Source organism: Notechis scutatus, chromosome 1 (genome assembly GCF_049901735.1).
Source record: "Notechis scutatus isolate UNSWTSFEM ecotype Mainland chromosome 1, rNotScu1.2, whole genome shotgun sequence".
Classification (NCBI taxonomy): Eukaryota; Metazoa; Chordata; class Lepidosauria; order Squamata; family Elapidae; genus Notechis; species Notechis scutatus.
The window spans coordinates 193,978,679-194,122,857 of NC_142009.1; the positions used below are offsets into that span (position 1 = coordinate 193,978,679).

Here is a 144,179-nt window from a genome sequence, read left to right on the forward strand (position 1 = left end):
TTCAACTCCCCATAATTCCTCAGTTTAAGACCTCCAAGTTTGAAAGACACTGATTTAAATTAAGACTGAAAGCTCCCTGAGATCCCCACGTTCAGCTTTCCCCTAAATTTTAGTGGCTTCTGTAGGATAATGCTAAATTCACATTTCCAAATCACAAAGCCATGTTGGTTTTTGGCTTGAATTTACTTGTGCTAATCTCAACTCATTTAATAAACTCTGCTTAAACAAATCATAGCTTAATAGGAAGTAATCATCCAGCTTCTAGCAGAGGCACGTTTTCACATACTGTTAGTACAGTATGTCATGGAAAAGGAGAGAATCAATGAGGATCGTTTAATACTACAGAACTTTAGGACAAATTGAAGGAGTTTAAAACAAGCTATAGCTAATCTCAAAAAGCTCAGTAGGACCAGACCTGACTACAATAGAAAAGAGAAATAAATCCCTAGGGCCTACAGGTTGCTATGAGATTCTTTTAAAGAAATATTTTATGAAAGTGATGCAAAACCACTTCCACACTGTCACAAGTGCAAGGTTGTGTCAAACATGATCAAAAAGAAATGTAACTTTAAACAAACAAAACCTCCTCTTTCTTTTCTTTACCAGAAAAGGTGGCCAGTTCTGTAGATTTGGCGGAAAAAAAACCCCAGGTCATTATTCAAAAGTTCCATCTATTAAAAGTAACTTTATTATGCAGTGCTGCAGCACCAGTTCCCCACCCCCCACCCCAAAAAAATCCACGCAAGTTTACATTCCGAAATACTTTTATTTATGCTAAGAGTTCAGAGGAAAACATGTAAGGGTGTCCGCCTCATTGTCTCCGCTTAGCCCACTCTGTGGAGATAAACCCGGGCTTTCCTATTCCAGGGAAAACTCCTAAATCACGATTTGGCTCTGGCACACGCGTGACTCGTTCTCCCACTTTTAAGAGCCAGCCATTCAGACAATACCGAGAAAATCGAAGTACTCTGAAGGCAAGAAGAGTGAAGAGCTGTGAGGGGAAAGCCGAGGCGGGCTTCCTCGGAATGGGTTCAGGGTCCCTCCCCTGGAAATGCGCATCCGGCGATCGGCCTCCCTGAGAAGGCCACCTCTCGCCCAGCAGCATTTGGGAAGAACATGGATGTGGAAGCCCCCTCCAAGGGAGCCGTCCCAGCCCTCTTTTACCCGCCTCCGCCGGCTCCCCGCTTCGCCACGCCCGCCCTCCGGGGGAATGCCCACCCGGAGTTACCTTGACGGCTTTCCCTTCGGCTCCTCCCCTTCTCGCTAAACGCCGCACGTGGGGCCGGGCAAGCCGGGCGAAAGGGAAGGTGTGTGCCTGCCTGCCTGGCTGGTTGGTTAGCTGGGGATCTGCGGCCCCGTGATCGCTGCTGCCCGCGGAGGGATGTGCCTTTAAGCCCTGCAACCGGCGCGGACGAGGATGGCCGCTTCTCTGCCCGGTTTGCAGAGCCAGGCGGGCGGGGTGGCAGCCGAGCGTCGAAAACTCTGCCCGGCGAGGAACGAGGGAGGGAGCAGCGTGGGAGAAATCGCCTGGGTGACTCCGCCGGCTCCGGGGATCTCGGCCCAGCTCTCCCGAGAGGACAGGTAAGCCTTTCCGTTGGGAGGAAGAGGAGGGAAAGAAGAAGGCCGGGGTCTGCCAAGCATGTCGGAGGAGAGCTGGGTAATCCAATGAATCCTCCATGTTCAGAGACAGTGTACCTCAGGACAAAATTATAGAGGGGAATGGGAAACGCTGCAGGGACCAAGCTTTTCCTCAAAGAAGATACTCTCCAGGTTGCTTTGGAGGGCTTAGTTCCAAGAGGCACTAGTTCTGGGCGAAACGTTTGGATGGGGACCACCGTTGGAAGCGATCAGAGGTGTTCGCTTTATTGCCTTTTTTTAAAGCAAGGCTGCAAAAACTATCCTAAGAGTTTTAGGATAGTTCAGGACTTTGGGTTTTGCTTGCACACTCTTGGCACTTGATATGCTGAGTGAAAGGAGAAAGAATTGCATAGCCAGGGATTGCAATGAAAAGAAAGTGGGCGGAGGCTTGAAATGAGCATTTTGTCCCCTGGGCTTGCAGAAGCTTGAAGGTTGGTGCTCCTGTTGAAGGCAGTTCTGATGAGAAGCATCTCTCTCTTTCCCTCCCTCCACACGCACACACAGAAGAAACACATACATAGCAGAGAAAACTTCACACATGCCCTGCCTGCTCCCTACCTCCTCCTCCATCCTTACAGCAAGAATCCAACTCCAAAAGGAAATCCTTCAGGTCAGTCTGTTGCAAACAATGGTTTTTCTAGGTGGCCAATTATATACCCAGGTTGTCTTCAGTATTGCCGCATTATAACCAAATCCTCCTGCCCCAACTTGGTTGTGAATGATGGAAGCTGAAATCAGATGCCAGCTAGAAAAAGCTGAAATAGATGAAGGAAATGTAATACTGTAAAAGGTTTTAGTGCTTCTGTGCAATAATCGGTAGAAGATTATACAAAAGCGAGTTTTAATTATTGGTTTTTCAAGAAAATACACACACACACCATTTACACATACAAGGTGGGATATGAACATGTTGTTGCCATGGTCTCTGGATTTAAAAAAACAAACCCTAATTTGATATAATTGAGAGTTTTGTTTGCTATAACCAAGACTTTATGAACAGGAAATAATTGGCAGAATTTGTAAATGAGAACTCTTGGAGTGAATTGAAATGGCACTATTCCATTTATAACTTTATTATGATTTATCAGAATGATGCACATAAGTACTTCATTTTTGGTCCTGCTAGTGGATTGTAAAAATGTTTTTTTTTTAAAGAATGTCTATTCGTACAAAATGTTAGGATTATTAATACCTAAATATGAAAAAATAGGTTGAATATTCCTGCTGCATTATGAAAGATCCTTTATAGGAAATTTCTTATTCAGAGCATTCAAGAAGGTTCTTTGGATAGTGCAAAATGTATGTTGTTATCCAAAAACACTGTATACATAAGTGAAGCTTCACTTATTAATTAGCTTATTAATAATCATGAAGTAGAATCAAGCCAGTATTTATAGTGCTGATAGTACCCAATGCTCATATGTATAGATACTTTCTTCACTTTTCTAAAATCTTCATTACAAAGAAATCTTGTACAATACAAGATAACTAAAAATAACTTTTGAAATACAATATAAGTTTGAATTGTGCCAACATTGTTGATCTTTCATATTAGGGTTGACTGCATTTAATATACACTCCTGTAGCTTTAAATTTAAATTTAACTGAATTTAAATGGGATTTACTCAAGTGAACCTAGACAGACTGCAGTTGAAGGCCTTATGTGAACCATGGTGTGATTCACCTCTAAGAATTTATGAGAACAAGCGGCATAGTTGTGCTCTTAATAAGTCAGTTATCTGGAAGTTAAAAAAAATGCTTTCATCCAATTTACTATAATTTTTTTAAAGAATTGTGGAATATGGCTACAAGACAAAATCAATAATTATTTCCTACATAATTAAATAACGTTACTAGAAACCATTCCAGTTCAAAATGTACTATAGCAATGGAGCAGCAGTATTGGTTTAGCTCAGGAATATTTAACTTCAAGTTTTCCTTAATAAAGTTTGTGTACCTCCACATGTTGCGGTTTTGCACGTATAATTACTACTTGTAATTTCGAACTGCATTTAGATAATTGTGTTTATATGAACAATATATGATCTCTTTTCAATATAGGACAAAAAAGACAGAGTTTAATATGCCAGAAATCCCATCCATACCAAATCCTTTTCCTGAACTTTGTGTCTCTCCGTTTACATCAGTTTTGTCAGCCAGCCTGTTGCCTAAGGCAAATCCCAGGATAAAACAGGTAAGCTTTAAAAAAAAATTCTGATAGCCAAACTATGAAGAGAAATATGTTTATTCTTTGCAGTTCCCATCAGATTCAGTGCTTATACCTCAAAATCTTTCAACAGTATTACATGCAATTAAACCTAGGATTTTGTCTTCCTGATTTCTTTTATTGTCAACTTTCAAGATAGAACCCTTTATGTTAGTGACCTATAGTTAATTCTATAACTATATTCAGACATTTTGTTTATCACAAACATGGATACCCAAACTGGAGTCCATATTGTTGCACCAAATTGTTCAAAGTAGATGCTCAAGGCCTGGGCTTTTTCACACTTAAAAATTGGAGATAAAGCTGTGCTCCATCCTGTGTTTGTCCTAACCATTATTATTGTATATGAATACAAGGTGTATTGAAATGATCCAAAATACGATTACATATGTGACAAGGGCAATTGAAATCAGATGCTACTACAACAGATCAATTTGCAGTTGGAGAAGGGTGATCGGTAAATATTCATTCTAATCCTGGATTTAATTTTTTTTCCTGAAAGAGTCTTACGAACAGTTCTCTTTTTTTCTCAATAGGTTTTTTTATTTAGTTATAAGGTATTATAAAATACAAAATACAAAAGCAAATAAAAGGGCAGTGAGGGGGAAGGGAAGGGAAAAGAAAAGTGAGGACGGATAGGGGAAGAAAAAGAAACTGACTACAGGCTCTGTCTGTTACAGTAGAATAAGGCATTAACAACAAATCACAACTTTTTGTTTTACCATAATAGTATGAACCAGTCATTTCTATAAATATCTATCAATCTGATCTGTAAAACCCAAAATCAACAGTTCTTGACTAAATGTAACAACCATGGGATAAAAGAGGAAAAAAAACCTGTAGACCAGCACAATCCCTGATATTTTCAGTTTGGGATGAAAAGACTCCTGTTGAATTGAATTGTCGAATCTTTTGAGTGTGTTGCCAGTCAGTGTTGGCAGTATGGGACCAAATGAATGAGTGGTTTAATTTGGGATAAGAAGTCCTCTAAGTTTCAGACACTCTTAAGTATTGGATACAGTTTTTAAAAATGGGAGACAAGAGTTGTCTGTCCTGCAAGGAAGGATGTATGGAATAAAATCCACCTGAATTTGGGAATTTATGTAACTTACTGCATCCGTAGCATAATCCTTTGTACGTAAGTGCTAGAGCTTAATAACTAAGACTTTGTTCACATCTTATAAAAATGCAGTGCATGGGATTCCAGTGAATGCATTGAACAGGGGAGTGTCCTATATAAACTGGCTCCCTTGGATTTGGATACAAGTTTGTGATTCTGCTTTGTACAGTCACAAAACTAAGAAAGAAATACTGTATGCAACTTTGCTTTGAGCAATGACAGTTTGGAAGCTACACTTGTCTTCTGGCACACTTAGCATCAAAACAGCCATGGGAACTGTATCGTCTTTTGCTTATTCAGTAAATACTTCCCTAACTAAACTCTGTGCATGACTCATGCAAAGGACTACAGCTTGCACATATTCTATATGTGGATGTATAGAATCTGAAATACAAACTGGAATTTTTGAATCATTGGAGATACCCTAGTAGCCTGCTTCTAAGTTTATCTCAGACTTACATGGCCTTCAGGAACCAAAGTATTAATTTAGCAGTGATTCCCATAGCTGTGTTCATTTATGAATGCTAGTTGTTTAGTTTTGTCATGGAGTATAAAAATACAAATTAGTGTTTGATGGATAATCTCATTAAAATCTTAAAGGCTTTGCGATAGAAAAACATTGTAATAAATGAAAGGATTTGTTTCTTTCCATTTGTCTGAAATGATATAGAGTTTCCTGCTTGTGCAGGGGTTGAACTAGAAGACCTCTAAAGTCCCTTCCAACTCTGTTTTATTCTGCTCTGATTATATTTGTGTTGGAGTGTCACTTATTTGGGAAACACAAGAAATTTAAATTGAATAAATGGAATGAAAATGTAGCCTGGCGTGATGAATCTTGTTTTGGTCAAAGATAAGCGAGAAACAACTTCTCTACAGAAATAGTTCAAGGCAAATCAACTGTTAGCTTCCTTGAACGTGATTGGAAGGGGCAAAATAAAACTCAAGGGTATTTAAAGCCCAGGGACATTTTATTATTTTGCTACATTTTTTCTGTATTTATCTGATTCTAGATATTCACAGTTTGTAAATAACTTGACTGCACTAGCCAAAAGAAATATGTTTCCTGTAGGAACACTGGTAATCAAACTTCAGCACTAATTTTTACTAATTGAGAATTAGAATGGAACCATATAAGAGACATATTACAGCAAATTTTATTCCAAGGCAGATTGCTTCTTTTTTAACCTTGAAATTAGTGGAAAATGACTTGCATAATATTGACAAGAAAACTATATATGCCCATGAAATGACCAGGACTCCAATTCAATTCAAAGCAGATTTTAGCTGCATGACAGTTCCTGACCAACCATGTCTGATATCTTTTAACAGCTGCTCAGGTATTCTGGGCCTTGCTTGCAATGTGAAAGAGCAATTGCTGCTCCACTGGTGGCACTTGAATGTCTCTGGAAAGCTCTGAGGAAAAATATGGGTCCTTTTTACAGTAACACTCACCAAGGTTTCTTGCCTAGTCCACTCTGATTCTCAAAGTGATGCTTCCTCAGATGCATTTGACAATTCCAATCCCACTGCAGACCTCATCCCTACAGGAGTCGGGTATAAAGGAAGTGGCATTGGAGTCCTTATGTCTATTTTTCCTCCATGATTTTTATTTGTTAAATTTGACGGGGAGGGTGGCCCTTTTATGAAGCTACTGTTTTTTTTTTAAATTACAGGACGACGAGCAAGAACTTTTTTTAATTCCTGCTGGGCAAGTGGATTTTCATGAGTTATTTCACCTTCACACCCTTTTTATTTTTACATTTGTCCTTTGTCATGGGAAAGTGACATTTAGCAGAACCTCAATTTGCTTAATTTGAATGTAGTCAATATTTAGCATTGCTACCTTGCTACCTGCAAATACAGAGAGACAGTGATGCTGCCCCATATTATGAGTAGAATGGGCATTGGTAGAAGTTACCGTGAATGGCCTTTCTATCTATGCTGCGAGAGAGCCCAGGATGGGTTGACTCCTTCCTATTACATCATTTAGCTGAGTCTGCACTAAGATATAAAAGCCAGCCCCTGGAAGAGACCCCAGCTTTGGCGAAGATACTTGACAGACTGAAAGGTGTCTCTGAAAGCACAAATGAATACAGAAATATGACTTACCCTCTCCGGACGAATCAAGGGAGGGGCTGGGCTCTCTCACAGAATAGATAGAAAGGGCGTTCAGGGTAACTTCTACCAACGCCCATTCTCCTCCATGCTGCATCGAGAGCCCAGGATGGGACATACCAAAGCTTGGATGTCCACAGGTGGGTCCTCGTCCGGCTCATCACACCGACTGTTGAACCACTCGTTGAAGCACCCGTCTGCCAAAGGCTGAAGTTGCCGAGGCAAAGGCATCTAGACGGTAGTATCTGATGAAAGGAGATGGAGATGTCCACGTGGCCATACAACAGATCTCTTCCAAGGGTGCCTGGGTCGCCCAGGCAGCCGAAGTGGCAACGTTTCTGGTAGAGTGCGCTGTCAGACCTCGAGGAACTAGAAGGGTCACAGCTTTGTAGGCCTGCTCAATGCAAGGTCTGACCCACCTGCTAATAGTAGGAGAAGGGGTCTTGTGCCCCAAGTCAGAAGAGAAAAGGAAACAAACATGGCTTCCGATTTCCTGAAGGAAGAAATGCGCTTAATGTATATTCTAAGAGCCCTTCCTACGTCTAGCGTGTGCCACTGCTGCTCTAAGTCATGGTGCGGGAGGGGGCAGAAGCCAGGCAACATAATGTCCTGGGACCTGTGGAACAGGTGTTAACCTTTGGAAGAAATGAGGGGTCCAGACTGAGGACAACCCTATCATCATGAAAGGAACAAGGTCCTGTCTGATGGAAAGAGCAGCAAGCTCGGATACCTGCCTGGCTGAAGTGATGAAAATGGGGAACACTACCTTCAGATTCAGGAAACGGAGAGACAATGTTCTAAGGGGTTAAAAAGGGGGGCTTCGTAAGGGCATTAAGGACCTCATGAAGATCCCAGGAAGGATACCTGTGAACCACCGGGAGTGCAGGTTGGAAGTCCCCTTTCAAAAAAAAACCTTCCTGACTGAAGGGTGATGGGATAAGGAAGGAAGAGAACCCCATGAAAGAACCGAGGAGAGGGCCTCAACCTGCCTGCATAAGGTGTTGGGGGCCAAACCTTTCTACAGATCATGCTGAAGGAATCTAAGAACCTCTGCCAACTGGGCTGAAGCAGGAGAGAGAGACCCTCGGGAAGGGCCTTCCGGGTGGCATCATAGATGCGCCTTGTAGAAGGTTTGCAAGATGCCAGGATAGTGATGATGACCCTTTCAGGAAGATCAGCCACCCCTAGCTGCTGCTGCTCAAGTGCCACATGGTCAGCTTGAGACACAGGGGCTCCGGGTGGAGCAGAATCCCCTGATGAAGGGAGGTTAGATGGGCTGGGATCCTCCAAGGAGAAGCCCCCGATAGGTGGACCAGGTCCGCAAACCAGGGTGTCCTTGGCCAATAGGGTGCCAGGAGGAGGAGTTCCGCTCGTTCTTCCAACATCTTCCAAATTACTGCCGGAATGATGGGAAGCGGGGGAAAGGCATAGAGGAGACTTTTGGGCCATCTCCACCGAAGAGCATTGGTCCCCTTTGCTCCCTGGCAAGGAAACCTGGTGAAGAATCTGGTGACCTGGGTGATTTGAGGAGTGGAGAAGAGATCCATCTCCAGCATTCCGAATCTGACGGAAAGGTCCCTGAATAGAGACAGAGGAATAGACCATTCTGCCTGGTCGACTAGGCTCCTGCTGAGCCAGTCGGCCTGGGAGTTGTCAATCCCAGAGATGTGGTCCGCCAAGATTGACAACAGGTGTTTCTCTGCCTATAACACCAACCGTAGCGCCTCTCCATGAGGGCTCTGGACCTCGTCCCCCCTTGCCGGTTGACATGAGCCATGGCGGCCATGTTGTCCATAAGGACTAGAACATGAGAGCCGGTCACTGAGTGCCTGAAATGCTTGAGAGCTAGAAAAATGGCTCTGAGCTTTAGCCAATTTATGGGAGGGGCCGGCTCTGACCTGGACCAAGGTCCTGAGCTATCTGGCCCTGCATATGGGAACCCCAACCCAGGAGGCTGGCATCAGTGGTTATCACTAGCCTGTCTGGGACCCTGAAAGGAGTCCCTTCCAGATTAACGGGGAACACCACCAATTGAGAGATCTCTGGATTTGTGGCGGGAGCGGGACCTTGATGGATGAGTGGCTAGTTCCTGCCCGTTGGTAGGGAAGCAGGAACCATTGGAGTGGACAGGAGTGGAAAAATCCGTGGCTCTGGAGATATGACAGGGTAATTTGCAGATCCCAACGGGCTGCATGGATGGAGGAGGACAGAATCAAAATGTTGTCCAAGTAGCATTGGATCCTCACTGGAACAGAAAGCAGAGGTGCTATAAGTGCTGCCGGAACCTTTGTGAAGACCCTTGAAGCCGATGAGAGGGCGAAGGGAAGTGCTCGATACTGGTAATGGGTATTCTGATAACAGAAACAGAGAAACTGGCGATGATGAGGCCAAATGGGGATGTGGAGGAAGTCTCCATGAGATCAATAGAAGAGAGGAGATCGCCCCCCTGAACGCTCTCTAAAATAGAGTGCAGAGTCTGCATTTTAAATTGCCAGTATTTTACAAATTGGTTGAGAAATTTTAGATCCAGGATGGTTGGCTACTCCCCCTGAGGCTTTGGGAATGATGAAAAGGCGAGAGTAAGCCCACATCCCCGTTGAGAGGGGGGAACAGGTTTGAATAGCTCGGATTTCAAGAAGTTGAATGGCCTGATTCATGAGGTCTTGCCTTGAAATGTCCCGAGAGACAGGACAGATCAAAACATTTTGGGGGGTGGCATTAGGAAGTCCAATTGTAATCCTGACCTAATAGTGCTGAGCACCCAGGCATCTGCCGTGACTCCTCCCATTTGGAGGCAAAGAAGGCTAGGTGACCTCCGATGGGTGGGGAGAATGAGGGATTACTTAGAGCGATGGAAGGAATGACCCCCACCCTCCCAAAAGGGCTGTTTACCAGTATAAGGAGCTGGGCGATAGTCGGCTCTCTTCCCAGAGGAAGAGAGAATATTATGTTTATCTCTGGTTTCGATGCGATAAGGTTCCAGAGCATCGCCAAAAAGCTTATCGCCTGCGAATGGAACTGAAGTCAGCTTCCATTTACGGTGTGACTCCGCCTGCCAATTTCTGAGCCATAACAGTCTTCTTGCTGCTACTGAAGATGCCATGGCCCTAGATGCAAATTTGGCGAAATTGAGAGTGGCATCTGCAGTGAATTTCGCCGCTGCGATAATCTTATTAAGGTCTTGGGGAGACCGAAGGTCAGATGTTGGCAATCTAATTGGGAGTTGGCGCAGCCACCGTATGGATGCCCTGGTGAAGAAGAATGCTGCTGTTGAAGCCCGAACAGCCCAAGCAGCAGCCTGGTGATTGCGCTTGAGGGTCTGTTCGGAATGTTTATCATCCAGTTTCAGGATATCTTCTGGCTCCGTGGGAGTGCCAGAAGATGAGAACAAGGCCAGAACCGGAATGTCAACAGAAGGCACTGCCAGGGCATTGTCCAGAGCTGCGCTGACATTGTAGAAACGCTTATCTAGAGAAGATGGGCGAGGACCTGCCGAAGGAGAAGCGCACTCTTCCTTGACCATGTCCAGGAACAAAATGGGAGAATGCAAAACCTCTGCATGCGCTACAGGCTTGGAGAAGAGTGAATCCCCTTGGCTAGAGGGATTTCCTTGTGGCTCGGGAGCCACTTCCTCTTGCAACAGCTTGGCAGTGACCAAGGCCTTGCTGAGTAATGGTCTGAAGAGAGTAGGTTTGAAGACCAATGCAGAGGATGTCTGCTCTGGGCAAGAATCCTCTTCCTCTGAAAGATTTTGGTCAAAAATCTCACCCTCTTCACACTCTGAATGAGAAGAGTAACTGTGTTCAGATGGTGAAGGCCTTCCTTCCTCATCAACCTCCTCCCATTCTGGTAGAGAAGAATGGACCCTGAGGTCCTGGGGCCTGTGTAAATCAGGATGATGAGGCAAGGAACTTATAGATTGAGACGGGAGAAGGGCCTGAGTCCTTTCCAGAGGTTGAAGAATTTGCTTGAAGCCTTCAGCCAATCCCTGCCTAATGGCTGATGAGACTACATCTTGGATATCCCTTGGTCTATGCTCAAAGGTAGAGGCAGAAGGCCGAAGGCCCGCTGCTGTGGGAGTGAAGGTGGCTTCAGGCCTAGATTGAGGAGAGGTTCGAGGCCTGGAGGGAGGGGGAGGAGCATAGGGCACAGAAGCCTGTTGGAAATAAGGCCCAGATCTGCTTAAATCCTGAGGATCTGACTGTACAGCAAGAGCCTCAGGAGACCAGGAGGGAGGGTGGAAAGGCTCATAGATAACTTCTCCTCCCTGGGAGGGCTTGGTTGGGGCCCACGAGTATCACCTGAAACCTGCTGTAATTGCACTCCCTTCTGTTGAATAGTTCTGTTGAACTGCCTCTCTAGAGCTGCATGTCTGCACTTCTCTGCCCTCAATTCAGCCTGAGTTGCCTTCTTAGGGGCTAGAGCCTTCGCTTTGATTTTAGCAGCCACCTCCCTCTGGACTGATTGGGTGCGTTGCCTACGTCTTTTTCTCCTATTGGGCTTAAGAGACTGTTCCACTGGGGGAGAAAGCTCTGCCTGAGCCATATCTTGCTCCATTTGTAAAATAAAGGCTCTTGTGTTGGAAAGAAGCTGTTTAGAAATTTTTCTATTAAGCCCCTTAGGGTATAAATGGCCCCCGGGCTTACAAAATGGCCGCTCACCTCGTGGTGGAAGGCTTGAATCCAAGATGGCCACTGACTACAGGAAAACAGGCTCCAAGATTGAAGAATCGCTCCTTAGGCTATACAGAGCCCCGAGCGAAGTCAGCAAGGGAAAAACACAGCAACCAGCTACACGATCAGCTGGCTTGAGCTCTTATCAGTTTGCCAATCGTGTTTACGATTGCTCCAAAGTGCAGGCGTGGGGGAGGTCTGCAGACGCTGCCCAGCTTGCCTGCACAGAGCTCTGTAACGCTGCTCCCAACATTGCAGGAGAGAGAGCCCTGCTCTCCTGGAAGAGCAGCTGCCCAGATCCTGGGAGCTGCTGAAGCGAGGAAAAAAGGTACTGAAGATCGCTGGTGAGTGCTATCTGCAGAACCTCAGCTGGCTGAAGCTGTTATCGCTTTCCCGATCGCTTTTTACGACCGCTCAAACCGCAGGCGTGTGGGAGGTCTACAGATGCTGCCCAACTTGCCTGAACAGCGCTCTGGCAACGCTGCTCCCAACCTTGCAGGAGAGAGAGAGAGAGCCCTGCTCTCCTGGAAGAGCAGCTGCCCAGATCCTGGGAGCTGCTTGAAACGAGGAAAAATGGCACTGAAGATCACTGGTGAGTATTATCTAACAGAAGCTTTCAGAGACACATCTACTGACTGAAAGGAGCTGAGTCAAAAGCTGGGGTCTCTTCCGGGGGCTGGCTTTTATATCTTAGTGCAGACTCGGCTAAATGACGTCATAGGAAGGAGTCAACCCATCCTGGGCTCTTGATGCAGCATGGAGGAGAATTTAGTTGTATGTGGACACCCCAAACCAGTAGTCTAATCTCTGTATCATACATAAGCTGTGTAAAGCTAATTATTAAGTGTTACTTTATATCCACATATTTTAAAATAATACAGTTATAACAGAGTAACTTGACAATTATTCATGTTAAGAGGTAAGTTAATGTATCCTTGGTTGTTGTTTTTTTGAGTTGTCTTAGAGCTGCAGTAAGAGATTTGCTAGCTAGCATTGAATATGTGCAGAGTGAAGGAAAGAAAATGTTGGATTTAAGCAATATTTTGAAAACTACAACTTATTTTTTTCCTGTGCTGTAGTAAGCATACAAAACACAAATTCATGCATCCTATGTTGAAGAAGTAGGAGATACTTCTGAAGTTGGGAATAAGTAACTCAAAAAACCATAAAAAAATCATATTAAATTTTGGAAAGTTTGTTTAGGGCAAGAGTTTCCAATAACATCCTGGCGATTCATTTGCTTGCAGAAAATTGTAGTTTTCAGGTTATGGTGATATCATACACAACTAGTATAGATGTGAAACCTTTACCTTATTAAACCTTTTCCCCCTTGGTTTTATAATCATTGTAATGTGGAAGAGAACAAACTTGTAGATTAGTGTATTATATTAACCTCACAATCTGGGTGAGAAACCATGGTTTGTATTGTAAACATATCACATGAATCCAGTCAGTTGCAGTTTATATCATAAGCCAAAGTTTAGCAAATCATGGCTTTATTGTAGGGCCCTGGTAGTTGTGTTTTGACTGTACCGTTAGGTGGTGGTGTTGAAGAAAGAGAATGCATATTGTGCATTTTGTGCTGTGTAGGCACTATACAATTGTGGAATTCACAGTGATTTAATATCATGCGTTTGTATTTTAGGATTCTATATGATACCTGTGCATGTCAGTCAGCTTTTTTCATATATTCCTCCAAAAATGTGTGAGGCATATTCCTGCTTCTATATTTGTGATGGTTCAGTATATATAGTCATTCTTTACATATTTATGTGTTATCTTTTTAATAGAAAGATTCTACCAAGCCACCTTGTCAGTAGCTGTTTTTTCTTTTAGATTATCATGAATATACCATTCCAGAGCTTCCAGAATTAAAATATTTATTTCATTTATTGCCATTTATTTCAAGAAAGAAGGGAATGCTGGTGGGATCACCCCAGTAGTGAGGTCACTACAGTTGACTCCCAAATCAGTAAGCCTGCCAAACTAATCTGTCTAGAATAGGCAAGTCATGCTACAAAGACAACTCCGGTGCATATAATATACTCTGGATTGAATCGATTCAGTTTAGGGCATGTCTGTTCCACTTTGAGTAGGTGAAATGCAATCCCAATAACAACTGATGAATGAAGCAAAAATAATAACCAGGACAAGTTGCATCCTGCAATCTCAGAAAAAAGCTACTCTTTATGGCTCATCAATCAGTTGTGCGTTTTTTACAGCATATTCCATTTTGTTCTCTTTCTGAGAGATTGTCTTTTATTCTCAAATCTGCCAATTTATGACCCAGGTTTGAAAAAGAACCTTGCCATTCATATGTACTACAGAGAAAAATATATTTTTTTCATTTTAAAAATTATTTTTATGCATAGTCTGATAATATTATGGGCTGGAGGACTGAATAAAGCAGCAATCCTTTTACTTATTACTTTTCTTCTTATTACATTGCTTAAATTTGAGAATGAGCATTATACTAGAGCAGTGTTTCTTAAAAGTGTGGTCCTGAGATCCCAGGGGGATCTCCCCAAACCTTCTCAAGAGTCTGAAATCAAAATTATTTGCCAGCCTATGTTGAGAAATAATGCAATATTAAGATTCCATCAAACAATTGTGAGAAGTGCTAGTAACTGCAAATGCGCCAGCTTTAATTTTTAATATGGCAAAATCAAGAAATATAACCCATAAAAGCAAAAACACTTTAGGGGCCGTTCATAATTCTCTTTCCATCAGTAATCAATGTAATTCTTTATGAGGTTGCAAGTCCATTGAGGATAATAGGCTGTGGTTTTTTTTTTGCTGCAAATACTTTAAATTGTTATTTATTTATTTAACAATTTTCTATACAGTCCATTCACCTAAGTGACATTTTCTTTTTATAGAAAGTAAGAACTTGAGGAGATTTCCTTTAAGGAAGTGAAGAGAGGATTATTTGAGGAAATATTGGGTAAAGGAGTACGGAGATGCCTGGAAGAAGGAATGCAGTTGCTGTTATGTAAAGATCACTTCAGCTCGGACAGACAAGAAGAGCTGGGGCGAGTGAGGGGGATCAAAAATTGCCTCAGGACAGAGAAAATCTCTGTTGGACTTTCAAGATTCTGTAATTATGCCTACAGCAATGAAGGAGAGTTCTAGCACTTCATGAAATGCTTGTTTCCTGATCTGGTCTACTCTGGAGGGCTGACACACACCACACTTGAAGACATCCACAACAACCTCTTTACTTCCATCCCCCTACACATTGTAGTTGTGGGGAATGGGAGTATTCCTGGCAGTGATGGAGCCTGTTAGCAGGAAGTTGGCCTAGTGTGATGAACATTAATAAGTTAGTTTGCCATTGTGCCCTCGGTGCAGCACTGCCCTGTAGCATTAGGAGATGTGAAAATGCTACCTCTGCAGTGAGTCCTAGTGCAGGGCTACCTCAAGGACATAACAGAAAATTAAAAACAGGGCTCCTACATACAGCCCCAAAGTTTACATTGTCTGATTACTTGATTTCTATCAGACTCTACAGGACCCTGTGCCTGCTGAAAAGGGGCATCCTGACTGGAACCTTTTTAGTTTTTTTCTCTCTTTTTAACAGCACACCTGATATGGAGTGTAAGAAAAAGGCTTGCTTGAGCCTCCTGGAAAACGTAGGGTGTCCTCAGTAAATATGATTGGAAACACAGATAAGACTGAATTCTTATTGTAGGAGAAGAGCTTAGCAACTGTTTGAAGTTATGAAGTTATGATAGACCCCTGAAAAGCTACTTACGATCTGTTTCAAAAATGATGGTTTTGAAGTTACAGTTGCTGCAGGGCCCCCCGTGATTATGTGAACAAAATTTGGACACTTTACAATCCAACTGCTCTTGCGACTGACCAGCTAACTTCCCCGCGCCCCCATCTCACCCCACGGGGTCCCCACAGGCTACATTATGCCCAGGCTCCATTACAGTCATAATTTGAGGATTACATGTACATGCTGAAGAAAAGAGATGGTATTGCGTAGTGCTTGTAGATATCTAAAGGTAATGAAGAAATGGGTATGTATTTAATGCTGAGGGGATTGCATTACTATGGATTTTGTGAGAGTAGGAATAAAAGCTGAGGTTAGAAAATTTGGCAGCAGATATGGTTGGTTGGTATCCGATTCTAGGTTTTATAGCTTACTGAGAAGTCTCCAATTTAAAAGTAACTAGGCAAGGAGAAAGGGTTTGACCTTGGTGAGATCTTGTAACTGCTTCTATTCAGCTTGTTGGAAATTTCACATTTTTTGTGATTGAAAGAGATAGAGATTGAAAGAATATGAAAAAAAAAACCTTAAAGAAATAATTGCACCATAATAACCATGATCAATAGCATTGCAGATGCTCTGTCACATATCCAGAATTGTGGCATGTGGTTTGTTTGTTTAGTGAAGGGAGCAAATTTGTTTTAAGAAATACAGATCTTTTAGTTCAAAGTGAAAGGAACAGTGAAGCCTATGAGAGAGGAAGTTATAATTACATCGGGTTGCCTTCCTTTATGTATTTTATCACAAATTACGTTTACTTTTTATATGCAGGCTGCGATTAGATAGATAGATAGATAGATAGATAGATAGATAGATAGATAGATAGATAGAATCACACCAGATCGCCTTCCTTTATGTATTTTTATCAACAAATTACTTTTACTTTTTTATACGCAGGCTGCATACGATAGATAGATAACACCTACATAATGAACCATGAAGTAAAAATATTGCATGCTAGCTGATTGGCTGAGCTGCTGTGATGTCACTGAATCAAAAGGTCAAGGTTGTCAAAGCTCTGGTTTCAGTATAGAGATTACGGAACATTAATAAACTAATGTCCAAGGGCTTCATTAAAGATAAAGCAATTAGCTAGACCAGAAATGCCCAACTAAAATTCCAGGACCACTAGTGCTCCTCCCTCCAGCTTCCGAAAGTTATTACCATATTTTCCGGACAATAGAGCGCATCGGAATATAAGCCGCACCCACTAAATTTTAAAAGAAAAAATATTTTTACATATATTAGCTGCACCAGACTATAAGCCGCAGATATATACGTTGTGAAATGAGATATTTACACAGAAAGAGAAGAATGCACGTCTCCAACATCTCACCATTGACTAATTAATGCCAAGCTTACATGCAGCAGCTCTATTTCCTTCCTGGATAGACAGATCGATTGCTTTCAACTTAAAAGCTGCATCATATGCTTTTCTTCTTTAAACAATGATGAGGGTGTGAAAAATATTTTGCGTTTGTGCGTGTCGTGCTGGCTTGCGTCGAGTGCGCCAAAAACTACCGGTAGCATCTTCTTCTTTGCATTGACCTCTTGCGTCTGTCATGTTTTTGCGCCCCCTGATGGCAGTTAGCGAAGAAAAATCTATAGATAAGCCGCATCGTTGTACAAGCCGCAGGGTTCAAAGCGTGGGAAAAAAGTAGCGGTTTGTAGTCCGGAAAATATGGTACTGTATAGCAATGTGTAATGTGATAGAAAGGAACAATTATTAAATACCTTATGAGATTATATTAACTGTATTAATTAAATGGAAATAAAATGAAAGGAATTTTTGTCCTGGTTTCTGAGCTATAAAATACCAGAGGCTATCTGCAAATATTGGGCAAGAGTGCAAAAGGTTGAGGAAAAGTTGAAATTTCCTCTCTTTGGAAGCATTTGTGTAGCCTTTTGTTTGCTGAGTTTGTTAAAGTGTCATATGGGAAATCATCTCTTCTTGGATAAGTCTTTGCTGCATGAAAATTGTATGACTGTGCTTTAGTGCTTTTGTCTGGTCCTCTTGAAAATCTGAGGACCTTGATCTCCTGAAAGTTTGCCACACAAAGAAAGCATAAGCTGCAACAGCAATCACCAGACATGCTCTGGCATGTTAAGGCTCCTCTATTAAGAAGTAAGCTATTAGACCAGTTGCCATTTTTCCCCATAACCGATTAGGATTTAATTCTTTCATTTTGCTAACTAAAGTAACTCAGATGCTCATTGTTCTCCTTTGCCTATCATTCGTGGTCATTGAACTGCATTCCACTGGCTGCCTACCCAGCTATTTGAAGAAAATAAGATAGTTTTGGCATGAATTACTGGGGTCTACATGCTGAAGGAATGTTAAGAAATGAAGGGAAGAGATATGGGAGTAAATATATATAAGTGTGTGTGTGCCTGTGTATGGGTATCCACATGCTTCATGCTTATATATTTACACGAACTGTGCAGTGGCTGTTAAACAAGAAAATAAAAGCAGTCCTGGATTTTTGCTGATGCAGCTGGTTCAGTTTAGCCTTCTGCTATTTCACATGGCAAGAAGTTCTCCTCAGTTGACCTTAACTCAGAACAAGGCGGGAGTCTACTTGCAGCTACTTCTTGTATCCTAGTCAAAAAGTAAAGTGGCATTTGATTTGAAGGTAGCATTAGCTTCCCTGGACCAATCCAGCATCCATTTTTGCCGTGTGTAAAGCAGTCTTGATTTTGAATATTTCCTGACTCGACTAAACAGCAAGGTTGGGTTTTACATCTTGTTCGAAAGTTACTGCTTGCAATAACGTAAGATTTAAGATGCCCGTCTTTCCTTTCAAATAAGGGAAAGGGATCTATCTTTGGGAGAGAGGAGGAAAAGGGAAATTGTATGCAATTTCTTGCTCGGTAGATTGAAGGCATAGCTGAGAGAAATGGGCTTTGACTGAATTATCTCCCTGAGTTAAATGTTGTTTCTTTAACTACAATAAACCAAAGAGTCATAATGTGTTTTCAAGGGCAGGGATGGAGCCTTCCCTTGTCTGCTCTGCGCCTTCTGATTAGCTTGTCATTGGTCAGTTCTATCTGAATAGTCCTTGATTGGCTTTCCGAAGGAGTATATTCAAATAAACAGCGTGCCTTTGATTGTCCTCCAAGTTATCTCTTTCCAATGACCTTTTGTGAGGTGTGGCTGCCTTGAGAGGGATTCTTCGGGCATTCATTTTTCTTTTGCCAGTAATTTGGACAAAGGACTTTAGTTTAGCTGTCAACAACCGAGATGAACTTATATGGAATAAGAGCGACCTTGCCCGTGATTTCGCCAACAGTTTTGCCAAGAAGGGTAGGTAACTTTGTGTAGTATGGAGTGGGGAAGGGGAATGTATCTGTCATGAAAACACAGGCGGTTACGAAATTAGGTGTAACATACAATATATGGAGCTATATGGAAGAGTTGAAGTGGCAGGTAGGAAGGAAAGTTCAGTGGCACAGACTTGGGAGGAGCTATCTCCTCCAGGAAGTGGCTGAACTGTGGGATATAGAGCGTGGAGGTGGAGTGTCCTAATATTAATGGAGGACGTGATTTTTTAAAAAATCTTCTTTAAATTTACTTTTATGCTTGTATCGTACATCTTTTATAAGATGGCCTTTGACACTGAAACTATTTACAAGTCTCAGTATAACATTGCTTTTTTTTTTAATGCTACATTTGCTCTACAGCTCAGCTTAAGATTGCAGCTGATCTTTATGTTTGAAATGGCAGAATATTCAGGTAGGTTCTATGTGAAGTTGAAAAAGCTGCATCTGATACTGTCCAAGGATATTAGGAGTTGGATTAATTTCTTTGTTTCTGTTTACTTATTTTCATTCGGGGGTGATAGTTGGAAGGCAACTTTGTAATTGGGTAAATAAGAGTTGAGTTCCCTTTTGCCTGTACATTTGCTAGATTGATTGGATATTGCTCAACACATCAATCATAGTGCAGCTAACGATTTGTAACACAACTATAATTTACATACAAGCCTGGCAATTACAATCAGAAGTCATGACCGTCATAAAGTAGGTCACATGTCCTGAAGCGGTTGTTAAGTAACTGCTGCGGTTGTAAGTGGCTGCTGTGGTCAATAAGTGAATGCCGTGGTCATTATTATTATTATTATTTTGCAGGAAACCAGTTAACGCTAGTTTCTGGCTAACCATTGCAAAACTCTGATTGCATGGCTCTGCAAATGGCCAAAAATGCAGGCCAGTTACCAAGTGCCCAAAATGCGGTCATGTGACGGGGGGGGACAATGCCAGAACTTTGAATCTGGTCATAAGACTTTTTTCATGGGTCTGTTGTAACTATCGTACTAACAATCTGTAAGGCATACATACATTTACATACATACTAATTTGAGCAGGAAAAAATAAATAACTTACATTTTTGGAGAAGTATTTTGTATACACAATGCCTTCAGGCTTAACACTAAAAATGGGTTCATTTTGTCTTCCGTTCATCTAAAATAGGTTGCACTACAGTGCCCATATTCCCAGCCAGTATGGGGTTAATCCAAAACTTTCATAGAGCACCAACATGGGGAAACTTGAGTCTGATGTAAGTTTTGTATTCTTAGTCCTCCCAACATAATTTTTGGGCCTTGAAAACTTTTATATAGTCTTTTAAACGCAAGGCTTCTATTTTAGCTCCTACGAGAGAAACATATTAATCTAACTGAGTTTGTGTCTATAATTAAATTGAGGGGGACAGTAGGAACATGGTTAAAGGCTTCCTTCACTTTTACAGCCATTAAAAGAACAATGTTGAATCAGCCCAGAAGCCTACTTGTGAACAATCAGGTTTATTTAGGAAGATTATATGGAACATGAGGGCATGTTCCTGTGGGAAGACATATCCATCTGGTTCAGTTCCAAACTGGGAGAAAGACACTGGAAACATGGTGGCTGATTGGAAAGATGGTTTATTGATGAAGCAGAACCACCAAGGACATGGTTCTCTGGTGCAGCTGACCACATGGAGTTGAGAGTGGGGTTTTTTTTACACCTTCTTTGGGCTGTGCACTTGAACTTCCTGACCCTGTGCATGTATTCTATGTATTCTATTGGCTGTTGTCAGATTCCTATGGGGTCATGTAGGGTTATGTAAGGGTCATAGCTGGCTCTATAGGCAACAGAAGAAATGTGAATCCTAGGTGCTTGTCTGAGCTAAGTTTGGTTGAAGCTTCAACTGCTCTGAGGGTGGTGCAATGTCTGAAATACCCTTAGGAAATTGTGCAATGTAGTGAGCTCTGTGTCTTCTGCTAAATGGTTGTGGGTTAATCCTATTATGTCCTGAAGGGTCACATCCTGTTCTTAATTCCGTCATCCTGAAGCTTTTGTTTTGGAGATAGGCTGGCCTATTTCTTAATGGGCACAAAATATCTGCCGGGGGGTGGTTATTAAGAAAGAATGAGTCTGCTTCCTGCCTCTAAAAAAACATGTTTTTTCATCTGGGGAAATATAATATTCTGCCTTTTTTAATATTCCTCAAAATATTCCGTTCTTTTAGGAGGACGGTTGGCAGGGGTGGGATGCTACCGGTTCTGCCCGGCTCTATAGAACCGTTAGCTCTGAAGAGCATCAGACACCAAACCGGTTCTGTGTTTGCTGCTGTTTGGCCCACCTGCCTACCTGGGCTCTTACCTGTCCTTTCTTTCCTGCTTTTTCAACCTCAGCTGCTTTGCGTGGCACAGCTGATACTGAAAAAGCAGGAAAAAAAGAGGCTTTCCAAACGCTGCAGCTGTGCTTTTCAGCTGTCCGGGCAGCACAGCTAAAGGTTTTTTTACACGCACGCACAGTGCATGTAAAACAAACATAGTCACCAAACCGGTAGTAACACCGGTTGAATCCCACCACTAGTAGTAGGTGCTAACTTTCTACATTCCCTAGGATCTAATATTTGGATACCATATTTACTGTCTGATTCTGAGGTCATGTCTATCCATTGTAAGTTGTTAATAGTTTTATTCTACTTTATAAAGAAGATATTTACAATCTGTTTGACAGCAGATATAAATACATGTATTTACATGTATTCTCCGTGTACGGTTATATCAGTTTTTTCTTCTGTAAGCTGCCTTTTCTAATCATCAAAAAAAATAAAATAAGGGGTTTCCACTCACTAATAAGTGTATTATCTTCCTTTAAGGAAACAAGTTAATTTTGCCATCTCTGCTTGGTTCCATCTTCTTCACCAAACATGCTTCCATTGTATGCTTATCAAAGTTTTTCCATTTTTGTGTATATAATTTATGTAGTCCTCTACTATAATTGAGCCCAAAATTTCTGTTGAGAGATTTGTAAAGTGAGTTTTGCTCCATTTTACAACCTTTGTTGCCTCAGTTGTTAAGTGAATCTGGCTTCCCCATTGACTCTGCTTGTGAGAAGGTTGCAAAAAGTGATCACATGACCTTGGAACATAGCAACTGTCATAAATATGAACCAGCTTCTAAGCATCTAAATTTTGATCACGTGATCATGGGGATGCTGGAAAGGTTGTAACTATGAAAAATGGTCATAAGACACTTTTTCAGTGCTGTTATCTTTTTTTTCAGTCACTAAATGAATTGTTGTATGTCAAGGAGTGTTGTATGCAGTGATCATACATAAATATAGATTCTTTCCTAGTTGTCTGCCCATTAATCACAAGAAAAGTTCTGGTTTCTGTTGAATCTTAACTTTCAAATTCCTTGTATCAGTGTATAGAATTGAACCCAAAATTTCCTGCCTTTTTACATGTCCATCAGGCATGATAAAATGACACTTTGTGTTGTCTATGTTTCCAACATAAATTTGAAAGTATCCTTATATATTCAGACTATCAAACTCAATTCATGACTGTTCAGAAAAGCTGAAATATGAAATAAATGTTATTTCTAGAGTGGCAGTGAGTTTTCAATATATAATGAGATTTGCTCTGTAAAGTCATATAAAATAAATATTTTAACCTGTCTGACTTGCTGAAAGCAATTCAAGTTCTTGTAAAAGGATATAAGATTGTGTCCTACTGCTTAATTCCAAGTTCAAAACTGCTTCTGGATCATTAGTATTAGGGCTGGTTTATAAGGGTGACAAGATTAGACATTTGCCTAAGTCTCCAAAGAAGATTCTACTACTCTAAGACCACTACTGTTTGCATTTTGCATAGAAAATACCATGTACTGCCGTGTACTACCTAAAAGCATATTCTGTTGATATGGCCAATGTTTTTCACTTTGGACGGCTCGCAGAGATTGTTATCCCCCAAAGCTTCAAAATAATGGGGCCAATACATTAGTAAAATATTATTGAGATAAACAAATGTTAAAGGTTGCAACATAATCCAGTTTGTGCGTGCTTTAGTTTTTAATAAGATGAATCTAGTCCACTTATTGGAATTTGTAAGATTTTGTAACTTTCAATATAGGGATTATTCTTTTCACCATGTGACATGTTGAATAGCTAAATAGTATTTAGTAAAATTCATCAACATATAAATTGACTAACCAAATAAATAAATGCAACATCTTTTTTATTTTGCTGCATGCTAATTCTACCAATTTAAGTTAAAAGAATCAAGTGATAGATTAATGTAAAATTTCTATTAAGTCAAATGTGGAGTTTCGGAGCTATTTTTCCAATACTATTTGGCTTATGAAAATATGGTCATATGGTTCTGGAGAATAGTTAGAATGCTTCATAGATTGGTCTATTACATGTCTATTCAAAAGTAAGTGTCATGCCCCTGTCGGAATCTGATTCTGAGGGGGAGGCTGAGCAGCTGACAAGGAAGTAGGTGTGTGGCTCCGGTGGCTGTGAAAGAAACTGGGGAAGGGCAAAGTCCGGCTGGGCTGAGCAGGGGAGAGGTAGAGAAAGGGAGAGGGAATTCGGAGGAAGATCCAGGCCCACCCCCTCTTCATCCTAAGGCACACAGGAGGAACGGAGAAGGGAGCAATGTGAGTTGTGTGACTTACAGGGGAAGAAAGAGCCCTGATTCCCTTCATTAGCTGCAGCTGGGAACACAGTGTTTAAAAAGGGAGATTGCGCACAGCAACTTGTTGGAAGCAAATCATGAGTTATCTTTTATTGTCGAGGCTTATCTGGGTTCCTGGCGTCTTCCCAACTGTGTGTGTTTTGTTGGCCTTTGAAGTCTGCAATTCCTTATCCTGCCCTGTCCAGTTAATTGCTGCAGGGTGGTTTGTGTGCATTTTTATTTACAGTTTATATGTACTTCATTTTCGGATTGACTGTTAAAGACTGTTTTTGGGAGAGTTTTTTCTCCAGCCGAAGGTAGCTGGACATTGGTGGCAAAACTGGAGGTATTAAAGGGACTTTCCTTACTTATGTGATTGTGTTCCCTTTGTGCCATGCCCCAGGTTATCACAGTAAGTATCATTTATCACCTGGGTCATGTGTAAGAATAAATCATAATGTAATTTATACTTTGGCTTGGTGAACCCACCCATTATGACTTAATGTTGTATACAAGCCAAAATACCATTATTTATTAAGGAAAAAAAGATTATTCCTAAACTAGCTCGATACCCGTGCTTCGCTACAAAACTATGTGGTTGGGCTTAGTTTTTGGGGAGGAAAATAAGGGGGGGGGATTCTGCCTCTGCCTACCAGCATCCATCGGTATTCATCTGACTTAGCGTCCTGTCAGTGTGTGAGAGAGGGCTGTTTGGAAATTGAAACAGTATTTGCTGTGTGAGCAAGAAGGAGACAGCAAGGAGCTTGGGCATGGCTTAGCTCAACTGTTCTGTAGTAAAGCTGCTTGGTGCTGTGAAACTAAAACTAAAACTGAAACTCCTCTCCTCTGTTTGTGCTTTGCATTTGGAACAGATTTTTTTTTCAGGTGGGGATGGAGAGTAGAATTCCTTAGCATCAGAGCATGTTAATAATAATATACGAAATACTAATGCTATGATAGTCATTTTGAAAAATCCTTTCTTAGTGAGCACTTAGACGCCAAGAGGAACATATGTGCCAGATTTCAAGTTTGTAGGCTTTATGGTTCTGAAGATTTTGTGATGATGTGTGAGTGGTATTTCACTTTTATATATATAGAAGAAGATAAGAGGACAACAGTTGTTATCTCAAATTCCTTGAAAGGTAGATTTGGAAACAGTATATGCAAATATCTGTGGCTTACTTAAGCCAATGTAATTGAACTGATAGGCAATGAGAAATACATTGTCCTGATCAAGCACCCTAATCTCAGGAACTGGTTTAAGGATGGATATGTCAGACAATAGAGGGAAGAAATTTCACGAAATGATTCGTCAAAGTGCCTCTTTATGAATACCACACCTATTACATGAATGGAATAGAATTTGTCCCTTAGCAAATTTATGGAGGCATTTTTCAAATGCTTCTCCAAATACTTTCATACACATCAGAAACCTGTCAAATATCATTTCAAAACAGTGGAGCTTAAAATTCAAGTTTTCCAGCTTCAAGTTTACAAAGAGAAATTGGACTACTAAGTCAGTCTTTTTCAAGCTGGCACTTCTCGGTTTGTGGTCTTTAACTCTCAGAATTTTCCAGCTACCGTGGCCTTTGCTGAGAATTCTGGGAGAGGAAGTTCACATATCTGGAGAATACTCAGGTTGGGAAAAAGATGAGTTAGGATATCACAATAAGTGAGAAGCGAGTGGAATAAAATTAGATAGAAAGTCCATTCAAAGGGAAAGGCAGCAAAAGACTTCAATAGGAGAAGACAGGTTAAGTTTTTTTTTTTTTTAACAAAAAAAACAAGAATAAGACAAATAACTGTTCTGCCTTTGAAGATAATGTCTGTATTTGTATGTAGATGGATAATAGTTCCATATATCTATTATAGATCAGCTTTCAAAGTCAAGTATAGGCGGGAGGAACTTGCAAATACATCTAAAAGGCATATTTGAATAACAATAATCTGTCCATATATTGCATTACAGTTATGAAGAGGTGTGCAGATTTAACCTAAATAACTACTGGGCAGATATACGTAAAAATAATTCTGCACAAAGCAAAATGCTTTTAAGGTTTAAATAAAATTCAGATCCCTTTACTAACCTCAGATTACCTCATGATATATTTATGTACTTTTTTTTTTATTTGCATGGCTGATCTCTATTTTGTAATCTTTTCTGTCGCATCTCTGCCGAATTAGGTGCCTTCTTCAAAAGCAAAGACACCACAATGTGTAGTTATTTTAATACTTTTGTTTTCTATTGTTAAGGCAACGCTTTTGATGACCTTCCCACATTTCACGATACAGTTGTCTATCGGATATATATCGGAGTATCTGATTGCCCAGTTGCATGAATGCCAACAGTGAAAATATTTATACAACTTCGTGGCTTGATGATTCTCAGTAGAACTTGCAGGCTTGATTTCTCTTTCCATTTCCATATCCATTTCTTTGAAATATATTTGTTATAGGGACCAAGGACTTGTTGCTTCATTTTTCAACATTTCAGGGTTAAGAAAAACATTTTCTTCATGAAGTATGCCCTTGGGATCCAGGGGGAAAAAAAATCAGTGTGACTGAGAAAATTGCTATACCATTTCTTCAGCTGACTCCTCTTTCAAATAAATGAAGCCTCCAGAAAATCAGAATCTGATTTTGGATTGTCAGATCTTGGGTAGCCTACTGAACTGTTACTTTAGCAAGCAGTAAGTCTTTCCTCTGTGGATATTTGGATTCTTAGGAGAGGCAGTGTGGTACAGCATTGAAATTACACGCGTGAAATGGGTCTCACATTTGATAGTGACTTGATTCTCACCTTCCTTGAGACGGTGCTCTGCAGATGCTACTAAAATGACTTCATAAATTGTGCATACCTGTGAATTCTATGGGCTTTCTCCCTGTGAAATACCATAAACTTAAATTTCATATTTTATCCTTTTTAAAAAAAAACTTAAACAGCACTTACAAGTGTTTTAACCCAGGGGTCTCCAACGTTGGCAACTTAAAGACTTGTGGACTTCAACTCCCAGAGTTCCTCAGCCAGCATGCCTGTTCTAGCCAATTCATTTGTGATATTTCCACCCCGTTTTTAAATCTTCTATTAAATCATATCCAGATCATATCATATATCATTTTAAAATCACATCTAAATAGAAGATCAGTTGTCAGTTAAAATATTCCATATTTTACATACAGTATTTCAACATGACTTGGCTTACTGCACATAATGCTGTTCCAGTACACCCAGTATGGGCTAGGTCATACATGGTGCTAAATCATGTAATTGTTGAATTTTGACTTAACAAGTTACATGAATTTAACTATTGTAGTTTATATACCCTAGTTTGGCTTTAAATGTATGAGGCAATCATAATTTATGATTAAATAATGACTTCACAGAATGTGAGTTTCATTGATAATTCATTGCTGGTTCACAAACCTAAATATAAACAGGGACATTCATGATAGGGTGGAACTATCTAACATGGGTTGCAACAGTATAAACAACCTTTAGATGGCAGCAAGGAGATATAGGGAAACCCTTCGTTGCCATCTAGTGGGCAACTGATGTTTGGACCACAGCCATGGTAATGTTCGCCAAAAATATTTATATAACTGTTTGCAATTCTTAAGCTTCATATATGCAAGTTGAATTGGGGTGAAATGTGTGAGGAGAGGCAGTACCTTCTGCATTTACTAAACAATGTTTTTTTATCCTGATAGGGCCAATGCACTTCTTTTTTTGAATTAATTAAAACAAAACAAAAAGAATAATAAGCAATTAACATTGCTTAATGTGAACCCAAATACTGGACTATAGTGTGTCATAGGTTCCTCAGCACCATGTAATGAGAAGAATAGATGAGTATGGATATGACATCCTCATGCTGTACTTGTGATAAATGAAATGGAGGGGAGGGTGAGGAAGGGGAGGAGAAGTTAGTTCTACAAAGCTTCCACTTCTCCTAAAATTCTGAATCCTTGTGGTGAAATTATACGGAACTATTATATCCTTAATCAGACCATTGAAATCCTAACCCTGTCTACTGTAGGATTTCAATAGCATTTAGTCTGATGAAAAACATCCCTTTATAGCACAATCTACCCAGAGCCTTTTTATGTGCAGCTACCAAGGGTTGAATCTTGGATCCTTTGCATAAAAAGCAAGTGTTCTGCCAATGAGCTATGGCTTTAAGCATTTATTAGATATATGGTAATGATATTGAAGATCACATACAGCACAATTCTTATTGTGGATGGTTTCTTCCTATGGCCTGACACTGTCACCTACTAATGAAACTAATATTTTAATTGTGGGTATGAACACACACACACACACACACACACACAATACTAGTCATGTGACTGTAATAAAAGGAAATACAAAACTCCATATAATCAAAAGAGTGCAGCCTCCCCAGCAGCTGCTAATTTGGGGGAAATTAAATTACAATTCATTTTAATTAGATTTAAATTAAGCCTGATAGCTTTAAGCATGGATAAAGCAGAAGTGAGAAGATGATAAAATCAGATAGAAAGACGGATGGATGGATAAATAGATAAAAAGCTAGGCTATAAGAAATAAATGTTTCTTAATTGTGTGTGTGTGTTTTTTTTTTTTTTTACAATGACCATTTTTCTCTTGGCTCACTTATATATGTTCTCGCAGCACCTCCAGCAAAATCCATATCCTCAGTCCAACAAAGATTGCACATCAGAATTGCTCCAGAATAACACCGGGCCAGTTGCTTTCTGTTAACCTGGCTTGCCATACAGGGATGTTATTGTGAAGGAAAAAGGGAGCCTTGTGTTGGCTGTCTTGAGCTTCTAAAGGAATGTGGGAATATAACATTAATAAATAAAGGTAGTTCTCGACTTACAACAGTTCATTTAGTGATCATTCGAAGTTACAATGGCACTGAAAAAAAGTGACTTATGACCCTTTTTTTATACTTGCGGACATTGCAGCATTCCCACAGTCACGTGATCAAAATTCAGACGCTTGGCAACTGACTCATATTCATGACAGTTCCACTGTCAGAGGCTCATGTGATCTCACCTTTTGTGACTTTCTGACAAGCGACATCAATGGGGAAACCAGATTCACTTAACAAACATGTTACTAACTTAACAACTGCAGTGATTCTCTTAACACCTGCAGCAAGAAAAGTCGTAAAATGGGGCAAAACTCATTTAGCAACAGAAATTTTGGGCTCAGTTGTGGTCATAAGTCAAGGACTACTTGTATTATTAGAATAGAATAGAGCTGGAAGGGACCTTGGAGGTCTTCTAGTCAACCCCCTTCACAAGCAGGAGATCTTATGCCATTCCAGACAAAGAGCTGTCCAGTCTCTTTTTAAAAACCTCCAGTAATGGAGCACCCATAATTTCTGGAGGCCAGCTGTTCCACTGGTTAATTGTCCTCACTGTTAGGAAGTTTCTCCTTAATTCCAGATTGCATCTTCCTTTGATTAGTTTCCAACCATTGTTTCTTGTGGTTTGGAGAACAATTTGCCCTCCTCAAATATTACTTTGCTTGTTTTTTTCTTTTCTTTTGGTAGTAGATCAGCATAAACCAAGTAACATAATAATGGTTATGTTGGTAACAAATAGTATTACATATTAATTCTATGTTTCATGTCTTTTTTTCTTTTTAATAGGTAATTAAAGTATATAGTGAGGATGAAACCAGCCGAGCTTTTGAAATACCAAGTGATATAACAGCGCGAGATTTGTGCCAGCTGCTAATATTAAAGAATCATTACGTTGATGATCATAGCTGGACCCTCTTTGAACGGCTCACTTATTTAGGTCTTGGTAAGTATTACTTGCTTTTAAAGGCAGCAATGTTTGTTGAGTATTGCTGATGGAGTGGAAAATTGAGGAGTCAGAAAATAAGTCTACAGTGTTAGAGGCATTTATATCGGTTAGAAACAATGCGGTCGGATTTACTTGCAAATACATATGCTCACACCAAGGACCTTAATCCTCAGATGCCCAGATTGTAGAAAAATGAGCTAAATCCTCTCTTGACAGCAAATCCATAGCAAATCAGGACAAGTTACAATAAGTCCCATCCTGTCATAATAACACTGCACAACCCCCTCCTTTTACACGCCTATATCATGATGCCACTGCAGGACAGAGCTTCCATAGTGATATCACTGCACATGCTCAGATGCTGCATATCTTGTTTCTTGCCTGCTAGCCCCCTCCCAAATAACAACAACCCAACAACCCAGGCCTTTTCACATAGCTGGTTTTGTTTTCTGCTAGTAATTGGTATCAGTTGCTAGAAAAGACTTAGCTGCAGTCTTTTGATGCTTGTTTTCCCTAGCAAGGAATACTCAAAGCACCATATATTTATGTATACATTTAGTCTCTTGCTGGATTTTTTGGAAAAAAAAATTACGGGAATCAAGTTTTGTCAGTTGACTTCATTAGTTTATATTGTAGTGTGAACATCCACCCCAAAAACCAAATATTTTTCCATATTACAGAGGCTATCCGAATTCAGCTCCTCTTTAAACCTTGTCCTTCTGCTTAAGAACACCTTGCTATTTCTCTTTACTTATTTATTTACTAAATTTATATGCTGCCCATCTCATTAGTGAGTGATTCAGGGCAGTTTATAAGATAGGGCTGTCAACTTGCGGCCCACAGGCCAGATACGTCACGTACTGGCCACTCCCACCCCGGTTTAGTGAAGGGGGGGGGAAGTTGTGATATATCATGTGATGACAACGTGATGCTGCGAGTTTGTCACCCCTGTTATAAGAGAATAAAAGCAAGACTATAGAGATATTAAAACATTAAAAACATTGTGTGGAATCAAAAGTACATTCATATTTTCTTCAGAGACTGATTAGATGAATGAAGCTTCTGCTGCGTAAAAATCTAATTGGAGAGCATGATTGATGACTCTTGGCTATGGACGTGTTTCGTTGGATGATCCACCCAGAGGGGTGGTAGGAAAAGCAGGATCAAGGGTGACAGTGAATTTACATATCTCAGAGTCGATTACACCCAGGCTAATGCCGACATGTTAACTTCTAATAAATCCTTTCAAGTTTTGGGAGTGTGGCTCAAGGCTCATGATTTAATTGGAGTAACTGCCAGAATCCTGACAACATGTTTATTTCTCCTCCTTACTGCATTGGATGGCTGCTATCCAAGGGCCCTATATGGTATTGGATTCCCATCTTGCAGTTGTTATGACCAGTTTGTAAAGCATTTTACTGATAGTCACTCAGATTCACAGTAGCCTTGACTCCATGTGGACAGACTCTTTGGTGGTGACTGAGGCATTACCCTGTTATTTGAGACTCCTTCGGTCTTTGATTTCCAAAGAATTGGATAAGATGCCACCTCAGTTGCCCTGTGCCATGGATCTCCCAGCTTGTAGAGGGAGGGGAATGGTTACTGCTTGGGCCCTGGGAATTACCAATTCTGCCTTCTGAAGAAGCCATCACTAGACCTAGTGGTGTTAGACAACTATATTTTGGGAAAAGGTTGTTGAGGAAGTAGATTATCTGGAGTCTTTTCAGTCAGGATTCAGGCCCAGTTTTGGTATCCTTTTGGACTGCCTGCAGGGGTTGGGGGCCAGAGACTTCTTCCAGTAGTTTCACTCCTGCCTTGTTGGGTATGCCTCTGCCTTTCCCAGGGTTTGGATGGGAGAAAACAGATTGAAGTTGAACCCTAGCAAGTTGGAGTTGTTGTTGATACATCAAAAACCCCTGTTACTACCAGTTACTCCTTCTTGGGCAAGTTGCTACCTATTGGCCAACAGGTTCATGACTTACAGTACTGCTGGACTCACAGCTTCTTCTGCATCAACTTCAGTTGGTGTATCATTGAAGCCTTACTTAGGGCGGGAGGACTCGGCAGCAGCATTTATGCTCTTATTTCCCCTGCCTAAACTACGATAATGTACTTTATTTGGGGTTTCCCTTAAAGAAAATTTGGAAACTACCATTGGTTCAAAATGTAAGAGCTTCCCTACTTTCAAATTCCAGATATTGGGAACACAGCACCAGTTTTACGAACACTGCATTGGTTGCCAATTAATTTTGGGTTCAATTTAAGGTACGGGTTTCAGCCTATAAATGCCTTTATAGCTTGGCATCCAGATACCTTCAGGACTGCCTTCTCCCGCCAACTTTAGCTTGACCACTTTGATCTAGAAGGCAGAAATCACCATAAGCTGCCCACTCTCATAACATTTGGAGCCTAGAGGTCCCATTTTTTCCAACAGTGTTGAAGAACCTCCTTGCAGAGATCAGGCTGGCATCCTCTGGATTGGCTTTTCTCAAGCTTCTAAAGACCCTTTCCCTTGATCTGAGTTTTTGTTGCCCTTTGTTAGGGATATACACCCTAGCAGAATCCGCACGGCAGGCAGGCAGGCAGGCAAATATATGAGATATTCTTTTTCTAGTCTAGTGTTGTTGCAGTTTTGTTTTTATATGAAGTTTGTTTTATATTGTATGTTTCTCTATAAGCCACAAAGAGCTGGTACAGGTAGTCCTTGACTTACAACAGTTTGTTTAGTTACAACAGCACTGAAAAAAAAAGTGACTTGTGACCATTTTTCATACTTCTGACCATTGCAACATCTCCATGGTCACATGATTTACATTTGGATGCTTGGCAACTGGTTCATATTTATGACTCTTGCTGGGTCCCATGGTCATGTGATTTCCCCCTTTGAGACCTTTTGACAAATAAATTCAATGTGGAAGCCAGATTCACTTAACAACCGTGTTACTAGCTTAATAACTGCAGTGGTTCACTGAACTGTGGCAAGAAAAATTGTAAATGGGGAAAAACTCACTTAGCAACAGCAATTTTGGGTTCAATTGTGGTGGTAAATTAAGGATTACCTGTGTTGGCATACAAAATATGTTTAATAAATAAATGCCAGCCTGATTCAGAGAGGGTTTGCTTGTCCTGATAATGCAGTATGATCACAATTGGTTCTACCTTCTGCTGCCCTATATTTCCTTCTTGCTGCGCTCAGACCTTGCAAGATGCATTTTTTTCATCCTCCTCACTTGTTGCACATATTGTTGCACCTATGGCAAGATGGCTTGTGATCTATCTTTGCCTTTCACAGTAGACTATTAAGATATGGCTGTACAACTCATTCAAAGTTTCCATTTTTTTAAAAAAAAAGTCTATATACTGGGGAGGGGGAGAATAATTCCATAATTTATGTTTACTTTCACATACCTTGACCTTAGGGTCAACCCAACAGAGCCAGTCAAAATATTGTTGCAAGGGCACTATTGACTGTCCTGGGTTTACAGAAGTGTTATCCTACTGCATATTTCTGTGGGGACAGTAGATGCTGCCTTCTAAATTACATTTTCTTCTACTGAAAGAGACCTGTCAGCATCCTCTTACAGGGTCATAAATTATCTCAGTGCAATTTGATTTAAAGTGCGCTAACACAATAGAGGAATTCAGAACTACAGCTGTCGAACTTCTGAAAGCCTAGATCAAACAATACCCTTTTGGCAGCATTTTTAACCATAGTCCAGAAGCTGATGTTTAAAACAGAATCATGGAAGTTGTGTGTGTGAGAGAGAGACTTTTAAAGCTGGGCTTATATTAGTAATGTTTGCTTAGGCTTATGAGAGCAAGTGCTTTAGGGGAATATAATAGTTTTTGCCTAATGTGCAGTTGTGAAATATGCCCCTAATGTGGAATTCATTTTAGTGGTGTTTTTTTTTTTTTTTTACAAATGATTTCAATACTTTCCGTGACCAGCGTTCAATAAGACAAGCAATTTAAAATAAATGAGGGAGAATAGCAGTTACTGAAAGCGACATAAAGTAGCTCTTTGCAATCCGATGCAATCCTTCATATACTACAATTCCCATCGTGTCTGGGAATGCTTTCTTTGCGCAAAGACATCTTTCTCTGGATCCCTTTTCAGCCATGAAGTTTGAGAGCCTCTCTTTCCCTTGTATCAATATTAATTACAATTATTTTACAGCTTCTGTTCCTCCTCTCTTCTTGGCAGTACTGAATTATCTTCAGTCATTGGCATTCACAAATACAGTCAGTTAAAATACTCTGAGGCAGTGAAAAGAGAAAAACTCTGGAAACCTATGAGACTGTAACCGGAGTTTATGATTAAATACTATCTTTAATATGTTACAGTAGTGTAACAGCAGAATTTCCTCAATCCATGCCTTTATACCAAATGAATCTTCTTTTCTTCCTTAAAGACATTTAGACTTTTCTGAGTTGGTTTCTGTTATAGAGATGCCACTCCTGTTTGGATGGGTCAGTGATCCCATCATTCTTTTCCCAAGAGTCGGGATCCGCATTGGCGATGCTTGGCGATGATTTCCATTGGAATGCAATGCCACACAGAAAGGGTTGTAAGAAAATTCTTTGTGTTTATATCACCAAAAGACCTCTTCTCTTGGGAACTTAGATCCGCAGAAAATCAAGAGTTGTTGGACAGAACAGAACCTTCCCCGACAGCGGTTTTAAACCCACCCCCATCTGATCCTTTCCAAAGTATTGGGACCCTGCTGATCTAGGTTAGGGTTCAAAGCTTGAGTTGTTGGGAGTCAGGCAGCATATAAATTTAATGAGGAGGTAAATAAATAAATTCATGGGAATCTCAGATCTGAAATGTGCAGAGAGCACCAAGCTAGAGAAAACTGTCTGCCTTCACAGAAGAAGTAACTAAAAGTTCTGGGCATCTGTATAAAGCAGTGGTTAAAGACACCTGCTATTGTTTGACTAGAAACCCAGAAAAGTACAGCTGTCTTTGTCACAATTCAAATCCCTACCACCGTGATGGTGAACCTATGGCACGCATGCCACAGGTGGCACGCAGAGCCATTTGTACGGGCACACGAGCCCCAGTGAAGCTTACCTGCACTGTGCATGCGTGTGCCTCCCAGCTGATTTTCGGCCTGTTTGAGGCCTTTTATGGCCTCCTAGAGACTCTGAGGGAAGCCTCTGCAGCCTCGGGGAGGCCGGAAAACGGACCTTCCGGAAATACCGGAAGTGACGAAACTGGAAGTGATGAAACAGATCCTGTTTTTCGGCCTTCAAAGGCTGTAGAAGCTTCCCTCAAGCCTCTGGGAGGCCGAAAAAGGCCTAACAGGCCGAAAATCAGCGGGGAGGCATGCGCATGCGGTAGTGCAGGTAAAGGGGCCGAGGCGGGGTGTTGCATGTGCAGGGGGGGGGGCAGGGCGCATTGCATTGTGGGTGCTGGCACACACATGCGTGCTTTCGGCACACCCTAACAAAAAGGTTCGCCATCACTTCCCCACCACAAAGGCTGGAACAGTGCTTTTCATTCTATTAATGGTCTTAAATTTTGACTTTTCTCCCTCCCCATTAATTCCATCCCAAAAAATATTCTGCCCTATTTGGAAAGTTCTGGGGAAAAGGAAGTGAAGTGAAGTAAATACAGTGCTGTTTTGGAAGTAAACCATAGAGAAGGAAAATGCGGTTTTGATCAAAGAATTCAGTGCATTTACCAAAGTAATATACCAAAGATATTGCAGAAGCGTGCATGCGCGCACACATGAACAAAAAGATTAAACACAGGAAAAGAACTCACAGCTGGGGTTTAGCACAACAAGCCCATGATGCATAACACATCTTGAGCTCTGCTAAGTAGTCACCTTGACAGGTAGAGAAGCATGCTTGATATATTTGCCTCTAATTTTCTCAGTTGCTATCACAACTGCGAAAATAATACGTTAATAATAATACTGTCACATTCCTTCACAGTTCCATGTGAAACCTCTCTTGATGACCCCTGTACAATGGAGCGAGGCAGGAGATGATTCAAAAGGACTGATCTCTGTTTTTGTCATTGTGTGAATCTGATGAAATGTATCAGGTTGCTTCCCAGCAGAAAAGGGTGAAAAATTTTGCTTTGGTTTTTCTAGTTTGAGAATAAACAATTCATGATAAGATAGCAGTTTCAGATTCTTTTACACTAACACTTGGCAGCTGCTCCAGGGCTTGGAGGTCTAAAGTGGTAAATTATAGTAAATTGAAAATGGGATTTGTATTTGCAACAGTAATGTCAGATTTCATAATAAATGTGTGTGTTAAATGTTTACACACCATGTTAATTATTAGAAAATCACTCTCTTCTCTCTGCTATGTACTGCCAGCTGCTTTTAACCTCGATTTGTGCAGCTATAATATGCCCAGCATCAGTCTTTCAACATTTTTTCTGCTTGATTATATTTATTTTCAAACAGTTTGGGCAAAAAAAGCTGTTTTCTTCTTGAGAGCACTGATCTGAATCTGTATCTCAGGAGGAGCTTGGTGGATTGGAAGCCCCTCTCCATTAGCATATAGGAAATCCATTACCAGCTCTAGCCTGCTGGTAAGGGTTAAAATTGCTTAGAAGTGACTTTAGAAGGTGTATGGGTAATCCTCAACCTACAAGCATTTAATCAATCATCAATTTGGAATTGGTGACCTCAGAAAGGGTGCTTTATGTAAAGCACTTCTGGCCATCGTAAAACGTTGCACCCTCCCCAGTCACAGTCATATTTTGGGCACTTGGCAACTGGCTCACATTTACAACTGGTTGCCACGTCTCACAGTCATACAATCGTGATTTGTGATGTTTTTTTTATCAGTTTTCTGCAAAAAAAAAAAAAAAGCCCATTTGAAAGAATGGATTCAAAACCTTGTGAATCACTTCACAATCTTCACCAAAACATCATAAATTGGAGCCGGGCATGTGGATACCTCAACTTACGACCATCACAACTTTACAATCGAAATTCTGGTCATAAGTTGAGGACTACTTGTACAGTAAGGTTTATGGATTCCCTGAAGTGGCTGCATGGTCTGATCAATTGTCTGCTTCCATCTCTACCAACTTAGAACTGCGCTACATTTTCTGCAGCATTTAGCTTGTTTGTGGGTGGATCTGAACTCTTAAAAGCAAAATATAGAATGGGAATCTAAAATGTAAACTGGATTCTGAGTGAATTTCCAGTGGCCACTTTCAGTATTTCCTTCCTTCCTTCCTTCCTTCCTTCCTTCCTTCCTTCCTTCCTTCCTTCCTTCCTTCCTTCCTTCCTTCCTTCCTTCCTTCCTTCTTTCCTTCCTCCCTCCCTCCCTCCGCATGTTCATAATCTGACATTTCAAGCATTCAGACTTTGCTGAACTTACTTTACATCATTCTTTTCTTCCATAAGATTAATGTAAATTCAATTTAAAAAGTGCTGAACAAGATGAACTCTGATGCCGCTTTGTCAGACACATTTACCCCTACCTATTTGACTTGATTAATCTGTGCAGTGGTATCTGATCAGGATCATATCCTCTGACACATCTGGGAATATTAAAACCATCTGGGGCATTACATTGATGCCAACGGAAATATTTTTGCTGTCCCACTAGAACACGGGGTTTAAAAGCGCTGCCTAATAGTAAATCACTCTGCTCTAGCGGAATACAGTTTTGTTCATGACTCTAATCCAATCTACTAAATGGAATTAATAGGCAGGATTTAGCAGGCTTTATTTCTTCAGGGTCAGATTCAAGGGTAATGCAAAAGAAATGGTGGTAGCTACTGGTAACTGTTCAATAAGCTACGCGGAAAGTCAAGACATAAGACAGGCTTTTATTATCTAGATGGAATCTTTTCCAGTAATAGGAATACAAGTAGCTTCTGAATTTTGAATTTAGCGAGAGAGAGGAGTGAATAGAGATACATCTCTGATCTATTCTTCAAATCTTAAAAGAGGTTAAACTTGCTTTAATTTAGGAAATGCTGAACGCATTTTATAAAGAAAGAATGATAATTGTTCTCATAATGGCAGGTAGAAGTGTATAGTTTTGAAATGTCCACTGGGTGTCACTGTTGTTTCTTGCTTTCAAAGTCATATATTTTTTATCTTTAGCAAAACTCAAGGCAGAATTTCAGTCATTCATTTTTCTTAACCTCCAGTAAAAAAAATCTCCTTTGAACTGAGCTTACCTCCCAGCAACTTCATGGGACAGTAGTAGGTGACAGAAGAGCCCTTGCAACCTTATAAAGTGGGACAGGTTCTGATGTCCCCCTCTGTTGTATTTATTTCAGACGTAGATGCACTTTTATCATTAATGTAAAAAAGAGGCTATTTGTAACTCAGGATTCAACTGTGGAATTCTTGGTGCTCTCTGAGCTTGGTTGTTTTCTTGAAAACATTTCATTATACAGTGTGGTCAGAGGTGGTATTCAGCAGGTTCTGACCAGTTCTGGAGAACCGGTAGCAGAAATTTTGAGTAGTTCAGAGAACCGGCAAATACCACCTCTGACTGGAGATTTTACAGCATCCTTCCCTTGCCACGCCCACCAAGCCACGCCTGCAGAACCAGTAGTAAAAAAAATGAAATCCCATCGCTGAATGAGGTAACATCACTGCTGAGCAGAAAGAACTTCATACTACAGGTAATCCTCAACTTATGACCCTTCAGTTCGCAAACACTTGAAGTTATAAAGGGGTGGGGGAAAAGTGACTTATGATTGATCCTTGCAGTCCATTGCAGCATCCCTATGTGGTCAGATCAGGGGTGGGTTTCTACTGGTTCTGTCCACCTCTGTAGAACGGGTAGCTCTGAAGAGCAGCAGACATAGAACCGGTTCTATGTCTGCTGATGTTTTTTGCCCACCTGGGCTCTTACCTGATCTTTATTTCCTGATTTTTCAACTTCAGCTGCCGAACGAGGCACAGCTGCAGTTAAAAAAACAAGAAAAGAGGGCTGTTTCAAAGGCTGCTTCTTGGCAGGCAGCATGCTAATGACATGCTAATGATGATTTATGATGATTTACAGGTGAGCGGCTCACAGCGGGCAGGGAAGCTCATAAATCCAGAACCGGTAGTTAATCCTTTTGTATCCCACCCCTGGGTCAGATGACCACAATTTGGGTGCTTGGTAACTGGTCACCATTTGCAACCTTCCCAGCTGGCTTCCGGCAAGCAAAATTAATGGGAAAAGCTAGAATCACTTAACCAGTTTAGTAACTGTGGAATATTAAATTTCAGTTGGAAAATGCCAGTTAGAGTTCTAAATGTTTTTAATGTTGGTTAGATTCTAGTCCCGCCTTAGATGTGAAAAATGGGCAGGGTGACTTTGAGCCAGTTACTCCCTCTCAACCTGACCCACCAAAAATGGGCTGGTACGTGTAAAATAGGAGGAGGAAGGAATATTTGATAGGTTCTCCTCCTTGAGTTATTTATAAACAATAATAAAGGTGAGATTAAAAAAAAACAAAAAAAATGAAAGAAACATGGAGAAAAGGTGATGCTGTTGGTGGGGAGACAGAAGGTGTATTTGAGCCTCTACAAGCATATACTATCCTAAAAAGAACCTTGTCAGCATTCCAAGTAATGCATCTGCCAAAAGCAGAACTCTGAGGAAGGTAGATTCCTCAAAGTTAACATGTATATTGGATACATCATATCGGCACAGCCAGTGAAAACCAACTCTAAAAGTTCCCATGGTTTTAGCCTAATTAAAAGAGCAAATGTTTCCCTCCCCAGATATCACTGGTCACATTGTCCAATGAAAGCAGCTGGCAGGCTGCTTCGTCACCCCTCTTTTCCTTCAACTGCCACCTGTTGGGATGACCTTGGTTCCCACAAGAAAACTTTTTGTTTTGGCTGTTAGCCAGTCTATCTACTTCCCCCCCTCCCTTCTCCCTTTCAGAGTTTATGGCAATTATGAGGCAGCAGAAGATGGCTTCAGCCAGGTTCACATCAGAGTTGGCAGTCCTGATGTAGCTGACTGGAACCCTAAGTAGATGAATTATTGTTGCAAAGTAGAGACATTCCAGCTTTCCAAACTTTGGTGCACCTATATTTGGGTGAACTTCAACTCCTAAAATTCCAGCAATAGCTATGTTACCTGGTGAAGATGGCTAGTCAAAATTCACATATATCCGTGTGTGTGTGTGTGTGCTGGGCTCTGTGATTGCCCAAGACAAAAATACAGTGTTCCTTGTTCATCTAATAACACAATTGGCTAGCTAGGGGTTTGGAAGAAAATGACAGGATAATAGTTTATGCACACTTAAGGAACATTCTGGGAATCTAGCAGTGTGTTAATTTACAAACGCTAAAGTGAATACATAAATATAAATCCAGTTCATTTAAATTCTGCACTTCAGAAGAATTTTAGAAACGTCTGTTGGCTGGAGAAAGAAAGAAACAGAGTAGAGAAAAATTGGATTGCACGAGTGTCTGAAAACTTCTAAGTGTATTAGAAGACAAAGATGTCTATAAACAACATTTGGAAAAATGATGGTTATTTAAGTAATAATGGCCAGTGGTGCAATTGATAAAAGTGTTAATATATTCTATTGGAGATGGTTACAGTTTTTTTTTTAAAAAAAATACCTTTCCTCTCCTATACAAGGTGGCATTTTCATAAATGCCACAGTGACATCTGTGTAGCTCCAGTTAAATGTCAGACCAGTTTTGAAAGCTTCCTTCACAGTTAGCAAAGGAAGCACATTTTGAGGCAGCTCAGTTTTCAGTGGAGTCTTTCAGTTCCTTTGCTGGCATGGAAATGAAAGGAAACTTTTGAAGAAAAAGTTGCCATCTTTTGTCCAGGTCAGACTTTATGAATTTAGTTAGTTTGAAGGACAAGCTATATATATATTATATTTCCTGAACACTCGTCTTATTCCAAGATCTGGAATATGTTATTTTTAGAACTTAAGGGAGGTTGGCTTCATTGACCAGTGAAAAGAGTATAGTGGTAGATGAATATTATTACAGAGGGCTGGCTTGAGGATTTTTTTTTCCCTTGGGAGGGGGGGGGGAGTCTGGAAAATGATTTTCTTGGCAAAAGCCCCTCTTGTTTTAGAACAGCTTTGACTCACCAAATAAGGATGGGCTTTTCCCTCTTGTCTATTTGGGAAGTAAAGAAAGACCATGCCCTTTTCAACAGCCTTTTGAGCTGGAGAGCAACTTATTTGGAAGTAGCCAGCCAGCCCCAGGAATGAAACCATTTCTAGTTTTGGGACCACATGTTGTGTTTTATTTGTGATTTTTAATTGGCATGTTTTCTGTTTATTTATGATGATTGTGACTCGATCAGAATCATTGAAGGGGTCAGCAAATTAATAATTTTAATAAATCCACAAAGCAATTGAGAACTTTGAGTGGGCTGGAAACAATTTTTGGCTCAGCTGATACAACCATAGGGCAGGATTGGATAGCCCACTGTCCTGAGCCAGCATCTTTTATTGACGCTCTGGAGTTTGCAATGATCATGACCTTCTCTTAGTTGCAGGATAACTGAAGACCAACAGCATGATCTTCTAACTGTTGGGTGTGGGAAAATAAGGATACAGTATTTTCCTCTAAAATACTGTTGCTATTAGTATTAATTCTCTCTAAAAGAATGTCACCCATAAAAAATAGTAATAATAGATCAGGCAGTTGAAGGTGAAAAAAGGGCATTGAAAGAATATCCGAAGGACAGTGAAGAAGATGCACTGAAGCCGGTATACCAAGAAGGCTTTACTGGATGCTGGGGAGACCAAATTGGTCTACTCAACAGACCAAATGAAAAACAGGGAAAAAAAAGACATGGGAAGACAAAGTATTACATGGCCAGTAAATTAAAAAAAACAAAAATAGCAGGCAAAGCAGATTATAACAAGACCTGGCAATGGCTAAGAGCAGGAAAATTGAAGAAAGAGACCAAGGGTCTAATTCTGGCTGCAGAAGATCAAGCTTTAATGGAAAAAAATGCATACAAAGTCAGAATTCAGAAGACAACAACAGATGGCAAGTGCTGCCTCTGCAAAGAAGCTGAGGAAACATTGGATCACCTGATTAGCTGCTGAAAGAAGATCACGGAGACCAACTACAAACTGCGGCAAGACAAAGTAGCAACAACGGTGCATTGGAAGATCTGCAAGAAATACCATTGGGACCATAAAATAAAGAAAATACTAGAAAATAAAGAAACTAATATGCTCTGGGACTTTATAATTCAAACTGACAAGCACCTGCTTCGTAACACCCCAGATTTAATAATTATTAACAAGAAAGTCAAACAAGTTTGGGTAGTGGACATAGCAGTACCTGGACACAGCAGAATAAAACAGAAAGAACTGGAGAAAACAACAAATACAAATACCTGCAAATAAAAATGGAACAACTGTGGCAAAAGAATGTAAAGATAGTAGCAACAGTAACAGGAATCTTGGGTGCGATCCCAAAACAATGAAGCACCTCTTGAACACCTTTGACATTGATAAATTCACCATCAATTGCAAAAGGCAGCTTGATTGGGAACAGTTTACATCCTGCAACAATACCTCAATTACATCATTAAACATCAAACATCTGCCTATCTCATATCCTTAGGAATCCCTCCCAAATAAGTGTAAACTACAATTCCTAGCCATATACTCTAATCTATGGATTATGTCAAACCAATACAAAGCCAATGTTTGATCTCTTAGTAGCACCACTGAAGCACCAGTGAAGAAATAGAATGGAGCACATGCTTTCTGCATAGTTTATAGTATTTAAAGGCTCTCCTCATATGAGCATCTATGTTTTGTCCAACAGCGACCAGAAGCCACTTTGTATGAAAGCCAATCTCCATATACTTCTGAGTATTATATGCAGAGGTGGTATTCAGCAGGTTTTGACCAGTTCTGGAGAACTGGTAGCTGAAATTTTGAGTGGTTCGGAGAACCGGTAGTGGATATTTTGAGTAGTTCGGAATACCACCTCTGACTGGCCCCACCCCCATCTATTCTCTGCCTCCCGAGACACAGCTGATTGGCTGGGTCTTCTTTTGTTGCCCCGCACAGGAAAATGGAGCTGAAAAGCAGGTTAGTAGGATGGGGAGAGAATGGGGATTTTACAGTATCCTTCCCCTGGAGTGGGGTGGAAATTGAGATTTTGCAGTATCCTTCCCTGCCATTCCCACAAGCCACGCCCACCTAGCCGTGCCATGCCCACAGAACCGGTAGTAAAAAAATTTGAATCCCACCACTGATTACAAGCCAAGTCTCTTATGACAGGGTGTGACAGTGTTGACTAAGTTTATTTATGAACATTCCTTTTCTTCCATGGAATTTGAGGGCTTCCAAGGGAGTTTTCCCTCAAGTCAGTTTTGGCTAGAAGCAGAATGGCTGATATCCAATATGGTTACATATCCTAAACTACAAATGATGGTGATTTGTCTGTCTTCCCTAAGCTATGCAGCTTTCAAAATTGTTCCTTCTCCTGAGCAGACCAGTTTAATGGTCTTAAGTTTTTAAAATGTTTACAATAGTAGCAGTATTATTTTGAGGGGCCTGGGCAAATTGTAGCTATTTATTTACAGTGTTTGTAAATTGCCTCAATCAGACTTCTGACAGTTTTTCTCAATTACAGAAATGGAAATGTATTCATTTAAAATATTTTTATAGCTGCCCACATTTTATAAAATAATGCCGGCCAGCTATCCATCAGGGCAAGGATAGATACATTCTTAAAGCATTCACAAGCTCAGGCAATGCTGTCTCAGTAGCTCAACTTGGCTTGAACTCCACCTGAAAAGATTCAGGTAAGCCACTTTCTCCCAGCTCCTTTGGAGAAAGAACTACAATTTGCATTTCTCTTTTGCTTCACAGAAAGAATAGTGGAAGACCACGAAATGATTGTTGAAGTCCATTCAAAGTGGGGAATTGAAGAAGGCAATAAATTTTATTTCCGGAAAAATTACGCCAAATATGAGTTCTTTAAAAACCCTGAGGTAAGTTCTTATTACATACGTAAATACCTCAGATTTAATATTCAGCATAAATGTTCATAGTTACAGGAACTCAACAGCTATACGAAATCTAGTGACAAAAATCTTTGGAGCATATACCATTCTCCCTTTGATTCAAAGGACTAACAATTCAGCCCCATGTCCCCCCCCCCCCACCTTTTTTTTTTAAACTAGAGTCCAGCAAGGTAAAATTGTAGAGCGGAGTGAGGAATCATTCAGCACTAGCCAGACTACCTAAAGCAAAGGCAGGGAATGATAGCCCCTTTTTATGACTTGCAGACTTCAACTCCCAGAATTCCTGGCTGGCTCAGGAATTCTAGGTGTTGAAGTCCACAAGCCATAAAAGGGCCATCTTTCCCCACCCCACCCTGACATAGCGACATAGGTTCCTCATGCCCCCGCCCAGTGGGAGGACTGGCATTGTAAGAGGAGGTCATTTTCTTTGTTCTTGTTGCCCATGTTCTGGGGGGAAAAATAGGCTTGCAAAAACCTTGCTCCAATTTCCTCAGCTACTTCCTTATGTATGAAGAGAGCTTGAAGGTTATGGTGGCAGTCAAAAAATCTCTTGGCTGAGAGGCAATTGACTGCCCATTGTTTGATATACAGACAAAAGTGACAAATGGTTTTCTTCCTGGGCTCCTTTCAATTATTACAAGCTGTGAGCTGTGTACCTTGTAAGAGTCTTCCACAACGTGGTACTTTCCAATTGTGCTGGAACACATCTGGAGAAGACTCGGAAGTACTACCGGTATCAAGTAGTCCTCACTTAATAACTGCCCTGCTTAGTACCCACTTGAAGTTACGACGGTCTTGTAAAAGTAACTTTGTGATAAGTCCTTGCATTAATGATCGTCACAGTGTCATGTGGTCATTCAATTGCCATTTGCGCACCTTCATAGTTGACTTCTGACAAGCAGAGCCAGTGGAGAAGTCAACAGTAAAATTGCATGTTGCAGTCACATGATGTCTCATTTAATGACCATGAGTGATTCCCTTAACAACTACAGAAGAAAATCCCATTGCAGTCACATGTCTTGCTTAATGGCCACTTTTTTTAGTGACAGATTGCTGGTTTCAGTTGTGGTTTGTAACACTAGGACTACCTGTACTTAAGTCCATAGAAAATTTCCTTGGCCATGGAATCCTGACAGTCAGCAGAAAGGTCTTCCCCCTATCTACTCCCGTGTTATTTCTTTTAGAAAGTAACATCGACATGGACCTTCCGCTCACCAAGGAAGTGCTCTTCTGCTGAACATTGATTTCAGACACAATGGCTGCTGAAGTATTTCTTGTAAGGAAAGCCACTTCCTTCCCCCCCTCCCCCCAAGCTAGTTCTCATTGTTTGATTTTATTATCCTGGCTTATTATAATATCAAATACACCGATTTACTGGGAGTCAGGCATTCTTTCAATTCACATTCACAAATAAATAATTCGGGTGCAAAAGTTGCTAAATTCCAATTGATCACTAGAGTAGTCAGAATTGTTAAAAGAGTTTTCTGTATGTCTATGGAGATTCTCAGTCATCCAGGTCATGGTTGTCCCAAAGGTGCTTTTTCAAGAGGCAACTGGACTTTCTGGTTTTCTGTATGGCTTTCTTGCCATCTACCTAGTGTTGCCTGGATTGTTGCAGTCTAGATTATGATAATCATGACGAAGCCCACAATGTAGCCTGTGTCCAGTTCAAGCATAGGAAACATTTAGTGCCTTCTGTTAACTTTTTATTTTGCAGGTTTTTTTCCCAGATCATTTGGTATCCCTTTCAAATGAGAGTAATGGCACAATGAACCACGCACAGATACTGCAGGTAAGGTACTGAAATGAAACCATTTACCTGGATCAAACTACAAATTCCATTAAACACTGTTAAGGACATTCTCACTTCTGTGTAAAGTAGTAAGAATTGGGGATCCGATTTTTAATTTTCCCTCTGAAGCATCCTTAGTTGAGATTGCATCCGTTGTGGCTAAGTTTTATGGTGCTGTAATCCACATTTCTCATTAAAACAGTGGGGGGAGGGTTGAGGATCATCATCAGACACTTTGTTGGTCCTTCATTCCAGATGATTTTTAAACAGACTAAAAATACAGATTCTACCAGCACTTCCTGATGATTCAGTTCGGACTATTGAACTGAATATTGAATATCACTCGAGTCCAACAGTGATTTGTGCATTTCTGTTTTCTAGCCAATCGTTTCTTCTTAAGATCACCCCGCTTCTCTCTGCTGCTGAAACTGCTCAGGAGCCTTTGGCAAAAGTTAATTGGGTATTCCAGATCTTCAGGACTTGTCCAGTCATCTCTGTTTACGTGCTTTTTGATACCATAAGACCAGGGGTCCCCAAACTTGGCAACTTTAAGACTTGTGAACTTCAACCCCCAGAATTCTCCAGCCCTAAGTCTTAAAGTTGCCAAGTTTGGAGACCTCTAAGACAGTTTAGAGATTTAACTTAAACCTATCCATGATGAAGCCATGTTGGTTCTCATTTTTTTATGTTTGATTTATCGATCTGAGACAAATTAATTGTCAGCTACTGTAATTATCCTATAATTGCCAGTATCCCCCCCCCCCATAGATTTTCTTTTAGAAATTAGGAGTCTCATTGATAATTTTCCAGTCCTTGGGAATAGATGGCGATGTTATACAGATTGTGTATTTTTATCAGCAGGTCAACAATTTCATGTAGTTCTTGGAATCCCTCAGGTGGATACCATCTGGCTTAAGATTTATTTATTCTTAAGGTGTCAGTTAGGTTTATAAGCATCTCTTCCTTTTAATGAAGTCACTGTGTGTATTGTGTGTGTGTGTGTATGCATGTGTGCGTGTGTATCCATACATTTGTGTAGCAAAGAAAAAGTGAGCCTGGAGGAAAAAGTATGGCCTTCTCACCTAACTGTGCTATCAGATTATGTTATATGTGATAATAGCCTGCCATCTGCAAAAAAGTATTGAAGAAATTATAGCTGGTTGGTTGAATTGTGAATAATATTGGATGAGACAACTGAGCAGAATTCCAGTCCCAGCTGTGAAAAATCTTGTGCTAATTTTAAGCACTTTCATGAAGATAGGGGACTTTCTCCTGCAACAGGAAAAGTTGGCAGACCTGGGTCTTAGTAATCGCTCTTCTAAAAAATGCAAATAACAACCCAGAGGAGTAATGGTTGTAGAATAAAGTGAACTTACTATGGAATTATCTTGAGCACACTTAGCATTACAGCACTTAGCATTTTTAAAAAGTTGTAGATCTTTCAACAATATGTATAATATGCAGAAGCATATACAATACAATATACAATGTCCTGAGCAAATGCCAAAGCAATGCTAGAATTTGTCTACAAAGAACTGCAAGATAAGATGATATTTCAATGGAATTTAAAGAATGGGGTTTCACTCTTTCTCTTGCTATTCCCTCTCTCCCTCCCTCCCCCCCTCTTTTTCAGATGTTTTTAAGTTCCACCGCATATCCTGAAATTCATGGTTATTTGCATTTTAAAGAGCAAGGGAAGAAAACCTGGAAAAAAATGTACTTTTTGTTGCGAAGATCTGGTCTGTATTTTTCCACTAAGGGAACGTCAAAGGTAAGTTTGGCAAAAGGAAAGGAAGAAGTGTTAGAAATTGGTATAGATTTTATTTTTATGTAGTAGAGGGTGGATTTTTTTGTTGTTGTCATTTTAAATCTAGAGATTTAGAAAAATTTCCTCTCAGTTTTATTCTTGTTGAGCAGTGTGTCAGCATTCTGAGCAACGCACCCATTGAAAGCAGAACTCCGAAGCAGGTAGATTTCTCAAAGAACATATTTATATCATATCAGCACAGCCGGTGAAAACCAACTCTAACAGTTCCTGTGGTTTTCACCTAATTAAAAGAGTTAAAAATCCCTCCTCCCAGGTGACACCGGTCACGATCTCCAATGAAGATGGATGGCAGGCTCCTCTCTTCCTTCAATAGCCACCTGTTACAATTACCTTGGTTCCCACAGGAAAAAAAATTGTTTTGACTGTAGCCGGGCTATCTCCTTCCCCGCTCCCTTCCCCCTCTCAGGCTTCATGGCAACTATGAGGCAGCACAAGATGGCTTCAGCCAGGTTTGCTTCAAAGTTGACACAGTGGTTCCCAACATTTTCTATGCATCACACCCAGAGGTGGTATTCAGCAGGTTCTGACCAGTTCTGGAGAACCGGTAGTGGAAATTTTTAGTAGTTTGGAGAACCAGCAAATACCACCTCTGACTGGCCCCGCCCCCATCTATTCTCTGCCTCCCGAGTCCCAGCTGATCGGCTGGGTCTTCTTTTGTTGCCTTACACAGGAGAACGGAGCTGGAAAGTAGGTTAGTGGGGTAGGGAGGGAATGGGGATTTTGCAGTAACCTTCCCCCAGGAGTGGGGAGGGAATGGAGATTTTACAGTATCCTCCTGCCACGCCCACAGAACCAGTAGTAAAAATTTTTGAATCCCACCATTGATCACTCCCCTAGGATTTTTTTGATTAATAGTCACACTCTCTATAAAAGTAATTGTGACTTGTGACTCATGCCAAAGTGACACGAGCCACTCTTTGTGGCACCTTCTGAAATTTCATCTTGTATCCCATGAAGGCGTGGGCACCCCAGATCGGCAATCTCTGCTGTGGAGAAAGAGAGGTGAAAAAGTGGATAATCCAATCCTTAGGATATAGACTTGTAATGAATTATGATTTGAAAAAAATATAGTTAACTTTCCACTTTAAAGGATTAATGATGTTGCTCTTAAAACATAAAATTCTTTTTTTAAAAAAAAGTTGCATTATGATTAATTTTACAGTTCTATAATCTCTGGGAGGGTATCACAAGAGCGACAATATTATGCTGATGGTCTCTGCCTATGGAAGAAGTGGTGATGTCCTGTACATTTTTAATGTATTTATTTATTTTCATCCCACTTTTATTATTTTGCTGAATGACTCAAAGCAGCGAACATATCTCATATTCTTTCCTCCTCCTCTTTTCTCCACAGCAACAAACTGGTGAAATTGGTCTGTTCTCAGAAATCTTTTTACTGGAGGACTAAAATATTGTCACTTTAGTTCTTCCAGTCACACTCTGGAAGAGGACTGAGGGTTCTTCTTCCCGTAATTGTCTTGCAAGTGGTTGGGAATTCTCTAGTTCAGGAGCTTTGTAGCAGTTAGTTTTCCTTCTCTTGGGATTGAAGCCAAGGGAAGATATCATGATCTGGGGGAAAATATCCATGGAGCTATCCTGAAGATCTGGGCCAAAAAATTGCAATGGCAGGCATGACTGTATGATAAAAGCTCTACCCTTTTGTACAGAAAACAACATTTCTGCATCTACAAAGGAACCTGGCTTCCCTTACTTGGGCTGATCTGTCATCTGGATTTTTTGACCCTCCCTGAGGACTGGATGCCCCTGCAGTTGGTGCACATTTATCAAGGCCCTTGCCTTTGGTAAAACTTGCTGTGCCTGTGCATTACAATAAACCATGGCATCTAGTTCCCGCTGTATTTCTGGCAGTGATGGTTTTGTTGGTTGTTTCCAACAGTTTTGTCCAATCTACATTTTGATTCGTTCTCGAATTTGAGATCCGCAATTACTTCTGAGGGAAACTAATAGTGGAAAGTCACATGAGGGTTGCGCTTCATATTGGGCCATAGTTTGCTTTTGGTGTAATCTGTTGAATAAACTACAGTGGCTGGGTTTATATTTCATCCTGTGCAACAAATAAGAAACAGCAAAACCAAATAAGCCACATTTTAGTTTTAGCAGTCTCTTAAACACAGCTATCGTGTTCAGTACTTCCAGTTCCTTTCCTTTAAAAATGTTGACTTTTCCTCTTCAGTGTATATGGCTGTTTTAGTAGTGTTGATGAAGGTTTCCCTAATCTAAAAGATCTTGAGTGGACATAAGATGCTGTATGCAACTTGGAAAAACTTTCCATAATGCTTCGAAAATTCACTACATTCTGCTGCAAGCTTTTTCTCTCCCTCTCCTTCTCTCAACCACACGCCCACACCTGAGAGCAATAATTTGAAAGTGGTTATAATATTTTTTATGTTTTTCATTTTAGGAACCACGACACCTGCAGCTTTTCAGTGAATTCAGCAGTAGCGACATATATGTGTCTTTGAGAGGCAAAAAGATATCTGGAGTGCCAGCCACTTTTGGGTTCTGCTTCAAGGTAAGGATTTAGTATTTTAATAAGAGCTAAACATCTTTCAGCGAATTAGTGGGGAGTTTTTTTCTCCCCCCACATGCTAAGCCACTCTTTTGATGCAGGGATAAAGAAAACTAAGAAAAGAAGAGATTCTGTTTGTGAAATAGGAGAATTAGTGGCTTTTATTTCAACAGGTATAGTCTTCAAGATATGCATTAATGCTAAACAATATGCTGTGGCCTTCTAGCCTTATAAAGCAGGAGGAACCAAAGACCTGAAATACCTTTATGCAGACAGTGAGCAAAGTAGGACCTGTTGGATGACAGCAATTCGGTTGCTGAAGGTAAATATCTTCTCTTCTTCTGTGTATTGTATTCACCAATTGTTTCTATAGTTACCATACACAATACATTTCATTCTTCTCTTTAGCCTCTGGGTAAAACTGGTATTTTTAGCCTTTGGAAACTCAGTGTTGTGTGTGTATATTTCTCATCTGTACAATTATTTCAGTAAATAATGTTTGCTTAAAACATAAAAACCAATTAGAATTAGAATGTAGCACCATAAGGATGGAAGACAAAAGTATACAAGCTTCTTATAGAAATATGAAGTCAAAGCTCAGTAAAAGTGATGGGGAAAAAAAGAGAAAGCCCTTGGCTTAGAGTAGTGACTAAAATGGATGCCAGGCGTGCTTCCCAGGAAAGGCATCCTATGAGGGAGAACCACAAATGAAAAAGCACTGCATATAGCGCAACCCACTCCATCTTAGAAGGATGACCAGGCTGCCTGGAGAATGCAGCAATGTTTGGAAGAGACATTCTTTTGGAAGAAATGGAAGGAAGCTGTGGGAGAAGTGAGTCACTTAAAATATGCCTTGCAATGGTCAAAGAATAGGCTGAAAATGAAAAAGCCACCAGAGGATGCAGAAGTGATTTGTGCTCAAAAGCACTGTCACCAGTTTCAGATTATGCTTGTTACTGTTATTCCAAAGAATTAGTTCAAGAGTATTTATTCCTTAAGGATGATGTTCCATTTATAGCAATCCCCTATTTTACCAACATTTTTTCCATCCCTTTTGCTTTGTTCTGTCACAGTTGGTGTTCTAAGGATCGGAAGGCAGCAGAGCTGCCTTACATCTTTTAACTGGTAGTGATAGGAAACTTTCCATCTGGGACCATTCCACTCCAATAAAAGTGAACTTTTAAAATTCAATTAAGAGGACTACAGTTAAAATTCAATTAAGAGGACTACATTGCTTCAGGCAGTTTAGATGGATTTTTTTTTTAAAAAAAATCTAAAATATGTAGCATAGATTAGAAAATAATAGAAATTTTAGCAGATGCCAGTGAAGTTAAATAGTCTATAAAACAGATATTTTCATTGGAATGAGATAAGGTTCATTGCTTACAATTGAACTAACTCAAAAATCTTACCACAAAATCATCACTCATCTGGTAGTTATATCAATGTTGATTCACACAATACACTAAACCATATTGTGGTTTCTTTTGGTACTTGAAATATTGTCTGAAGACAATCAGTTATGGCCTAATGACTTAACTTGAATAAGCCATGGTTTAAGGCAATATGTTAATCCAAACTACATATTTCTGCTTTAGACTACTGTGATTTCTTTGTTAATATATGTCTATTTGCTCTTTATTCATTCATTTTTAAAACATTGATAAACTATTACAATTTCTGTTAGGGTAAGGAAAACATTTCCTTTAGAAAAAGTATTTTTCCATTTAGAAAAAGTAAAATTGGACACATAATTTGGCCCATTATATAGTTACAATAATATTTCAAGGGAAAAGTCAGATTCAGTTTGTTGGGCTGAATGATTTGTGGAAAAAATTATAGTGATTGGGTTGCCATAAAGGATTGGTATGTACATCATATTAGGCCATTAACTTGGATCATATACTGTTCTTCAATTTATAGAAGAATGTAAGCGTGATTGCAAAACCCATTTCTAGTCATATTATGCATAATTTGAAGGATTCTCCTAGAACAACATTTCAGGAGTTGTAGATAACTTCAGAAAATAAAGTTAGAGAGGAAAAGTTTATCCTGTGAATAATGTGTTTACTGATCATTCTTGTAGCTGGTGTACTGGCCTAGATAAAAATCTTTTTATACATTATAGTAATTCATGATTTGCTCAACTAGAACTTGTTGAAAAATTCAGTTGTTTGGGCTCACTCATCACACTAAGCCATAAAAACCACTGTAAATGGGATGTAGTAGTTTAATTGGGATACAATAACTTAATGCAGTCAAAGAGTTTGATGTGATTTGGCATATCTCACAGAATAATATTGTAGAAAGATTCAGTTTCGTTTAAAAAAGAAGTGGTTCTAAAAGCTATCTTCCTCCAAGTAGCACATAGTTTTCCTAATCAAAAATAATTATTTCTGTAATTGTTATTCTGTCCTGAGCAGAATGATCTGATCACATTTCCTAAGATCTTAGCAAATACATCTTCAGTTAGCTTCCCTAGAGCTCCTTGTACAAAATAAGATTGGTTGTTTTCAAAATGCCTTTGTTAATACATTTTGCAAACCAATCATTTAATAGCACAAAACTATATTGTGCATAAAAAGTGTTTAAATAATTGCTTTTGTTAGGTTGCTATTTAATCACCACTTTAGCATTTATCCAAATCCAATTCAGGATATAAGAGATGTTTAAAACTGCAAATAGATTTTTCTAGTTTTTTTTTGGATGGGATCTAGAAACAAAAAGGGAACCTAATTCCATCTTGCTACTACCTTATAAACACAAACGCTTGTTGCCCTTTTGTTGTTAGTGTTGGAATCAATTAAAAGCTGTTCCAGTGTATTACAGGATTTTTGTATTACTATTATTGGCAAGCTGTAGGTTTCCTTAGGGATGTTCTTTCAGGTACACTGAAGTTTTCTGGGTCACCAGGTGGCCCTGTCTCTTTGCCTATAATCTACTTGTCAAGGGATAAGAACAAATTTAGGCAGACATTCTCCTTTTCCTCCTCCTGCTCATCATAGTTTTTGAGATCTGTTCAGTTATTTTTAAAAAACATGGAAACTTATTATTTTATCATTTTGAGAACACCTGAAAAAAATCTATAACACAGGCATTCATATTGTTTTTAGTATGTAGCAGAACATCACTCAGCCCATGTTTAAAAGAGATGGAATAATAATTTGGCGTATCATATTAAGTGATAGGATTAATTTTCTAAGTCAACATTGCCCAACTCTGGCTGGTCTATAACTTCAGTCATACAGCCTAGTGGTAGAATTCACTTGTGTCTATCTGCTCTGTCTATCTCAATTTATATAGCAGCCCATCTCAAATTCTTGCCTCTGGGCAACTTGTAACAATTAAATACAGCATGAAATACTATATATAACATTTAAAAATACATGCATAATCAGCAACATTTTTTTTTAAAGAACAACCAACACAATCAATATAACCATTGCACAAGCCTTCAAACTCAATGATGCAACCTTGTGTTGAAGCCCTTACAAAAAGCCAGCAAGGTTGGGTCCAATCTAATCTCTGGGATGGATGATGTTCCAAAGGGTGGGTTTCATGACAGAAAAGAATCTTTATCTGGGCTCCAGATGGCAGTCTCTAATAGATAGGACCCAGAGCATGCCTCTCTTTTTGGGCCTAGTGGGATGGGTAGACCCAATCAGGGAGACATGGTCCCTCAAATAACCTGGCTGCAGAAGCTGTGGTAGTGCAGTGGTTAGAATGCAGTATTGCAGGCTGACTCTGCTCACTGCCAGGAGTTCAATCCTGACCGATTCAAAGTTGACTCAGCCTTCCATCCTTCCAAAGTTGGTAAAATGAGAACCCAGATTGTTGGAGGGCAACATGCTGACCGTGTAAACCACTTAGAGAGTGCTGTAAAGCACCATGAAGCAGTATATAAGTCCCAAGTGCTATTGCTATTGCATGCTATGCCTGTGTTTCTATTTTAATGGTAGAATGTTCTCAGATGGTTGAATTATTGTACATAAAATTGTAATAGTTCTTATTCCTTGTTTATAGTATGGAATGCAGTTGTACCAGAATTACACACAGCCCTATCAAGGTAGAAGTGGGGGCAGTTTTCTTAGTACACCCATGGTAGGTATATTTAATAACAATTACTTAAACTGAAATATAAATACAACCTCCTGATTGTTGCATTATGTGGCCTCCTTGGGCAACTTTTTGGAGATAATGTAAGAGAAGGAAATAGTTTAGCTTGTTTATTATTATGGGATTTTCTGCTTTGGTTGTCAAAACAATATGATTTCCCCACATATTGTCTGTATGCTTTTATTGATTTAGTTATATACAAATAGAACGAATAAACAAAGGAATGAATGAATTTATAAATTATAAAAACTATTCTTAGAGCAAATATCCCTCCAGTTACTAGTTTGGTACTCTTTATATAATTCCTGCAGTTGTTTCTTGTTTCCTCCCCTCCGTTTTTCTTTTCAATTGATGGTATTTGGGTTGTTTTTATGTTAAAGCAGGATATCTCCCTAAAGGTAATTGGAGCTACAGCTCCCCATCAACCCAGACCATTGGCTGGGACTTGTGGGAGTCAAAGACTGTTCAATCCAATAGAGAGAAAGATATCTACCTCAATTGTAAATGGTATATTTAAAAGGTGGAATATAAATCTAAGAAAAAGCAACTCAACTTAAATAACTAATTTAATCTACTTTTAACTACCTTAATAGAGAATTGTCATGAGTGCAGATTGTAATTCTTAAAAATGAAATACCATTTCCTGCTCTTGATAATGCCATATCTTTCAAGCATAATCTCACAAAGAAATTGTGGTATTGGATATAAACCACCTTCTCCAGAAACATGCCTTTATTTTTACTTTTCTGCTGGCTAATCAATAGATTCCATGTTGATTTTTGTCTGAGAATAATCAAGGGTATACTGTAAAATATTTTTGGTAAATGCATTTAACACATTTTTTTATCCTGTAGAGAAGTGTTTCAGAGAATTCTCTTGTGGCTATGGACTTCACAGGGAATAAATCCAGAATTATTGAAAACCCCACAGAAGCCTTATCGGTTGCTGTCGAAGAAGGTTTAGCATGGCGGGTATGAAAACTTCTTTTATAGCCATTCTAAATGTTACGGTTTCTTGTTTAAAAATTTAGTACTTTTCCTTTCTTTTTTTGTAGAAAAAAGGGAGCTTACGTCTTGGTATACATAGCAGCCCCAGCACTTTGCAAAATGTCCCTTCCACTACAGGTATGCACCACTGACAGATCTTGTAGAATGTCATGTGATGTCATGAATTCATTCATTGCACACATGCACATATATTCACAAAATGGCATCATAAAACCAGTTTATCTCGACTTTATTGTTTAAAAAAGTGATGGAGATTGCTTTGGGCCTATCAAGGGGCAACCCAAAAGTTTGCCTCTTTTGTTTATGTGTCATGATGTGGAACTTATATAGGGCAATGTTGCTTTTGCCATTTTGACAAAAAGATTCTGCAGAAATTTTTGTTTCTGGGCAAGCAAAAAGAATTCTTGGGAGGACCACAGAAGTAAGGCAAAGAGAGAAGGTTATATATCTTCATAAAATACATGTTTAGGGCATGAGTCCCCAAACTTTTCAGCTCATTGACCCTTTCATAAAGTTTCACATTATTGATTGACACACTCCCCCCCCCAAACATCTATTATATGAAAATAATTTAATAAATACTACTTTAACAAATATCACTAGAAATAATAATAGTGACAATGATAATAGTGGATTGTCCTATCAACCAGTGGGCATCAATACTGACCACTTTGAGGAATCCTGGCTTAGCGGGATATATTCTTTTGATTCAAGCTATTTAGACCATATGGAATATCCTGTATTTCCTAAATAAAACCACCAAGGATGACAACATGAATATTCTTTTTTAAAGGGAACTGATACATGAAATAAATTATCAGCTGGCTTCAAAGAACAATTAAACTTGTTCAAGTAATAGTAACTTGGAATCATTGGCTTTCCATCCCGCTCTAATCTAGAGAAAACTATATGATGGGAACCATGCTTCCAGAAGGCAATTCCAAGATGATAAGAGTCTGTCTACCAGTATAAAGAGTCTAGTATAAAAGGAGCCAAACAAAAAGGAATCGATTTGAAATTTGGCCAATAGGTGGTGATTTGATCTTCAACTGTGTTTCAAAAATCCAGCCTCAGGTCACAAAATAAAATTGGGAATACAATTAGTAACTTAAGAGATAGCCTTTCAGAATTTTGAATGGATTAATTCAAATGGAGGGTGTGACCCAAGTTAAATTCATATAATATACTGTATATTCTCGGGCTTTTAAATCAAAAAGCTTTTAGACTACTGGAATAAAATGGACACCTCTGGCATGAAAAAAAAAAAAAAGCCAAGAAATACTACCATACTATGATGGGCACTTTGGACTAGAAATTTAGCATACTCTTTGCAGGAGCCACTTTGTGGAAAATAATCCCCAGATATTTGGAGCAGAGTATAAAGATATATACGCTGTTTCAAATAGAGTATAAAGACCTTACCTAGAATTGTATGTTTTTAGCTATACATAGTTCGCAGCTGTGGTTTCATCATAAGATTTCTAGAGAAGAGGCACACCAACTGATTCTGAGGCAAGGACTGGTGGATGGGTAAGTTTTCCCCCTTGATATTTATATTTTATGACTGACTGTTTATGTTGCCCCACCTACTCTATGGAATTGTATCTCCCCCAAGATCTACATGACCCTGACCTGCTAGTCTTTGGGCAAGAACTTAAGTCCTGACTCTTCCAGCAGATTCTGAGTTTTATGTGCGTTCCCACTAAGCACCAGCAGCAATCTCATATAAGCTGATTTATTCCTCCCAGCATCCTTGACTTTTTTAATGGTTGCTGTTGTTTTAACCCTCTGTAAGATGCCAAAGTCACCAGTGAGTAGGCAGCCTTAAAATCGGTTAATCAATCAAACAAGCATGAAGTAATGCTACTTCAGTAAGGGTATCTACCTATATCTGAGGTACCTCTTAGCTTATTTTCAGCAGTTTTCCTAACTTCAGAAGCCTTCTACATAATTCAAACCCCTTGACACGGCTATGGAGATTCTCAGTCATCCAGGTCATGGTTGTCCTAAAGATGCTTTTTCAAAAGGCAGCTGGACTTTCTTTGTTTTACCTAAAGACATTTTGCTTCTCGTCCAGGAAGCTTTCTTCAGTTCTTCACTTCAAAACTGAAGAAGCTTCCTGGATGTGTGTGGCAAAAAGTCTTCAAGCAGAGGTTGCCTTTTCAAAAGGCATTTTTGGGAAGCCCCTTGACAGTAGACCAGCAAGAAGAGAGCAAGAAGAAGGCAAAAGAGAGAATGGGGATGACCATCTTTTCCAATCATGCAGCCTTCAGTGGATTGTCCCTGTTTGAATGTGGGCCTCAACTGCAAGTTTCAAATCTGCTTTAAATTGTTACTTAATCTGCTTGAAGTCCACCATACTGTATCAGAATAGAGCTAAACTCACATTCCCACCCTTTTATGTCATGATGCACAGAGTGTTTTTCTTCAAAGAGGCTCCCTTCCTCTTCTCCAGCATCTGCTTCTGGAAATGGACACTTCGTTCTGCCTTTATTAAAAAATGGTCAGAAATGATTTAACATTGTTGAGATTGGAGGACCCACCCACACAAACCTACACACACAAGATATTTGACAGTGAAACTAATGATGAAATTGCCAGACCTATTTTTGTTTTTAGAAGATTCTCTATTGTTCTCATACTTTGTTTATATGTCCTTTCAAATTATTTTCTTTTGTTTTCTTATACTATAAGCATCTACAAAGTCCATTGGCTAAGTCAGTTTCCCCTATAATTGATATTCTATTCTTTGGGGATTTTATCTGGTATGTTATGCAACTATATTGCCAACTGGTATGATAATATAATTTAAAGTTAGGAAATGCAAGGCCACATCTTTATTTGAATCTTGCAGAATTTTAAATCCTATTCTTATTTGGTTTTTTCCCTACACTGAATAAATCTCTTTATTCTTCTTTGACAATCCTGCAAGACTTTGATTGAGATTGAAATTGGAGTCATTTAATACACACAGATCATCTTGGGTAGTATGTTTATTTTTATTGTCAGTATAAGATCTAGCCAAGAAAGTTTTACGTTTATCTACCATTCAATATATTCTTCCCATAATTGGTTGTAATTGTTTTATAATATGTCTTCGCATCCTGTCAAATGTAAATGTTTATGTAATATACCCCCAAGAATTTCATTGCATTTATTTATTTGGTTATCTCACAACCAGACTACTTTTTAAACAAAGGTCTTCTTCATCTGCGGTTAAGTATCTTGTCATTATTTTGTTTTTTTTTTGATTGACTCAGTCTCTAGAGGATTCACCAAAGTCTTTGATTGTTTTCATCAGCTATGTTATAAACCTGGGTGTTTACATAATGCTTAGTACTAAATCATCAGCATAACTTTTCAATTCTTATTTCTGTCCTTGAATTTTAATCTCCAGTATATTAATCTTATCCATAAAGATTTCTAATGCAAATACAAACAATAAGAGAAAGTTTCATCATTTATTAGAAAATGTATAGAGACGTTTTTGCTGTTTGCTGTAGATAAAATTGCTAGTTTTTAAAGATGTCAATTATTTCATTTGGGGACTTTTTATGTCATGTGGGTACAATAGCATACAGGTGAAACTCGAAAAATTAGAATATCGTGCAAAAGTTCATTTATTTTAGTAATGCAACTTAAAAGGTGAAACTAATATATGAGATAGACTGATTACATGCAAAGCAAGATAGTTCAAGCCGTGATTTGTCATAATTGTGATGATTATGGCTTACAGCTCATGAAAACTCCAAATCCACAATCTCAGAAAATTAGAATATTACATGCAATCAATAAAACATGAATTGTACATAGAACAGTATCAGACCTCTGAAAAGTATAAGCATGCAGATGTACTCAGTACTTGGTTTGGGCCCCTTTTGCAGCAATTACTGCCTCAGTGCGGCATGGCATGGAAGCTATCAGCCTGTGGCACTGCTGAGGTGTTATGGAAGACCAGGATGCTTCAATAGCGGCCTTCAGCTCTTCTGCATTGTTCAATCTCATGTCTCTCATCTTTCTCTTGGCAATGCCCCATAGATTCTCTATGGGGTTCAGGTCAGGAGAGTTTGCTGGCCAATCAAGCACAGTAATCCCACGGTCATTGAACCAGGTTTTGGTGCTTTTGGCAGTGTGGGCAGGTGCCAAGTCCTGCTGGAAAATGAAGTCAGCATCCCCATAAAGCTCGTCTGCAGAAGGAAGCATGAAGTGCTCAAAAATCTCCTGGTAGATGGCTGTGTTGACCTTGGACTTAATGAAGCACAATGGACCAACACCAGCACATGACATGGCTCCCCAAATCAACACAGACTGTGGAAACTTCACACTGGGCTTCAAGCATCTTGCAGTGTGTGCCTCTCCATTCTTCCTCCAGACTCTGGGTCCTTGGTTTCCAAATGAGATGCAAAAGTTGCTCTCATCAGAAAAGAGGACTTTGGACCACTGAGCAACAGACCAGTTCTGTTTTTCTTTAGCCCAGGTAAGACGCTTCTGACATTGTTTGTTGTTCAGGAGCGGCTTGACAAGAGGAATACGACATTTGAAGCCCATGTCCAGGATCCGTCTGTGTGTGGTGGCTCTTGATCCACTGACTCCAGCCTCAGTCCACTCCTTGAGAAAGTCCCCAACACTTTTGAATGGCCTTTTCCTGACAAGCCTATCCAGGCTGCGGTCATCCCTGCTGTTTGTGCACCTTTTTCTTCCACGTTTTTCCTTTCCACATAACTTTCTATTAATGTGCTTTGATTCAGCACTTTGGGAACATCCAATTTCTTTTACAATTACCTTTTGAGGCTTTCCCTCCTTATGGAGGGTGTCAGTGATGGTTTTGTGCACAACTGTCAGGTCAGCAGTCTTTCCCATGATTGTGATTCCTACTGAACCAGACTGAGAGACCATTTAAAGGCTCAGGAACCCTTTTCAGGTGTTATGGCTTCATTAGCTGATTACCGTGTTTCTCCAACAATACAGCCTCCACCAATAGGAAAGCCCAGCATGTTTTATCGGCATAAAATCAAATTAAGCCCCTCCCCCCAAATTAAGGCCTATATTAAACATGCGAAATGGGGGGGAATGGTGGGGGGCTTGCCGTTAGGAAGTAGTTTTGTTGCATACCCGGATATGGTGCTGCCTGCGTTGACTTTGGCGTTGGTGGGGCACTTCGTATCAGGAGACCTTCCTCCACCGTTGCTTTCCTTCTCCCTTGCTGCCGCGGCGTTTAGAGCAACGCCGCGGCATTTGGCGCAGCCATGCACAGCCAGCCAGGGCTCCTCCCTGCAACCGGAGCTTGGCGGAGACACTCGGCTTCAGGCGCTCCTGTCGCCGCCTTCTCTTTGCCTTCAAAGGCAAAGCCAATTCTTTTAAAAATGACACCCTACTACCGGTACGACAAAGCCTCCCCTGCCCGAGAGGGCAGCCCAACCCCATGTGGGGAGGCGAATCTCCAGGGGCCGCAGCGCAGGATCGGCCCACCCCGGGAGAAGCACCCAGCCACCATCCCTGCCTGGCACCAGGCAGAGCATGAAGAGCTTCTCCTGCGGCGCCCAGCGCAGCTGACAGGCAGGCCCTCCTGCCCTGTGGTGGAGCTCTCGCCAAGGCAGTGGGCACCTCCCCGCTGGAGCCTCCGCTCATCCCACTAGGGCTGCACCAGAGCCGTGCGGGCTGGGCAGAGCCAGGAAAGCAAGCCGCGGGTGCGCGCCTGCCTGCCAAGCAAAAGAGCCGGGCCAACCTGAGCTTGGCTTCCTTCCCAAGTCCCTCCAGCGCAAACCCGAAGGGGCCACCAGGAGAGGCCGCCCGAGGCAGTGATAGTGCCCACCCATCCATGGACAGGGAGACAAGGCAATGGCCTGCGCCGCGTCCGAGCTGAGCCCTGCTGAGTCAGCGCCTCTGCCTGATGCCTGTTCCGCTGCAGCGTTTGGAGCTGCCAGCCCATTTAGAGATGCATGGGGACGGGCTGGGCAAGGGGTGGAAAGGACGGGCGGCTTCGGGCTCTCTCCGCCGGCCAGGGAAGCAGCGCTGCCATGGATGGGTGGGCGCTATCACTGCCTCGGGCAGCCTCTCCCGGTGGCCCCTTCAGGTTCGCACTGGAGGGACTTGGGAAGGAAGCCAAGCTCAGGTCGGCCCGGCTCTTTTGCTTGGCAGGCGGGCGCGCACCCGCGGCTCGCTTTCCTGGTGCTGCCCAGCCCGTACGGCTCTGGCGCGGCCCTGGCGGGATGAGCAGAGGGTCTGGAAGGGAGGTGCTTGCGGCCTTGGTGAGAGCTCTGCTGCTGGGAAGGAGGGCCCGCCTGTCAGCTGCACTGGGCGCCTCGGGCGAAGCTCTTCGCGCTCTGCCTGGCACCAGGCAGGGATGGTGGCTGGGCGCTTCTCCCAAGGTGGGCCGATCCTGCGCTGGGGCCCCGGGAGATTCACCTCCCCATGTGGGGTTGGGCTGCCCTCTCGGCCAGGGGAGGCTTTGTTGTAGTAGGGTGTCGTTTTTAAAATAATTGGCTTTACCTTCGAAGGCAAAGGGAAGGCGGTGACAGGAGTGCCTGAAGCCGAGTGTCTCCGCCGGGCTCCAGTTGCAGGAAGGAGCCCTGGCTGGCCGCACATGGCTGCGCCAAACACTGCGGCGTTGCTCTAAACGCTGCGGCAGCAAGGGAGAAGGGAAAGCAATGGTGGCGGAAGGTCTCCTGATACGAAGTGCCCCACCAACGCCGAGGTCAACATCCAAGCTGTCGTTGCCCACCCACTAGAGGTTACAAGGGGGGAGAATTAAGTCACCCCCAAAAAGAGCCTAGCCGTTTTTTCGGGGGTCAAAAAAAAATAAGGCCCGGCCTTATTTTGTGAGAAACACGGTAGAATGGGACACTTTGAGCCTAGAATATTGAAACTTTTCACAATATTCTAATTTTCTGAGATTGTGGATTTGGGGTTTTCATGAGCTGTAAGCCATAATCATCTCAATTATGACAAATCACGGCTTGAACTATCTTGCTTTGCATGCAATGAGTCTATCTCATATATTAGTTTCACCTTTTAAGTTGCATTACTGAAATAAATGGACTTTTGCATGATATTCTAATTTTTTGAGTTTCACCTATATAAGATGTACAATATTTATCACATTTTTATTCCCTCTTTGTCCATAGTATAATGTAAAGCTCCATACCTTAAACTCATTTGGCATTTCTTTTTCCCTGATATGGACCTGCTTAACTTCATAATGGATACTACGACACATGGAATATAGCAATTAATGTTAATTATGTTCACTTTTAAAAAATAAAGAGGTAAAATAAAATGTAATAAGAAACATAAGGAAAATATGAAGAGGAATGAATATAAGGAATATTCACCTCCTTGAGTTATTTATAAGAATAATAAAGGTAGGATAAAGAAAAATCTAAAATTTCTTTGCTAGTACCACAATGTCATTATTTGTGGACATAATTTCATATTTTGCTACCATAGATTAATATACGACCATATTTTCCTTTTTTCCACAGAGTTTTTTTGGTACGAGATAGTCAAAGCAATCCCAAAACTTTTGTGTTGTCATTAAGCCATGGATTAAAAATAAAGCACTTCCAAATTGTTCCGGTAAGTATAACTGTGAAGGTGCTGAATCACATTTTTTGATGTTCTGTTTACAAGAACCAAATCCTATGGTTTTGCACTTTTCTATGAAAGAGAAGTTTCCAAACCAAAAATTATGTTCCCCATAAAAATTACTTTCTTATTTGGAATATTAACTTCTCTTTGTGACTTCAGGGTCAGTTTTGACACATATCCGAATAAGCCTATATATGGTACCATGTTTCTCCAACAATACGCCCCACCCAATAGGAAGACCCAGCATGTTTTCCAGGCATAAAATGAAATTAAGCCCCCCCCCAAATTTAGGCCTAGTTTAAAACATGCAAAATTGGGGGGGGGGAGGCGGGGGGAACTTGCCATTAGGAGTGCCCCATGGGCAGCTACGCCTCACCATCAGTCGCTCCTAACACCATGGTGGAGCACGGAGGGCTCCCTTACCCCTCCCTTACCCGGCTCAGCAGGCGGGCAGCGTCGGCGTGGATGTCCGGCAGTGTTTCAGCCGCTTCTCAGGCCTCTGTAGCTTCCACGGTTCCCACCGGTGCTGGCGCCTCTTTTACCAGCGCCGTCTCCAACAACAGCATCTGAGTCGCTTCTGCTTTTCCCCCGTTCCTGTAACAACAAGGGAAAAAAAAAAGATTTTGAGGTACCTGGGAGCGCCGCGCGCTGCGTTTTGGTTTAATCCCGAGTGGCTGGGTGGGCGTGAGAAGAGCCGAGCGAGCGTCTCTGCTGCTGCTACCTTTGGTGCTCCACCCTCGGGCTCTGCAAGTTTGCAAAAGTCCCAGTGCGCAGCCCGTTCCTGCATTCCAAGTGCCCAGGCCGAGCTGCAGCTGTCCCTCTCTCACCAGCGCCATCTCCAATAACAGCGGCAGCAGCGGCGGGAACCGTGGAAGTGTTTTAGCCGCTTCTCGGGTGGGGGAGCCACCTCCGTAACTTCCACAGTTCCCGCTGCTGCTGCCGTTGTTATTGGAGATGGCGCTGGCGAGAGAGAGAGACAACTGCAGCTCAGCCTGGGAGCTTGGAATGCAAGAACGGGCTGTCACCGGGACTTTTGCAAACTTGCAGAGCCCAAGGCTGGAGTACCAAGGGTAGCAGCAGCAGAGACGCCGCTGGCTCTTCTCACGCCCACCCAGCCGCTCGGATTAAACCAAACACAGCACACGACGCTCCCAGGTACCTCAAAATCTTTTTTTTCCTGTTGTTACAGGGACGGGGGAAAAGCGGAAGCGACTCAGATGCTGTTGTTGGAGACGGCGCTGGTGCGTGGGGGGGGGGGGGGGAGAAATTAATTCACCCCCCAAAAGACGTCTTAGCCGTTTTTTCGGGGCTCAAAAAAAAAATAAGGCCCAGCCTTATTTTGCGAGAAACATGGTACTATCATTCTAACTTTTTCTTCCTACGTGCTCTGTATCTTACAAGATATAGCTCATATTTCACAGAACTTGTTTCTTGAGAGACGATGGATGAATAAAATTCATGCAGGAAAGAGAAATGTTGTTATTCAATAAAACCCAAGATGCTGCTGCCATATGTATTCATAATAGTATTCTGTTAATTGCCTATTGACTGTACATGATAGATTATGAATTTTCTCTCTCCCCCTTTGCAGTTAGAAGAGGAAGGCAAACTCTTTTATACACTGGATGATGGTCACACTAGATTCTCTGATCTTATTCAACTCGTGGAGTTCTACCAACTCAATAAAGGCATCCTTCCTTGCAAGTTAAAACATTACTGTTCCCGAATTGCACTTTAGCTAAAATATCAACATCCCACCCCAGCTCACTAGAATAACAAATCAAGACAGAACATTACTTTTGAAAAAGCACTTTGTTATGAGAATGAAGTTTAAAAAGAAGTAATTGAATGTAAATTTCAGCTTACAAAGAAGAGCTTCTATTTCTATGGAAAAAACAAAAGGCAGTATTTCTGCATTAGAGTTGATTAATCAATGGTTAATCTTCCAAATATGAACTTCAGACTGAAATGGTGTAACTGTGCAGTGCTGGAATCCTAGGGAGTATTTTTCAAAATATCAATAAATGTCTTTTTCACTATTTTTTTTCTCCAAATGTCTTCTTTATTTTCTCCTTACAATTATTAAATGGCAAAAAAATACCGTGCCAACATGACTGTTAGCCTCCTAGGACTGCTTCTGAGTACAGTGTAGAAATAAAACAACCGTTTGTATCTTTGCGTGCTATACCTTTCATTGATTTCTGCATATGATGAGATCATATGAACATAACCCATTTAAGCCTTTTCTTCTTTCTCTTTACATCAGCCAAGATACAGAAAGATGACCCAGACATAGTTTGATGCATTGTGTTCCAGATCATGGTTTCAGAATTTACTTTCAGAGTGAAAAATGTTATTTGTATGCAAAGTAAACATTAAAATCTTAGATAACATAAATACTGGGAAAACGCAATAGCTATAGCTAGCCTACATTTTGGTAATAATATACATTTACAGTAAAGTAAAAGTCTTTGCTTATTCATTAAATCTATAGAGAGTAAGAAGGCGGCCTGCAACCTTTCAGCTATCATAAACTACAATTTATCTCATTATTCCATTTAACAACTCACTGTATAGATCGAATGTGGCTCAAAATAGCTAAAGGACATTTGACATCTCCCCTGCATAAAGATATTAATATGCTACCTTCCATTCAGTACTTTTAATTGTCAAAACAACATTTATTTACAGGTAATTCTCAACTTACAACAGTTCACTTAGTGAGCATTCGAAGTTACAACAGCACTGGAAAAAAAAGTGACCATTATGGCCATTTCTCACACTTACGACCATTGCAATATCCCCATGGTCACATGATCAAAATTCAGACACTTGGCAATTGACTCATACTTATGACAGTTGCAGTATCCCCGGGTCATGGGATCCCCTTTTGCGAACGTCTGACAAGGAAAGTCACGGGGAAGCTAGATTCCCTTAACAATTGTGTTAAGAAAACAACAACTGCAGTGATTCACTTAATAACTGTGGCAAGAAATGTTGTAAAATGGGGCAAAACTCACTTAACAAATGTCTCATTTAGCAACAGAAATTTTGGGCTCAATTGTTGTAAGTTGAGGACTACCTATATTAAATGTATAGATTCTGAGTGGCTTATAAAACCCGGCACACAACACAGTCAAAACCATAAAACGAGTTTACTTTATTGATTAGCCCTTGGGTCACATCAAAGTGAGTCTCCATCATTTCTCCATCCGGGTGGAAAGTGTTTGGTTGCCTATGGGGTGCTTGGGAATGGAGCAAATATATTTGGAAAGTTAAGTTAAATGGGTCCTAGAAAATGTTGCTAACGACAAAATAATGCAGTTCTTTGTATGCCTTGTGTAGTTGTAAGGTGGTATGGAAAACACAAGGACCAGTGTACATTCCTGGGTCAAAAATGGGCAGTGTTGAAGATTATATAAGAATAAGAAACTACTACCGAATAACAAAGTTGTATATTGTATCCTTATTTGTCTTATATCCAGAATAAATCACAGGAATTGCTCAATTAGAAGAAATAGAAATCAGAATTAAAGACACCGGGGGAAATATCAGTAACATCGGAATTATTATTTTTTTAAAAAAATAATTTTATTTGCCACCCATTTTGCAGTTTGAGGCAATTCTGAGCAGCTACGCTGGTGATACCATTTGAATGGCTGGATGGGAGGAAAATTCAAGGAATTTCTTGTTGAAGGTGAAAGAAGAGAGTACAATATAACCAGCCTTCCGCTCAATATTAAAAAACAAATACTAAGTGTCAATGGGCAATGCCAGTTCAATACAAAGAAGAAGAAAGAAGCCGTAGAAACAAACTATCATCTTAGGCTCAACAATTCACATGTAGTCATCAAATAGCTGCCTGTTATTCAGGAGAAAAACTAATAGTAATGTGCACAGATCGTGCTGACAAGAAAGGTATATATTGTCAAGGCTGTGTTTTTTAAAAGTTGTAAAATATGGCTATGAAAGCCAGACCATCAGAAAGGTTGAATGAATACCTGTGAATTCTGGTGCTGAGGAAGACTGTTGAGAATACTTTGGATCATAAGAATAAAAAATTCATTATTTGATGAAGGAAAAGCAAACTGTTCACTGGAAGAACGAATATGAAACAAAAAGGTTAGAAAGGTTTTGGACACTGTTATTCAATTTTAGGAGTCTTTCTGAGTGTTCTTGCCTTCTATACCATGGTTTGATTTGATGCTACCCAACATCACTTTGTGCAGCTCCTTGTACAACAGTGGATATGAGACCAGAAATTTAAAAACAGAAATTTAAGCAATTCTGCAATCAATTATCTTTTCCCTCCCATCATGTACACAAACTTACATACATCCTAGGCTGGCAGGCTCTGATCTGGGAAATTGGAGAAGAGGATATGCAGTGGGTAGACAACCCAAGTCAGAAGTCTTCAGTGAGCTGCTTCATTTCATCTTTGTTTTATATCATTATTACTATTTCTTCCAGCATGACTTGCACTATTCATGGATATTGCTTCTGGGTACATATTTCCTCTCTTAACTGAACTCTGCCATTAAAATATGATCAGAATCTGCCGTTGTGCATTTCCTGATTCCTGCTCATTCAGACCACTTCCTACTCTTGTCATCTAAGATATAATTGGGTCTCTATTGCTGTTATTTTTTTACTCCTCTTGGTCATTCAGAGTTCATCATAGATTTACTTTGGTTTTTTTCTTGGTTAGTTTCTATTATCTCTAATGCTGAGGCAAGGGTCCCTGAACGAAACCTTGACGAAAGATTGAAGGTAGTTGAGGCTGACAGAAAACAAGGTATCTAGGTACTATCATTGATGACACAAGCATGAACTTAACAGAAACTCAAGGAGGCATGCAAGCAATCCTGGCCAAAAGAGGTTCATTGGGTCACAAAAAGTCAGAATTGAAAAACAAAGAAAGCTTCCAAACTTTAGGCAGCAGGAAGTAGGAAGCATCTTTGGAAGAAGGTATTCTTATTTTACTTGAAGTCTTTTATATTTCAAAACCATTGAAGAGGGGATTTTCTGATTTAAAACTATATTTTGTAACCAGTTGTTTGGTCTAGAAGAAAGAGTAGAGGGTGCTGAGAAATTAAATAATTTTAGAATTAAAAGGGCACAATCTGAGGTTTGGATGGCATGGTTTTCTGTGGTACTATAAAGTTAAAGTTAATGCTGATTTTTAAAATCACTATATCAAAAGTACCATATTGAGCATATGGAATAGATATAAACCCAGACTGTACCTGAAAATGCTTTCATAGATCTCATTTTATAGGAAAAAAACAGCAGGCAAAGAGAAATGGTTAACCTATTGAGAACTGTTAGAACAAGTAAATTGAGAATATAAGATGAAATCAAGAGAACAATTGGCTGCTGAGGGATTTAGTTTCTTATGGTTTGTATGTACAGCTAAGGGAAAGATTCAAGGTAGATTATAACATTTAGAATTGAGGAACAAAAGACAGAATTTGAAGTTGTATTATGTACAAATCATGAACGTGTAATTTGTCAAAATATATAAAGGCTAGCTGAAATTTGAAATGGAGGACGAACAAGTGAAAGAGTATAGGATAAAATGGGCTAAGAACATTGAATATAATGTATTTGGTACAATATGTGGTTAAAAAATTGAATTAACATTATGTTAAAACAGATTTTTTTTAAAAATGACTCCAGAAAATTATCTAGAATTATAAAGTACCTCAAATTTATGTTGGAAATGAGGACCACATGAAGGGTCATTTTGTTCATGTTTAGTGGACTTGTAAAACAGCCAGAAAATTTTGTGTTTACATACATATATTTAAAGTATTTTAAAGACTAAGATTCAACTGAAACCAGAACTTTTCTTGTTGGAATTAATAGACAGATAACTAGAAAAAAAATCCCTGGAAAATTACTTTTACATACATACATACATATACATATACATATACATATACATATACATATACATATACATATACATATACATATACATATACATATATATATATATATATATATATATATATATATATATATATATATATATATATATATATATATATATATTTGTCAATTGCTTACAAGATAATAGTAAAAACATAGTTATGAATACATGGATACATATAAGAAAAATTAAAAAATATATAAAAGAAACAACAGGACAAAGATGGTAGGCACATTGGTGTGCTTATGCACGCCCCCTACAGAACTATTAGGAAAGGGGTGAGGTCAATAGTAGACAGTTTAAGGTTAAAGTTTTTGGGGTTTGGGGGAAAAAACCACAGAGTCAGGTAGAGTATTCCAGACATTGACCACTCTGTTGCTAAAGTTGTATTACCTGCAATCAAGTTTGGTGCGATTAACCTTGAGTTTGTATCTATTGTTTGCTCTTGTGTTGTTATGGTTGAAGCTGAAGTATTGATTGACTGGTAGGACATTGCAATGTATGATTTTATATACTATACTTAGATCGGACCGAAGGTGGTGTAGTTCTAGGTTTTCTAGGCCTAGAATTTTGAGTCTGGTGGCATAAGGTATTCTGCAACGAGTAGAGGAGTGGAGAACTCTTCTTGTGTAATATTTCTTGACTTTCTCAACTGTGTTAATATCAGATATGTAATGTGGGTTCCAGATTGATGAGCTGTATTCGAGTATTGGTCTAGCAAATGTTTTGTATGGTCTAGTTATTAGTGTAATATTACCAGAGAAAAAGTTACGTAAGATTAGGTTAACAACTCTTAACGCCTTTTTGGCTATGTAGTTATAGTGGGGTCTAGCACTTAGGTCATTTGAGATGAGTACTCCAAGATCCTTGACAGAGTTTGGATCATCAACAAGGTCTTGACTATTCAGCCTGTATTTTATTTTCTGATTTTTTTTGCCAATATGTAGGACAGAGCATTTATTTGTTGAGATTTGAAGTTGCCATTTGTTTGACCATTCTGATACATAGTCAAGGTCTTTTTGAAGGGTAGCAGTATTGTCTGTGGTGTTGAATAGCTTTACATCATCAGCGAAGAGAACGCAGTTGCTCTTGATATGATCACAGAGGTCATTTATGTAGAGTATGAAAAGAGTTGGTCCTAGAACACTACCTTGGGGGACACCATTGTTGACAGGTACAGCATTTGATAGGACGCTCCCAATTTTGACCATTTGTTGTCTGTTTGACAGGAATGCTTCTATCCAGTTATGCAGGTGTCCAGAGATACCATAAGATTTTAGTTTTAGGAGTAGTTTGTTGTGTACCACTGAATCAAAGGCTTTACAGAAGTCTATGTAGATTGCGTCTATTGCTTTGCCCTGATCGAGTTGTGTAGTCCATATGTTTTTGCAGTGTAAGAGTTGCAGATTACATGATAGTTTTTTCCTAAAACCAAATTGTTTATTAGAGAGTAGGTTGTTTGTTTCGAAATGGAGGATGATGGATTGGTTAATAATTGATTCCATGACTTTACAGGTGATGCAGCATAAGAGATTGGTCTGTAATTCTGTAAATTACAGAATTCTGTATCTGTAAATTGAATTCAAACTATTGCAGAAGATGAGATCGAGGCAGTTGTTAAGCCTAGTATTGTTGGTTACTAGTTGTTCCAGTTCCAGATTTGTTACAGCATTGTAGAAGGTTGCATGTATGGGTTCAGTTTTACATTCATTTAGGGTCCAGTTAATATGAGGTAGATTGAAGTCACCAAGAAAGATAAAACCGTGTGGGCAGGATGCTGCCCATGTTAGTAGTGAATTTAACTTGTTTACATGTTCGATGTCATAATCAGGGGCTCTGTAACATAGTAAGAATCGAAATGTGATATTTAAGGACAGTTCACAGTCTCAGGAAGAGCAAGCTCCTGGGTAACTTGGATGTTTTTTAGATGTAGGGACTTTTTATAGAAAATAGCAACACCACCTCCTCTACGGATTTCACGATCTGATCGGTAAACATGATACTCACTTACTGTGGTAATGGAATTAGGGAGAGATGCGATGAGCCATGTTTCACTGACAAATATGATGTCAAATTTAGTAGTATTTAGTAAGAGGAGAAATTCAGGTATTTTATTTACAAGGCTTCTTGCATTGAGTAGCTTGCATTTAAGGCCAGTTGTGATTGGAATAGAGGTAGTTAGGGGCGTGCGTGCTTAGATTCGAGTGATGTTGGATTGGATAGGGTAGGGTTGGATGCGGAGTTGCTGGTTGTGTGACTTTCTTTTGATGCAATCAGCACGGTAGTCAATGTACAGATCTTTTTCTCCATTGTCTAGACGTTTTTTAAGTTCTGTTCACGGGAGTGGATTCTTTGCAGTATGGATAAGTCTGGTCTTGAGTGAAGTTTTTTATGGGTAGGATTGGATTTTGCAATGACGTTTATTGTATGAATGAATATATGTTTGTTGGACTCATTTTTGCAAACAACTCTACAAAATCTTGCGGCCATAGAGCCGTCATTGTATTTGTACCCAAGGCCACCTCTGATTATTTCAATGATATCTTCAGGAGAGATGTTTGTTACATTTGATTTGCTTATGATATCGCGAAGTTTGCTGATGTCGTCTGATTCATTGGTGTCTTCAAGACCAAATAAGATAGCATTTGGACGTTTCTGTTCACATTCCATGGTGTCTCTGATGAGTAAGGAGATATTATTTGTGGAATTATTTGAAGGGATAGTAATTGTGGGCTGTGGTTTGGTGGTTATTTTTGGTTGTAGTTGTGATTGTAGTTGAGGTAGTGGTTGTGGTTGTTGTGTTGTTGTGTATATGAAAACTGCTATGAGATAATTGTAAGTATAAAAATGAAGAGATTCTGAAATATCTGAAAGAAATAAATGATTGGCGAAGATGATGGAACTAACAAGAGATGGCAAAATTAACTTGTTTACTTAGAGAAAGATCAATTACTACATTTATTAGTGATTGGAAACTCCTTATGGACTTTTTGTGGAAAAAAGAAAAAAAATGAACGTGTGGATTTGATTATTATAAATAATAGATTAGGGAACAAAGGAAACTTTGATGTAACATTACAGAGGGTGAAATATATAACTTGTTGAGATTAGAAACCACTTTTTAAATTATTCTCTTTTTTTCTTTTCTCTTCTTTCCCATCTCTTTGTTTACTTCTTTTTCACTTTATTATTTCTTTTTTCTATTTCTTTAAGATTTGTATTGTTTTTACTCTGTGGAAGAACTTCTTTAAAGAAACATAAAGAAGCTCTTTGAGACAATGCCCTGCCTTTTCAAGCGCTGGAATTAATCATAAGACCATAAGCCTATATTAGTAACAAGTGTTTTACAAAATAATCACATGATACAGAGCAACATGAACAATGCTTCCATCAAATGCCAGGTACCTTATTGTAATAAATAAGAATGGCTGATTGTTCTATTAATATCACTCCCTTCCATACAAATATTCCCCCTCCATCAAAATAGAAACACAGACATGAAATGGGACCAGGTTATCTGAGGGAGCAGCTCTCCCCAGTTGTTCTCTCATCCCATTAAGTTCAGTAGAAAAGGCATGCTCCAGGTTCCATCTGTTAAGGAGGTGCCATCTGGAAGAGCCCAAGAAGAAAGCCTCTTCTGTTGTGGCATTCAGAAGGTCTTTTCCCCAGAGATTAGACTGGCCCCGTCTCTCCCAGCCTTTCCTAAGGCCTTAAAGACATAGTTTGGTCACCAGGCCTGGAGATCAAGAGGTACTGCTGAGTTCATACATTGGTCATGCTTCATTTGCAACGGATGAGTTTGGTTTTATCTTGGTTGCTGGTTTAAAAAAAAAACATTTTGTCTTTCTATTTTTTATATTTTTGTGCTGGTGTTTTAATCTTAGCTGCCCAGAGTCAAAATTTGAGACAGACAATCTTATAAATTGAAAAGATAGATAGGAAAGTAGGTAGGTAAGTAGATGATAGACAGGTAGGCAGGCAGTTTTCCAGAAAATGCAAAGATCTTCAGTTAGTAAACAAAGGAAATTAAGGAAAAAATGAGTATTTCTGAGAAGAGTATTTCTCAAGCATAGCATCTATCTAAGAAGAAATTCCCATCTTGCATTTATCTTACACTTTCAAAGGGCCTGCAGCATAGAAATTTTTCCTTGAGACGCCTATGTTGTAAGTGAAGTAGGCTGTAAAATCAATCTTTAGTTTTAATTGCAATGCTTCTATGTCCCTAATGTGTAAAGAAACTATCATAATACATCTCAAAGCAATTGAGAGTGATACTTAGCTTTGAAACGGGAGAAATCCAGCGATGGGAATCTATTTTTAAAAAATTATTACTTGATTTATATCCTGCCTACCCAGTTGCCTGTTCCAAAGAATACTCAGGGCAGCGAACAGAATTAAAATTAATTTCTGAGAATTGAAGTCCTAACACCACTACAAACATGGGATTGGGATGGATTGCTCTAATTGATAGCGACGTGGTTGATATACTTCTATTTATTTACATTGACCTATAACATTCGCCTGTCAATATTCTGTGCAAATCGAATCGAAAGTGGTGAGCAACAAACAAAGAGCAAAGAAGCAGGCAAGCCCCAGCAACAACAAAGTGTAAAGCGGACACCAGGTAGCAGCTAAGCTACTTTCACTAAAATCAGTGGGGAAAAAATCCTTCATTGTAGCTAACTTATGTCAGGGGTCCAAGCCATTGTCATAACTCCTTCCTTTAAAGCAGCAGTGAGGATAGCATAGAATGGTTTGAAAACTCTCTGTGCTTCCATTTTTCAAGCTTTCTTTTTAAAAGATTGTTTCTACTAGCTTTGTTGGTAGGGCGAAAAGAATGGCTGGGAAGAAGGAGGCAGCTTGGATCAGAGCAAATGAATGAGTCCCCTAAGAGCTTCCATGTCTGAAAATGGATTTGCATCTGCTTCCCCCACCCTCAACCTACCCCCTGGTCCTTTGTTAACATGACATGGCTTCATTTAGAAGAAGGCATTTCCTGAAATCTCAGGTCTCCTTTTCTTTTCAAAACCTCCACTTGAATTAAGCCTTGAAACATAATGGGACAGTGTAAGCTTTGTACAGTTTGTTTTGTTATCTCTGTTAAGCAGACGGAACTGTTGCTTGTGGGTTCAATAAATCACAAAGTTTGTTCTAAGGCAACTCAAAGGAGAGTGGAAGCATTGTCACCCAAAGTGGGCCATGGTGCTTGAAAGGCCTCTACCAGAGGTGGTATTCAGCAGGTTCTGACCAGTTCTGGAGAACCAGTAGCAGAAATTTTGAGTAGTTCAGAGACCCCCCTCTGACTGGCCCCGCCCCCATCTATTCTCTGCCTCCTGAGTCCCAGCTGATCGGCTGAGTCTTCTTTTGTTGCCCTGCACAGGAGAACGGAGCTGGAAAGCAGGTTAGTGGGATGGGGAAAGAATGTGGATTTTGCAGTATCCTTCCCCCAAGAGCGGGAAGGGAATGGGGATTTTACAATATCCTTCCCCTGCCACGCCCACCAAGCCACGCCCACAGAACCAGTAGTAAAAAAAAAATGAATCTCACCACTGGCCTCTACGGACATTTCTAGAAAGGTAACCCCAATTCCCAGGTACCAGATAGGATCCAGGCTTTATGCAAATGAAATTGTAATCACTGTTTTCTCTGAAGAAAGGCCTATCAAATGCAATAGGATTTACTCCCAAGACATCTAAGAATGCATCTAAGATTGTAGCACACATTTAACATGAGTTCTCCAGTTAAATTGAAGCACTTTGTCTTAGTATGTACTTTACAACATTTCCCCCTTTATTTTGGAGAAATGACTACATCATTTATTTACTTATTTATTTACCTTGAAAATGGTCATCCACTCACTCTCAGTGACTCTGGGCAAAAAAAATAAAAGGCCTGTTGGCAAAAACCAAATCTTAAGGACCTTGCAAAAGAGTGTCAGGAACCAGTCTAATCTCTGTGGGGGTGATATTCCAAAGGGTGGGAGTACAGGTAGTATTCAGCAGGTTCTGACCAGTTCTGGAGAACCAGTAGTGGAAATTTTGAGTAGTTCAGAGAACCAGCAAATGCCACCTCTGACTGGAGATTTTACAGTATCCTTCCCCAGCCACGCCCACAGAACCAGTAGTAAAACAATTGGAGAAGGCCTTCTGGGTCTTGCCAGATGTGCACCCTTAGGAGAGGGAACCCACAACATTCCCTGCCTCCCTGCTTTGGTGGATTGGGTGAATGTCATGGCGGAGAGACATTATCCTTCAGATAACCTGGATTGTGGCTCAGATCCATATGGAAGTGATAGGAAAGTCATTAAGTATATCCATCTTCCTGTTAGCAGTTTCATTTTCTTAAACATACCTGGACTTTCACTTTTTGAATTTGTTGTTTTACTTTGTTTTTTATACTTAAAAGTTGACCAGTGGTTGAATGCTGATTTATTTCAACCCCTTCCCTCTTCTATTTAGAATCTTTAATCCCCTCTAAAATCATAAAGCCACTTATCTTTATTATGAACTAAGATAGCCAAAATAACTCTGGTTCCTATAAAAAGCTGTTTATTTTTTATAGTCGGTTCCAAAATCTTATAGTAAAAGCCAGTACCCCCAATTTAACTGCACCTTTAATCTGTTTATAACTTTTTTTAGATCAAAATCTTATTTAGCTTTTGATTGTTCATTTTAAATCCTTTACTTTCTTAAACTTGTAAGTAATTTGTATTTTGTTTAGAGGCATAGTTAAACTTACCCAGTGATTTTTCTGAAGATGTCTAATGGCTTTTAAGATGGTTAATAGGCAATTTCTGAAAGTGATTAGAAAATGAGGTTTGTAAACTTACTGTCCTCTCTAAAGCTCTACTGTTGTTGCAAGCAGGATGGCTGGTCCCATTGTCTCCTGGCACTCTAAGCAGCAGAAAACTACTATTCTGTGATCTCCTTGTGAGGAGCAGCCACCTGGAGCACATGTGGGCAATCGTCTATTCTCACCTTATCCAAAGAGGTTCCAAGGAACTGGTTTACTCACCGATTCTTTGTTCTTTGCCACAGTCATTGGCTAAACTATCATGGAGACATCGTCAGTTTGCTATGCCTATCCCAGAAATCTAAATTAAGTGGGCTTCTAAAATAAGTGGGATTTGATTAGGCAGAATATGATTGAAATATATTTGATTGTCATGAAAGAAATAGTCCTTTTGGGGCATCACTTGACATACGGTTTTGGTCAGATTGTCTGCTATAAAGCACAGACTATAAACACTGCATATAAAAAGGTTTCGATACAACAGATTCTAATGTTATAGGTTCCTTGACTATTTAACTGTAGCATCTGATGAGATGTTGTCAGTGGTGTGATTCAAACGTTTTTACTACCGATTCTGTGGGCGTGGCTTCATGGGTGTGGCAGGGGAAGGATACTGTTAAATCTCCAGTCAGAGGGGGTATTTGCTGGTTCTCCAAACTACTCAAAATTTTTCCTACTGGTTCTCCAGAACTGGTCAGAACCTGCTGAATACCACCTCTGGATATTGGATATTTTCTTTTTTAGTTAATCTGACCATAATTTTGCAGTGCATCTAAAACAGACGCTTCCATTCTGTTTTCCAGATCTGCTCTGCAAATTAAATGTGTGTGGGAAATAGTCGTAAAGAAATAGCTTGCCATTAAAGACTGTCAAACAATTTTCATGCTTTGAGGGGGAGGTTGCCCCCTCAAATGTTTCAAAACCATACAATTTGATCATGCTGAAGAAACAAATAACAACATCACTGTTACCATGCTTTGTTTCTTTGGCCTCTGTTTCCTTTGATTCTTGTTTTTTCTAATCCAGCTCCATGTGGTTTAAGATTTCTCTGAAGCCACCAAGACAGGACCTAACAGATATATTTAAATACGCATGCAAGCTTTCAGAGGTTAAACACTTGATGGTCTATGCATAAGCAATGTGTATGGTAGACCAATTATGATAGCTTTAATGAAATGCATGAATATTTAAAACTTAATGGATCTGACTTTGTAGTCAGCCTTATAGTTCTCTTCTCAAAGAGAGATGCCAGTGATCAGTGTGGGCCTCCAGAGGGCAGCGGTGCGCTTGCAAACGCTTGAAGGAACCATTGTTTCCTGTTAGCTCCTTAAACAGCGGTGAGTTCCTGGTTTCTGCACACCTTCCAAAAACCCGGCGCTTTTCATTCTGATAAATTATTCACTTCTTCTGTACCAATTAGTTCTACCAGTTGCAAGGTTTGTTATCAAGTTAAGCTTCAAGACAGAACCTGAATTCAATGAATGATTAAATATTTATTAACTTAGATGATTAAATATGCAGATACTCTCTGAAGCTTGTTCTTGGAACCATTATATTACCTTTTTAATACTAATGATTTCTATAATTAATTTTTTAGGGGAGGGGGAAGCTGAAATCCTTCATAAAAGCATTGGGGGGAGGGGAGAAAGGAGCAATGCACAGGATGCTAAAAAAAAAAATGAAGGAAGGAAATAAGAATTGACGGAGAAGGCAGCGATTGAAAGCATCAAAACAGCTCTCGTGCACCCAAAAGCCCCAAAGTTAGGGAAATGTACACATATCTGGAGGGAAAGATATCTTATTCAGCACAGTCCTTCTGGAAAATTAAAGCTTTCACTATAGAGAACCATTGTTCCAATATAGTTAGCTGTTTTGAAGCGAGCCTAATTTCACCCAAATACATAAAGAGTATTTTATGGGCTGGGAGAGGAGAGTCAATCTATGGTACTTACATTGTCACAGTTTTATAGCCTGCTGAAAAAAAGGCATCATTTCAGTTATTACTGGTTTTCTCCAATAGAATAATATGAGGGAGAGATAGCAATGTTAAAAAAAATGTTTATAAAATGAAAATATTTTAACAAGCGAAGATTTATCTGATACAGTGGATAGATAGATAGATGGCAGATGATAGATAGATAGATAGATAGATGATAGATAGATGATAGATGAAAGAAAGAAAGAAAGAAAGAAAGAAAGAAAGAAAGAAAGAAAGAAAGAAAGAAAGAAAGAAAGAAAGAAAGAAAGAAAGAAAGAAAGAAAGAAAGAAAATCTGTCACAGATATAACAAGTTTCAAGCATTTGCCCTCTTGTCAGCAGTGGCTTATAGCCTCCGAATGAGTTAGAGAATGTATCTTGAAATCCAGTCATGAGGAAATGGGATATTTCTATTAGCTCTTGGTGAGAAAGCCACTTGGTATGCTCAAAACAGTGTCTGTACCAAATTTTATAGCTTTTGTCCTGTCAGTCATATCTTTCTGAAAGTCTGGCTCATTTCTGTCATAATTCCCCCTTTAAGAAGGCGGAAAAATCCACTCACTGGAGAAATAGAGAAGGAAAAGTAATGCCTGTTCTCATATGCTAAAAGTTCGTATTCTGTGTCAAGCTTTGCTTTGTATTCCCCATCAACTTTTCAAGAAGATGATGTACTAAAGAGCTGGTAGCTGGCAACATCACTCCCCTGTTTTCATGGGTCAGTCTCTGTTCTGAAGTCTATGCGATGGGTCCCTTCACCAAGAAGCTGTTGATGGCCAACTCGGGCTTTCTTCCACGCTGCTCCTGTTTTTTCTCAATTTGCTGTAAAGCTGTGCATACCGATACTGGCGCATTCATGTACGTGTAAAGCAACTAAAGCCAAAGGATTCTAATCTAATTACTGAAGTTTAATTCTACTTGTGAAAAATTAAAATTACATGTTTCATTGGTAAAGTTTAACTCCCAATCTTACTAAAACAAAGATAATATTGTTCCTCTTCTGTATGATTCACCCAAAATAGACCTGAGATTAGAGATAAATTCCCAGAATTGTAGATTCAGCCACTGTTTCTTTGAGGTACAATGCTAAGTGTAATCTGATACTTGCAATTATTAGCAATTTATTTGCAACTATCCGTGCTTTATTTTCTAGACTTAAGCCCCAGCCTTTAATCTGAACTGCAGACTCTCTAGGTACATTATTCTGACCTAATTGTGGAACACTTATTATTTCTTCTCCTGTTCTTGGATTTTGGTATCACAGCCTGATAAAGACTTCTGGAGATCTAAAAGCTTCTTGCTTCCTAATAAAGATGTTTGCCTAGTAATGATTTCTTTCCTAATGTTATGCCAAAATCTGTCATCTATCCATTTTTAAAAAGCTCAATAAAAGAGCTTTTATTGAGCTTTTGAGAGGGTTTTTCTATGAAATTTAAACAGAAAATGGGAGAAGCCAAAGAAAATTGGGCTGCTGAAAAACTTCTTGTACAGGTAGTCCTTGATTTACAACCACAGTTGAGCCCCAAATGGCTGTTGATAACCAAGACTGTTGTTAAGTGAATTATGCCCTATGTTACGAGCTTTCTGGCCACAGTTCTTAAGTGATTCATTGCAGTTGTTAGGTTAGCAACACAGTTGTTAAGTTAATTTGACTTTCTCATTAACTTTGCTTATTAGAGAGTCAGATTACATGACCCAGGAAACTGCAACTGTCATAAAAAAAAAAAACCAGGTGCCAAGGGTTCAAATTCTGATCACATGACCACAAGATTGCTGTAATAGTCATAAGTGTGAGAAACGGTCATAAGTAACTTTTTTCAGTGCTGTTGTGACTGACATTAAACAAATGGTTGTAAATCAAGGACTACCTGTCCCTTAGATTGAAAGGCCATTCACCTGTATTTTGCACACTTTTAAAATACACGAACTCTGCATCTTGTCCATGAAAATTTTGTCAGTATTTTTCCCTTTTGGAAAATAATTCAAAAGCAAATTGTTTCTCCTCTAGGATTGTATGTTTAATCAACTACAAAATAATTTTTCAAACTTTGTTTTTTTTTTTAAACAACTATCCACTACACTTTGCATTTTGTGTCCCTGGGGATACCTCAATACTATCTTTTATTTGGAATTAAATAGGAAAATGTAAAATGAAGATTCTGTGAAGGTTCTGCAACCAAAGGTGCTATCTTGACATCCCTGATGGGGACCAGTGTGCCAGGCAACATTCCCTTGGCATTCACTGGATTCTCTGCTTCACATTATTTTTTAAAATTAATTTTAAAAACATTAAAAGGGAAGCAATAACCTCCGATTCCCCCCCCCCCCAATAATACCTCAGGGTACCACATGGATTAAAGAAGCATTCCTTGAGAATAAAAATAAGTCAGAACTGCTTCTCAAATGTTGCTTGCAAGTGGCATCAATCTGTCCAGAAAAAGAAGATGGGTGGAAAAAGTATTGGGTGTGAGGCATGGGGAGGGCACGCCATTAATTTGGCATTAATACAGCAGCCATTTTGTAAGATTGCCCATGTAGTGTTTTGAGCATCCCCAAGAACCAAATGGTCTACTGCATGGGTGTCAAACTCGTGGTGTCACATTGCCATCATGTGACCTATCACAATATTTTTTTTCCCTTTGTGGAGCTGGGGTGGGCATGGCCTGCGCATGACGCATCCGTCCCACGGGCCACCAGTTTGACGCCAGTTTGACAGTTTGGTCTAGTGCTTAAGGCAAGCTAGTTTCAGGCATGAAGCCAAGTGACTTTGGGCCAGTCACTCTCTCTCAGTCCTAGGAAGCATGCAATGGCAAACTTCTTCCAAAATCTCTCCAAGAAAGCTGCAGGAAATTATCCAAACAGTTGCCAGGGCAGAACACTGTCTTGAAGGCAACCTCCCCCCGCCCCCCCTACCCCCCCAAAAAAGGAGGGGGGAAAGGACATTTAGACAGGGGTCAATTTCTATGCCTTAATCTGGCTCAGATTAATTTTGGTTTAGAATAAACTAAAGTTCATGATTTTGCATTGTACATGAAACTACCAATTTGAGTTTTGGTCAGTAAAGTAGCCTGTGGCTTAGAACACCATGTGAGCCCAGTGGATGGCTCCAGATCCTGACTTGGAAGATTTGAAAAATTCCACGAAAGCAAAATGCAACCAGAAAAAAGAAATCCTTTTTCATTGAGTAATAATATGGATTATTTACTACCTGTTCTTTAGAATGAGAAAAAGAACAATGAATTCATTCATGATAAATAAATTGAGAGTATCTTATCTCCCACATTCCAGCAATCTCATTTATTACTAAAAAACCTTTGGTGTTAGCTGCCAATTGTATTACCAAGTAAATGCTTCTTAATTATAAATTTTAACCCACAAACATCAGTTTTAGGTCTGTTGTTTATTTTTCACCTAAACTGAGGCCAACAATTCATTTCCACATGATGATGATCTTGATTTTTTATTTTATAATAATGAAAAAATGAAGTCTGTTTCCATTTTTTTGAGCCTGTTATTTATTGATTGCTGGCAAGTTTCTGTGTGTCATGATTCTTTCTGTCTTTATTATTTGGTTTAATTTCTCTACATGGCTTATGTGCACAATATTTTTAGAGTCTGATTCTTAGCCTTGCCAGGACGGACAAACCAAAGGCATCTTCAAAGCACTAGTACAAAAATATGATTTGTTTTTGCTATTGATGCAACTGAGTGTTTGGAAACTGGAACTGAATAGGCATCCAGCCATAGCTTTTTACAAATAGCATGATGAAATGACTGAGTTATGTGCCCTGGATAACTTCTCTTAAGTTCTTCAGAAAAATTTGGCTATTTATTAGAGACGTCAATCAGTTGGCTAACTTTCTTATGCTTTGACCAGTAAGAGTAGTGCAGAAGTCTCTATTTTTACTAGACAAGTATAAATACTATTAAGCAAGCCACATTCCTATGGGGATGATTTTCTTTTCATAATTTCATTTTTTATTTAAGCTATTTTGCCCCAATTTTTCTACCAAGATGTCCTCAAAATAGCTAACTAAAAGAATTAATGCCAATTAATAATGGAATGTCTGCTATCTGTACATACATTCTCAGCTACGCCTTGTTCTTTTGGAGAACAATTTACAGGAAATACTTATGCAATTCTTATCCCATGAGATCTGAAATCTTTAAGAACAGAACATGTTATCCTCCAGCTTCAAATTTTCATGTCTTAGCAATCCTAGCCATCATTGGCTAATGGCAAAGGTTTCTGGAAGCTGTAATTCCAAGTTTCTGGATGATACTTGTTATCTATCTTGGCCACAACTAATTAATATTTACAAGGACTGCTTCCATGCAGTTCTCTTGGCAACATTACAGAAATTTCCTCCCTCCATAATGCTATCAATTTCTCTAATATTTTCAATTTTCAAGTCCAACCAACAGGCCTGGATTTCCCAAGAAGTCCCAAGTACTAACCAAGGCCAAGGAAAGCTAAGGATTGACAGCTGCTGAAGCCAAAAAATAAATACATAATTGAATACCTAGGACATCATGTGTAATTTATAATATACACCTGTACCTTTACACTAATCTAACATATCTACTATCTGTTATAAAAGAGGGGTGGATGACTCCCCATGTGGGAGACCAAGGTTTCAAAATTAACCCCCCTCTACAACTTCCATAAGTGTTTCTCCTTGCTTCTGTAATTGGTCCTATGATTTTTTTCAAACCGAAGGGAAATATCATTGTGTCATGATTCTTCCATCAGATATTCTTTTCCTTTTGTAACACGGTTGTAGAATTGTGTGAAAGGAAGGTAAATGGATTCTATTTCTGAATCCAGTACTTTAACTGGCAATGGTTATGATGTTGTCCTAAGGCATTTCAATTTTCTCATGCATTACAATATGATCTCAGTTTCTTTTACATCTCTCAACTTGCATAGCTCCACAGTAAAAAAAAAAAAAAAAAAGGGGGGGGAAACCTACCACAGAAGAACAGATTTTTTTTATGGCTGTGTAATATGCCTTTTAGCTGCTCTTCAATTCTTAAGCAATATGCAAGCAATCCAGGTCAAAGCAACTGGTAGTCTCTTTTATCTGTGCACAGATGAACAAACCAAGAAACATGAATGATGCTTGTTTGGAGACAGTCAGTGAACTTAGATTGGAAAATGGATATTCTAAGAAGCAGCTGAGAAATATATACTATTCTGAGGGAGGGAAGGAAGGAAGGAAGGAAGGTTGGTTTTATTATTATAAGAGACAGACATTACACCATGGGTGCACTCAACCTGCTGTACAAAATTTGAGTGCTGCCCAAATTAATCCAAAAGGTGAATTTCTTTAACAGAAATGATTGATAAAAGTTTCCATCTGCATGAGAAAGCAATCAAATACAAGAGGAGAGATAATCATATTAGCAGTGTTTTGAATAAAATGAAATCAAACTGCTTTTTTGACTTAAGAGTGTAATCCCCTGGCACATCAATTAAAGGCCTTATGTGGCACCTGGCCTAAAGATATTACACACCCACTACTTCGTCTTAATCTCTAAATGATTTAATAAAGCTGGGGTAGGTTTATCAAGAACTATCTAAAAACACATTGGGTTCAATGAGAAACCTCATAATTTGCTATTTTGGGGAAATAAGCTGGTGTGTTATTTTTTCCAGTAAGACTCTTGTTTATACTATAGTAACATTTGCCTTAATTATGGTCTTTTTCTCCCTGGTTTTCTGTCGTTGAACTATAATCCAGTGACATCCATCTACCACTCTCTGCTGTCAAAAATTATATGCCTCTCTCAGCCTTCTGACCATGTAACTTTATTTCTTAAACTTCTCTGCTGACTTCCTTACGTTGCCTGCACAAACTGGTTTCTCCTTGCTTTCAAAGGCTTTTATGGTTTTGTATTTTTAATCTCTGTGCATGCATACCTTGATATGGCCCTTCCCTCACCCATTCAGCTATGTCACACAAAATCTCCATTCTGTATAATGATTCCCTGTGTAGCTTTTTTTAAAAAAATTTCCTAACTTCTCCATAAAATACTTTTGTGATCACTCCCTTACTGCTTTAGGCCTAATCCTCTTGTCATAAAGAATTAATTCCAATGGGAAGGCGAGGCTTGAAAGGGGCATCCCTAGGGAGTAAGTATGAAGTCAAGATAGTGGACATGACCACACAATTGGAGTCCCACTACTTTTTGTGTACATTTTTTTTCATTCCTCTGATGATACCTTTGACAGTGTCAACTAGCCAACCAATAATGCTGAAGGTGAATAGAACCCAGATTTCTATGCCTTACATTCAACAGCAAGGATCCCAGAAACGAGACATTCCCATATCTTCCCCCTCCTGTCAAATATAAAATACAGGGATCATTTTATATAAATAAAAGCTCTTCTAGCCATCCAGCTTTAATCAATTCCAGATATAGCTAGCAACTGGAGACTGCACAGGCTATTAACTATGCAACTGGAAATAAACGCTTCTGAGATTTGAAAAATTAATAAAACAAAATTCAGTGCATGCATTTCCATTATCTTGTTGCACAATTAAGTCTTTAAAAATAATGAACATTTTATGCATTTTTTCACATTGATTTTGTCTATTGTGTTTAAGACAAATCGTGCTGCACATAAGGAAGTTCAAAACTTGAATAAAACCACTGAAGATATAAACAGGAGAAGACTGACTAGGTCCTCTTTAGAAGGCAGCCTTTTTAATTACTGCTAAAATAGAAAATCTTTGTCTAATCTGCATGACATTAAGTGGTTATAATGGCCTGAAGGTGCGATGCAATGTCTGAAAATGTGTGCCATTTAATTGGAAATATCAAAGTAATAAGCAAGAGAAACCAGGGTAGATTTCTCATAACAATCGTTTGGAAAATGGAAACAAAATTAAAGAGAAATAAAACAAATGTTACTGTTGGAGTAGATGCGTTTTTCTCCTTTGAACACACCTAACTGTGAATAATGAGCCAATGAAAAGCTCTTCAGTTGTTATCTGAACATATCCTGGGATCAGTGGTGGGATTCAAATTTTTTTACTACTGGTTCTGTGGGCGTGGCTTGGTGGGCGTGGCAGGGGAAGGATATTGTAAAATCTCCAGTCAGAGGTGGTATTTGCCGGTTCTCCGAACTACTCAAAATTTCCGCTACTGGTTCTCCAGAACTGGTCAGAACCTGCTGAATACCACCTCTGCCTGGGATGCTTTTCTATATGCAAAAGTTTGGGGATCGGTGTCTCTGTAACAGGAACTCTATAAAAAAAAAAAAGGATCAATGAAGGAATGGGAAAAAACGTTGGTTGATCATAATAGCTCCTTGGGGTGATAGTCTGACCCATTAGATCTATGTTTCTCAACTTTGGTAAATTTTTAAGATGTATGAACTTAAACTCCCAGAATTCCCGAACCAGTATGCTGGCTGGGAAACTCTGGGAATTAAAATCCACATATCTTAAAGTTGACAAGTGCAGTAGATCTTTATAAGTTGTATCCAATCACCCATCAAATAGGTATTGAAAGCAGGCAATTCCTCTTCCTGCATGATACCTTGATTCCCCCAAATTATATTAATATAGAATGCATGGTGCACAAGGAGGAAGAGAAGAAAGGCATCTTAAAGAGTAAAAGGTTCATTGACATAACAATACATTTCTCTCTAAATCTTAACTGGGATCATTTGCAAAACCAGTTGATGCTGTGAACTCCCTGCCTTCTACAGTTTTCAGAATTTTAGCATTTCACTTTAGCTCAGGGAAGCATAGTTCTGGTTTTTTAAAAGAAGCAAGAGTCAAAGAGGGCAAGGCTAGGACCAGCTTTAATCTTACGAAATTAAATTACTAAATATTACATGAACAATTTAAAGTGTGTGTAGCTGGTGTTGCATTATTCCCAGGTAAATTATTATAATTGTAGCAAGGCAATAAAAGTAGAAAACGAGACAGGTGAGAAAAAGGATCGACAAGAATGAAATAACTGCAAAATGTGGGGAGCAGAAAAAAAGCAGATACGGCAAGAGAACAGAACACATTCGGTTAAAAGACTTAAAATGTTGAACAGAGCTCCATTTTAATTTCGTTGAGTTCAGTCATTCATTCAATCTTCATTCTTTCCCTCATTCTTTCTTGATTGCTGCACTCAAAAGATACTGTCCATATACTCTGGAAATGGAATTATCAAAGTTTTAAATTTAAGTGCCCAAATTACCACCTTGAATGGTATGAGAAAAATAATGTCCCATTCACTTCATTTTCTTCTGTCAGATTAATTTCAGATTAGATCCTGAAGGATGGGATTATTGCGTCATGTTTGAAGACTTTATATATAATGAAACATGATGAGATAGAGATGTATTTTCCATTTCAGATTTAATAGCCACAAAAAGATTTAAAAAGAGAACACACTCCTTCATTGCTTATGATTTTTTAGTGTTCTGCATATTTTTATTGCTAGTTCTTGATTATTCTGGCACACAGAAACATATAGATCAGAGGTGGTATTCAGCAGGTTCTGACCAGTTCTGGAGAACTGGTAGTGGAAATTTATATATATATATATTGTTTTCTAAGTTTTGGTAGTTCTGTTGTGCTTTAGAAGACTCATCTGCCATCATCAGGCTTCACCTCTGACTGATGATGGCAGATGATTCTACTATATCCTTGATGGGAAATACCTGAACAAAGCTGAATACCATATAGATAGATAGATAGATAGATAGATAGATAATAGATAGAGATAGAGATAGAGATAGATACACACACACACACACACACACCACACACACACACACACACACACAAATATATATATATATATATATATATATATATATATATATATATATATATATATATATATATATATATATATATATATATATATATATATATATATATATATATATATATACTATATACATACATATATATATATATATATATATATATATATATATATATATATATATATATATATATATATATATATATATATATGTATTCAGCTTTGTTCGGGTATTTTCCCACGTCATTATAGTTGTGCTTTTAAAGTTGTAGCGAATACCATAAAAGCTGAATACCATACATATAAATACCCACATATTTTCCCATGTCATTATAGTTGTGCTTTTAAAGTTGTAGCGACGTCTCGGCAGAATCTCATCTGCCATCATCAGGCTTCTGTATTGTATTCGTCTGTGAATCAGGCTTTCATAGCCATTTCTGTTTTAAATTTGGTGCTAGCCTGTGTTAGAATGGTTTTTTCTTCATCCTGATTGGTTGGGAGTCTTGGTCTGTGTTTATTGGTCTTGGAGTTTGCTGTGTTCTGCTTGATTGGTGTTTCTAATATCTTCTGTCTGTTTTGTAGAGTTTTTTTGTCTTGATTGACTGGCAACATTGTGTTTCCTGTATTGGAGGCTTTTAGTGCGGCTTGGCTCTGAGTAAATGGACAGCTATCATTTATTAGGAAGCTAGGTTTCATCTGGGTGCCTGGTTGGGGTGTGTTTGAGCTGGAGGTATCGGGTGGGTCTGTTTGTGCCCAAGTGTTTGCTTGGCTTGTGGTGTGGAGATTTTTTTGTTTGAGAGTTCTGGCTTCCAGATAATTGACAGTCTGGTGGAGTCATCTCTTCTATTCATGCTTTCAGGTCTTTTTTCAATCTCTATGGCTTCTCTGATAATTCTGTAGCTGGGGTTTTCTATAGTGGGTAGGGTTTTGGTGCCATTGAAGTCGATGCTATGTCCTGTGGCTTTCATGTGTTGGACTAGTGAGGAAGTGTGTTCCAGCATTTTTACTGCATTTATGTGTTCATCCAGGCGGGTACTTATTCTTCTATTGGTCTGTCCGATGTATGTGGCAGGGCATGATGCGCAGGGGACTTCATATGTTCCATTGGTTTGTTCATCTTCTGGGTCTCTATTGTGTTTCACTGTGTTTTTGTGGATCAGGTCCGTGATTTTGTTTCTGTGGAAGCCGTTAGCTATCAGTAGTCACCCCGACCAAAATACTGATAGCTAATGGCTTCCACAAAAACAAAATCATATATATATATCACACTATATAGATAGATAGATAGATAGATAGATAGATGATAGATAGATAGATAGATGAGAGATAAATATTAAATAGCAGCAATCCTAAACCTAGCTACTGTTTTTAAAGCTCTTTTTTCTTCCCTTTTTCTTTTTCTGGGGATGATCTGTACCATGAAATAAGGTTCACATTACAAATTTGGTGAAACAGAGAACATCCACCATGTATGTCGAAATAGGAAAACTACAGGTTTAATTGGATTATTATGTACTTCAGGGCCTCTCATAGATTAGATTAGATTAGATTTTTAAAAAATCCCACCTTTATTATTTGTATTAGTAACTGCAAGTGACAAATAGCTTATATTTTTTTCTCTACTATTTTCCCTTACAGCAACAACGCTGTGAGATGAGTTGGACTGAGAGAGAGAAACTAACCCAAAGTTACCCAGCAGTTTTCATGTCTAAAGTGGGATTAGAATCCAGAGCCCCCTGGTTTCTAGCCTGCTGCCTTAACTACTAGACCAAACTGGCTCTATGTCCCAATAAGTGATAACGACTGAATAAGAAATTTGGCCTTAGCAAAGCTACTTAATACATTAGAGGGCCCCTTGGCGGGGGGGGGGGGCGGGGGGGGGGGGGGGGGGGGGGGGGGGAAAAAGGCTTGCCGGGGGCTGGTATAGAATGAGGGGGGTATGTGATAGTTGGGGGCCTGGACCCGAGTCATCGGAGCGTGGGCTTTGAACATCGGGGGGGTGTGGGTGGTGGGGGGCTTTCTCATAAGGGGGGGGGGGGGGGGGGGGGGGGGGGGGAGAGTGTTCCAATTGAAATACTAGAAATGTGAATAAACTAAACTTCTAAAGCTGAATGGATGGTAACAGTTGGAGAAATCTTGGAGATCAGTTCAATTGCCTGCCCAGTGCAAGAATCCACCATATAGCAGAGTCCTGTTAAGTTTATTGAAGCTAGTAAAAATACATGGAGCAACAGAATACACAGAACAGGATACTCAGAACTCCAGAAAGAATGGATTCGTGGACTTGGTGCAGAGTTAGTATTGCAGGTTAAGTCACTGTTCACTGCTAGGAGTTCGATTCTGAGCAGGTCAAGGTTGACTCAGCCTTCCATCCTTCCGAGGTTGGTAAAATAAAGTCAATCAGCAGATTGTTGGTGGCAATATGCTGACTCTGTAAACCACTTAGAGAGGGCTGCAAAGCACTGTGAAGCAGTATATAAGTCTAAATGCTATTGCTATTGCTTTCGTGACAACTTTTTGTTGCTCTTACAGGTCTTAGGGTTATTACCAAGGCGATAATTAGATAAAAGGAGCCTGAGTCCAGGGCAAGGTAGTAATGTGAGTAAATATTCAGGTAACCTTCTCTCTCATTCACAGGAAAATAAAGTTGATGGGAGTGGGGAGCACATTCAGACTTGCAAGATTTTGTTACTATGGTTACAATAAAAATACTCCTGACTTATTTGTCATTGATTTCTTAGTTTGATTTACCTTGTTGGCAATGGTTTATTTCCTGGAAGAATCTTGCTCAGCCTAGAAAGGAAGTCAGAAGTTACATTAACCTAGATTTAATAAAGCCCAATTGTTGTGTTCAGATGATATGCTCTGCCCACATAAAGTCAACTTACGGTGTAACAGGATGGCCAACTGCAAGCAAAGTGCTAAGACTTTATATCATGTACCATAAATTACTCAGACTGAATTGGTGTGAATTCAGCCAGAAAGCCTGTTCGAAAGAGAATTGGAAAAGGAAATATTCTTAGATTGTCTGTTTAATCGTCTAGCATTTTTGCTTTTCTATAATTGAACTTCCTGCCTACACATTTAACTTTCGGTGTAGCAATTATATAACGATGGTTCGATTTAGTCTGCTCCTAAAAAGCCATCCATTGGAACCGTCACCTTCTGTGATCCTCTGCTGATCTCCCTGACAAAAATGGTGGAATTTAGCCACTCTTTGGGGAAGTCTGCAGTATGAAACGAAGGCAGCAATGTTGATCAACCTGCCTCTTCCATGGTGCTTCTCCTGACGATGTAAGTATGAGTGGCAGAGTCTGTGGTGAATGTAACTCCTGGTGTTATTTTTCAGACTCCTGACATCCATCATGGCTTCAAGTCATCTCCGGGTTTTAGAGAGTGCTTTTGGCAAACAGACCTTCCCCAAAGAGAGAGAAGGCGATATTGACCTTAAGACGCTAAAAGCAACTTCTGGAATTTTTTCTTATTTGATGTAAATATCTTGAGAGACATTCCTATCCAATTCAAGAAACAGAATTCTGAAAGGCCACTTGATTTCCAGGAGATCCCATAGAGCACAGGTGTCAAATTTACGGTGTCATGTTTAGAGGTGGTATTCAGCAGATTCTGACCAGTTCTGGAGAACCGGTAGCGGACATCTTGAGTAGTTCGTAGAACCAGCAAATACCACCTCTGACAGGCCCCGCCCCCATCTATTCTCTGCCTCCTGAGACACAGCTGATCGTCTGGGTCTTCTTTTGTTGCCCTGCACAGGAGAACGGAGCTGGAAAGCAGATTAGTGGGGTGGGGTGGGGAGGGAATGGGATTTTGCAGTAACCTTCCCCTGCCACGCCCACCAAGCCACACCCACCAAGCCAAGCCATGCCCATCAAGTCACACTCACAGAACCGGTAGTAAAAAAAAAAATTGAATCCCACCACTGGTCATGTTGTCATGTGACGTATCACAATGTTTTTCCCCTTCACAGAACTGGGGTGGGCGTGGCCTGTGTGTGACGTATCTGGCCCATGGGCCGCCAGTTTTACACCCCTGCTGTAGAGTAACCATGGTCCTGTCCAGGAATCTAAAATGTGGGCATTTGCTTGATCCTGCTCCCTTGGAAGCTATTGATGGTGCCAATGCTGACTTCCCTGGGAGCTGGAGTAAACCTTATAATATCCTGCTTCCCGCTCAGTGGTGGGATTCAATTTTTTTTTTTTTACTACCGGTTCTGTGGGTGTGGCTTGGTGGGAGTGGCAGGGGAAGGATACTGTAAAATCTCCAGTCAGAAGTGGTATTTTCCGGTTCTCCGAACTACTCAAAATTTCTGCTACCAGTTCTCCAGAACTGGTCAGAACCTGCTGAATACCACTTCTATTCCCGGCCTGCTCTTTTTCTTTAAGTGAAAAGGAAAACTTTGGTGAACTTTGCTGTCTGTCTGAAACTAATTGCTGCTACTCTTCCAAGCTGGGTTTTGACTTTCTCCTTTTCACAAATGAGCTGTTTAAAAACAAAACAAAACACTACGTGGTGGAGAGGACTAAGTTAAACCTATTAGAAAATTACGGTATTTCACCCAGAACTGAGATGCTGATCCCAGTGTGCAGATTTTTCCCCTCTTTAACACTTTATTATGGATATTTAGAAGCATTTAAATCCTTCATGTTATGAGGGAATTCTGGGCTTCTTTTTCAAACAGTCACATTTAAAAATGATTGGGATGGGGCTTATTCTGAGTGTGAATTAATTCTGTGAGAGCAGAATTTCACCTATTCTGGTGTTCCTCACCACATAAAGCAATGCATCCGTTGAGCAAAGTATGGCTTACATCTGAGTAAATATGCATCGGGTTTCACTTAGAAAAATCCTCCATAGTCTAATGATTGGAGCTCAGGGAATACCCTTGACATTTTAAAAAACATGTCATAAAATGAGACATTTCACATTAAATAAATCAACATGTCATAATAAATTAAAGATGGTATCTTCTTCTTTTAATGTTTTTTATTTGCTTGTTACTTACTTCTGGAACTCACATAATTAAGATGATCTGGGAAAGCTTCCTTAAAACAATCTTAAACCTTTCTCCTACCCCCCTACCTCCACTTTGGTTACCTTTTAATAATGACACTTTCTTTTAAAATCCATTTTCTCTGAATTACTGCACTGTAATTAATTCAGGGCTGCAAAAATCTAAAAGATCATTAGATGGTAGTAAAGAGAATTGCTGCTAATCCCTCCTCATCTTGTCTATTCTCTTCTCGTCTTCCTCCTGGACGTGGTAGCCCTATTGCCAACTTTCCCCAAATCTAGCTTTTTAAAAATAGCTTTTAAAAGATATAATAGCCCAAGGTTTGCGGTCCTTTATATTTATCATTCCATTAACAATGGCAAGGTGGCCTATCAATATTGCATGTAAGTAGACAAAACTTTCAGGTAGCTTAAGCAAAGACAGGTAGAGTGAGAGTGAGAAGGAAAGGGAAAGGCAAAAAGAAAGAGAAAAGAAAGGATTATGTTGCCATTATCTAATAAACAGTATATTCCAAAGGCTAAAGCTTATTTTAAAACCTACGTCTGTGTGTGTCTGTGTATGTTTTTAACCTTAGAAAATAAAATAAAATAAAATAAAAATGTCTGTTGCTTGGAGCCAGTCTTTGAAAGTTAATGCAGTTACCTTCCTTCCACTTGGCACAGTTTCTGCAGGGGGAGGTAGATGCTTCCTTATACATTATGTATCAAGGCGTCCTCCGTTAAGGATCTCGGAATTCCCTCTATGGCATATTTAGAAAGCATTATTGGCATTCCATCCCATGGTGTTATCAGTGAGTGACATGTCAATGCCTTGATGCCTGATGTTAATTATTCACAATCTGCCATTTCCATTGTACTGAGATAGCTTCTATCCGTGCTGACACAGAAAAGATTTAGCAAATAACATTATCAGACTCTAGAGAGAACGGTGAAAAGATCCAACTTTGTTTTGTGTGAGTGTGTGTGTGTGTGTGTGTGTGCTAAAGTTGAACGAGAAAAAAAAAGAGAGAGACGGGGTAGAGTCTTGCAAAGGAAATGAAACTCTTCCAAGTTGGCTCGTTCTTCAGGCAGACAAAGTCTCAACGTCATTGCCCAGCAATGGCTGTTGGTTTTGACACCTTGCCATTTACTAACAGATGTGGTGCACACAGTCCCATTAATTAGGCAGTAAATTATGACATTTGGGGCCAGGCTAGAAGAGCTTCCGAATGCAATGGGGAAACCGCTTGAAATTTGGTTTTCCCGTGAAATGATCAAAAGCTGGAAGACAAGTGAAATGCAGAGGCTGCAACATTGGGAAGCTGCAGTCACAGTCATGATGGTTTCGTCTTCATCATATTTTTTTAATTTTACTATAACAGTAGGAAAGGGGTTTAGACATTAGGATCTGCAGAACAGAACAGATCCATTAGGCAAGTAACATTTGCAAGTGCATGTGTAAAGTTTGAATTCGTAGAAAATGTGTCGTCCCCCCCCCCGAAGATGTCCATTGTAAATAACTTTACCATCTAAGTACGGTCAGTCTTGGAGCCCTAAGTTTCTGTTGAGTTGAAATAGCATATCTTCAATCTATATATATAAAAGTGAAATACCACTCACGCATCATCACAAAAGCTCCAGAACTGTAAAGCCTATAAACTTGAAATTTGGCAAGTTATATTCCTCTTGGCTTCTAGGTGCTCACTAAGAAAGGATTTTTCGAAATGACCATCAGAGCATTAGTATTTCGTATATTATTATTAACACGCTCCGATGCTAAGGAGTTCTACTCTCCCTCCCCACCTGAAAAGAAATCTGTTCCAAATACAAAACACAAGCAGAGGAGAGGAGTTTTCTGTTTCAATTTTAGTTTCACCAAGCAGCTTTAGTACAGAACAGTTGAGCTAAGCCACCCCCAGGCTCCTTGCTGTCTCCCTGCTCACACAGCAAATACTACTTTCCAAACAGCCCTCAACTGTCTCACACACTGACAGGATGCTAGCCAGATTAATACCAATGGATGCTGGTAGGCAGAGGCAGAATTCCCCCCGCCCCTTATTTTTCTCCCCAAAAACTAAGCCTGATCACATAGTTTTGTAGCGAAGCACAGGTATCGAGCTAGTTCTTACATGATTTCAAACATGAAATAAAATTGAATAAGCTTAGGATACAATCCATCTGTGGACAGGGAGAAACATTAAGGCAAACTGATTATTTCCTGATTTACCTGTATATTTATTTTACAGGGCTTACACGCCAGTAAAGTCACAACTGACTCTGAGACGCCTAATTTTTTCCCCTCGATAACTTGGATTAAAAGAAAGCAAACACAATCAACTGATGAAAAGCATCGATCACCATTCAAGGCCCTGAGGTCCACTCTGCCCATTTAAAACTATTTCCATTAGGACAGGGACAAACATCTTCAAGAACTTGCCTGAGTAGTCAAGTCTTCATAGAGTTTCTAAACGCCAATAGGAAAGGAGTCGTTTGGTGTGTGTGTGTGTGTGTGTGTGCCCGTGTGTGCGTGTGTGCATGCACACACATGCACATATGCACTTTGCCAAAGGAATTGATAGCGATAGAGAGGAATGCTTCCACAGCCCCTGTTTGAGGACTCTCCTTGAGTGAAGGGATATCATCCGCTTTGACCTTATCAGTCAAGTAGATATTACTGATGTGTTAGACACATTTGATTTCCCAAGAATAGGGTGGAGACTCATCTCAATAATGTGGGGGGATCAGTGAAATCTAATGACATTCATTCCATCTGATTGAAGATCAGCAACCAACCAAGATTCCACCCCACCCACCCAAATGACCTCCAACCTGAGGAGGCGCTTACAAGGGGAGATGGCTCAGAGGATATATATATATATATACAGTCCTTGGTGGCTCCTTCTGTGGCTTGTGGGGCATGGACAACAGCACTTAGACTTATATATCGCTTCACAATGCTTTACAGCCCTCTCTAAGCGGTTTACAGAGTCAGCATGTTGCCTGGGTCCTCATTTTGCCTACCTTGGAAGGCCGGAAGGTTGAGGCAACTTTGAGCCGGTTAGGATCGAACTGCTGGCAGTTGGCAGAATTAGCCTGCAATACTGCATTCTAACCACTGTGCCACCGTGGCTCAATCCTACTCCCTCCTTCCGATTGCTCAACAGGTGTAATGGCAGTAGAGAAACAGGTGGGGATGAGGGATCCCACGGGGCTCAGAATCCATGCTTCTTCACCATGAACCAAATGAAAGGAACAAGGCTTCCTGCTACTGGCCTACCCTGTTTAAGATTTGGCACAGTAACAGGTGTGCGATGGGGGTGCAAGGACGGCACTTCTCTTTTTGCCCCAACAACCCTGCCATAAAAGCATGTGTGGAGTGTGTGTTATGTGTGTGTATGTGTAGCACCTTGCAATCCGAAGCTGCAAAGGTTGTCCTTCGGGACCAATTTCACCCATAGGTGTATTGTTGCCTTTGTATGATGGGTTTTTTTTGCCCAGACCTCTGTCTTCCTCATAAAATCAAAGTATGGATTTAAGACAAGGAAGCAGTGTGCAGAATGAGAGTGGGCAATACTAGCCCCCCCTCCCCAAATACTTTAATTAGCTTCCAAGTCTTTGTTACTTCTCTTATAATTTTATCTTTGTTCATTATTCCCTGCTCAGCCTCTGTGGAGGCTCTACAATTTTTATCGTAAAATAATATGCTGCTTATTTTTCTTTCTTTCTTTCTTTTTTTTCTTCTTCTCCCGGTCAAACAAGAGACCAGCCTGAAACCATCATGCTGGAGAGCGCTGAGCCTGTCTGCCCAGTCTGTCAACAGGATGAAAGCCAATCTCCAGTTTTTTTTTTTTTTTAATTACAAGGATAACATGCTCACTCGTCTAATAATGAAGATGGTTAGCAATTTTAAATTTTAATAATCAATTACTGAAACTAATTCTCCATTAAACCACAAGAGAGCCATTAAATCTCAAAAGATGGAACATGCTGTATGTAGCAGTAGCAATTTTTTTCTATTTTTAAATATCATTAGGGAATATCTGATTGTTTCATTTCTGTGAATTTCTTTTACCTCTTTTCTCATGCAGACCCTCGTTTTTTAAGCACGGGAGTGTCACGTGATCTTATAAATAATAAAAAGAACCCCTTGCAAGGCTCCATCCAGTGTGTGAATTATGTGCTGAGAATATAATTTTTTTTTTCAACCTAGCATATTTTGACTGAATAATCAGCCAAGTAAGTGACTAATTAATATTAAAATATGATCAATGCTATGAGGCATGGGGTGAAGAGACCTCTCGGTCTCTTTTTCACTTTAGAAGCCCTGGGTTCAAATCCTATGGCTAACATAATCGGTGAGTTAAATTTGGTCATTTTGGTATCTCTCCAAAGGCTTTTGGTCCAGATAATACTGACTCCGTGTCTACATATGTGCAGGAGTGGGAAATTGGGGTTTATAAAGAGAATCGGGGACACTGTTTTTCAAGGAATTGGTATATTATTGTTTTATCCTTTAATGCCAGAAACAACTACCCCAAAGTGCATAAACCCATAAGCAGTTTCACAACCCTAGCCAAAGCAGATAAATGATGCAAGACACAGTTCTACTATGGGAAAGAAAAGAAACTGCAGAAATGCTTATTATACCAGAAGGCTGGTAAGAAGACCGATAAGTAATTAAATAATAAATGTTAATTATGACAACCCGATAGTTAAATATTTGATAAGATTTTACCCAACAAACGGAGTTAAATATCTACAATTAATTGCATACGAAGCTATGGATGATTATAACTAATGAATTTTAGAAATTATACTCTTTTCCGTAATCTTAATAAATGTTGCTGTTTCTAGGAATAATATCTAAAGTACATTAATTTTTAGGTTGCAAATTAAAGTTTTAATATTGTATATATTGCATTTTCCAAGATATGTATGATGTGCCTACGCTCATTCAGTTTGTACATTGCTCCCTTAATTGGTGAAAAATATAAATGAGTTAAACTTACTTAAACATATATATTGGAAGCCAGTATAGAGAGGGGTTTGTTATTATATTATTACTATTATTAGCTTATTCCTAATTTTGTGTATTAAATGTTATTACAAAATAACGTTATTTTGCCACAATCACAGAAATTATTTCTTTAGTAAATACAAAATATAATTTGCGCGATGAACAAAAGGCTTCCCTTTGCCATATCCTGCAAGGGAAGTAGCACTTTTATAGGGAAAGTGAATCAGACTTGGGGGGAAAAATTTAGTTAGGCTACAACAGACATACTCAGCATAGTTCACTCTTCAGTTATTCTAGCCAAGCCTTATAATCAAATCACGCCTATTAATGACCCAGGAAAACCTCCAGTTTAATGCTGTTGAAGTGAAAAGAGACAATTTAGCTCTGGCATTAAGCATTCTGCCTCCGTTAAAGACATGTCACAACATCCAACTTTCACAGGGCCAGATGACTGTACCAAAAGAGACAACTAGGAAGAAGAGGTGGGTTTTCACTGCAGTAATAAACAACGGAGCATTTGATGATGCCTTAAGCAGAAGGCTGTTCTCACATATTGACTGGGTTCCTACATGGCATTAAGAAAAGATCTATGGAGATTCTCAGTCATCCAGGTCATGGTTGTCCCAAAAGAGTGCTTTTTTCAAAAGGCAACTGGATTTTTCTTTGTTTTTCTTTGAAGATGTTTCGCTTCTCATCCAAGAAGCTTCTTCAGTTCTGAACTAAAGAAGCTTCTTGGATGAGAAGCGAAACATCTTCAAGGAAAAGTTCAAGTCCAGTTGCTTTTGAAAAAAGCACCTTGGGGACATTAAGAAAGAGGTTCTCATGTTGGGGCTGTGATCCCTAGTGGGCCCATAAGCCATTCAGAAGGTATGGTGGGTCCAGGAGTGAATTTGGAGCTAACCATCTGTCAAAACTATCCAGTGGTCACACAGTTCCTGCCTATGCTGCTGGTTGTTTTTTTTTTTTTGAATGGCAATTAGTAGCATGGCCATAGTTTATGGAGGGTCTGCAGAAGTGATAGTGAAGTTCGGTATTTTTAACCAATATTTTAAATCCCTATCCTTTCATAAGTTTTTGTTCTGTTCTGTTCTGTTATCCTGAGAAAAGTTTCTGCTTTGGGTGGTCAGAGAAAAGCTAAAGAGGACTGATGGTCTGATAGTGTTAATGAAACTAAAAGTATGTCAAGGGTGGGTTTGCTTTGCTTGTGAGCATATGGTGTGTGTTAGCATGTGTGTTAGAAAGAGGCTCAGGATAACTCCACCTTAATTATGCTAAGTATAAGTTGGGCTGGAGAATTGCTTTGATGGACCTTCAAGATTCTGTTAAGTGACACCCTCCCTCCCTCCATCTCACCTGAGAAAAAGGGACATCCTTGGCAGATGTACTTTTCTGTCTTGCTCAGTATCTTTGAAACCAAAGTTACATGTGGGGTTGCAGTAGGTACTCCCTACCTAGCAAAAGGCGGTGGTCAGCAAATCCTGAGTGGGGCAGAGTAGAAATTCAGCCCTTCTGCACCAACCCAGTCTCTTCCTTGAGGGTTTCAAGGATCTTCTCCAGCTTTCATGTTTGCAGCTCTCCAATGAAACTCTGGCCTGGATTTAGGGCAGCAAAACATTCCCCTCCCCTATCAGGCACGTCCTGTGATTTATAAGAGGGAGGAATGAGGGGAGGTAGACTTTTCCATTTCTACCAGCAGTCTAAGTGCTCTGCAAATGGGGAACAGCCTTCTCACATACCCTCTCCATCGGTCCACATAGCCACAACCATGGCCACAACCAACCAGATCCTCTACAGTTTCAGGTTCATGGCAACTGAACTGGAAATAAGTGGGTTCTGCTGTGAAAAGAAATTATTTTAGGATTATCACAGGGACAGAAAGCTAATTTTGGAGCAGTACAGAATCCTGTCACGTACAGCTGAAGATTCAGAAGAACTTCCTTTAAACTTCACCTTAGATACAAGGCACCACTACTGAAATCTACCTGTTGCATAATATTCATGCCCTGCGTACAGCCGCATTACCATATAAATAATGGAGTGTGCTTACGGTCCTCTCATAGAGGCAGCCGCCCAGCGTTGTAGCCCTGCGGTCATCTTTCTGTGAGGTAAAATCCGTGGCTTTGTGTTCTATGCTGACCTTTGTTAGCCAGGCAAATCTCTTTATTGCTGATAGATAGGCTGACTAGTCATTGTGATGATGAGTCATGCTCAGTTAAACACCCCTGGTGGCTGTTGAAGAAGAAAGCAGTTGGCAATCGCTTTGTTTCCCTCTTGGCTTTCCTGCTGTGAATGGATCTGGGTGTAAAAAAAAAAGAAAAAGAAATTAATTATCGCGTGCCTGATCGTCCATCTTTCTCCTCTTTTTTTTTTTATCAGCTCATGTGCTGCTGACATCGTTGGGGCCCATTCCCTCATGCCATGTAGGCCTGCCCTCTACATCGAGGGGATGAAGAATTATTTTAAGTTCCCGGAATTGGCTTATCTTAATTTCAGAGAAGCAAGCGATCTTGGGTGAATGGGCATCAAAAGCTATTGTCTGCCCATTTATTTTAATTAGGTTTACCAATTTTTCAGGAATGCTCCAGAAGTAGAATGGCCTGTGCTTCAGTTGTCTGACCTCATTTGCTGGACTCCTTGTAGGCCTTTTCTGGCGGGCTCATAGATCATCTTCTGCTGGCTCTTAAATAATTTTTGACCCTAAGTTTAACTAGAAGAATTTCCCCGTTAGAGGGTTTGAACCCCTCCCTCTGATCAGGCCAAATCCCATGTTTTCAAAATTATCTTCTGCTGTCTGACGTTCTGCTACAGCAGCTAGATATTCTTTATTTCCTATCCTCAAATATTGTACTGGCGTTCCTTCTTTTTTTTATTAAGCCCCATTGAAATCAACAGGTCCCAAGGTTGCCACAGTTTTTCCCATCTTCTCTGATTAGATTCCCTGCATAATTCTGTATAAAGAAAGAAAAACAATACGATGACCAGCAGTGTCCCTTTTATATTATGTATTATACATAACTTTCAGGGTGACATCGATGTCTAAATTAAATGATTGTACTTTTTAAACATAGTATTTTTCTTAGGCAGCACCTCAAGATACTAGATCCCTTTCTTGATAAAGCAATTTTGCAAGAGAAAAATGTCAGTTCCTAACTAGCAATAGCACTTAAACTTATATACCACTGCATGCCCTCTCTAAGTGGTTTACAGAGTCAGTATATTGCCCCCAACAATCTGGGTCTTCATTTTACCAACCTCAGAAGGATGGAAGGCTGAGCTTGGTGAGAATCCAACTGTTGGCAGTAGGCAGAATTAGCCTGCAATACTGCATTCTAACCACTGCGCCACCACAGGTCTTAACTATCTGCAAATAAACTTCTGTGAAAGGTTAGATTATTTTAAACTGCCATTTTTTTCTCCTCCTAGTTTGAAATGTTCTTAATCAACCTGTTGTGTTAAAGAGGTCCACTGAGGACAACTGGTTTACATAATTGGGCTCCTAGATCAAGTCAGCTTTGAGAATTTTCTTTTGCATTAGAACCACCCCTCCTGGCAAGATTGAAAGAGGGAGGCAGTTGGAAAACATGGTGTATTTTCAGGGATGTGCACAGGATGGGTGCCTATGTGTGTTTGTGTGCCCATGTGCTTCATAAAAGTCAAGATGCAACCCTGCAATTAAACCCACAATCTTGAGTTTTTAACACCCCTCTGGCCTTCCTGATTTCGGACACCTCCTACCAATAAATCAGCTTGGATTTCAAAAGTATTTGCTTGCCCTTACACCAGGGGTCCCCAACCACCGGGCCGCGGACTGGTACCGGGCTGTGGAGCACTCTTTACCGGGCCGCAAAGAAAAAAATTAAAAAAATGGCGGCTTTCTTCGCCTTCGGTGAATGCTGCTGGGATCGGGATCAAGGACACAAATGAAAGAAGGGGAGGGAGGAAGCAACGAAGCCTGTCCTGCTCTCTGGCTCAGCTCTCAGTCGTTTCTCGCTCCTCCACCAGCACAGGAAGAAACTGCTTCAAAGAAGCCGGGGCTTTCCTGTCGCAGCTTCCCCGAAGCGCCCGTTTCACCCCACCCCGCCTGCCCGCCATCGCGGTTCAATCCACAGTGCTCCGTTCTGCCTGCCTGCCTGTCTTGTTGTTTGGGAGCAGCTTCGGCTGAGAATAATAACTATTCGCCTCTTTTAATCAGCCGAAGCTGCTCCGAAGCGAAGAAGGCAGGCAGGCAGGCAGGTAGAACGGAGCACTGTGGATTGAACCGCGAGCGGGCGGGCGGGCGGGGTGGGGTGAAACGGGCGCTTCGGGAAGCTGTGGCGACAGGAAAAGCCACCCCACCCCCACCCCGGCTTCTTTGAAGCAGTTTCTTCCTGGGCTGCTGTAGGAGCGATAGAGTGACTGAGAGAGGAAACGAGGCAGACACCTGAGGGAGGGAGACACCTGAGGGATGGGGCTGAGGGAGGCAGGACCAAGGCGCTCCTGAACTTGGTGGTTTGCTGGCAGACGTTTATTACCCGACTAGGTAACAACATCAGATGTTACCTAGTCAGGTAATGAAACGCTGCAAGCAAACTACCAAAGTCGGATTCTCCTCCCCCCCGTCCTTGAAAAAATGTTTCTGCTTGAAACCGGTCCCTGGTACAAAAAGGTTGGGGACCACTGCCTTACACGATAAATAAAAAGGGAGAACTCTGCATAATGCAAAGACCAGAAGACAAAAGCTTCAAGAGGAAGTTTTCCAAGGTATTAAGTCTGGTATCTTTCAAACCTTAGCTGGTATGCATTGCTTCCCAACCTCCCTTGCCTCTTTCCCTGTTTGATATTTCCTTTAGGTTCCTTTAGCAGTTTTGCTTTACCATCTTTGGTTTTCAACTGGATTTTAGATCTTATTCTGCACGGGGCAGGACTTTGGGTGACCCTCAGGGTGACTAGTGGGGTGCTACCATGGTCTCTGCCAGTATTGGTATCTATGGGAATGAGAAGCACAAGATCCCTGCTACGTGGATCAAAACTGGGACAATACTGTCCACAGTGAGTTTTCGGGCAACCTCTTCAGACAAGGAAACAATGCTTTTTTCTGCTTTTCCCTGTCCATGGAATGTGAAAATCTGCCTCTGACCATTCTGTTATTTCTTCTTCTTTCCAAATCTATATATTCTGCCATTTATCTATTCCTCCTTGCCACTTGTAATATTTTCTCATTGTTTTTCTAGTGTCCACCTCACTTTAATTAGGGAATTGTCATTGCTTCTAGTCTTTTTCTTCCTTTCTGTTGTATTGCTGATTGGATTTACTGCAGTCCTACCTCTATCTGCTTATTCCACCCGATCTGATAAGGACCACAGCTCCCATAGCTCCCAGACAGTAGAGATTATATCCCTCTTACATAGAAAATTTGTAGTCCCAAATCTAAAATAATAGCCAAAGCTTCTGACAGTCAGTGGTCAACTTTCAAAACAAAAAACAAAACAAAAAACCCAGTAGCCTTTCTATTGCTTCAACCTAGTTTAGTGCTTCTTATTTATTTATTAGAAGATTTCTTTCTGGAAAAGTGTCAATTTTGCACATTTTCTTGGACCAACAAGCTTCACTTTTATTTTTTCCACATTGTTCACAGATTTGACCTGATTGGATTTAATTTGAGGATAAGGGGGGAAAGGGGGCAGTTAGAGCAGGGAAACTAATAGAAAGAATTATCCAAAAATAGATTTTAAAGAGACAGATGGTTTAGTCCTGCAAGGTTTTTGTAACTTCTTTTTTAACCTTTCAAAGGCAAGAAAGGTTTCAGAATTCTCCCTCGTGTATCTTGTTTCAGCCTATAAATGATTGCAATTAGCACACATGGAAGGTTATCTTGTGAAGCACCATAACTGTACAACCCCCCCCCCCCAAAAAAAAAACATCCTATCTTTGGGAATTTAAGAAAAGCACTATAATTGGTTGTGATAGTACAAGCTGTGCCTTCAGCAATTAAGGTTGAGGAAATATTGAATGAAATAAGTTCATTTAATACTCCCCACACACTCCAATACATCTGCCACTTTAAATCAAGAGAATGACAGATAATTTTTTTGTTTGCATTTGAAAAAATCCCACCTCCAAAAATGGGTTTTCTAAGAATAAAAAAAATGGATCTGTTAAAAGAATTGCTTAGTGGATGCTTAAATTTCAAAAAGACATAACTTCTGGTAATGTAATTGTATTGTCACATCAACTAACACAGGTTTAAATGCATATTACTTCATGATTAGTTTGGTGTTATGTTCTGCCTGTGTTTCTTTTATTTAATGCATCTTAATACCAGCTCTCAATCAAATGGCAGTCATTACATAAAATAAGGCACATTAACCAATAAAATCTATAAAATACAGTCAATTAAAAAAAACTAAAATAAGGCATATTAACCAATAAAATCTAGAAAATACAGTCAATTAAAAAAACCCACATCTCCAGATACATGCAATATAAAAAAATCAGATACCACAATCCTGGGAGAATTAAAAAGCAATCATACACATTTGCTAGCATTAAAAACCAAAACAAAGTGTGTGGTATGTGCATCCATGGTATTTAACAATAGCACACCTCTTGCTGTCACCTACTATATGCTTCCCAGCCAAAACTATTCACATCATGAATGAAGATTTTTCTCTTTCAGAGACCTTAGGTGATATGCCTGAATTTACTTATAGACAACCTCCTAACCTGTTTAGACAACGTTTGATATGCTCTGCTTCTTCACCTTCTGAATATTATATTTTATGTGAAAATATCAGAAGAGCAAGCTATGCTTTTCCCTTTTCAGCTTGTTTTTCACATTTTTTTAAGGCATTGGGGCCAGATGACTCTGAGAACCATCCTCCCTACTCTAACTCTGCTTTCCCAGACATGTGAAAAAACATAACATAAAAAATCCAAACCCAAAACATGCTGATACTTTTCAATGCACTTTTCAATGCAAAATGGTCAGATTTGGTTGCTTTGACTACTCAAACATTAACCACGATACGTTCAGGAGAATCCTACAATAAAGGATAAATTCAATCAAATTTCATCAGCGTAGATTAACTACATTTTCCCCCTAAGCAATTACTGCTAACTTACAAGAATAATTTCAAATAGAAACAACAGGAAAGGGGTGGAGCAGAGAATGAGAAAGAAAGAAAGAAAGAAAGAAAGAAAGAAAGAAAGAAAGAAAGAAAGAAAGAAAGAAAGAAAGAAAGAAAGAAGAAAGAAGGAAGGAAGGAAGGAAGGAAGGAAGGAAGGAAGGAAGGAAAGGAAGGAAGGAAAGAAAGAAAGAAAGAAGGAAGGAAGGAAGGAAGGAAGGAAGAAGGAAGGAAGGAAGGAAGGAAGGAAGGAAGGAAGGAAGGAAGGAAGAAGGAAGAAAGAAAGAAAGAAAGAAAGAAAGAAAGGAAGAAAGAAAGAAAGAAAGGAAAGAAAGAAGGAAGGAAGGAAGGAAGGAAGGAAGGAAGGAAGGAAGGAAGGAAGGAAGGAAGGAAGGAAGGAAGGAAGGAAGGAAGGAAGGAAGGAAGGAAAGAAAGAAGGAAGGAAGGAAGGAAGGAAGGAATGAAGGAAAGGAAGGAAGGAAGGAAGGAAGGAAAGAAAGAAAGAAAGAAAGAAAGAAAGAAAGAAAGAAAGAAAGAAAGAAAGAAAGAAAGAAAGAAAGAAAGACTGGGGATGGTTGAAACAGACTTGCCATTACATCAATCGTGGAATAGTTTTGGTGGTAAAATCAGCCCTGGATGGGGTGACTGAAAGAGAGAAGAACAGTACCAGAGATCACTGGAATGGCCTCATCGGGGAGAGGGAGAGAGAGAGGGAGAGAGAGGGAGAGAGGGAGAGGGAGAGAGAGGGAGGAAGAGAGGGAGAGAGAGAGGGAGGAAGAGAGGGAGAGAGAGAGAGGGAGGAAGAGAGGGAGAGAGAGGGAGAGAGAGGGATAGAGGGAGAGGGAGGAAGAGAGGGAGAGGGAGGAAGAGAGGGAGAGAGAGAGGGAGGAGAGAGGGAGAGAGAGAGGGAGGAAGAGAGAGAGGAGAGAGAGAGGGAGAGAGAGAGGGAGAGAGAGAGGGAGGAAGAGAGGGAGAGAGAGGGAGAGAAGGAGAGAGAGAGAGAGAGAGGGAGGAAGAGAGAGATAAGTTTTTTGTCACATCCTATGCAAAGTGAGTGTGCTATCATGTTTTGCTAGTGGTCACTATCCATAGGTAAATCTAGAGCAGGAATATTATTATATTGCCTATCAATATTCCTTAATAGCTGGGACATGCCCTAAGAGTGTGCCTTTCTGAATGGTCACATTGGAAGTCAGGATTCTTTCTGACAATGATTGGCAGCTGAAGACTCACACTGTTGATAAAAAGATTTAATCTCAGAAAAGTTTAAGAAACTACTGCTAGCCACAGCTTTCCAGGACATTTTGCTATCAAGTATTCTTCTAATGAAACCTGTATTAAATTGTAATGGCCTCCAGTTTGAGAACATGTGAAGACCCGTGACAGATGTATTCTGTTAAAACCAGCCATTCAAACTATAGCCATTGAAATAAAACTCTGATAACTGTTAACTCTTACTATTTAAGATTAATGCAGGAGGAAATTGCTTTGTCCAGCCATGCCTAGTTTTATTAGGTATGGTCTCCATTTTTTTGGATTAAGCATAAAGCTCCAGACTTTGACATAATTCGCCCATCTTCAACTACAGAGGGGGAAAATGCCCAATAGGACAGCCAGGCAACAATAGTTTCCTTCTCTGTTGCTTAAACCTCCAAATAATTCATTTCTTCAGATTCATTTTTAATATTGTAAACCCAATCACATACAAATAGTTGGAGTGAGTGAATAAGTGAATGAATTATTGAATGAATGTATTCTTCCTTTCTTTCTTTCTTTCTTTCTTTCTTTCTTTCTTTCTTTCTTTCTTTCTTTCTTTCTTTCTTTCTTTCTTTCTTTCTTTCTTTCTTTCTTTCTTTCTTTCTTTCTTTCTTTCTTTCTTTCTTTCTTTCTAATGTTTATATAGCCACCCATCTTAAAAACAAATCTTGGCCACTTACAACCAATAAAACAATATATAACAGTCTAAAACTAAAAGCAATTAAACTAAAAAGAGAAAAACTTCTCTGGACTTCTCTGATGTAGAGCCACTTTCATCCCATCCTGACCTTTCCCTATCCCAACTCCAAGGGGAAGAGACAGATTTTAAGTACACCTCTGAAGGCTAGAAGGATGGGGGCCTGTCAGATGGCCAGGGGAAAGGGAGGGTGTTCCATAGGGTGGCAGTTACAATCAGTGGTGGGATTCAAATAATTTAACAACCGGTTCTCTGCCCTAATGATTTCTTCCAACAGCCAGTTCACCAAACTGCTCAGAAAGTTAACAACCGGTTCTCCCGAACTGATGCGAACTGGCTGAATCCCACCCCTGGTTAAAATGGAAAAGACACATTCCCAAGGCCACGCAAGATGGCAATATTTAAGGGGAGGGACTTGGAGCATGGCCACCATATCTGCTTTTGTGGGATGGAGAGCTGTGCTCAGAGAGAGGTAGTGCTGCAGACAACCTGGTTCTATTCCATTAGACCTTTAAAAATGATAACCAGCATCTTAAATTGCACCCAGAAGGAAACTGGGAACCAATGTTACTCACACAACAAAGGTGCAGTATTAATGGACCTAGAAATGCCCAGCACTGAATTCTGAACCAGTTGTAACTTCCAAGTGGTCTTCAAGGGCAGCCCCACACAAAAGATGTTGCAATAATCAAAAAGTGACCAAAGTGTGTATGACTGTGAGCAAGACCTCTGGTTCTAGAAAAGGATGCCCATGACAAATTTGTACAAATACCTCTTTAGCCATGGCTGTCACCTACCCATTGAGCAATAGCTACAGGTCCCGGAGGATCTGCCAGTTTTGCACCACCTCCATCCAAGAAAGACTCAGTTTCAGAGTCAACGGTAACATATTCACAGATCAAAAACACAAAGCTTGCCAGTTCCTCCACATTCAGACCCTCACAATCTCCAGATACCTCAGTGGTCAGCACTCCAACACCATCACTAATCATCCTGAGATAATGATGTACAACTACCATATCATACCGATGACTGATACTGCTTCCCACGCCAGCAAATAATATTACCTAGAGTTTTCATGTTGACGTTAGAGAGGAGGTAGCTCTGAGCCCCGAGGCACCCCACAATGTAGAGGCCTAAGGGTTCAGCTTGTCCTCTCCCACCAACACCTTCTGAAACCAGCTATAGAAGAAAGGAGAACCACTTCAAAACAGTTCCTCCCGCTCCCAATACCTTAACCAGTTCAGAAGGATATCATAGTTGACAGTATTAAAAACCACTGAGACCTCCAGGAGGGCCAGGATAGTTGTATCATCCTGTCCTCAGTCCTTCAAGGTCATCATAAAATGGGACCAATGTTGCCTCAGTACTGCATCCTAGTCTGGACCCAGATGAAAAACAGTCCATATAACCAGCTTCATCCAGGGTTTTCTGTATCTGAGGGCTGCCCATCCTCCCAACAGCTTTCCCTCTGAAGGGAAGTTTGGACACTGAGTGAAAATTGTCAAGAGCTGTTGGGTCCAAGGACCTTCTCAAGGATGGCCTCTTGAGAAGCACTACTGCCTCCTTCAAGACAGGAAGAATCACCTCTCCCACAAAAAGTCATTAACTTTTTGCTTTTACTCAACTACATGTCATCTCCTGGAGACCTCGACTGATCAGGAAAGGCCATGGGTTCAGAACACAGGTGACAAAACTCATAGCCACAAGGACTCTGTCCACCTCCTTGGAACCCAGTGACTCAAACTTCTCTCAGATAAGAGGGCTCAAATGTGTCTCAGTCACTTCCAACATATAGTGGAAGTGGATGTCACTGGAATATTTTCTACCCTTGTGCAATACAGATCATTTAATAACCATAAGTTATCACATACAGGTAGTCCTTGATTTGCAACCATTCATTTAGTGACCATTTGAAGTTACAACAGCACTGAAAAAAGTGACTTGGGACTGTTTTTCACACTTGCGACCGTTGTAGCATCCCCACAGTCATGCTGTCAGGGCTCCAACAAATCCACCCTCGTTCAAATCAAAAGTCACTAGCCGCATCTCAGAGAAAAGTAAATGGATTTATTAGGAGTGGCCCTGTTGACATAAGCTGGATGCAGCCGATACTAAATTACATCATTTTCTCCTTGACCCTGGTCTTCCCCCCCACCCCCTGGATGTGACTTCTCCAGTGGGACACATCCATCTCCAAGTGTCATCCATCATGCTCTCCAATAACCTTCTTATGCTCCGACAACTTTGGGCTACCGGGGGTGATTAAGGAATGTCTTGTTTTCCCCACCCCCTTTTTCTGGCAGCTAAAAAGACCAAAGGAGTATCTTTTTAGTTGACACATATGATCAAAATTCAGATGCTGGGCAACTGACTCATATTTATGATGGTCCGGGATCATGCGACGACCTTCTGACAAGCAAAATCAGTGGGGAACCCAGATTCAATTCATGGACATGTTACTAACTAAACAACTGCAGCGTTTCACTTAACAACGGTGATGAGAAAAGTTGTAAAGTGGGGCAAAATTCACTTAACAGCTGTCTCACTTAGCAACAGAAATGTTGGGTTCAATTGTGATCGCACGTCGAGGACTAATAATAAACTTCCATAAGGATTTTGTAAGATCGTTCATCCCCATAGGAGATGCTGGTTTTTTTATATGAGGTAGAAAGTTCATAAAGACAGACTTATGAAAACCAGTGGGAATGGGCAAGAATAGAAGAAATGCAAAAAACTAAATTTGATTTTATCCCATCACCAACCCAGGAATTAAAAAAAAAAAAAAGAGTATATGCAGAGTTTCAAAATAATATTGTCCCTCGGCTTTGGCTAAATTCGTTCTTATTTGGCTTCAACAAAGTTAAAGCCTAAGGTAAAATTAAATACATTTCATATCACACACGCCACAGGCTTCGTCCCAGAGCTTCCTAGATCATGGCCTATACTTTACATGGCACATGACTCCCGAGAAAGGAGTACGAATGCAGCTTGTGTAATGGATGGAGTTGATGAAGGGAAAGAAAAAAAGAAAGAAAAATGGCGGCTGAGGAAAGAGGAGAAGAGCTTGTGCTGACTGACTTGCGCCTCTCAGTGTCCACTGGGAGGAGCAGGACCAGGACTCTTGTGTCTGATTGGTTCCATGGTGCAGCCACTCACTCTTCCTCTCTTCTCTTGGTTTAGGAACTTGGCTCTTACATTTTGTTGATACTGTACTATAGTCCCCAACTCTTCACACTGGGCTGGCTTAATTTCTTTATGCTAACTACATTTTTTGTTTTATGCTTTGAGTTTATTTTTAAGCCTCAGTTGGGGCTATCTGGAAAACTGCTCCTTCATTTCACGCTCCTTCGCTCAAACGGCTTCTGCCTAGCTAGATCTGTCGGCCCAGCTAGCCTACATAACTTGCACCCGTTATTTAAAGACATAATGCATGAAAGCAAAAAAGAAAAAGAAAAAGAAAGAAAGAAATTTTACCTTATTCATAGCAACGGGGAGAAAACAAACCACAGACCTGAAGCCCAGTTCAGATGGGAAAGCTGGATCATAATAGGTGATGCCCTCTTGTTTTTCTCTTTCTCTGCCTCTGCCTCTACTACGCACACATGCTCCCCCAGTTGGTCTGCCTCTGCGATCTCATTCATGTGGAAAAGAGCTCTTTCCAGAAGGACTTCCTACTGTCAATGTGTCTTTCAGAATCACCCTGCACTCGTGTAACTCAGTTTTATCCTTTGATTTGTGGACAAGGGCAATGTTTTCTCCTCCCTGCTACTGACTCCATGCCCAGGAGGTTGTGTCAAGATTTCTCCACAGACGGTGACTACTTGCCCTTTCTGCATCACCCTTCTTTCCTCTGCTGGCTGCGGGCACCGCAGATTTGGTGTGCAGGGGAAAAACAAACAAACAGACGGACGTTGCTCTTGCTAATCACCTGGAAGAAGTGAATTTCTAGATAAGCCATTAGGCTAGAATGCTTCTCCCTCTCCATAACTGAGATTGATACAGACTGAAAGGTAATGCCATAGAAAAAGCAACGCTCATCCTTTCCCTGGAGATATATATATATATCTCCAGGGAAAGGATGAGCGTTGCTTTTTCTATATATATGTATATATATATATATATGTATATGTATATGTGTGTGTGTGTGTGTGTATATATATGGCCTTCAGCTTTGTTCGGTATTTTCCCACGTATATAGTTGTGCTTTAAATATATAATTATAATTGAGTTTAAGTAACCCAAAACTTAAGAATATAAATATAAATATAAATATAAATATAAATATAAATATATATATATATATATATATATATATATATATATATATATATATTTGTTTTCTTATATATATATATATACATATATATAAAGTTTTCAGTGGTACTTACATGTCTGGTATTCAGCTTTGTTCGGTATTTTCCCACGTCATTGTAGTTGTGCTTTTAAAGTTGTAGCAACGTTTCGGCAGAATCTCATCTGCCATCTTCAGGCTTCTGTATTGTGTTCGTCTATTGGAAACAGAAGCTAACAATCAACTTCCCTTCCTAGATGTCTTGGTATACAAAAACCCAATGGCTCCCTAGGACACACCATCTACCAGAAGAAAACACATACAAACCGCTATCTACATGCACTCACACCACCACCCAGCACAGATCAATTCCGTAGCTGAGACAGTCATCTCCAGAACAAAATGCTTAGCTGATGAACAAACACCTAAAAACCGAACTAAACACTCTCACCAACGTACTAACAGCCAATGGATTCCAAAGAAAGAAGATTACCCACCTAATCCAAAAGAAACCCCAACCAAAATCCAAGACAGAGAACAAGAGAACGGCAAAGCCCTCCTCCCATATATAAAAGGCACTACAGACAAAATCAGCAAGATCCTCCAAAACACAACATTAAAACAGCATTCTGCACAAACAGAAAAATATCCACCATCCTAAGAAACCCTAAAGACAAAATCGAAAGAAAACCAAGGAGTATACTGAAATCCCTTGCACCGCCTGCCCCACCTCATACATTGGACAAACTAACAGGAGAATAAGTGCACGCGTTGAAGAACATAAGAACTCAATCAAAAAAGAAGAACCGACCTCTTCCCTGGTCCAACACCTCAAAGCCACAGGACATGAGATTGACTTTAAAAATACCAGAACTATCGCCAAAACCGAACATTTCAACAACAGAATAATCAGAGAAGCCATAGAGATAGAAAAACGCCCACACAGCATGAATAAAAGAGATGACACCTCCTGCTTACCAGCCATTTGGAAACCCGCCCTCATGAACAGATGAGTACCTAACATGATGAATGACACCAGACCCACACCCACGAGGGCCACACAAGATGCCACCACCACACTTCCACGTAAAAGCAGACTCACACCCACACAGAAGATGAGACACGACCACAGACCAGAAGCCGCACTGCAGCTGCATCACTACCCACTTCAACCCCCTGAGCCATACATGAAGCGAACTGACCCCCACCATGAAGATGCAGCACCACCACGAACTCGAAGCCAAACAGCAAGATCACAGCTCACCAGCTCAAATCCCCCAGTAACTAAGACCAACCTGAGCACAACCAAGCCCCACCTGAACAGAACACACCTCCAGCCAATCAGAACATGGCCAACCCCCAACCAATCAGAACACAGCCAAACCCCAACCAATGAGAACACACCCCCACCCAATCAGAACACAGCCAAGCCCCCACCCAATCAAGTCACACCCCCACTAGCAGTTAAAAGGAAGAAGCAGCTGCAAGCTCACATCACTCTGAGAAGCACAGAGCTGAAGACAGAAGCCTGAAGATGATGAATGAGACTTCATCGAAACGTTGCCTAGATACTTCCAATCTTACGCGGGAGAAAACCCGAATAACCAAAGATCTATATATATCTATATATATCTATATATATCTATATATCTATATATCTATATATCTATATATCTATATATCTATATATCTATATATCTATATATCTATATCATATATCTATATCTATATCTATATCTATATCTATATCTATATCTATATCTATATCTATATCTATATCTATATCTATATATATATATATATATATATATATATATATATATATGGCCTTCGGCTTTGTTCGGTATTTTCCCATGTCATTGTAGTGAGCAGACATGTAAGTACCACTGAAAACTTAAGAATATATATATATATATATATATATATATATATATATATATATATATATACATATACATACATATATACATACATACACACATACACATATATATATTCTCCCTAAAATCATATAAAGTTTGGTCATGTTACAGTAGTTTAACTTCAGGATTTCCTCTCTGTTCTCTTTTCCTTCCTGGCTAACATTCTGATATCTGGCAGGGCTTTTTCTATTCTACACTTCCACCTACACAAACCCTATAAATGCATTTTAGTGATTTCTTTTATTGTTAGTGTCCATTCCGTCTGGATGGATGAAGCAGCAGTCTGAGGTTAAATGAATTCTCTTTAAATCTCTTTAATGCCCTCTCTTTGTTCCTTTAGATGCTCACAATTAGTCTTATTTGCCCACTTGACTGAAGTGTTTGTGGATTGTGCCCGGTGTATACAGGCTTGAAAAGTGTTTCTTCGAAGCTCTATTATTTACCTCACAAACCTGAAGCAGTTCCTGTCTAGAAACCTGCCAGATTACTGTGAAAATATATTTGTTCGCACAAGGGTCCTAAAGTACATATGATTTATTCTTGAGAAATACTCCCTTCAATGCAGCTTAGCCTCTAGAGACTTAAACAACCTCTCTAAGCCATGGATGTTGAATGACAGCCACGTCTTCATCCAGGCAGAGGGCTTCACAGTTTGGAGGCTAATGGCAATATGTTAGATCTTCTACTCTTTTCTTTTCTCTGGTATGCATGAAACATTTTTCTGCCCTAGGCAAAAATCATAAACTGGCATTCCCTACTGTCCATTCATATGGGATCCAGACCTGTTGCTTATATCTTTTGGCCTTCATCACACTTACGCACCTCTTCTTTTGTATCAAGCCACAGGATCGATTGTCCCAGCCTCCAACTCACTAGTCACTTCCCAGCAAAGCTTCATGGAAATGCCCTTTATGTAGAAAGAAACTCACGTTGCTTTCTACATAAAATCATCTTCATAACACATCTTGGGTTGAGCGTGGGGAATTAACCATGGACTGGCCAGCAGTCAAATAAAACTGGGGATGAATTCATAACAGAGCTTAAGTTTTGGAAAGTAGTAGAGTAGAATAAGCCATGGTTTTCAAGAACATCATGGAGCCAGTTTAGTGATCCTACAATTAGTTGTGACTTCAACTACAGTAGCTGTTAATGCATATTGCTTTTGGAACTAAGATTAAAGATGGGATGTGTGGCCTACTTAAAATGCTGTGTCCCAAAGTGAGAGGAACATAGCTGACTTCAATGCCTTATTCCCTTTTGATTCTGCTTATACCCATCAGTCCTCTTCATTTCCCTTGGGGTTGAGGAAGAAAAGCTGCAGAGATGATAGGTAAAGGTCCAATCCAGAAGATAATAGGAAGGAAGCAAATGGCATTCTGTTAAATGGAGCTACTGATAATCCAACTCAGGATTTTCTCTTATTGGTGATAAGACCTGTCAATGCCCGAGCATATAACTTTTATATACTGATGTTGCTTTAAAGCCCCATCTTGTGGTCAGAGGGACAAATACTAATTATATTGTTTGAAGCTGACCCAACCTCTTTCCCATCAGCCCACACTCTCAAAACAAGTGCACGCTGGGAAGCCAGACTCCATTTCCTTTAGCATTTGGAGAAGGCAGAAGCACAAAGAAGAGTCCATCTTAATCATGGTTATTCAAGAACAAACCCACATCCCACTCACAAAGTGCTGGTGAATTTTAAATTACTTGTATTTATTAATTGCCCTTGGAAGTTGTGGGAGCGCCATCACTTAAGACTTTCAAGAAGAGATTGGACTGCCATTTGTCAGAAATGGTGCAGGGTCTCCCGCTTGGGTGGGGGGTTGGACTAGATGACCTACAAGGTCCCTTCCAACTCTGATTATCTGTTATCTGTTATTGTTATGTTTAGTAGTAACTCAATATTGCCTATCTTGCATTTGGTTTTCATTGTATGTATTCCTATTTCCCCCAGTTTCACCATATCCTGTTCTTTCAATAAAGCATTCAGATCTATGCACATGGTCGTTTTATTGGAGGATAGGTGGGTTTAGCTGCATGTCAAGTTGCATACAGTCTAACATGTAGTGAGGACAGAACAGGGCCCATCCAGGATTTCAAATTGGGGTTGCGCCCAATGCTACTTGGGAACAGAACTCAGGATTGTAACGTATACAAAACAGGTGCTATATGAGTTAGCTTAGTCCTTTCTCCATTGTCTTATCCCTTTCCCCACCAAATGGAGGTTGGGCTGGATTAATCCCATTTTACTCTACAGAAAAAATATGTTTAAATAGTCTCATTTTTTTTTCTCCATCCACAAGCAAGCAGGTGATTTGCCTCTGTTGTCTCTGGAGGGCTCCTCTGCCTCTTTTTCTAAATTTCCCCTTTCCTGTTTTTCCTTAACCCTCCAAGCAGGGGAAGGAATAGTACATGGAAGAGCTCAGACATTGTAAAAATGGATTTTATCTGTTCTGGCCTTCATCAGCCCTTTTAAAGGCCATTTCTTACCTACAGATTGTCACTATTTAACAAGAGCATTGTGCGTTATAATTGGTTTGGATAAAGACATTAGCAAGAAATTATGCCTTGATATTAGATCCCTACACAGTCATCTCAGTGGTGGTTTAATACTTTTTTTTTTTCAGACAAAATATCCATCTCCTGTGAATAAAAGCAAAAACAAACAAAAACAACTCTATCTATAGAAAGTGATTCAGGAAAGTAGGTTAACAACAAAAACAATAACAAAAACAATAACAATAACAAAATAATAATAATGATAATAATGAAAATGATAATAATGATAATAATAATAATAATAATAAAAATGATAATAATGATAATGATAATGATGATAATGATGATAATGATAATAATAATGATAATAATAATGATAATAATAATAATAATAATAATAATAATAATAATAATAATAATAATAATAATAATAGGAAAGGACTCGATAGGATAAAAATGCCAAATAAAGTGTAAACATAGGGATGACAGTGTGACAAACCATAATAATCATACAAACTGGTTATAAACAATGACATAACACAGTCACCAAAATGATTCATCGGAACATCTGTAAAAATGATCATGCACCAGTAATGGAAAATTGGTAGTAACACAGCGTTGAAAAAGTAGTTGAAGACAAGCAGGTTAAAGTATTGTGGGATTTCCACATACAGATTCATAAAAGTTTTGGTTCATAACACCAGATATAACTGTATTTGAAAAGAAGAAAGTGGGGATAATTAATATGGCAATATCAGGGAATAGTAGAATAGAAGGCAAATAATTGGGGAAAATCAAGATCTGAAAATTGAACTTGAAAGATTATATGTCATAACTGGTTGCAGGGATCCCAGTGGTTATTGGCACCCTGGGTACCATACCTAAAATATCTTGGACAGCACTTAGAAAACCTGCACATTGATGAAATTTTCATTTGCCAATTACAAAAGTCCACACTGTTTGGATCTGCACATATACCATGCCAATACATTACAACATCTTAGATTCTTGGGAAGAACTCTATATGTATGACAGCCATCTAAAAACCTGGCAACTGTGATTTCACATTTTTCTGTGCATAACAATAATAATCGAACCATAATAATAAATAAAACAACTGGAGCACATTTGAGCACCATCAACATGGATGAAACCACCATTAGTCAACTGCAAAAGGCAGCTTTACTTGGAACAGCTTACATCCTCCAATGGTACCTCTAACACCATCAAACAACTTCTGCCTATGTCAGGTGGATAAAAAGACAAATCCAGACTAAGCATCTGGCTGACTATGTGACAAACCATAATAATAGCTAACTGTGTGATCCTCCTCCTCCTCCTCCTCCTCCTCCTCCTCCTCCTCCTCCTCCTCCTCCTCCTCCTCCTCCTCCTCCTCCTCCTCCTCCTCCTCCTCCTCCTCCTCCTCCTCCTCCTCCTCGCATTAATCCCACTGCATAAAGTCAGGAATTTTGCTGATTTTTGTAGATTTTTATTTTATGTGGCTGTCTACAGAATTCACTTTCCATTTACTCCCAAAGAATACACTTAAACACTCAATCAATGAATAACCTACAGCAGTTTGTTGTAGATTCAATAATGGGGAATGGCGCATTGTACCAGGATAGTCAGATATACCCATAGGGAGTGTCAGTGGTCAAAATGCTTCCATTGCCAGAAGGTAGTCTGAAAATGGTCTAAAAATTCAATACAGCATTGACCCTGAGTTGTATACATGATCCACAACCAATTTCTCAAGCTCACTAGAAGTTTTTTTTTTAAATAGCCATTTTAGTTCTAGCAATAGTGAAGGAGGAGATCTCAGGCTCACATCTTAATTAATTTGTGGATGGGCAATTACATATTTATTTTATCTTTTATGGAAATGCCATCTTATATATATAAATATATATAATATAAAGAGAGAGAGAGAGAGAGAGAGAGAGAGAGAGGGAGAGGGAGAGGGAGAGGGAGAGAGTGTAAAGATGTAATTGCTTATCCATAAATATATATAAATGCTTTCCCTAGAAATTCATATACTCTTGAAATTCTAGAACATTGAGACATAAAAGGTTTCAGTGAGAACTGGCACTTTGCTTATTTTTCTTGAAATAAAAACATAAGTCTTTTGAAATGATGGCTCCATATTCATAGGAGTATTCATAATATTATCCAAGAAGAAATTAAGACCCCATAATTCCCATAATTGCTTGGGCAGAAACTCCAAAATTTGGAAGTTTCCAAGCTGGGGAAGGCTATCAGGCATAGGCAACATTTGTCCTTCCAGATGTTGCCAAACTGCAACCACCAACATCCCTCAGCATTGCCCATGTAATGGGAGTTGAAGTTCTAGAATATTTGGAAGCCTTCTATTATCTCTCTCTCTGTGGAAAACAAGGTTCAGGAAAACCCCATGGAGTCTTCTGTCATCTTGTTGTTAGTTGTAAAGGTAGTGATACACATATGCAACAATGTGAGAAAGTGAAAAGTTACACTGCATTTGTAGTCTTCACGTTTTTCACATTTGTTTACCAACTGCTTCTCCAAGTTGGCTGTAAACATTTTAAAAAAAAAATAATCTCTGCATTTTGTCGACTACATTTCTGAAAGTTGCACACAGTTCATGGTTTGTTGGTTTGTTCCGAAATCTATTCAGTTGCTCTATTCCACAATATAGATGCCTTTTTCTTTGTGTCCATTTTGGGAACATTCTGTTAGCATCAATATGGGAACCGAAAGCTTAACTAAACAGGCTTTAGCTTGGTCATAGAAGCTTAACACAAATCAATAAGAAAATCTTCTGGGAAGTCCACACCAAGGCAATGGGCATATTAAAAATAGTCTTCATCTTTTTGGTTGGCTGCTAAATGATGATAAGTTGTCAATTACCCAATACTTTCAGTGCACTTTGTATCATTTTTTTAACAAAATGATACAAAAATGATTTGTATCTTTTTTTTGTTGTTGAGGAGATGGGCTTTTTTCAACTATGGTTTCTGCTGGCTGGACTCAGACCTTTCAAAATGTCACAAGCAACTAGAGCAGACAACTAGATTTATTCTTCAATAAATGCTATAATTCCTGTAACAAACTACTCTTTCCAGCTTGATTTCTCCTGCTTACATCAGTGGACACACCAAACTTATCTTACCCCAGATGCTGGATTGTGTGAGCTGCTACTTTTTCTTTCTCTGTGAATACACGGAGACTCTGGCAACCTACAACCTGGTTGCAGCTATTATGAAAAGCGTCTGACTTCAAAAATGTAATATTGTACCATCATCGCACTTCAATACAATCTTAAGACTTCTGAAACTGAATCTTCCACCTTTTGGCTGCAATCTGAGACATTACAACTGGAGTTATACTTCCAGCTTTCTTTGGAATGTGATGGTGAAAGGTGAGCATACAGATTGCATGCAAACAATTTCCAAAAGGGCCTAGATTGATCAAAATCACTATATCTTTTCTGACAGCCTAAAGTCTGCTTTGCAGACTTGTTTCGGAAAGTAGTGTGGGTAAAAGGTTATTACCCTGACTTTTTTTTTGTCTTGGATATCAGTGAAAAATGGCTTTATAAGGAGTCATACATCATGTAGCCAAGACATATGGGAATAGTTAAAGATTAAGATAAACAGACAAATTGAGCTGCTTAAATCATTTTTTCTGTTTCTGCTTTATGAAAGAGTTTATGGACAAAAGTTGACATTAAGCCATTGCAGCAAACAAACCCATATATATTTAAGCAGAAGTAAAGACTTTAGTGTCAGAAAGTGTTGCATCATTGATGCTTCCAGCAATTTGATTGGTGTCCACATTTTTTAAAATGTTATTTTGTCAAACCATAACCTTTGCTAAGTCTTCCATTTGTCATTGTTTTGCTGATGATATAAATATGGTATTTAACATCATTTGTGACAATAAACATGTATCATCATCCTCTTTGCTTCCATTTTGTCAGCTGTCTTTATAAATTGAATTTTACATTTTGTTTGGCTGTTCATGTGGAGTTCTTGGAGTCTTTGGAAAGGAAAGTTTGATACCAAAGTTTCAAAATTTAGACATAAATCTTATGGCCATTGAGAGAGTGTTGCAGATAATGTAGCATTTACATCTATATACTGTATATATTTTAGCTAACATACTATGATAGAGAAGAAACAACAGCATTTTGACTATTTTCAGTCAATGTTAACATGTACTGCTTTTGTGATAAGATAATAAAGCAGATAGAATATTCCTTAGATGTTTTCCCTATGCTTTGGTAAAACTGTTGAATCTTCAGAAAAAAAGTAAGAAGAAAGCACTTAGATACCTAAGATTTCATGCATAGCAGACTTACATATTTTTCTCAATTGCAGCTAAGCATTCCATAACTAACATATCTGCATACTTAAACCATGGTTGAAGACTGATTGCAAATAACGATGTAATGTCATGGTTACTCTGTGTATTAACCTTAGATATATTTTAATCTGTATCCATTAGATAATGGCTAAAGATTTTCTCAGGTCATGAAGCTTCTCTCTGTAGCCCAATGAAAATGTTTCATTTTTGCTATCATTTCACATATGCTAATTCAACAAGCTCAATTTTAGTTTGACAGTGTCCTTGGGATCATAATCAGAGTGAACAAATTATATTTAGATACAATGTATTTTGCTATTGCAGAAGAAAACATGAACATGGTCCTCTTGGAGATGTATTTAAATGGTACTTATTATGGATGTTAAAATACTAATGTTAATATGAATGTTAAAGATAAGTGTTAGTCATGGGAGCATCATTCTCATATAACATTAATATCACAGTCCAGTTTGATTAATTGTTTTGACTCAGTGTGATGCAAAATGCTACTTATTCCTGCTTTTATAAAATGTTGATATCCTGTTATTTACAATATTATAGAGCAAACATAGTAGTAACTTTCTGTGACTTGTTAATGTGCTCTCTAGTGTTGTATTATTGATTGTATTCTGGTTTCATTGTAAATATTGACTGCAAAGTTGGTTTAAGTACAAAAATAATTGTGTACAAATAGCAAAAAGGGTATAACAGTGCTATAGCATATAAGTTCACCCAGGAAACCTACCTCTTTCATTGTATTTCAGAGAAATAATTATGCATTCAAGATAGATTTTATTAACACTTTCTGGCAAAAGGTAGAATTAGGTAACTGATTAACATAAAGATTATTATAGCCTCCCATGAAGATTATTCCTCCAAAGAAAGATCAAGTGATTCAATTGATTTTTTTGCAAACTGAGCCAGGTCTGAGTCCAGGATCATTATCAGAATCCATTTCCTTTGCCCTGGATACTGCTCTAAACTCACCAGTCTTAAGAGTGCCAGATAACAGCTTGAATATGAGGAGGTAGAAAGTGTCAGAGGGTTACTACTCTTAGAATGAGAGTAATCCAGCAATTTTAAAGCATGCAGATGCAAGTAGATGAATAGGTACCACTTCAATGGGAAGGTAACAGCATTCCACATGCCATGGCATGTAGTCATGCTGGCCACGTGACCACAAAAAAAGTCTTCAGACAACACTAGCTTTCTTGGCTAAGAAACGGAGATGAGGATACATCCTAGATATCCTTGCATAGTTTATTCAAAATATCTAATGTTAAGGTTTTTATATTTGGTAGCATTCCTGAAACTGTCATTTTCCAATGTAATTCTCATTAAATGTCGAATTCTGTGGGTTGTACACGAACATATGCAGAGTACCATAGCTTTGAGGAGACTGGGGAGTGCAGGGCTGTGTTTTATCAGTGCTGGCAAAATCTTCATGAAAAGTATATCACACAATGCATGGATGCGGGTGAAGCATCCTGCCTCACATTTAAGTAGCTGTATCATCTTTGGGAGATGGAATGTGGCTGCTTTATAGGTTTTTTCTGACCGTATTCTTCTGGTGGAATTGCCAGCAAAGCAAAGCATCTTTGCAGGCCCGTATCCACAGAGGGAATTGGAACAGCTTTCCAAACTGTGGAAGCTACAGCCTTTGCAACCCCTTGTATGTGTGTTTGTACATCTGTGTCTTTTGCTTACGTCAATGTATTGCAAGAGGCCTTCCTTTGATGATTTTGTACAATCCTAGTGCTAATATTGTTCTAACCAAAGAGTGTTAATTTACTTTTAATTATGAAGAAACTCTCCATTCAACATGTGGGGCTTTCGTATATTTAATCATAAGCCTTTTCTTATATCTGCATGTTTTTTTGGGGGGTGGGTTGTTTCTTAAAAATCCAAATACTTCATTAAAGTCTAACCACGTTATTATGGTTTACGCTTTCATAGACTACAAACCACTTCACAAGAGACAGGCATTATTTTTTCCCCCCCAAACCGGTAGTTCAGAATCTTTCTCAAAGCCGAATGGCAATTTAAAAAAAAAAAAAAAATCTCTGCATTTTCTACGATGCAGAAACTGCAGGATCTCTTTGGGACAGCTAATGAATGCCCAGATTCAAGTCAGCAGATGAATGGGGAAGGTATTGATGGAGCCCTTTTTGTTTCAGATTATGCAAAGACTAGTATTTTCCAAAGATACCCTCAGGTTCTTGTGGCTGCAAGTTGTAATAACCTATTATAACATTAAATGATGTTAATGGCAAAATAATAGTCTTAAAAACAAAAGCAAGGTATAACAAAATTAAGGCATACCCAATGGTATGATGTGGAATGTAACACCCCCCCCCCCAAAGTTGCAAAGAAAGCATAGCAAAAGTAGCAACCTGGCTGTTGATAAACAAAATTGCATCTGGCACTTTAAGTAATTTGGGTTTGCATTTAAGGATTTTGCCTGCTAGGCCCAGGTTGAAACCACATGCTTTCTAGTCTAGGGGGACTTTTGTGTCATCACCATTCTACACAATTCATTCTTTGCATTCATCTGCCTGAGCTCTGGTCAAGGAACCAATAACTGCAGACATTGTAGTGAAGAGACCAAAGCACAGTAAGTAGATTTCTTTGTAATTTATATTCATTTCCACCATTTTTTAATATCACCTAAAAATGTGATGGCATATTTGTCATATACAGTATTTGAACAAATGGTTTTCATTCTCCATGGCATTTATGTAATTTGACTTATATATGTGTGTGCCTATGGTCATCTGCTTTTACTTCAAATACTATAGTTTGTTTTCTGTTTCAGTATTTGAAACAAATGAATAGAAAATCTTGAAAATGAATCTAATCTGTTTGATGGTTACTTTTTGATCAGGAACAGCACCTCAAAGCAGAGTTTTTATTAAAATGATTTTAAAAAAACAAAAAAACAAACCCAAAGTAGCTATAATAAATGAGAGTTTGGAGAGAGATGTAAGCTCTGTAAATAAATACATAAATGAAAAGGCAAATGGTCTCTTTCAGTATCATTTTACCCTTATCTTCTTTCTCTTCCCAGAGAATTCTTTCTTTTAAAAAGCAACAAGTGTTTCCTTGAATAACAGGCTTGGCCTTCTTGGTTATCTGCCACTGTTGAACTTACCTAATTAAAAAAAAAACCCATAAAAGCATTTTGGGACACCAAAAGGCTGTAAGTCTAGAGACGTGTTTGACCCACCAAATAAACCGCCATATTTGTTTTATTACATTCATAACCAGCCTTTTCTTAAGGCAGTGTTTTTCAACCTTGGCAATTTTTAGGACACATGGACTTCAACTCCCAGAATTCCCCAGTTAGCTATGCTGATTGGGGAATTCTGGGATTTGAAATCTACATGTCTTAAAAGTTGCCAATGTGGAGAAAAACACTGCCTTAAAAGACATTTTAGAAGGTGTCGCTGCGCCCCACCGTTAGGGTTAGGGATGCAGTCATGGTTTTTCCAAATTTTCCCTCAAGCTGAGTTTGGACCCTGGTTTAGGGGAGGTGGAACCATAGGAAAGGCAGAGTTGTGATTCACAAATGTTTTAGTCTCAGGACCCCCTTACCCTCTTAAAATTAACTGAAGATCCAAAGAGCTTTGGCTTCATGTGGCCTATATCGATATTTACTGTACTAGAAATTTAAAAGGAGACATTTTTGAAATATTCGTTTATTTGGCTTCCAGACTCTCTGCCACGTTTTGAGAAGGGCTGGCAAAAGAGAAATATCTTCCTTTCGTTGTCAGCCTCTTTGTCTCTCCCTGGTTAGGGCGGACTTTAGTTTGAACAAACGGCTTCCTTTTCCCCCCTCAAACTCTCCTCATATTTTACGTTTTGATGGCGGTTTCTCACGTCGAAAGCTTCAGACGGGAGAGACCCCGAAGCTGCTCCAAAGCAGCAAGTTTTGAAAGCCGGAGGCGGGAGCTGGACGCTTTTTGGACACAAGAGGGTGCTGTTGACACTCAAACTCCCGCGGCTAACCCGAGCTAACGCTCACACAGCCCCGACGGCTGCGTATATCCCATACGCAAACTCCCGCGGCTGACCCGGGCCTGCGCGCGCCGGTATCCCTGGCGTACCTTAGGTTGCGCCCCCCCCGCCCGTCCCGCGCGCCAACGCTTTGAAGCGTTCTTGTTCGGCTTGCAACTCTTCCCTAGGAAAAAGAAGAAAAGCCTTGAAAATGTGTCTTCTGCATCGTCCGCGCGCCCGGTGATAGTCCAAACGGCGCGGATTTGCAAGGGAAATGCGAAAAGCCCTGATTAATGCACTGATTGCGGCCCTCCGCGGGGGCTTGAGGGAAGCCAGTCAAGCTTGGCGCGGTCTGATGTTGATGACAAACATGCTTACATTTCTTTTAAAATAAATAAATGGTGTTTTTTTTTTTTTTAGCGCCCTGAAAGGAACACATCAAAACTAGGCATTTGACGCGAGAGAAAACCTCTCTCTCTCTCTCTCTCTCGTCTTCGCCCATCTTGGGGGGGCCGTCAAAGCTGTTTCCCGAGGCGCTCGGCTAAGAAGGAACTTTTTTATTTTTATTTTAGCGTGGCTAAGACTTGTCCCGTCCGCACGTAACGGGGGCAAAATGCAACGTCCGCATGTTACGAGGGCAAAATCCCTTGTGACCCGGTTGTGTGAAATGAGAAGAATAATCCTTTCGGCCTCCCTCGCCTGGAGTCTCACTTCCCCACAAGCGAGGAACGCGCGGCGCTTTTCGTTTGCGGAGCCGGCGAAAAGTTGCCTTTGCCCGGCTGCCGCCGCTCCTCGAAGTTAACCGTGCCCTCCTTTTCTTCCCTCGTCCCCGCAACTCTGAGTAAGCCCATTTCCCAGCTCTGCAACCAGAGGCGACCGCCTCCCATTCAGCCGAAGGGCATCTCCCTCCCGGTCCCCTGTTCCCTCAGAGAGAGCCGCTGACGGGCTCTCCGTGCCAGTTGAATGATCGTCTCTGCCCCCCACCCCACCCCGGCGCCCCCTCCCGCCATCGATTGTGTAAGTACCGCACGCTACCCCCCAGGCAATTGAAGAAAATAGGATGATGAAGGACTGCAAACTAATACGTTACACGTCTCCATCGATTAGCCATCGATTAACCATTATTTCCCTGAATGACAAGCAGCCGGTGCTCAAGTAAGTGAGGCTGATGATTTATTTACAAGTTAGACGGAAGGCGGCTTCTTTTATTCCGCCGGGGAGCTCGGCGCCCGCCAACAGTTTGCGAGTCGGAGGAGCTCGGCTTGGGAAGCGCGCCGGCCTTTCCTGCCGGGTTTTTATGAGCCATGAATTGAGCCGGGCGGCTCCGTTCCACCAGGGAGGATATATGGACGAATACCTGCAGTATAACTACACTTAAGGAGAAGATCGTTTTATGGATTCAATATTTACACGAATATTGATCAGTGTTTATTGAACTTTTAATTTAATTCTCTGGTTCACACAGTGCCTTATTGGCAGTTAAGCACATAAGTGCATAAAAAGAAGGATGGAGAGAGGCTCCAGGTACTTTGAATATAATGGCCCGAACCACTAGGGGATAAGAACTAAGATGTGCAGAGGTGGCTTTTCTTCACTTAAATCTCCTACAGCATCAAGATTTTAGTACACATGAAGGATCTAATTCTTAATAGTGTAGGACGTAAAATCAGAAATTTACTGGTTGCATCAACTTGCATGAAATCTAGTGGATCCCTTTCTGTTTGGACTTGAATGATCATCTCTGCCCCCCCCTCCCCAAATTTCTTTATAGAACAAACACTGAACCATCTAAGTTCTCCCCCAGCACACACATTTTTTTTTTTGCCCCTGGCATAATATTAAGGCTATTTCATCTGTTTAAAGAAAAGTCGACAACATCTTTCACTAATTGGCAATAAATCATGGTGATTCTCCACTTTTCTTTCTTACAATATTAATCACAGGGAGCGCTTTGGTGAGCCTTTGGGGTTTTAATGTGTATATAATGCATGCAATTTCATAGGAATTCTATTGTGAAGTAGTGTTAATTAATATCCACTTAACAGAGTGAGTTCAGGTACATCATGGTTAGCAGAATGGGTTTTCTGTCCATGCTTTTGGTGTACATAGCTTGAGATGATCTGTTTGAACCAAAGTAATTGGCTTCATTGAAGAAAGTAATTCTAGTTTCTCTTATACTGAAAACAATGTCTGTCTGTATGTTAAGAATGCTTTACTGCTACAATTAAGATCCAAAGCCATCCCGAGCAATTACTGAACTATCAGAAACACAATTGTGCATTTATATAGTATCCTAGCCCTAATAGGTGCTAATTTACTGAGTTAATAACTGAACATGTTTCTAACTTACTTTGCCAGTCCTTTCCAAATCAAAATTTTTCTTTTCTTCCATGTTGGACAACATGGAAGAATTTCTCTCAGAACTTGTCTCTTCCTTATGATGTTTCTGTAAGATAATAAGCCAATAGTTTCTATTGTAAGATTTCTTCCTTTTTTAACCAGATACCAGTTTAACTTTCTCATATCTTTGAAGGATGCTTTGCGCTGCAGGAGAAAATGCAATTAATTGTTAGTTTTGAAAAAAGGATGCATGAACAGGGATTCTGATTTTTTTATAATGATCTTCAAAACACTTATATTACAAATTTGACTTGGCTTTATATACTGTATGAAGGTTGCAATTCTAAGTATTTTTAGATGATGTCAGACTAGCCTATTCAAAAACACTTTTCCATGAGTCCTTTTAAATGATGTGTTCATAATTGTGTGACTTAACTTTTGCAAGCAGCTGTGATCTTCCTGGTTGATGGGGACTTAATATCTCACTTAATTTCCTGGGATTTGTTTCAAAGTATACATGGACAACTTCATGGATATTTTAGGTTAACCAACCAACTTTTTACCCTTTGTCCTCTCGTTTCTCTCTGGTTCTGTTCTTTTTAAAAAATCTTTCTCTGTTATTTTGTCTATGCATACACCTGCTGAACACTTGTTAAACCACGAAATGCACATGCAAAGATAAATTTTTAGAAAGTTTTGGAATTATATTCAAAATAGTCCATTGAAAAGTAATGTTTCCCCTGAACCAGAGTCACTCTTTCTCTTTCTGTATACCCTTCTAATAGCAGAGAATCATTTGGAACAGATTTTGAGTTTAGGTGATAGAATAGTGAGAAACAGAACGCACAAGTAGAAATGGGCTTATAAATGTTCGTCATAAAAACAAGAGGCCAAAGAAATCCAGCCAAATTTATTTTTTCCTATTCCACCTACACAGTCTGTTTGAAAGGAGTAGCTTGGAAAAAGGTTAGATAGCAGCAAGAATTAGAACTTTGTGTCTCTTTGTTGCCATCTAGTGATGGTCTCTCTTTTTACAGCCATATAAATCCTATTCTTGGGATTTGTTTTTGCCATCTCCCCTCCACCTCTCCCCTCCTCCCTCCATAGCTATATGAGGAAAATGAACTGAAAGTAGAGATTCAGCCTTCTACCTTCTTCATAGGGGCTTCAACCTTTTAGGCTCATGAATTTAAAATTATGTTTCTTTTGTCAACCATAAAAAAAGGGGGAAAAAACAAAGCAAAAAGGGAAGAGCTTGCCACGCACTTAAATGTAGCTGAGCTCAAATGCAGCTATCCCTGAATGTAATTTGGGCAGCTATGGTCTGAGGTTATCTGATACCAGGTCACTGATAAGTCACTTGGGAATGCGGCCATGTTCTATCAATACAGTGAGCATTGGGGATTTTAATGAAGTGTGGAAAACCACATGACATATCACACTCCAATTCCCTTCAGTCCTTCAGATTAAGGTCAGGATGCTGCATCTTTGATTGTGGGAAGAGAAACAATGAAGCAAGTGTTGCTTGCAAACTACATTTGTTAAACTGTTCTGTTCTGTGCAGCTGTACAAGATGTCCCACCTACTTTCTCACAGGACTATATATGCTAACCAGGAAGAACATGCAGATCTCAGTTTTGCAATCTTCTTTCCTTGTCTTAAATAGCAGGGATGGCCCCAGTAGTACGGTAGGAAAAAATTATAAAACTTGCTTATCTAAAAATGGATACTCCTGGGTTGAAAGAGCTATTTTATATTTCAGTGTATTTATTTACTGTCACATTTATTTATCAATGATCTCATATGCAGCAGATTTTGTGTTTCTCTGTCTACAGGTATAGTTAATATCTTTACATTTTAATGAAAACGTAGCTGTCAATTTAAATCTAATTTGGATGGACAGCAGTAAAATGCAAACCTCACTTCAAATTAGAATTTTCAATGTGGATTTCCAATAGAAAGTAATTGCTGACAATAGGAAATGACAAATTACTAATTACTTAGTTCAATTAGACTTTTGTGCCTTTGGTCCTAAGTGGCAAGCATACAGCAAATCTTGCACTTTTATAACAATTAATGACACTAAAACTATTCAAACTGCCAACAGATGTGACTAAGAAGACATGAATTGAAACTTACTTAATTTGCATACTGCCCTGATTTTAAATCGAGTAAATGGTGTTTAATTTTTATGTTACAATTAAATGTCACGAACATAGAGTAATTTCAGCAGTGCTATTTTTCCCCCCAGAACAAAATGCTACTAGTAGTGCATTTTTTTTCCTCTGATCACAGCAATATTTATCGTAAAGTGATGGCATAACATATAAATGCAAAGAGAGACCATAGAAGAGATTTGGATCAGGAGTTGTAACTTGTTGAATCTCCAAAATGAAAGATCTTTGTATCAACCATCCTGGAATTGCTGAAATGGTTATGGCCGATTAAGATTTGGTTTCTACTTCCACGGTGCTGTCCAACTTTATACCTCTGCTGCTCATTAAGGCAACATTTATATTTTTAACATTTCCCCACCAAATTGTTTAGTTTGAAACAGTGCAAAAGGACAATACTCTTTGGCAAGCTAATATAAAAACTCAGCAGTTGTTTATCTTGATGGCAGTATTTTCTTTTCCTTCCCTGTATTTTGAAAACCTGTATAAAAAGCAGGATCATTAGAATGACAACGTTTTTGGTCCAGAAACCAGAAGCAAAGTTTTTGGTTAGCCATAGTAGTTAGAGACACGGATAGCCTTTCAAGGGAAAAGAATGACAAATGCCAAATGTACTAAGAAGCCTAATTAAAAGCAGGCAAGTTACAGAAACTGGGCGACGATGCAGTAATGAACTGATAGCTGTAAGACTGAAAGCATTTTTACCAGCTTCCAGATGCTTCCATTCAATAACAGACTTCCTTTGTCAAAAGTAAGGTGTTCAGGAACAGTTGAGTCACCATCAATCTCATCAAGCTTATTGACAGATTCATCCTGTATCTATTAATATTACTCTCTGTTTTTGTAATGTATCTTTTAACCCATTCATTATTTTAAAACTTTTGTAGCCTACTTCTACTTTAATCTGCTCTCTAGAAGAGAGACTTTGCAGTAGTACTTTTTTTTTTTTTTTAAATAAAAGCCACAGCTTTGGAAAAGATGCAGAATCCATTCTGATGTCTTTTAGAAGTCAGAGGAAGTCATTTTTATTTTAGCAGGGTTTAGGTTATCCCATCTCTGGATTTTTTTTTTATACACATAGGCCATGAGGTTGGATTAACGGATTAATGTTGTGATTTCTATGCTTGAGTATGTAGATTTTATTGAGTTTATATGATGAAGTTAATTTTTAAAAATAATTTTCTGGAAGTCTGAGTGGTCATAAGTGAGGAATGTACCTTCATATAATAAAATAAGCTGCCCTTGGACTTATATTGAAAGGTGAGATATAAATTAAAAAAAAATTATATCACTATGCAGTTAGAATAAATAGCTACATGAGACACTATAATAAATAGCATACAGTAGACTTCTGTGTCATTCTTTTTTTACCATAGTGAGCTTCCACTGCAGCCTTAGCTATCAAGGCTACATAAACCCGAAGAGCTTGAAATATAACAGAGACCAAGGCTTGTAATTGATGAGGAAGGAAAATCTTAAATGAGGGTAAGAAATCTAGACAGAGATAAAGAAAAGAAATAAATCCACAATTTAGAAGGAGTGGTGGAGAAATGGCCCTGGTATTGTGCTCGGAAAAGAACCATGTGGCAGGAACGTGAGACTAAGAGCAAGCATAGTACATACATCTGGTCGAAGAAGGGCAGTCGTGGAGAGAAACTGTCCTAATTAGAAGGCAGAAAGGGACAGGTGAAAACAGGGGCCAAAGGTTCCATGCATATAGAACCTGTGTGTGTATGTGTGTGTGTGTGTGTGTGTATGTATATGTTTCGGCAACTTTAAAAGCACAACTACAATGACGTGGGAAAATACCCGAACAAAGCTGAATACCATACATGTAAGTACCCGCGAAAACTTAAGAAAACAAATACACACACACACACACACACACACACACACACACACACATATATATACCCACACCCCCACACCATATATATAGATATAGATAAAGATATATTGATATATCTATATATCTATATCTATATCGATATATCTATATATCTTTATCTATATCTATATATATGGTGTGGATGTGTGGGTGTATATCTATATATCTATATCGATATATCTATATATAGATATATAGATACACACACACACACACACACACAGACACACACTCATACCAGGACAAATTAGCAAGATTGTTAATGAGATAAGGAAATGTTCTCTCATGCATATAGCTGTGAATCTTGAGAACAGAAGTTTCTAGGATGATTACACTCACCCATTGACATCAAGAGGACTTACACATACATAGACTTATGCAGGTTTGTTAAGAATGTCATGTTGCATCTGTATCCGTATCCATTCTCATTCCACCAGATTAGTTGGGACCCCAACAAATCAGAAAATGGAACTACTTCGCAATGACTACTGTCAGTAGCTGAAGGTCTTGCATTGGAGTCATTCAGCTAGGCATACCATATTGCACCGCCTTTTCAAATGCATGATTAGATGTGTAACATTTACAAAGCATCCAAATATATACTTCACTGAACTGCTGTATTGCATGTATTGTCCTCACATTATTAACAAGAGTGAAAACTAGGATTACATGACAGCTGCTGTGATTTAGTCCTAATGAAGTTGGGATCTATGATGCCTCCAGTTCAAATCACATCTTTGCTGTGGATTCACGAGGCAGCTTTAGGTCAAGTGTTATTTCTAATCCTTCTCATTTTAAATATAGAGATAATATTGATCCACCTCTATCCTGCAAACTCTATGTAATTTGACTTAATTTCATAACTGAGCTATGAAGGAACGCTAAACCTTGTAACTACAGGTGGGCAAACAAAGGTGTAGAAGCAAGGCAGTGCATGTAAGAATATGCTGGATAAGTTCAACTTTGGAGTACAAACTTCGACCGCAAGAGGTTTCTATGTTTAATCCCTGGTGCCTCCTGTTAAAACAGATGGGAAATATATGCTGTTTAAATGTTGATGAACTTCCCTCAAACCTAGTCTATAGTGCCCAAAATGAGGAACAACGAAAGCTCAGTGTAAGAACATCAGAGGACCTTGTGTTGCTCATCTTTGAGTTAAAAAATAGCAGGTGGTATAGTTAGGAAATGCCACTATTCTGGGGATGCACTGTCAGAGGTGATAAGTATTATGCTGAACATCTATGTAGATTCTCAATCATCCAGGTCATGGTTGTCCCAAAGGTGTCTTTTTCAAGAGACAACTGGACTTTCTGATTTTTCTTTGAAAACGTTTTGCTTCTCATCCAAGAAGCTTTTTCAGCTCTGATAATCAGAAAGTTTATTTGCCTCTTGAAAAAGCCCCTTTGGGACGTATTATGCTGAACATACAAAGCCTGTGTGGTGCTTTGGCAGCTGTAGAGAGCAACCACACGTTTCTTGGAAGAGATTAGTCTCTAGACTAGAGTAGACTAGGCATTACTGTATGTTTGCATGTCCATGGGTTTTGAAGGACCTTTTTAAGTACTGTTTTCAATTATGATCCTAAAACAGTCAAATTGTTTGATGTGATATAAAATCATGCATAACAATCAGAATTATCATGACTTCATCATTCCAAAAGCACTTCATATAGAATGTTATTTATGTAGCATATATAATACAGCACAATATATTATATTTAACATGTTGTATAACATATACTACATTTATAACATATACTACAGACTATAGGCAGATAGAATCAAAGTAATTTCTCTGGTAAGCATTTGTAAACTTGATTGCTAATAATTTCACAATCGTATCTCATACTTAAAAATATTTAAAGCTCATTCATACAAATTCAGTGATCACATGAAAGAACTCCAAAATGTCCCACTAGATGACAGTACCTAGATAACCACGGCTGATGTCAAAAAATTAAGCAGGATTGTATAGATGATCAACATGACATCTCAGGAGAGTAGGGTTGACTGAAAAGTCTTTCAAACCTCCTGGGAGTAAGCAGTGGCAAATGTATTTTTCTACAATATTGTTGCTCTCAGACTTTCCAAGAAACAAGAAAGACACGTGTGATTGCTTCTGAGTAGTTTCCTTTATTGTTCCTCACCTATAGAGTAGATATCTTGCCAAACGAAAGCAACTAGTTATATCACCATAAATATATCCTGGAAATAATTAGGGAGGAGCCTTCTTAACTCTCTTCCTCCAGGCCAAACACCCCGTGATTTACTGCCTCTGTGCCCTCTGGAATGTAGTTTCTCCCTCCTAGGAATCCAGGCTATGTTCCACCACAGTTGCCAAGAAAATGCCATCCACATCACCAAGAGGTCAATAAGAGTTGCACCCCTCTGGAAAGAGAATTTATATTAGAATTCATTTAGAAGGGTTAGCGTACGTTAGATGGAAATTCAGTAGCACCTTCTTGACTGTTTGCAAAAAGCAGAATACGGAATAACGGAGTTGGAAGGCAACCTTGGAGGTCTTCTGGACCAACTCCCTGCTTAGGCAGGAAGCCCTATAACATTTCAGACAAATGGTTGTTCAATCTTTTCTTAAAAACTTCCTTGCTGTCACGCTCTTGTTTTACAATTTCATAATATGAAAAGGGTGAATAAAATCTGATAACTTGTATTTATTTCACTGCAGACAAAACTCATCACTTTTGGGAGCTGGCAAAAATTGCATTCTTCAGTGCTTTCTAAATCAATAAACAGCAAGTGTTTTTTTTTTAAAGAACCTGAAACATGAGTAGAAAAGTCACAGTATCCATTTAAATGAGGGGTGGGGGCGCGATGAAAATAGAAGACCTGTGGGGTGCGAATGGAAGGAGAATTAAGTGATTTGGGTCATGGTGGTGCCCTGGAGGAAATGAAAGGTGTTAGCTGTGTGATCTCTGTTCATGCAAATCTATGAAGACATGGTTCCCATGAGCCAGATCCAGGAATAAAGAAAGGCAGAGATATGATATGTACCGACTGGACTTGTGCACCCAGCATCCACTAATGGGGAGGAGCTACTTCTCACGTGTATATACGTTGCATTCAAAGAGCCATTCAAACTCAATCAAAACAAGTTTGATTTTATAAAATAGAACAGGAACTTGGTTTGCCTGAGGGTCTCTAAGGAGTAAGCCAGGATACTGTCAATAATAGTGATAGCTTAAAGGCATGGGTTGGAGCAGATAGAGTTTCTCAAATAAGGAGATGACATGGATATAGTGTTTTGGGACTAATATATGGAAGGGAGGGAGGGAGGGAGGAAAGGAAAGTAGGTTCATATTTTAAAAGAGACAAAGGAGAAAGGAAACCAAATGTAATTATTTTGTTTCGGGGTAAGGCAAGTATAAATAAAATTACCTCCTTATTGGTTGAAGGGACTTGACAAAATACTTTTAAGCATTGAATTATAAACTTTTTAGTTAGGAATTGGGAAATGGGACAAACTAACTCACTCAGGCATACTTATGCTGTTCTGAGACAATCATATATTTTATCTAAATTTCATTGGCACCCTCAAAGGTCTGTTACTTGGCTAAGGATTGGAGAGGTGAAATGAAAGCTTAGCCACTTTTAGGCAACAGTTAAAGACCAAGAACATCTTGTCAGAAAATTACTCACAATAAAAAGAATAAATGCATAGTTTCCCCTTAGATGCGGATTACACCAAAAAATATTGCAACTCTAAAGGAGAACAAAGGAAGTTTGGGGAAAAATAGAACTATTTAAAGGTATCCAATATTATTGATATTTGGCTTGAGACTCTGTTGAACTACTTTCTAAGGCAATGACAAACCCCTTCCAAATCCTGACTCTTTTCACTAATCTGAAAAATAGCAATCCATGATCAAAGAGGCAACCCTACACACGAACTGGAAATTTGTGTCTTACATGGACCAGGCTTTGGGCTCAGCATATGTTTTACTGTAGGTTTTTAAAGTATCTCTTTGGGCAGCAAAATAATTATACATAAAGTAGTAATTGCAGTAAAAACAAAGAAATGAGGTGACATATTGGGAGACTAGGCAAAAAGAAACAACAATTGTACTCAAATTGAAGAGCAGTGTGTTAAGCTTCCAAAGACAAAGGGATCATTAGTTCAATTCTAAGGGATAAAAGGAAATCTCTTTGAAATTTGAAAAAAAATTGAAAAATGCTGTTTGAATGACTTAAATGTTGCTCAGCTAAGCAGTGCAAAAACAGGTTGCTAGAATAATGTAGAGTGGGATGTTTCAGGATTTGTTTGATTTTGCCATCAAAATTCTGGACCACCAGCCTTCTTGGGTGGGCAATAATATTGAAATTTTCACTCATCTGCAATTCCTTGGAATCAATTTATTTAAAATTGAACCATACATAAATTAGCCCTCTCAGCCTTCCTTCTTGTCTGTATCCATCTTCAAACCTCTGGCTGTCCAGCTTTAGATTTTTGAGCTAAAGTGTCAAGGTGATGTTATCAAAATACAAAGCACAACTATATGGGTATAAAAAGATAGGTACGCCTGAGCTCCTCTGTAACAAAGGCCAGGGTGAGAAGGAAAATAAATGAAAATGAAAGACTATTGAGTTGAATTGAAATATTTTTTTTTCATCCTTTGGCACGGTTTGGGCTTTTAAGCATGCGTGTATGAGAAAGAGAGAGCTATGTATGTATGTGAGAAAAAGAGAGAAAGGGATCAGTTCAATACCATAGGATTTCTTTTCTATGAAGTCTGAACAACTGGGATGCAACACTAAAGCAAACTATGCTGTCCTTACCAGAGTTTTATATAGAATCCTTCCACCTCGGCTACTATCAAATTACAGCGGATGGTAATATCTATAGATTACACAATAATAAAAAAAAACCTTCAATTTTTACAATTTTTAACATAAAGATGTGGATTGGTGTAATTTTTACTTCAGGTAGTCCCCAATTTATGACCAAAATTGAGCCCAAAATTTCAATTGCTAAGCATGACAGTTTGTTAAGTGAGTTTTGCCCCATTTTATAACCTTCTTTGCCACAGTTGTTAAGCAAATCATTGCAGTTATTAAGTGAATCATATGATCCTTAAGTGCATCTGGCTTCCCCCATTGCCTTTGCTTGTTGGAAGCCAGCTAGGATGATACGAATGGTGGTCACATGACCTTGGTAATAAAGTTGCCAAGTGCCCGAATTTTGATCACATGACCATGAAGGTGCCACAACGGTCATAAATGGGGGAAACGGCCATTAGTCACTTTTTTTCAGTTTTAATTTTGAAAGGTCACTAAAGAAATGGTTATAAGTTAAGGTCTACTTATATGATTCTATCAGAGTGGTGAATAGAACATAGTTCATACCCATCATGGTTGTTTGAGGAGTATTTACTATGAAATAATACATATTCTAGAATCTCTGTTTTCTATAACATCTCTGGAAACTACAGAATGGATGAATGTTATAGATTAGTTCATGCAGACAAATACAGCCTTAATTATTCCTCCTTAGCAAATAAAGTATATTTAATTGACCATTTTCCGTCTTCACTTTCATCCCTTCTAGAGGATTGTCACCTTGCTTGTGGGGGTGGGTGGGGGGCAGAGCTATTCAGCAGCTTCAGTGACCCCCAAGAGTAATGTTGGTGTATGGGAGATCCTGGTAGAGTTACACTTGCTAGTAAATTCAAAAGGAATAGAATGAAGCACTAACAATTTGAGATATGCAGATGACAAATCTTGATAGCAACCCTCCTCCTCAGAGACTTAAAAAGTAAGACAAGAGAAAAGAGAGAGTTAGATTTTTTTTTACTTATTATGTTGGGGAAAAAGTGTGGGCTAATGTTAAATATTAATAAGACTAACATAATACAAACCAACATTTTAAGCAACTTATGGTTGATAGCAAAGAAGTGAAGTGAAGCACTATTCTTGGGTTCAAGAATAGGTAATCTTAAACAATGAACTGAAGAAGTAGAGAAGACTAATCCCAGGGAAGAAGATAATGACAAACCTAGAACAGATTGTGAAAAATAATCTTATTTATGATCACAACCGTCAGAATAGTTAAAACAATGATCTTTCTAGTAGTAATGCTTACCAAAGAGTTACATATTCAGTAACAGTTTTATGGACTTCAAAACAGATGTAGAGATTAGATAGATGGATAGACGGATAGATATAGATGAAATAGTAAATAGAAGCTCATAAACTTTGTATTGTGAGTGGATGATGAATTAGAAAGAATTTTTGACAAGGTTGGAAGGAATAGAAAGGAGGACAATGAATAAAGTGGATGAATGGGATAAAATGATAAAGATAGTCTGTGTCAAGAAGCACTACAGATCACTGCCGGAGAAAACCTGAAATTATGAGCATTTATACACATTGTTATCAATATTTGGGTCCAATTTGATGGCATCTAACCAAGCTAAAGCAGAGTGACACTGTCTTCAGTTCATGCTGGTGCTGCTACTATCCCTTCTTTGTTTTGTTCACAGCTGTGTTGCTGCTATCACTTAATTTCTCAGTGTTTCTTTCTTCCCCAGCTGTTGAAAAAACATGGTACACAAATCCTATTATTAGAACGCAACTCAAATATGAGGTGCTCTGAGTAATATAGCACAGTTTAAGTAACGCATAAAATATGGAAAAGATTTCAAAGCTTTCAGCCTTGATGATTAGCACTCCTTCCAATGACTGCTATAATATCGTATTGTACTTTCTGCACATATTGTCCGCTGAGCTCCCCCTTTCTTTACAACGGACTTGTCTTCTCTCTAGCCTTTCTAAGAAAGATTTTTAGATTCCACTCTAGCTGACTGAAGGCTGTTTGTTGAATATATAAGGGCCTAACCAGGGATCTGAGGAGGATTACTAAAGGATTCTAGGGCATTTGATTCTGTCTAAAATTACTTTCAGGCATAACACATCAGCTGTCTTGCCTCCGTCTGCTGGATCAAGGGGACAGTGTTGAGAGCAAGAGAGAGAAGGTGGAAGGGATAGACAAGAGATCTAGGACAAAAGGAAGATCATTCAGCAATATGAGAGCAGAGCAGAAGACACCTACAATATCTGACTTTGTGAACTTTTATTTCTCCAGTTTAAAAACCAGAAGTTGGTGAGAATATCCATTTCAATACTAGAGGGAGAGGGAGCAGGGGAGAGGGAGGGAGTGGGGGGAGTTAAAACTGTAGTTCAGGATGCAAGAGGGTTGGTTGTTGATATAGGGCTGAATAATCCACAAAGCAATGTTAGTAAATGTATTGCTTTTCCCTGTCCTAAATGTAAAAATAACTGAAAAACTGATGCACCTATCTTTGGGGGACAATTCTTTATCTATGTCAGCTAATTTAACAAAATTATACACGCTCTTGGACATGTCACATTTCACTTCTGTTTAGGGAATTGCACGCAATTCACACATCGATTGTCGTGTACGACCACTCGCCCACATATTTTAAAAAATGCCATGTGTACGTTTCCCGAGAAGTGATGATTGGCTGCATATTCTCCAAATGGATGCATGCATTTGTCTGATGACTGCAGGAGAGAGATGATCTGAACATGCATGTTTTTCTGATTATTAGAATCGCTCCCCAACTCTTTGCCAAGAATGTTTCTCTCCTCCAAACTGACAAAATACCCAGAGGTTTTAGTATGAAAGTTCTCCATGATAAACTTCAAGCAGAGTTCTACTCTCTTTAGCAATTTTCCTTTAAAGATTTCCCTCACTTTTTTTTCTGCTGAAGTTTGCATTTTCGAAATACATAAGAAAGTGGCAGAGGCTATGGCTATATAACCTCTCTGGGACATAGGATTTGCCTAGCTGTCTTTTCAGTTATTTGTTAGTGTTCACCACTAGACAATTGAGCTTTGACCCTTGATTGGAACACTGTGCCCCCAGCACAAAATAATAAATAGCAATAACAGTGACTAAATATATAAATGACAGTTAAATGTTCCATTCTGTGAGCACTTAACAGCCACTTTAAAACCCTGGCTTAAGGAGGGGACAATTATGTTCTCCAAGAAAGAGTCATTTTTGATAAAGATAATATCATATAAAAAGTATATATAACATCACCCTTGTAAACATTGTAGTACTCGCAGCTGGGAATATATGCTGAGGCAAATCTTTAATGACTGTTGCGTGATTCTGTGTGCTTCCACTAGCTAAGTAAATCCACAGAGTTCACTGCAGCGTCTGGCAAGGTAACTGCTTGTAAACACATTACATCTTAAAACTCCTGCATAAAAAGGAATCTTCCCCCAACCCTACTCCTTGCACAAGGATTTAATTGATATACTCTACCTGACTCTGTAGTTTCTTCCCCAAACCCTAAAACTTTAACCTTAGACTGTCTACTATTGACCTCACCCTTTCCTAAGAGGTCTGTAGGGGCGTGCATAAAGCGCACCAACGTGCCTACCGTCCCTGTCCTATTGTTTCTCTTATTCCTCTTTTATTTTTCTTATATGTACCCATTTCATGTATTCACAACTATGTATACTCTTATACTTATTATCTTGTAAACAATTGGCAAATCAAATAAATAAATAAATAAATAAATAAAACATTTGGCGCCTCTGCTCGCTCGAACCAGCTGGCTTTGCTCCTGGGCCTTGGTACACAACAGCTCACAGTAACTAAATGCCAGTTGCTTCTCCACTCAACTTAAAAAGGGGGTGTTTATTTATTTTTAAATTGAACCAGATACAAGCGTTCTGTAAGTAAGGCGGATTCTTGAACCTTATTTTTCTTAGAATGCTTCTTCGCGAGTCCTCCTTAATGTGTCATAAAAAGTAAAGCTGGGGATGGGTTACTGTTTAGAACTTCATTGGACCATGTAGCCATTTGTCGGGATATCAAAATAGAAAAGTTGGTTGAGGTTGGAGTTTTTGAGGGGGCTTGGGAGGGGGTACGTGGAATTTGAGGAAGGAGTATTTGGTGCTAGCTCACATGCAATATTGGTTGCCATTTTGTAAAGGCAGATTTTAAGGGTTTCCTTGCAAGTTCGTTTGTGATGGCAAATAGAGATTGCAGACTGAAGAGAGAAAAGGAGAATTAAATGTGTCTGGACCTAGGCAGAACAAGTGCCTCACATAGGCCTAAAGTGTACACACACACACACACACACACACACCCCTTGAAAAACGAACAAATTGGACAAAATGGGACAGCTTTTTTTTCAATTCCTGATTTTGTATCAGAGCAGTTGATTTACTGAAGTAAGAGAACTAAATTCAAGCATATATGATCTGGAAAGAGGACGAAGAGTTGCAAAAATGAGGCCATTCTTCATACTTTCACATTTTATATTTATTGTGTATTTCAATTTGCCTGTAAAGCCTGCATGTTCTATTTTCCATTTTCCTAACAGTCTGCTGTTGTAAAGTTCTACTTTTGAGTACTTCTCAATTGCTAAACATATTAAATATCAGAGATTCCTTCTGAAATTTTAAGAAGTTGGGAGAAGTGGGAAAAAAAAGAAATTTATTCTTATGGTTGCCAAGTGTAAATAAGAATGGCACTTAAGTCATCAGAGATATCCTCCATTTGAAACAAACCAAGATGATTCATTTTGGTTTCCTGCTGAATTTTTGGAGTACTCATAACTTTAAACATGGGGAAATTCATGTGCTTGTCAATTGAGTTATACTCTTGTCATAAAGGAGCACAGAGAGTTGGATAATGAGGTGTGTCCAAGACTCATTTAGAAGATGGAAGAGGGCAGGGTATCCTTGGTTGCCAAAGCAACTTGGCTGAAGTAAGATTGAAGCAGAAAAGCCCATTTTCACATGGAATTTCTGTCTGAAGGTGGGAAGAAAACTTTCCTGGAGATATCATCCATCGCTGATAGGACTTGTGAAAACCGGAGGATAAAGGACTCAGTGTTATCAACCATTTTAAAAAACAACAACAACTGTAGCTACAGTCAAAAATGGGTCAGCAAGGAAGAGATAGTAAGCAGACTTTTCCAATTTAGCTTAAAATCCAAGCTGAAGAATTGCTCAAGAGTCAGAATAAATACCTGATGTTAAAAGCAAGCTTTATAGTGGATAAATATCCCAGGTCAAGCATGTATGAACTTGGACTTCATCCCAATCTGTGGAAACTGGAAAACTGTTGCTCCTGGTTGGCTCCATGGGCAGAAGAAAATGGAAGCTCTCAAATTAGGTAATCAGTCTGAGGCAGATCGATGTCATGGTTTTCCTCTGTGGTATCTAATTCTGGACATTATTGGGGTATGCTGCTGATTCCTGCTTCAGTGAAAAGCAGAGGTAAGTTTGAAGTGTAAGTTATGGGGCAATTGTGTTTGAAATAGCCAGAAGTGAATTGCCATCTTTGAAAATGGTATGATTGTTCTAGAGGTTTCCACAGCCTCTGGAGAATATAGAATTCAAATCTCAATACATTTGGTTGGTGAAATCTATAAAACTAGGATACAGGTATTTGGGAAATGAAATAAAAATTTTAAAAGTCTGTGAAATGTTTTATAAAATTTTAATGGCGATTAGGAAATCTATAATAAGCAATATGCTGACCCTCCTTCAAGTCAAGGAAATCAGATGAGGCTGACTTAATTAATTGACATTGCTTAGATTTGTACTTTGCCTTCATTTAAGTGTGCAAATTTATTTGAGATCTTCCATATATTACTGCTTCTATTCCATTTGGTGAAAACCTAAAAACTAAAACCAAAGACAATAGTTCCCCATATATTTCTTTGGAAGAAATATATTCTCTCACACTCAAGTTACATATACAAAGGTTTTTCAATATTTTATTGCTGTGAAACTGCACATATTAATTGTGTTCCTCAACATTAGATGGGATAGAATATATGCCAATAAAAAGAATTAGGAGCAAATGTTAGTTTGTGTTTGTCTTTTAAAATCCATCTTTCCATACACCCACCACTTGGCCAAACAACAGTTTTATTGCTGGATAATATGGCGAAAAGATTCATTGTACGGGTTACCTAACAACATTGGTGGTGTTGATGAATAGTTGCAATTAATACATTCCCTTAATTAGTCTGATACCCAGAAGATGCACCTGGCAGGTCATTTAAATACTGCAATTGATTTATAGCTGCTAGAAATGATTTTACCAGCTATCTTCAGAGAGTGCAATTAGAGAGAATCTCATTTTTAATGCATTTTCTGTGAGGAATAAACATAAAAGGTCTATGTGTAATTCAGAACAAAGCAGGCATAACAGTATTAACAGTTTATGGATTTTATTAATATCCCTATATCATATTATTTCCAGCATGAATGTTTGGTTTAAAAGAGATAGGCAGCACTCTCTACAATGCTTTAAGTGGCTGGCTCTTGATTATAAAATTCAGTGCTGAAATAATTTAATCTTTTGAAGAGTAACAGCTATTTACAATATATGCAGTGCTTAAGAATATGAATATGTAAAATATATAGGCTGTATTACAAATTGGCGGAGGCTGGATTCTTGTTGACTTCAGTAGGATTTAAAATACCTAATTATGCAAGTGACTGCAACCTAGTATAGTTTATATCTACAGGACTATTTGTAAAATACTTTAATACATAACAGTTCTATTAATAAAATAAGCTTTTTTGCCCAGTGGCCTGAATAGAAGAGATCCATCTATCATAAAAATACCTGTTGTTATTTCATAATAATTTGTTGTGTGGTTTTGGTATTGAATTCCCTGTATTCCAGTTGTTTTCAATCATCTGCATTATGCCCTATTTCTACGGTGAGAGCTGGCTTTTGTTAATTTCCTTGTGTCCTTGTGTACCATCATGATTGCAAAAGGAGGGGGGAAGACAACACACATGCAAACCCGACCCTCCCGAAACTCCCCCACCACCCCGAGCTACTCAACCAAGCAAGGGAGGATATTACAAGGTAGGAAGGTCACCTGTTAACTATATAATGGTCTGAAGAGCTTCCTTCTCTTTTATATTTAAACAAGCATTTGATTGTTGTAGTCTCAGTTGATGCAATATTTAGAAATTCGGACCTTAGTTTAATTTCCCTTTATTAATTGTTAAATGAATTTTCTTAGAGGGCAATAATTCTACTTTGTCATATGCATGCTTGAGATACACTTTGATTTTTGTATGAGACAGTTCATGTCCCTCACTTTCTACTTTCCCCATTTTTGTGGACTTACGGATTGTATGCGTCTGTATGCATATATCATTGTTATTATTGGTATATGAAAAAATCAGCTATAAAGAAAACATCTCTTGAATCGATATATTTCTCTTCCCCTTAGCTTAAGAAAGAAATCTTAAGAATTATGGTTTCTTCTACAACTCTGAAGAACTTCTCTTCTCTTCTCTTCTCTTCTCTTCTCTTCTCTTCTCTTCTCTTCTCTTCTCTTCTCCTCTCCTCTCCTCTCCTCGTCTCTTGTCTTCCCTTCTCCCCTCTCCCATCCTCCCCTCCCCCCTCCCCTTTTTTCTGTTGAAAAAAGACCTTGGGAATTTCACAAATTTCTGAACTTATCTTCATTTGAGTGAGGCATCCTAAGGACCAATTCCACTAAACAGCAGATTTTAATCTTACTGTTTTTGAAAAAAAATATAAGACTCCAGCTTGTGCTTTTGAAATATATGTAACACTATAGTTGCATAGTTACATCAAGATGGGAGTTTCATCTGCTCTAAAATTCTGAAGACTCTTGATCACGGCAGAGAAATGCTTGAAGCTCAGCTTTCTGTTTCTGTAATTAATGCACGGTAGCACTATCTGTTCATCAACTGTGATGGTCACATCTCTTTGATATTCGGTGGCAAATTTTAATATGTAGCCTGTAGGAACAGTTCCTTAATACAGAAGGGGCCCCTTATAGAATATATTCTTACAACCTTTGTATCTTGGTGTGCTTGACCTGGCATTGGAAGCCAAAGCCTGTTTTTAAAATAAGTATGCTAGCAAAATGCCAATTAACCTGTTAGTATAAATGCCCACTGAAAATAATCATAGGTTCTTATTTATGAGGAGGTAGCAGATGTCTCACCTTTTCCTTAGTTGTATTTCACTCCATCAAATATACTGGGTGTCCCTTTTGTAGAAATAAGAAAGCATGGCCTCTCCCCTTGAAGATTGCATAATTTAACTTTGTACCTGATAGAAAGGAGGAAGGGATATACCCTGTTTCTCCAACAATACGGCCTCCCCCAATAGGAAGTCCCAGCATGTTTTATAGGCATGAAATGAAATTAAGCCCCTCCTCCCAAATTAAGGCCTATATTAAAACATGCGAAATGGGGGGAATGGCGGGGGGGCTTGCCGTTAGGAAGTACTTTTGTTGTACACCCGGATATGGTGCTGCCTGCGTTGACCCTGATACAAAGTGCCCCACCAATGCCGAGGTCAACATCCAAGCTGTTGCCGCCCGCCCTAAGATGCAAAGGTGGGGGAATTAAGTCACCCCCGAAAAGATGGCCTAGCCATTTTTTCGGGGTTCAAAAAAAAATAAGACCTGGCCTTATTATATGAGAAACACGGTATTTGGGAGGATTCAAGCCATTTATTTCCTTGTAGGAAGTTATCTTTGCTGCAATTGGAGACAGGTAGAAAGGCAAAGCTTTTAGAGTGGAACCAAAGGAAGGTCTAAGTTTAGCTCTAGTACATTCTGCAAGTACAGTTTTTGTTTTATTATAAGACTATACTAATCTGAGCAGAGATCCTTGCCATCTTTCCATTTACACTGGTGTTTTTCAAACTAGGCAATTTTAAGATGTGTGGACTTCAGTTCCCAGGATTCCTCAGCCATTATTGGGGGTTGACCTCAACATACTTTGATGTTGCCAAGCTTGAAAGACTGTTTTCCAATATTAAAAAAAAAAATTGAAGTCCACATTCTACTGACTTGCATATTCTGCTGTGATTGGTTAGCCTTCTCTAACTCTACAGTCTCTCTCCCTCTCTCCCTCTCTTTGATGCAGTGACCAGAATTATTGTCAATATGCATACTCAATATGTATAATTTTGGGGGGGATCTAACCCCAAAATACAGCTGAATGGCATCTGTCAGTAATCTTGCCCGAAGATTATGTTTTATGCATTTTCAATGTCATTTTAAATGAAAGTAAAAAATAAGTTTTCAAGCAGAAAATCAAAGCAATTGCTAGAATCATCTTTATTTCCACTGAATTCCCCCTAGCAATCATAAGCTTTTTTGGACATTTTAAAAATGTAAGCTGCCAAGAGATCTCAGTACTCAGTTGTATAATGTTTAATAGAACAAACAATAGTAGAAATAGCAGGCATTACCTGTGGAGGTACCAGGTAGTAACATAGGGCAATGCTTGGTTTGTAAAGATATTCATTTGCCCAAAAAGTAACCAAAACCAACTTGGGTTGATAGTATTCTCATGTACTAAAAACAGGAACAAAGAGCATCTTTCCTGTTTGTGAGGTAGTAATGAAATATCTCCCTCTCCCTCTCCCTCCCTCCCTCCCTCTCTCCCTCCCTCTCTCACACACATTACATATTTTTGTAAATATGTAAACCTATGGCAGTTATTTTCTTTATGCCCTTGTGTCACTTTCAAAAAGTTAAATGTGGCCACTGGATCAAAAATGGTTCGCAACTTGTCTTCAGATAGTTATAGCATTAAATCATAGATTACTAGCTGGGATGTTTTGGCAGAAAACCAATTATTATTTATTTATTTGTCAAATTTAGATCCTTCCCATCTCCCTGCCAGATAAATATAATGAATAAATAATGCATAATTTAGTATTACCAATAATCACAATAGTTAAGGGGAATTTTGCTTGATATCTTTGATATTTCTTGGAATGATGACATCTAGGAAACGAATATGTCATTAGAATTGTGCTTTGCTCCTGTTGTCTGTATTCCTTTGCATTAGCATCATTCTGCCATTGAAGGATGTAGGAGTGATATAAAGTATGTGGTCAACTTAACATCTCAAACAATTGATGGTGCATTGTATTGAATCTGCTTATCATAAGCAGATCAGCCAATGATATAGAATCAACTCCAGCTGCAGCCTGCCATCTGAGTCAGTGGTGGGATTCAAATTTTTTTTACTACCGGTTTTGTGGGCGTGGCCTGGTGGGCGTGGCAGGGGAAGGATACTGTGAAATCTCCAGTCAGAGGTTATATTTGCCGGTTCTCCAAACTACTCAAAATTTCCGCTACCGGTTCTCCAGAACTGGTCAGAACCTGCTGAATCCCACCTCTGATCTGAGTACAGGAATTGGTGTGCAGCCTTGTTATTTTCCCTGTGAACTTTGACCTCAGGATGAATTGGTTTAAGAAAGAAGGTCCCTGTGTTATTCTTTGTACAGGAGATAATTGGGAGCGGGTTATATCAAAGCTTTGGCATTTGTATTGTTGGTTAGAAGAGTCGTGCCAAAATTCTTTTAGGAACTTCCTAAGCTTAATCCTAAAATCTTCCTGGACATTGTGGCTCCCCAAAGAATGGCTTTTCAAGAGACGGTTTTGTTTGGATGGCACTGAACAAAATAATGGAATGTTGGATTCTGAAGTTGCCATATTTCAGCCACCCAATTTTGTGATAAAATTAAGGTCTTTCTCCTCCATGCTGCATCGAGAACCCAGGATGGGTTGACTCCTTCCTATGACGTCATTTAGCCGAGTCTGTACTAAGATATAAAAGCCAGCCCCGGAAAGATACCCCAGCTTTTGACTCAGCTCCTTTCAGTCAGTAGCTGTGTCTCTGAAAGCGTTCTGTTAGATAGCACTCACCAGCAATCTTCAGTACTTTTTTCCTCTCTTCAGCAGCTCCCAGGGATCTGGGCAGCTGCTCTTCCAGGAGAGCAGGTCTCTCTCTCTCTCTCTCTCTCTCCTGCAATGTTGGGAGCAGCGTTACAGAGCTCTGTGCAGGCAAGCTGGGCAGCGTCTGCAGACCTTCCCCACGCCTGCGGTTTGGAGCGATCGTAAAAACGATTGGCAAACTGATAAGAGCTCAAGCCAGCTGATCGTGTAGCTGGTTGCTGTGTTTTTCCCTTGCTGACTTCGCTCGGGGCTCTGTAT

At 39.4% G+C, this 144,179-nt stretch overlaps 1 protein-coding gene across 1 annotated transcript; it reads left to right on the forward strand.

Moving 5' to 3' along the window:
• The first annotated feature begins 1,292 nt into the window (after positions 1–1,292).
• Positions 1,293–64,171, forward strand: GRB14 (growth factor receptor bound protein 14). The gene is made up of 14 exons (XM_026674479.2): positions 1,293–1,581; positions 3,700–3,832; positions 29,145–29,301; positions 43,118–43,239; positions 44,990–45,064; positions 46,698–46,835; positions 49,315–49,425; positions 49,649–49,744; positions 53,446–53,523; positions 54,393–54,509; positions 54,593–54,662; positions 55,988–56,075; positions 62,027–62,120; positions 63,724–64,171. Exons 1-14 carry the CDS (start codon positions 1,418–1,420, stop codon positions 63,868–63,870), a joined length of 1,590 nt encoding a protein of 529 aa, XP_026530264.2. The 5' UTR covers positions 1,293–1,417; the 3' UTR covers positions 63,871–64,171.
• Positions 64,172–144,179: the final 80,008 nt, after the last annotated feature.

Bases quoted from the DNA above. Each gene is read 5' to 3' on its own strand.
- GRB14 (XM_026674479.2), top strand. From the start codon at position 1,418: ATGGCCGCTTCTCTGCCCGGTTTGCAGAGCCAGGCGGGCGGGGTGGCA. The intron at 45,065-46,697 runs GTAAGGTACTGA...CCTCTTTTTCAG, and splicing joins ACCACGCACAGATACTGCAG to ATGTTTTTAAGTTCCACCGC. The intron at 46,836-49,314 runs GTAAGTTTGGCA...TTTTCATTTTAG, and splicing joins CCACTAAGGGAACGTCAAAG to GAACCACGACACCTGCAGCT.